Source organism: Giraffa tippelskirchi, chromosome 8 (assembly GCF_054371585.1).
Source record: "Giraffa tippelskirchi isolate mGirTip1 chromosome 8, T2T-mGirTip1v1.2.pri, whole genome shotgun sequence".
NCBI lineage: Eukaryota > Metazoa > Chordata > Mammalia > Artiodactyla > Giraffidae > Giraffa > Giraffa tippelskirchi.
Window position 1 is genome coordinate 20,258,038 of NC_137282.1, and position 144,179 is coordinate 20,402,216.

The 144,179-nt window shown below is 42.1% G+C and overlaps 1 protein-coding gene and 2 long non-coding RNA genes across 5 annotated transcripts in view; 1 reads left to right on the forward strand and 2 right to left on the reverse strand.

Annotated features, from left to right (window-relative positions):
* The window catches only part of LOC145517788 (uncharacterized), a 7,143-nt gene extending 1,031 nt beyond the window's left edge, over positions 1-6,112 (reverse strand). Inside the window, exon 1 of the long non-coding RNA XR_014062332.1 lies at positions 5,661-6,112. This is a non-coding gene — a long non-coding RNA (uncharacterized LOC145517788). The remainder of the gene's footprint in view (positions 1-5,660) is intronic.
* Positions 6,113-25,766: 19,654 nt separating this feature from the next.
* LONRF1 (LON peptidase N-terminal domain and ring finger 1) lies at positions 25,767-93,873 on the reverse strand. 3 transcript variants are annotated; one of them, XM_081520948.1, is made up of 12 exons: positions 93,066-93,873; positions 73,962-74,080; positions 72,595-72,717; positions 69,352-69,501; positions 68,575-68,815; positions 68,377-68,473; positions 65,732-65,846; positions 62,603-62,724; positions 60,065-60,223; positions 59,789-59,951; positions 54,905-55,057; positions 25,767-26,084 (listed from the first exon to the last, which is right to left on the reverse strand). In XM_081520948.1, the coding sequence occupies exons 1-12, from the start codon at positions 93,787-93,789 to the stop codon at positions 25,950-25,952; spliced, it is 2,301 nt and encodes a 766-aa protein (XP_081377074.1). In that variant the 5' UTR covers positions 93,790-93,873; the 3' UTR covers positions 25,767-25,949. The 3 variants fall into 3 exon arrangements, with proteins under 3 accessions (XP_081377074.1, XP_081377075.1, XP_081377073.1); XM_081520949.1 differs by lacking the exon at positions 25,767-26,084 and adding an exon at positions 51,185-52,540 and having other exon boundaries at positions 68,377-68,440; XM_081520947.1 differs by lacking the exon at positions 25,767-26,084 and adding an exon at positions 51,185-52,540.
* On the forward strand, positions 62,293-65,728 carry LOC145517789 (uncharacterized). Its single transcript, XR_014062333.1, has 4 exons — positions 62,293-62,430; positions 62,649-62,781; positions 62,909-63,040; positions 64,951-65,728. It is a non-coding gene; the product is annotated as an uncharacterized LOC145517789 (long non-coding RNA).
* Positions 93,874-144,179: the final 50,306 nt, after the last annotated feature.

The window sequence follows — 144,179 nt, forward strand, 5'->3', positions numbered from 1 at the left end:
AGTACCACCTTGGCCAGGAAATCTGGAGACTGCTGTAAATTAGTAAGGGATTTAGCAATCTCACTGGCTATGGTGAGTGTGCAAGGCAAGTTTCAAAGGACACGTTGGTGGGCAGCTACTCGCCATCATGGTAACAATGCATACTCAAAGAAACAGGCATCTCCATCTGAGATATTTCCAGGTAAGTCTCAAGTCAATCCAGTGAACAGTTTTAATGAACTGGCCCAGTGCTGGGATTCATTTCAGGAGTGGATTCAGAAAGGTGAAATCAAAGTTCCCAGCATATACTGTGTGGGTATGGAATGACTGCATAGGCAGTTAGTAGCCCAGAGTTGTTTATCTACCTGTCATATCCTTGTTAGCACAATAGACTAACTGGCCTAAGGTTTTAAAGCTTAGCCATCCAATCCTGTCATTGTGCAAATATTTTTCAACCATATACCCAGTGCATTCCATCCATGTCTGTTCTGTCCATTTCTCCTTCAGTAAGAATCCTTCTTCCACTGGGTAGTGGGTTAAGGTTTGAGCAAAATGGGCAACTGGACCTCTGGCTTGATAAAAATACTGTACTGAAAATTTGTGAAGAGGGTAGATATTATGTTAATTGTTCCTATACAGAAAAAAATTATAAGCACAGAGGGTGAGAGGAAACTTCTGGAGGTGATGGATATGTTTATGACACAGATTGTAGTGATGGCTTCATCAGTTCAGTTTCAGTTTAGTCACTCAGTCATGTCCAACTCTTTGTGACCCCATGGACTGCAACATAGCAGGCCTCTCTGTCCATCACCAACTCCCAGAGTTTACCCAAACTCATGTCCACTGAGTTGGTGATGCCATCCAACCATCTCATCCTCTGTCATCCCCTTCTCCTCCCACCCTCAATCTTTCTAGCATCAGGGTCTTTTCAAATGAGTTGGCTCTCCACATCAGGTGGCCAAAGGATTAAAGTTTCAGCTTCAACATCAGTCCTTCCAATGAACACCCAGGACTGACCTCCTTCAGGACGGACTGGTTGGATCTCTTTGCTCTCCAAGTGACTCTCAAGAGTCTTCTCCAACACCACAGTTCAAAAGCATCAATTTTTCGGTGCTCAGCTTTCTTTATAGTCCAACTCTCACATCCATACATGACTACTGGAAAAACCATAGCTTTGACTAGACAGACTTTTGTCAACAAAGTATTGTCTCTGCTTTTTAATATACTGTCTAGGTTGGTCATAGCTTTTCTTCCAAGGAGCAAGTGTCTTTCAATTTCATGGCTGCAGTCACCATCTGCAGTGATTTGGGAGCCCAAGAAAATAAAGTCTCTCACTGTTTCCATTGTTTCCCCATCTAATTGCCATGAAGTGATGGGACCAGATGCCGTGATCTTTGTTGTTTGAATGCTGAATTTTAAGCCAGCTTTTTCACTCTCCTCTTTCACCCTCATCAAGAGGCTCTTTAGTTTCTCTTCACTTTGGGCCACAAGGGTGATGTCATCTGCATATCTGAGGTTATTGATATTTCTCCCCACAATCTTGATTTCCAGCTTATTCATCCAGCCCAGCATTTCACATGTTGTACTCTTCATATAAGTTAAATAAGCAGGGTAATAATATGCAGCCCTGACGTACTCCTTTCCCAATTTTGAACCAGTTTGTTGTTCCACATCCAGTTCTAACTATTGCTTCTTGACCTGCATAAAGGTTTCTCAGGAGATAGGTAAGGTGGTCTGGTATTCTCATCCCTTTAAGAATTTTCTACAGTTTGTTATGATCCACATAGTCAAAGGCTGTAATCAGTGAAGCAGAAGTACATGTTTTTCTGGATTTCTCTTGCTTTATCTGTGATCCAATGGATGTTGGCTGTTTGATCTCTGGTTCCCTGTCTTTTCTGAATCCACTTTTACATCTGGAAGTTCTCTATTCACATACTGTTGAAGCCTAGTTTGAAGGATTTTGAGCATTACTTTACTATCATGTGAAATGAATGCAATTTTGTGGCAGTTTGAATATTCTTTGGCATTGCCCTTCTTTGGCCTCAGATCATGAGCTCCTTATTGCAAAATTCAGACTTGCAGAAAGTAGGGAAAACCACTGTGCCATTCAGGTATGACCTAAATCAAATCCCTTATGATTATACAGTGCAAGTGACAAATAGCTTCAAGACACTAGACCTGATAGACACAGAGCCTGAAGAGCTATGGATGGAGGTTTGTAACATTGTACAAGAGGTAGTGACCAAAACCATCCCTACAAAAAAGAAAGGCAACAAGGCAAAATGGTTGCCTGAGGAGGCCTTTCAAATAGCTGAGAAAAACAGGGAAATGAAAGACAAATAAGAAAGGGAAAGATCTATCCATCTGATGACAGAGTTCCACAGAATAGCAAGGAGAGATAAGAAGGCCTTCTTAAGTGACAATGCAAAGAAATAGAGGAAGACAATAGAATGGGAAAGACTAGAAATCTCTTCAAGAAAATTGGAAATACCAAGGGAACGTTTCATGCAAAGATGGGCACGATAAAGGACAGAAATGGTATGGACCTCACAGAAGCAGAAAGTATTAGGAAGAGGTGGCAAGAATACACAGAAGAATTGTACAGAAAGGGTCTTAATGACTTGGAAACCATGACGGTGTGATCACTCACCTAGAGCCAGACATCCTGGAGTGTAAAGTCAAGTAGGCCTTAGGAAACATCAGTACGAGCAAAGCTAGTGGAGGTGATAGAATTCAGCTGAGCTATTTCAGATTCTAAAAGATGAAAAGATGGGCCTGGTTGATATCTGTTAAAATGCTGCACTCAATATGTCAGCAAATTTGGAAAACTCAGCAGTGGCCACAGGACTGGAAAAGGTCAATTTTCATTCCAGTCCCAAAGAAGGGCAATGCCAAAGAATGTTCAAACTACTGCACAGTTTCACTCATCTGTACCCTTAGTTCCCCCTTGGTCTCATGTCCAGGTCTCTTTGGAAGTTGAGTATCTGAATATAATGGTAGAAGGGGCAAGGGGTGGGGTCGGTGCCATTTCTGTTATGGGCATCAGGACTGCTGTCTTTGCTTCCCAGTGTGCCCAGTTGTTTCCTGGGATAATTTGAGAAATGCCCTTTTGATACCTGTGGCAGTGAATGACTGCTACATATTCTGGTTTTGAGCTGCTTCTGTGAAATCTAAAATCTCAACCTCATACTTTACATAGGAATTTCTTGTACTTAAAAGTTCTCTTTTTTCCTAATAGCTCCATTAGCATATAAAGTAAGGAGGGCATAATTTGAGTCTGTGTATAATTTATCCTTCCTTCTAGGGTTAAGGCTCAGGTTAGAGCTATCAGTTCAACCTTCTGGACTGAAGAGTTGGGAGGGAAAGGTTTTGCTTCTTTGACACTATGAGTGCTCACAATAACATTCCCTGCCCTCCTGACTCCATGCTTCATAAAGCTACTGCTGTCAGTAAACCATTCATCCTCCAGGTTTTCTGTGGCTTGAACTGTGATTAGACCTACAGGCATGAGGCTGGTCAAGGGTTCTGAGACAGGAATATATTAGTTTGGAGTTCTCATCGGGCATAAGCGTAGCTGGGTTGAGGATGCGGCAGGTTTTGTGGGTGAGCTCTCAGGAGTCAAGGAGCACAGCTTGGTATTAGTAAGGCACCTTCAGTTAGCCAGTGCTGGCCTTTAATCCCCAGAATCCTTTGCACTTGATGAAGGGTCTGGACATCCAGTGGCTGTCCAAAGGTAAATTTGCTAGTTTCTTCCTCTAGTGAAACAGTGGCAGCTACTGCCAAGAGGCAGCCAGGCCAACCTTGGGTCATGAAATCCAGTTGTTTGGAAAAATACCTGATCGACTGAGGAGCTTGCCCAGTTTCTGTATGAGAACCCCCCAGAGCTGTGCCTTGCTTTTCAGCCACATACAGGATGAATGGTGTTTTCAGGTTGGCGTGACTGAGGGCAGGGGCTCTGGTGAGGGCCTGGTTGATATCATGAAAAGCCTTTTCTTGTTCTTCATTCTAAAGTAATGGTTCTGTGTCTGAGCCTTCATATAGAGGTTTAGCCATTAGCCCCAATCTTGGAATCCAGATTCTACAAAATCCTGCCATGAACAGAAAGGTAAAGAGATGTTTCTTCATCTCTGTTGTTTAGTTGTTCAGCTGTATCTGACTATCTTGCGACCCCATGGACTGTAGCCCACCAGGCTCCTCTGTCTATGGGATATCCCAGGCAAGAATACTGGAGTGGGTTGCCACTTCCTTCTCCGAGGGATCTTCCTGACCCAGGGATTGAACCTGTGTCTCCTGCATTGCAGGTAGATCTTTGCAGTGCTTATGCCCAAATATAGCTTGTTTTCTGTATGGAGAAAACTCTATTTTGGGGGTTTGTGGTAAATCCCAGATAATTAACTCATTGCTTTGAGATTTGTTGTGCCTTAAAAGGCTCCATAGCCCCCCAAGGAGATTAAGGATTAATGGTGTTTTGATCTGAGACCTCCATGGTGAGGTACATACTAATATATCATGTACATACCTGTTGAATAGCCTGCTCTTTTAGCTGTATCTTCCACAGTTATTTTCCTAGGGCCCGAGAACAAGTGTGGGCTGACCAGAAAACCCTGACGCCATACTGTCCAGGTGTATTGTTGCATTTGGCTTGAGTGGTGGTTAGTCCATTTAAAGGTAAACAAATATTGTGAGGAGTGATATGTTATTTAGTCGCTAAGTCGTGTCCAACTCTTTTGAGAGCCTATAGACTGCAGCCCATCAGGCTTCTCTCTGTCCATGGGATTTTCCGGGCACGAATACTAGAGTGGGTTGCCATTTTCTTCTCCAGGGGATTTTCCCGAACCAGGAATCGAACCCACAGCTCCTGCATTGGCAGGCAGGCTCTTTGCCACTGAACCACCAGGGAAGTTGAGTGGTAGTTAGTCAGCTTAAAGGCAAACAAATATTGTGAGGAGGGATATACTGGGATGCAAAAGAAGGGATCCTTGTAGTTGAGCACGGTAAAGCATTTAGCGTCCTCAGGGATTTGGGCTGATATTTTATAAAGATTGACCACAAGGGGGTGAATAAGCACCACTGCGTCATTTCCTGCTCTAAGGTCTTCTATTACTCGATATTCCCGGTAGACTTAATAATTGGAAAAATAGGAGTGTTGCTTGGAAACTGGCAGGGAAACAAGAGGCCATGATTTAAGAATTTATCTTTGAGGGCTTTTAACCCCTTCTTTGCTTCCGACTTTGTGGGATATAGTCTCTTGTTAGGGTAAGTGGCTTCTGGCCTAAGCCTAATTCTTACAGGCATTGATGGCCTTTCTGGGTCCTCCTCATCCCAAAATGCAAGTTTACTCCCTGTAGAATATGGCTGGGAATAGGACCTTGCTCTCTGGCTGGTCTCATGTAGTCAGAGTCAGTATATGGGCCTGCTCTGGCTGTCCTAATTGTTTAATGGTCCCAAGGGAGCCCAGAAGGTCCCTTCCCAGTAGTGGGGTAGGACACTCGGGGGCAACCAGAAAGGCACACGAGATCAAACACTGTTCAGCTTGTCAAGGGAGAGGAGAGTAAAGTAACAGGTGGGAGACTTTGCATTGACACGAGTCTCCGTGCAGCTTTTGGAGGAAAAGGGCCCAGTGTGAGAGTTCTGGACAGAGTAAGTGGCTCCCATATCCATTAAAAAACCGATCTTCCTACCTGCCACGTCAGGGACCACCCAGAGCTCCTTGATAGAAATAGACATCTCAGAGGAAGCCCCCAGAATCCCCCCATCAATTTAGCTTGAGCCCTGGCCTGTCTTTTCTCTTGTTGGGTTCTCTCTTCATCTTGATCTCGATTATTTTCTACCCCAAAGGCCACCTCTAGGAGTTGGGTCACCAGTTGACCTTCTGTAGTTTCTGCCTAATATCAGGGGCAGGCTGACTGATCAAATATTGTCACGGCAGGGACTTGCCCTCCAGATTGGAGGGTCCAATGTTAGTAAATGTCCCAAAAGACTCCGCAAGTTGTCCCTTAAAGAGGACTGGGTTTTCTTTTTCTTCTTGGGTCACTCCTTTAACCCTTTCATAGCTAACTGGCATTTTGATAGATTTTCTCATCCCTTGTAATACATAGTGGGTCACGTGTTTCATGGCTTCTATTCTCTCCCAGAATTTAGAATTGCAATGGGGCTCCTGTCTTAGAACTTGGACTCAATGCATAACAAAATGTTCCGGTCAGTCCCTGGCAAGCTGGTCACTGTTCCCCTGGGCTGCCGCCCAAATTCTCTGTTTTACCTCAGGGATAGAGGAAGTATTATAGATAGGACTATTTGGACATCTTTCCAAGGTAAATCAATGGCCAGAGTTAAAGCCAAAAACCCTGCAATAAGGTTAATAGTGTCTTCAGAAAATTGGCCCAGTCTCTGTTTGCCGTGGGCTGAATCAGTTAAAGAAAACAGTGCATGTACTCTCTCTTCACTGATTGCCACTTTTCTAAGAGAGGGCATCTGGTCCTGGGTGATAGGTTCCTCTGTGAGTTACCCCGGGGGCACTAGTCTCTCTCATGGGGTGATGAAGGGTATATGGGACATAAGGAGGTGAAGCTGGGATTGGTCAGAGGGATCTTGGATATTCAGTGGCTCTGAGGAAGCAGGGGAGACTGAGTTTTACCCTTGAAAATTGGAGAAGGTTAAATGGGGCTCATCTAAGATGTCAGGAGTGCTTTCTGATTCCCCAGGCTTTCGATTACAGGAGCCAGATAGATAAAGCAGGGTTTTGATAAAGAACCATGGAGACTACAACATAGGGAACCTCAGTCTATTTTCCCATCCTCTGACAATAAAGATCCAGTTTCAAGATGGTATTGTAATTTAGAGACCCATATTCAGGCCATTTTTCTCCATCCCCCTAACTTACATAAAGGCAAGGCTGTGTTACAGTACAGGTTAAGTTTTTCTCTTTTCAATCCTTCAAGTTTTTAAAATTTATAATTTGGGATGTTCTTGGTGGCTCAGATGGTAAAGAATCCACCTGCAATGCAGGAGACCTGGATTCTATCGCTGGGTCAGGAAGATCCATGGAGAAGGGAACAGCTACCCACTTCAGTTTGCTTGCCTGGAGAATTCCATAAACAAAGGAGATTGTGGGGCTACAGTCCTTGGGGTGACAAAAAGTCGGACACGACTGAGCCTCTAACACTACACTACTACTAAGGATACATTCCAGAGGTGTTTCTTATGACTTAGAAGAGGATCCTCCCATGTTGAGTAACCTTCAGCCAAGAGCTCTCCTAGAAATGAAGTCCAGAGTCCTGGAGACATTTACGTGGAGGTTTTTATCAGAGGGAGGTGCAGTGTCCTCTTAATTCCCTTCTCACCTAAGAGGATTTTGAGCATCCTCTACTCTCCCATGGATTCCTAACCAGATGTGTCTGGTCCACCCAGTCCCTCTCATGAGGGGTCCCCAATAGGGGACATTTGAACCAGTGCCACTGCTTGCCAGGACTCTCCTTGAGGAGGATCTGTTGTCTATTAAGCTCATCTCCTATAACCATTTTCCCTGTGTTGGGGTGTGTTATATTGAGCATCCATAAAGCCTAGGATGTGGCCTGCTTGGAAGTGGTCAGCCCAGTAGGTGGTCGTAACTGTGTAGGGACTGCTAAATGGAAGAGTGAAGGATATCCTAGAGGTGCAGAAAGGAACTCTTGGGGGAATTCAAGGGCTTCTCTGATGGGAAATTGAAGTTCAGTGCAGTGGAAAATGCCATGGGGGTCAGAAAATGAGGGCCTAGAGGTGGGAGTATTCTCATGGGATTTTTTTGGACATAACGTAAGGTGAGACTAGACATTAGAATAACCCAAACCCTTTCCCCTATCTCTTGGGCAGCTACGATAAAATCAGAGAGAGCCTGATGATTCTGTCTGACACAGGCAACAGCGAGTTTGGACAGTGTTTCCCATGTAATTTAACATACCAAATGAACTCAATTAGTCTAGGATCTTTCTCTGGGGTTCTACAGGGGCCCTTTGAAGTACCGTAAAGAGGCTGAAGGTTAGAAGAAGTTTGGCTAGAATTTGATATTTGGGGAGGCTGTCAGAAATCACAAAAAAATTTTTTAGCAACTTTATTTTTGGCTGTGCTGGATCTTTGTGGCTGTGTGGGCTTTCTCTACTTGTGGTGAGCAGTGGCTACTCTGTAGTTTTGGTGCAAAGGTTTCTCGTTGTGGTGGCTTCTCTTCTTGTAGGCCTGGGCTCTTGGGAGTGTGGACTCAGTAGTTTGGACTCCCAGGCTCTAGGGCACTGGCTCAATAGTTGTGGCACAGGGGCTTAGTTGCTCCATGGCATGTGGGATCCTCCCAGAACAGGGATCAAACCAGTGTCTCCTGCATTGCAGGCAGATTCTTTACCATGGACCCACCAGGGAAGCCCCTCAAAATGTTTTAAAACACCCAGTCAGATAGAATCATAGGGTGAAATAATTACTCATTGAGCTAAGGTGAAAAAAATTTTCAAAAGTAAATACAGATCACTTAAGGGCTTAGGAATTCATATGATCTGACATCAAAAGGCGTATTCTAGGAAAACTTTGTTTCCTTCTGAGATAGAAACCAAATCTGGTCTTGTATCAACTTTCTCTTAATAAAATGTGTTTATCACATACAAAATTCTTTCCTCAGTGTTCCTGTTTCACAAACCTTCTGCTACTTTTTGTAGCCATAATTTGTCCCTATTCTTGCTCCATTCACAAAGTCAATTCCAGGACAAAATCACCCTTTATGAATTACTGTATTCTTGCTGCTTTTGAACATTTCTCTTCAGTTTTGACTTTGGACAATTTGATTATTATATGTCATGAAGGTTAATTATATATGTCAACATGACTGGACTGCAGGATGCCATCAGTTCAGTTCAGTCGCTCAGTCGTGTCTGACTCTTTGCGACCCCATGAATTGCAGCACGCCAGGCTTCCCTGTCCATCACCAACTCCCGGAGTCCACCCAAACCCATGTCCATCGAGTCAGTGATGCCATCCAACCATCTCATCCTCTGTCGTCCCCTTCTCCTCCCGCCCCCAATCCTTCCCAGCATTAGGGTCTTTTCCAATGAGTCAACTCTTCGCATCAGGTGGCCAAAGTATTGGAGTTTCAGCTTCAACATCAGTCCTTCCAATGAACATTCAGGACTGATCTCCTTTAGGATGGACTGGTTGGATCTCCTGCAGTCCAAGGGATTCTCAAGAGTCTTCTCCAACACGACAGTTCAAAAGCATCAATTCTTCGGCGTTCAGCTTTCTTTGTAGTCCAACTCTCACATCCATACATGACTACTGGAAAAACCATAGCCTTGACTAGATGGACCTTGACTAGCCCATGGTAGCCTCCTTTAATCCCCAGAATCCCTGTACTTGATGAGGGGTCTGGACATCAGCAGCTGTTCAAAGGTAAGCTTGTTAGCTGCTTCTCCTAAGGAAGTGGTAGCAGCTACTGCCTGGAGGTAGCCAGGCCAATGTCAGGCCTGGGAACCTAGTTGTTTGGAAAAATAGCTTATAGGCTGAGGAACTTCTTCTAGCTTTTGAATAGGAACCCCGAGAGCTATCTCCTGTTTTTCAGTTACATACAAGGTAATTTTTTTTTAATTGGGGTCATCCAGAGGAGGAACTCTGGGGAGGGCTTGGTGGATATTATTAAAAGTCTTTTTGTATTCTCCAGTCCAAAGTACTGGTTTTGTACCTGGGCTTTTGGTGGCTTCAGAAAGGGGCTTCCCTGGTGGGTCCATGGTAAAGAATCTGCCTGCAATGCAGGAGACACTGGTTTGATCCCTGTTCTGGGAGGATCCCACATGCCATGGAGCAACTAAGCCCCTGTGCCACAACTATTGAGCCAGTGCCCTAGAGCCTGGGAGTCCAAACTACTGAGTCCACACTCCCAAGAGCCCAGGCCTACAAGAAGAGAAGCCACCACAACGAGAAACCTTTGCACCAAAACTACAGAGTAGCCACTGCTCACCACAAGTAGAGAAAGCCCACACAGCCACAAAGATCCAGCACAGCCAAAACTAAAGTTGCTAACCCTTGGTTGGAACCCTGGAATCCAAATTCTGCAAAATCCGCTCATGCCTAAGAAAATACAAAGTTTTTTTTTTTTTTTTTTGTCTTTGAGGTGCTTTAACTTAATATAGCATGTTTTTTATTTAGTGATTAGTGTATACTCTCAGGAATTATGTCTCAGATATTGACCCTGTTTCTCTGATACCTGTGCTGTTTTCTGGTAGATCATGTAACCTTGGGCCCCACGGAAATTAAGGACTTAAATGGTGTTTTGATCTGAGACCTCCATTGTAGGGTACATACTAATATGTCCTCTCCATACTGTAGAACAGTGCCTTCTTTTAGATGTATTTTTGTTAGTTCCTTTCCTTGGGCCTGGGTGAACAAATGTGGGCTGTCCTGAAATCCCCGAGGCAGTTCCGTCCAGGTGTATTATTACATTTGGCTCAAGTGGGGATTAGTCCATTCAAAAGCAAACAGTTACTGAGATAGAAAAGAAGGCACCCTTGAGGAAGAACACAGTAAACCATTTAGCATCTCCCATCCAGTATTAGAAGAATTGGCCACAAGGGGAATGTATAGAGACCACAGCATTATTTACTGCTCTAAGGTCATGTACAATTCAATATTTCTCATTTGGTTCAGCAACTGGCAGAATAGTGGTATTCCAGGAGACTGACAGGGCACTAAGAGGCCATGCTTTAAAAATTCATCTACGAGGGGTTGCAAACCTGTTTTTGCTTCCAACTTTATGGGGTACTGTCTCTTGTTAGGGTAAGTGACTTCTGGCTTAAGGCTAATTTTTACATGTTGGGCATTTATAGTCTTCGCAGGGGTTCCTTTGTCCCAAACTGCAGGGTTTACTGCGTGGAGAATATGGCTGGGAACAGGCTCTTGGTCTTCCAGCTGATTTGTCTTAGAGTCAAAAAAAATGGGCTACCCTGGACCTCCTAACTGTAATATGGCCCCGAGGGAGCCCAGGAGGTCTCTACCCAGTGATGGGTGACACCTAGGGACAATAAAAGCCACATGAACTCAAACATTGTTCAGATTGGCAAGTGAGAAGCCCAGTGAAGAAACCAATGTGAGGCTTTCTGTTGACACCAGTCACAGTACAGCTTTTGCAGGAAAGAGGCCCAGGGTGAGAGACTGGGACAGATTTAGTGGCCCCTTTATCAATTAAAAAAATGATTTTCTTACCTGTCACATCAAGGACCATGCAGGCTTTTTGATGGAGTTAGACACTTCGTGAGAGGGAGCTGCCGGAATCCCCGGGCCACCTTAGTTGTCCAGCATGGCCATCTTGGGAGCAGTTCTTCCCCTTTAGAACTGGGGACAGTCCCACCAGCAGTGACTTGTCTGTTTGCAGACTGGGCATGGACACGAAGCTTCTTTTTGGCACTTTTGGGCCCAGTGGCTGGCTAGCTTACATCTGAAGCATTCCCCCTTGCTGGTGTTACCTCTGGGTGGATGGTTAAACTTTTTGGCCCCCTTAGGTTGTCCTGAGGGTGCAAGGCACGGCTGACAGCTCTGCGCATCAGTTTAGCTTGAGCCCTGACCTGCCTGTCCCCATGTCAGGTTCTCTCTTCCTCCTCAACTTGAGCTCAAATATTAAATACCCCAAAGGCCACCTCTAAGAGTTGGATCACTGGGGGCTTGTGGGCCTGATTATAACTTTTGGAGTTGCCAACTCATATCAGGGGCAATCTGGCTGATCAAATGTTGGCACAGCAGGGACTGACCCTTGGGAGTGGAGGGTTCAGTGTTAGTAAATTTTCTGTAAACCTCCACAAGACGTCCCTGAAAGAGAGCTGTGTTTTCTTTTTCTTCTTGAGTCACTCCTTTAACCCTTTCATAGTTAACTGGCTTTTTGATAGATCTCATCCCTTCTAATACACACTGGATCACGTGTTTCATGGCTTCTGTACCCTTTCGGATTTGTAATACCAGTGGGGCTCCTGACTTGGAACTGCATCTCCACCCATACACAGAATGTTCAGGTTGGTCAAGCTGGTCACTGTTCCCCTGGGCTACTGCCCAAATTCTCTGTATTCCCTCAGGGCCAGAGCAAGCATTATAAATAGGACTATTTGGACATCCTTCCAGGTAAATCAAAGGCCAAGTTAGGGCCTGGAACCCAGAAACAAACTTACTAGTGCCTTCAATAAATTGGCCCAGGCTCTTTTTGCACTGGGCTAAATTAGTTAAAGAGAAGGGCACGTGTACTCTGACTATCTCTTCTCAATTTGCCACTTCCCTAAGAGAGGGCATATTTCTTCGATCGTGGGTGATAGGAAGTTCCACTATGAGTTACCCTGGGGGCACTAGTCTCCATTCAAGGGTGATGAAGGGTGTATGGGACATAGGGAGGTGAGTTTACGATTGGTCAGAAGGATCTGGGAAATTCAGCTTTGGGGAAGCAGCGGAGACCTTTGTTTCACCCATGAAAATTGGGGAAGTTAAAAGGGAATCATCTAAAATGTCAGGAATGCTTTCTGATTCCTGAGGCTTTTGATTACAGGAGCCAGGTAGAGCAGGGTTTTGGTAAAGAACCATGAAGGCTTGAACATTCCCATCTTGTGACAGTCAAGATCCAGTTGCAAGATGGTATTGTATTTAGACAGAGACTCATTTTCAGGCCATTTTTCTCCATCCTCCTAACTTACATAAAGGCCAGGTAGTGTTACAGTAGATTCTGTGTTTCCCTGTTCACCTTATTTGTTTGTAAAACATCCAGTTTTTAAGGGTTTCCAGAGGTGTTTCCTCTGGCTTAGAGGAGGATCCTCCCACGCTGAGGAACCTGCAACCAAAAGCGCTTCTAGGAATGAAGTCCAGCATCCTGGGAGACATTCACTGAGGATTTTTCCAGAAGGGGGTCAGAATGTGCTCTGAATTCCTTTCTTACCTAATGGAATTTTGAGGGTTCTCTACTCTCCCATAGATTCCTAACCCGATGTCTCTGGTCAGCACAGTCCCTTGCATGGGGGGTCCCCAGGAGAGGACATTTGAACCAGTGCCAGTGTATTGCCAGGACTCGCCTTGAGGGGAATCTGTTGTCTGTGATGCAGATGTCCATAACAGTTTTCCCTATGTTGGGGTGTATTCCTTGAGATTGAGCATCTATAAAGCCTAGAATGTGGGCTGTGGAAGTGGCCAGCCCAGTAGGCAGTCATGTGTATGAGCTGCCAAGGCCTGGAGTGAAGGTGGTCCTAGAGGTTCCAGAGGGAACTCATAGAGGAATTAGAGTTGGGCTCAGTGGACAATGCCATGGGGGTTAGAAAATGAGGGCCTGGAGGTGGGAGTATTCTCATGGGATTTTTTGGACCTAGAGTAAGGTGAGAGACTAGACAAAACCCTTTCCCCTATCTGTTTGGCGGGTATAATTAAATTGGAGAGGGCCTGATGATTCTGTCTGACACAGGCAACAGTAAGTTTGGACAGTGTTTCCCACATAATTTAACATACCAAATGATCCCATTTAGTTTAGGATCTCTTTGGGGGATGCTCTAGGGACCCTTTGAATCACCCCAGAATTAGCTAGAGGTCAAAAGAACTTTAGTTAGAATTTGATATTGAAAAGTCTGTCAAAAATCGCAAAAAGTTTTAAAATACCCAGTCTGATAGAATAATGGGTACCTGTGAAAACAATTATTCCGTGAGCTAAGGTGAAAAATAAATTTCAAAAGTAAATACAGACACTTATAGGTAGGCATAGGAACTTACACGATCTGATATCAAAAGGAATATTCCAGGAAAACTTTGTTGTCTTAAGAGATTGAGAAACCAAACCCAGTCTTGCATCAGCCTACTCTTGAGAAAATCCATTTACCTAATTCAATCCAACCTTAGAAAATCCTGACCACAGACAAAATTCTTTTCTCAATGTTCCTCTTCTGTGAACCTCCTACAGCTTTCTATAGCCATACTTTGTCTCTTCTTCTTTCCACTAAGAAATAACCAGCAAATCGCCCTTTTTCCTTTCAACGTAATGTATTTCCATTCCTCACATCTTCTTTTCTGAAAACACACATCCTTCTTTCCTTAAATAGCCATGAACTGTCTTCTGTATTAGCATTTTATAGATTGGGAAAGCATATCTCAGAGTGGCACCAAACCATGTTAGTTTCTCTCTCACAGGAAGACAAAATAGGTAAAGTTTGACCTGTTTAGCAATTAATGTTCCCAATATTTTATCTTACTTGCAATGGCTTGGATATTAACCATTTCCTATCATTTAACTTCATTTAGTTTCAACTTACTAAAATTGGAGAGAGTATTTTAGGTGGATGTTTCCAAAACATAATTATTGCTATGCTGCTGCTGCTAAGTCGCTTCAGTCGTATCCGACTCTGTACGACCCCATAGACGGCAGCCCACCAGGCTCTGCCGTCCCTAGGATTCTCCAGGCAAGAACACTGGAGTGGATTGCCATTTCCTTCTCCAGTGCATGAAAGGGAAAAGTGAAAGTGAAGTCGCTCAGCCGTGTCCAACTCTTAGCGACCCCATGGACTATAGCCTACCAGGCTCCTCCATCCACGGGATTTTCCAGGCAAGAGTACTGGAATGGGGTGCCATTGCCTTCTCTGTAATTATTGCTATGGAGTTTATCAAAAAGTTCTTATCACAGTTACATTTACTTAAAAATTTAATCATATCAGCTAATTTTCCTTGTTAGCAAATTTCATGACATAAACAATATACAATATACACTTACTGACTTTCAATAACACTAGGTACAATGAAAGTATAATACTAAAACAGGGCTGTATTAATTAATCCTTGAAATTTAAGGTAACTTTAATACCAGGTTATTTAAATATTGAGCATTTCCCAAATCACATGAACTTGAAATGTATTCTGGTGAGCGTCCTTTATATTTCTGAGAATGTATGTAAGCGCTCAGTTTCCTTTCAGTCAGTTAAATAGAGCTCATTTACAAGTTAATTTTTACCTAAAGATAGAGCCAGAGATCTCATAGTTTTCCTGTTGAATATAGAATGACCCTTCCCCCTCTTTGGTCTGGGGAACGACGGATGGTCTTGAGAGCCCGGGCAGAATAGTCACAGTGCAGAGGAGACAGGCAGACCCTCAGTCAGGTCTGTTAGTTAAACTGCAAAAGCAGAGGAGGGAGAAATGCAAGCTCCTGTCTTTGTGTTCTCTGAAGCCCCACCAAGTAACCCAAGGCTGGAGTATCGGGCAGCGTGGGCTGCTGTGTATTTCAAGGTGAGTGCACCACCGCGCCCACAGTGTTGGCAGACTTGCGCGAGTAGTCGGACAAGCAAAGCTACGTAAAAGAAGGACACCAGTGACAAAACTTGGACACGAAGAAGTTTTCAGAATGAGTGGTACTGGAGTGCAGGAGTAAGGACCAAGGGAGAGGTGAAGGGAGGAGAGACAGAAAAGGCTGTAAAAGAAAGAGACAGCAGGGAAATAAGAGTTGAGAATACTGGGACCAAAGTAATCATACCAGTGAAATACTGGTCTCTTGGGCCATGGAGCTCCTGTTGATGTTAAATTTGTAGGAGTCACATTTAAGTTTGTAAATAAGTTGCCTTGATCCCAAGGGAACCCTAAAGTACATCTTTCTGGCTAACCTGATGGAAGCCAGGGTCATAGACTAGATTCATAAAGCCACTGAATCCAGTTAGGTACCAGCTTGTATATTTCTGGACATCTAATCCAATCTGTCCCATATCAATCACTGACTTTAAGAGAAACGGTACTTTGGCAGTTTTCATAAGACACTGAGCCTAATTTTCTAGTGTTATTTGGTTAATTATTGTTGGTATGATTGAATTGTTCTCAGCATAGGGGGCCTTTAGGCTTAGATGACCATAGCCTGGCGTTAGCCAGATAAATCCATCCCCTAAGTGAGAAAGCATCCCTCCTAATAGTCTAGAGTTTGCTTTTTTTTTTCCTTCACTGGAATTGTTTGTTGTTATTACTTAGCTTGAGTAACCATAAGGGAAAATTCATATTTTTGGCCAGAATCAGTATGTTTGATTGGTCAAGTGAGTGAGTCCTATCTAGTGATATCAGTAATAGCCCAGACAGAACTATAATTCCTTTCTTCTAAAATAAACTTTCTAAGAGCCATCCAGTCAGAGATTTAGAGGGGAGAAACCCATCAAAATAAACAGAAGTACTGGATGCAGGTAATTGACCACAAATCCAGCAATTTGATTTATTTCTAAAACTCTCATAAGATCATGCCCATGATAGACAAAACATTTGATTCATGTGTAAGAGTCCAAGAAACTAAGAAGAAAACTTATGAACAGTCATACAGGTGAGGTCTAGCATCTTGTGTCAGCTGTCAACTTGTAGTATCATCTCATCCTGGCTGTAGTGTTTCCTTATTATTAGAGTGTTGTTTTAAGGTGACTTTGAGGTCAGCAGTTCTCTCTATAGAGCAGTCTGGTACAGGAGCCCTTTTTAGGTGGAAAATGTGAATCCAAGAGTCAATTCCCTTCAGTTTTGCTGTGCATGAGCTAGTCAAAAGAGCCTAATAAGGGTCCTTCCACTTAGGTTAAAGGGAGTCCTTCCAGTGATCTCTTTTCCAATAAACATAGTCTCCTGATTATAAGTTATGGGACATCTGATCTTCATTTGAGGATCGATTAGTGCAATAAGCTTAGAAACACGTTTAGAATGACTTGCCAATAAGTTGATTAAACCCTTGCAATAATATATCTCCTTTAAGTAATGTCGGATCATATAGTCCTTCATCCAGTCTCATTGGTCTCCCTGTAATAATCACAAAGGGAGACAAATGATATTTGCCAAAGGAGTGTATCTGAGGTTGAGGAGAACCAATGGAAGGGCCTGAGGCAAAGGTAAGGAATAAGAAATTCATAATTTTAGGCAACTGAGTTTTAATTGTTCCATTTGTCCTGTTCACTAACCTAGAAGACTCAGGCTGATAGACACAATGGAAATGTTGCATAATCGGCCAAATTTTACAAATTTCCTTAACAACTTATCCAGAAAAATGGGTCCGTCTGTCACTATGTAGTTCAGAGGGGATTCCCCAGATGGGACTCACTCTAAAAGCAGCTTCCCTACCAGTTGTGCCATGGCCCTTCTACATGGTTAAATATTTAAGTATAATGCAGTTAGGAAACTTGGATATTTTTTGCAATATATAACATCTTAGTATAATCACTAGAATTATGACTGATAATATTATATCAGGACATGTCAGATGTTAAGGATTCCATATACATTTTGGAATATGTATTAATGATATTTATTTATATATTACAACCTAAAGTTTATTTTCAATCACTTGATAATGTTTTTAAATTAAAAATACCAAATAAACTTAGCTTAACATTCATCTCTGAGGTTCCTCAGAGATGTTTCTTTGAAGCATCCATCCCAGAGTCAGCTGGAGGCTAAAAAGCGTAGCTAGATTTTGATATTTGGGAATTTTGTTAGAAATATCAAAAAGATTTTAAAACACAGAATCATAGGTCCCTGAAACAATATGTATTCATTTAACCAAAGTCACAAAGAAAATAAATATAGATCATTTAAAGGCACAGAAACTCACACAAACTTTTATCGAAATTGACACTTAAAACAGACAGAAATAAAGTTTCCAGTCTTCTATTAGTTTAGTTAACTTCAATCTAAATTTAGTTAATTCTGACTATGTATAAAACTTTTCCCACAGAGTTCCTCTTTATAATCTCTCATCACTTTTTGTATCCAGCCTGTTTTTCATTTTTCATCCAAATAAAATCAACCAACTCATTTTTTTCTTACTGAAATTTCATTTCTCATATCTTCTTTACTGAAAAACGTGCATTTTATTTCCTACTGAATTTGAAAGTTACTGTATTATTTCTAATAGCTTTAATAACATGTTTAAATTAGAATCCTCAACTTCTAAAACTTTAGTTTTAGTAAAACCAAGGAATAAGCAACTATGTACTGTCTTTACATTGGCATTTTATAAATTGGTGAGCTTAAACATCAGTGATAATTTTTAAAAATATTTGTTTTCTTGTAGAGAACAGCTTAGGTGATACCAAACATTTTCATTGGCATTTTCAAATACTATTTTTTCCTCAGTAATTGAAGTCTCAATATCTTTAAAATAAATAAACTTTCATCACTTATCTTCAGTTGGCAAAGCTTTAGAATCTTAAGTTACCAAACATCATCATATTAATTAGACATTTCTTAAAATATTATTGCTTTGAAGTTTTTATTCCAAAGTTTTTATCTCATTTACATTTACCTTGAAGTTTCATTGTGTTCAGTTATTTTATTGCAAGAGATTAGTAAGGTCTTATTTATTAAACCTAAGTACAATAAAGTATTATACTTAATTTTGATGACTCTTAATTGACCTCTATATTAATTTAGATCTACAAACTTTAACCATTACTATCAGATATCAAGTTAATATTGAATATTTCCCAGTTCAATGAACCTGAAAGTCATCTGGCCAGTTTTCTTTAAATGTAAGTGCTTTTTATTAAAATTAAATAGAGCTCTTTATAAATTCAATTTTAATAATACCTTTTTGAAGTAGAGCTATCTCATATGTATAATGTGCACACAGACGTAACAAACTAGAGATCTCATGGCTTTACTAAAAGATTTAGATATGAACAAAGTATTACAATATTGATATAATTTTACTAGTTAACAGTTGGAATACCTTAAAATTGCTTGCTCAGATGATTAAGGTTTAGTATCTGTAAGATTTGGCTGAGGGAACATTTTCAGCAGTTTAGATTTAAAACTGCCACTTTTTCCCCTTGGTTTGCAGATCTGGCCTGCTTATTTGGGCTTAGTATAGGTCCTTGAGGCTTCTATTCATATTCTGGTTTAGACATTTGCGAGACAAAAGCAGCTGTTTAGTTTTTCAAAGAATGCTTTTGTCACCTAAAGTTACTAAAATCAATGGCAAGATTTTCATCAAACTGAAATGTAATTTACCAAGTTTGATGTTTTATAGCGTTCAGTTCTGTCGCTCAGCTCAGTCGTGTCTGACTATTTGCGACCCCATGGACTGCAGCACGCCAGACTTCCCTGTCCATCACCAACTCTCGGGGCCTGCTCAAACTCATGTCCATTGAGTCGGTGATGCCATCCAACCATCTCATCCTCTGTCGTCCCCTTCTCCTCCTGCCTTCAATCTTTCCCAGCATCAGGGTCTTTTCAAATGAGTCAGTTCTTCGAATTAGGTGGCCAAAGTATTGGAGCTTCAGCGTCAGCATCAGTCCTTCCAATGAACACCCAGGACTGATCTCCTTTAGGATGGACTGGCTGGATCTCCTTGCAGTCCAAGAGACTCTCAAGAGTCTTGTCCAACACCGCAATTCAAAAGCATCAGTTCTTCGGTGCTCAGCTTTCTTTATAGTCCAACTCTCACATCCATACATGACCACTGGAAAAACCATAGCTTTGACTAGACGGACCTTTGTCAGCAAAGTAATGTCTCTGCTTTTTATACGTTGTTTAGGTTTGTCCATCTGTCTCAGTTGCTCCTTGGTCTCGTGCGCAAGTCTTTTCAGAGGGTGAGTGAGTATAATGGTAGAAGGGACAATGGATGGGATCAGTATCATTCCTATTATGGCATCAAGGCTACTTTCTTTGCTTCCCAGTCTGCCCTGGGGGTTCCTCGGATAACTTGAGAAATCCCCTTTTGGTGCCTGTTTTGATGTTTGAGCTGCTTCTATGAAATGTAAAATCTCAGCCTCATATTTTATAGAAGAATTTCTTGTTCTTGAAAGTTCTCTTTTTCCTCTGATAGCTGTGTGGGCATGTAAAACAAGGATGGCATATTTTGAGTCTGTGTATCCTTCCTCTAGGGTTAAGGCTCAGGTTAGAGCTATCAGGGCATCCTTCTGGCCTGAAGTGTTGGGCGGGAAAGGTTTTGCATCTCTGACACTGAGTGTTCACCATAGCATCCCCTGCCCTCCTGACTGCATCCTTCATAAAGCTACTGCCGTCAGTAACCATTCTTCCCCAGAATTTTCTATTTCCTCAGTTAGATTAGACTTACATTAAACCTGGTCAAGGGATCTGAGGCAAGAATGTGTCAGCTCTGGGCTCTCACCAGGCATAAGCGTAGCCAGGATGAGGATGTGGTAAGTTTTGTGGGTTAGTTCTCGGGAGTCAAGGAGCAGGGCATGGTATTAGTAAGGCAGCCTTCAGTTAGCCAATAGAGGCCTTTAATTTCTGGAATCCCTTGCCCTTGATAAGGTGTATGGACTTCCTGTGGGTGTCTAAAAGTCAGCGTGTGAGCTGCTTTTACTAATAAAGCAGTAGTAGCTACTGCCCAGAGGCAGCCAGGCCAACCTTGGGCCATGAAATGTAGTTTTTGGAAAAATACCTAACAGGCTGAGGAACTTGCCCAGTTTCTGTATGAGAACCTCAGAGCTGTGCCTTGCTTTTCAGACATATACAAGATAAAGGGCCTTTTCAGGCTGGGGTGACCGAGAGCAGGAGCTGGGGTGACTGAGAGCAGCGGCTGTGGTGAGGGCCTGGTTGATAATCATTAAAAGCCTTTTCCTGTTGCCCTCATTCTAAAGTAATAATTTTGAATCTGAGCCTTAGTGACTTCATGTAGAGGCTTAGCCATTAGCCCAAATTTTGGAATCCAAATTCTGCAAAATCCTACCATGCACAAAAAGGTACAGAGATGTTTCTTTGTCTTTGGAGTTGTTGTTACTGAGTCTCTAAGCTGTGTCCAACTCTGTTCATGGGATTTTCCAGTCAAGAATACTGGAGTGGGTTGCCATTTCCTTTTCCAGGGGATCTTCCCAAACCAGGGATTGAACCTGTGTCTCCTGGGTTGCAGGCAGATCTTTGGAGTGCTTAGGCCTGAATATAGCTTGTTTTCTATATGGAGAAAACTCTATTTCTGAGGTTTGTAGTATATTCCAGATATTTACCTCATTGCTTTGACATTTGTTGTGTTTTTGAAAGGTTCTGTAGCACCCCCAAAATTAAGGACTTAAGTGGTATTTTGATCTGAGACCTCCATGATGAGGTACATATTAATATATCATGTACATACTGTAGGATATCCTGTTCTTTTAGGTGTATCTCACATAGTTGTTTTCCTAGGCCCTGGGAGATCAAGTGTGGACTTTCCTGAAACTCCTCAAGGCCATACTGTCCAGGTGTATTTTTACATTTGACCTAAGTGGTGGTTATTCCACTCAAAGGCAAACATATATTGTGAGGAGGGCTAGACTGGATGAGGTTGAGCTCAGTAAAGCGTAGGCATCCTCAGGGATTCGAGGTGATATTTCATAAGGATTGGCCACAAGGGGGTGAATAAGGACCACAGCAGCATTTCCTGCTCTAAGTTTTTCTACCGCTCGATATTCCCCAGGAGACTTAACGATGGGAAAAATAGGAATATTGCATGGAGACTGTCAGGGCCCCAAGAGGCCATGAGTTAAGAATTTATTTATGAGGGGTTATAAACCAACTTAATGGGATTATTTTCTCTTGTTAGGGTAAGTGGCTTCTGGCCTAAGCCTAATTCTTACAGGCTGGGCATTGAAGGCCCTCCTGGGTCCTCCTTGGTCCCAAAATGTGGGTTCGCTCCCTGTAGAATATGGCTGGGAATAGGACCTTGTTCTCTGGTTGGTCTCATGCAGTCAGAGTCAATATATGGGGCTGGTCCGGCTGTCCTAATTGCTTAATGGTCCCAAGGAGCCCAGGAGGTCCCTTCTCAGTGGTGGATTAGGACACTGAGGGACAACCAAAAAGGCACGTGAGATCAAATACTGTTCAGGTTGTCAAGGGAGAGGCCAGTGAAAACAGGTGGGAGGCTTTCCATTGACACCAGTCACTGTGCAGCTTTTGAGGAAAGAAGCCCATTGTGAGAGTTCAGGACAGAGTAAGTGGCTCCCGTATCCATTAAAAAAACCAATCTTCCTACCTGCCGCATCAGGGACCACCCAGAGCTCCTTGATAGAAATAGACATCTCAGAGGGAGCCACCAGAATCCCCTCATCGGTTTAGCTTGATCCTTGGCCTGTCTTTTCTCACGTTGGGCTCTGTCTTCCCCTTCAGCTTGATCTCAATTATTGAATATGCTAAAGGCCACCTCGAGTTGGGTCATTGGGGTTTTTGGCCTAAATTTAACTTCTATAGTTTCTGCCTAATATCAGGGGCAGATTGACCAAATGTTGTGCCACCAGGGGTTGATCCTCAGGAGTGTAGGGGTCAATGTTAGTAAATTTTCTACAAGCCTCCACAAGCCGTTCCTGAAAGAGAGCTTTGTTTTCTTTTTCTTATCTGTTGTTGTTATTCAGTCTCTCAGTGTGTCCACCTCTTTGGGACCCCATGGACTGCAGCATGCTAGGCTTCCCTGTCCTTCACTATCTCCTGGAGTTTGCCCAAACTCATTTTCATTGAGTCAATTATGCCACCCAACAATTTCATCCTCTGTACCCTCTTCTCCTCCCGCCTTCAATCTTTCCCAGCATCAGCATCAATCTTTTCCAATGAATCGGCTCTTTGTATCAGGTGGCCAAAGTATTGGAGCTTCAGCATCAGTCCTTCCAGTGAATATTCAGAGTTCATTTTTTTTATGATTGATTGGATTGATATCCTTGCTGTCCAAAGGGCTCTCAAGAGTCTTTTCCAACACCACAGTTCCAAAGCATCAATTTTTCAGCATTCAGCTTTCTTTATGACCCAACTCTCAAATCTGTGCATGACTACTGGAGAAACCATAGCTTTGACTATATAGACCTTTGTGGGCAAAGTGATGTCTGTGCTTTTGAATATGCTGTCTAGGTTTGTCATAGCTTTCCTTCCAAGGAGCAAGCGTCTTTTTATTTCATGACTGCAGTCACTGTCCACATTGATTTTGGAACCCAAGAAAATACAATCTGCCACTCTTTCCATTGTTTCCTCATCTATTTACCATTAAGAGATGGGATCGGATGCCACAATCTTAGTTTTTTGAATGTTGAGTTTTAAGGCAGCTCTCTCATTCTGTTCTTTCACCTTCATGAAGGGGCTCTTTATTTTCTCTTCACTTTCTGTCATTAGGATGGTGTCATCTGCATATCTCAGGTTATTGATATTTTTTCCTGGCGATCTTGTTTACAACTTGTGATTTCATCCAGCCTGGCATTGCCCATGATGTACTCTGCATACAGGGGCTTCTCTTGTGGGCTAGTAGTAAAAAACCCACCTGCCAGTGCAGGAGAGGTAAGAGACATGGGTTCCATCCCTGCATCAGAAAGATCCCCTGGAGAAGAGCATGGCAACCCACTCCAGTATACTTGCCTGGAGAATCCTGTGGACAGTGGAGCCTGGCAGGTTACATTCCATAGGATGACATGGAATCAGACATGACTGAAACAACTTAGCACACACACACTCTGCATATAAGGTAAATGAGCAGAGTGATAATATACACCCTTGACACACTCCCTTCCGTCTTTGAACCAGTCTATTGTTCCATGTCAGGTTCTAGCTGTTGCTTCTTGACCTGCATACAGGTTTCACAGGAGACAGGTCTGGTACTCCCATCTCTTTAAGAATTTTCCACAGTTTGTTGTGATCCACACATTCAAAGGCTTTAGCATAGTCAATGAAGCAGAAGTAGATGTTTTTCTGGAATTCTCTTGCTTTTTCTTTGATCCAGATGATGTTGCCAATTGGTCTCTGGTTCCTCTGCCTTTTCTAAATCCAGCTTGTACATCTGGAACTTCTCAGTTGACGAACTGTTGAAACCTAACTTGAAGGATTTTGAGCATCACCTTGCTAGCATGTAAGATGAACACAGTTGTGTGGTAGTTTTCTTCTTAGGTTACTCCTTTGACCCTTTCATATTAATTGGCTTTTTTATAGGTTTTTTCATCACTTGTAATAACACAGTGGATCACATGTTTCATCACTTCTATTCCCTCCTGGGAATTATAATTCCAGTGTGGCTCCTGACTTGAGACTGCATCTCCCCCATTAGAAAACGTTCAGGTTGGTCACTGGAAAACTGGTCACTGTTCCCCTGGGCTGCTGCCCAAATTCTGTTTTTCCTCAAGGCCAAAGCAAGTACTATAGATGGGACTATTTGGACATTCTTCTAAGTTAAATCAAAGCCCAGAGTTAGGGCCTGAAACCCTGCAGCAAACTTACTAGTGTCTTCAGTAAAAGTCTCTGTTTGCATTGGGCTAAATTAGTTGAAGAGAAAAGGACATGTACTCTCCCATTTCACCATTTGCCACTTCCCTTCGAGAACATATTTTCTCCGATCCTGCGTGATAGGAAGTTCCACTATGAGTTACCCCAGGGGCATGAGTCTCCATTCAGGTGTGATGGAGGTATATGGGACATAGGGAGGTGAGTTTTGAACTGGTCAGAGGGATCTGGGAAGCTTGGCGGCGCTGGGGCAGGAGTAGAGACTTGGTTTCACCCCTGAAATTGGGGATAGTTATAAGCGAGTCATTTAAAATGTCGAGAGTGTTTTCCGATTCGCCAAGCTTTTGCTTACAGGAGCTGAGTAGAACTTGATTTTAGTACAGAACCATGAAGGCTTGAGCAAATCCATTTTGGGACAGTAAAGATCCAGTTGCAAGATGGTATTGTAATTTAGAGACCCATATTCAGGCCATTTTTTTCCATCCCCTTAACTTAAATAAAGGCAAGGCAGTGTTACAGTACAATTTAAGTTTTTCCCCTTTTCACTCTATTTTTTATAATTCACAATTTGTGATCTTCCAGGTGGCTTAGATGGTAAAGAAACTGCCTGCAATGCAGGATACCTGGTTCTGTCTCTAGGTCAGGAAGATCCCCTGGAGAAGGGAATGGTAACCCACTCCAGTATGCTTGCGTAGAGAATCCCATGGACAGAGGAGCGTGGTGGTCTATAATCTATGGGATCATAAAGAGTCAGATACAACTGAGCAACTAACACTACTACTACTACTGAGGATATAGTCCTGAGATGTTTCCTCTGGCTTAGAGGAAGATTCTCCCATGATCAATAACCTGCAACCAAGAGCACTCCTAGAAATGAAGTCCAGAATCCTGGAGACATTTACTGGGATGTTCTTATCGGAGGGGTTTGGAGTGTCCTCTGAATTCCCTTCTCGTCTAATAGGATTTTGAGGTCCTCTACTCTCCCATCAGTTCCTAACCAGATGTCTCTTGTCCACCGTCTCTCACATGAGGGGTACCCTATAGGTGACATTTGAAGCAGTGCCAGTGTGTTGTCAGGACTCTCCTTGAGGGGCATCTGTTGTCTATAAAGTTCATGTCCTATAACAGTTTTCCCTATGTTGGGGTGTATGCCCTGATATTGAGCATCTATTAAACCTGGGATGTGGCTTCCTTGGAAGTGGCCAGCCCAGTAGGTAGGTGTAACAGTGTATGAGCTGCCAAAGCCTGGAGTAAAGGAGGTCCCAGAGGTGCAGAAAGGAACCTCCTAGAGGAACTGGATTTGGGCTCAGAGGACAATGCCATGGGGGTCAGAAAATGAGGGCCTGGAGGTGGGAATATTCTCATGGGATTTTTTGGACATAGAGTAGGGAGAGAGATTAGACAGCAGAAGAACCCTTTTTCCTCTATCTTTTTGACGGGTATGATAAAATTGGAGAGGGCCTGATGATTCTGTCTGACACAGGTAACAGTGAGTTTGGACAGTGTTTCCTGTGTAATTTAATATATCAAATGAACCCAGTTTAGAATATATTTTTGGGGTGCTCTGGAGCACCCTAAAGTAGGTTGAGGTCAAAAGAACTTTAGTTAGAATTTGATACTTGGGGAATGTGTCAAAAATTGCAAAGTTTTTTTTATAACTGTATTTATTTATTTTTGACTGTGCTGGGCCTTTGTTGCTGGGCAGGCTTCTCTATTTGCAATGAGCAGGGGCTACTCTCTAGTTGTGGTGTGTAGGCTTCTCACTTTGGTGGCTTTTCTTGTTGTGCAGCCCTTGGGAGCGTGGGCTCAGTAGTCACGGCTCCCAGTCTCTAGAGCACAGGCTCAGTAGTTGTGACACTGGGGTTTAGTTGCTCCATGGCATGTGGGATCCTTCCAGACAAGGCATCGAACCAGAGTCCCCTGCATTTCAGGTGGATTCTTGACCATTGAGCCACCAGGGAAGCCTGTTAAAAAGTTTTAAAACACCCAGTCAGATAGAATCACAGAGTGAAACTATTACTCATTGAGCTAAGGTGAAAAAAATTTTTCAAAAGTAAATATAGATCACTTAAGGGCACAGAAACTCATATGATCTGATATCAAAAGGCATATTCCAGGAAAACTTTGTTCCCTTATGAGAGAGAAACAAACCAAATCCGGTCTTGCATCAACCTATTCTTAATAAAATGTGTTTACCTAATTAAATTTAATCCAACTTTATAAAATCCTGACCACATACAAAACTCCTTTCTCAATGTTCCTCTTTCACCAACCTTCTGCTAATTTCTGTAGCCATACTTTGTCCCTTATTCTTTCCCCATTCAGAAATAACCAGTTCTAGGACAAAATCACCCTTTTCCCTTTCAAAAAATACATTTCCTTTCCTCATACCTCCTTCTCTGAAAACACACATCCTACTTTTTTTAAACAACCTTGAACTGTCTTCTACATTAGCATTGTATAGATTGGTAAAAACATCTCAAGGTGACACAAATCATTTTTAATTTTTCTCTCACAAGAAACAAAAGTAGGCAAATTTGGACCTGTTTAGCAATTAATATTCCCAATATTTTATCTTATTTGAAATGGCTTGGATGCTCAATGAATTCCTGTTATTTAATTTAATTTAGTTTCAGTTTATCAACATTTGGAAAGAGTATTTCAGATAATTATTGCTATAGAGTTCGCCAAAAAGTTCTTATCCCAGTTATATGTACTTAAAAATTTAATCATACCAGCTTATTTTCTCCTGTTGACAAATTTCACAGCAGACACAATATGAATTTATTATACTCAGTAATCCTACGTATGATAAAGTAATTATACTTAATGTTGATCACTCTAAAGTCAGGTCTGTATTAATTAAATGCACAAGTTTAAGCTAACTCTAATACCAGATATTAATTAAATGTTGACTATTTCCCAGTTCACAGAAACCTGAAGTGTATCCTGGTGAGCCTCTCTTATATTTCTGAGAATGTATATAAACTCTCCTTTTTCTTTACACCAACTGAATACAGCTCATTTAGAAGTTAATTTTTACATAAAGATAAAACCAGAAATCCCATAGTTTTCCTCCTTGCATATAAAATGGCCCTTTTTTTCCATCTCAGCCTGGGGAACTACAGATGAATCAAGTAGTTCCTGAGAGCCCAGGTAGAATAGTTACACAGGAAAAGCAGAGGAGGGGAAAAGGCAAGAACCTTACTATCGTTTTGTTCTCTAAAATCCCACCAAGAAACTCAAGGCTGGTTGCTGTTGTTGTTCAGTCACTAAGTCAAGTTTGAATCTTTGAGTTCCCATGTACTGTAGCCAGCTAGGCTTCCCTGTCATTCACTATCTCTGAGTTTGCTCAGACTCATGTCCATTGAGTTGGTGATACTATCTAATCATCTCATCCTCTGCTGCCCTCTTCTCCTCCTGACCTCAGTCTTTCCCAGCATTGGGGTCTTTTCCAATGAGTCAGCTCTTCCAATAAGGTGGCCAAAGTATTGGAGCTTCAGCTTCAGCATCAGTCCTTCCAATAAATGTTCAGGGTCAATTTCCTTTAGAATTGACTGGTTGGATCTCCTTGCAGTCCAAGGGACTCTCAAGTCTTCTCCAACACCACAGTTCAAAAGCATCAATTCTTTGGTGCTCAGCTTTCTTTGTGGTCCAACACTCACATCCGTATGTGACTACTGGAAGAACCATAGCTTTGACTTTATGGACCTTTGTTGGCAAAGTAATGTCTCTGCTCATGGGCTCTTGAGTTGTGGCATGTGGTCTTGATTGCTCTGCAGCATGTGGGATCTTAGTTCCCAAGCAGGGGTTGAACTGGCGTCCCTTGCATTGCAAGATGAATTCTTAACCACTGGACCACCAGGGAAGTCCATCTTTATCCTTCCTGAACAAGAGCTTTAAGTCTTGGAGAGGCTCACTCGAAAAATCCACCTGGATTTCTCAAGTTGTCCCGTGGCACCTCGGAGGAAGAGGGGCATTCACAGAAGAGCTGAAAGTGGGTCTTTGGATTCCTGTAACGTATCAGTGGAGGCAGGTTTAATCCTGGACAGACGAACCCAGCTAGTGGCTCCCTGCAGTGTAACTGCTGTCCGGTGCTCAGCAGGAGTTGGTAAGGTCCCTTTCATTTGGAAGTAGATGGTGGTCAGGGAAGTCATCTTTCCAGGTCTAATAGAGCACCCATTCCCCGGGGTTTACAATGGAGAGACTGAGATTGTTATCTAGGGAGGGCTGGACTTGAATGCCATATCCATATATATAGCCCTCTAGACCTGGCCTAGGTGTATAATGTGTTTAAGATGGGCTTGGGTTTCTGGGTCAGTAATCAAGTCCAGAGTGAGGAATTGGTAGCTTATGGTGAATGGTGTTGGATTCTTGATCTCTGAAGAAGATTTAGCTGCAAGACCAGGACCAGGCTTGATCACTCAAGAGCTTTTGTGCAGCAGAGTTTTATTAAAGTATTGTCGACTAAAAAAAGATGTACAGCTTGAGAGTTGTGAGTTAAGTTTTATTTGGGGCAAAATGAGGACTGCAGCCCAGGAGGCAGCATCTCAGATAGCTCTGAGACACTGCTCCAAAGCAGCAGTGGGGGAAAGCCAATATATAGGGTTTGGGTGAAGGGGGAGTTCAATACCATGAAGTACTCATTTTACAAAAGGTTTTATTGTTAGTCATGAGGATCTGATATCACTATGAACGGATTTAGTGCCTCTCTAGATATGAGGGGATGCAAGGATGGAGATCATAAAATCTGTTCCTAAAAACATCCAACTATCTAAAGACCTGTCGCACCAGATTGCCTGGAGCACAGAGTGCCTCACTCCACCCTGACCTCCCTCAGGGGTTGTTGAGGGTCAACAGCTGCACAGCATGGGGTCAGTCTCCGTAGAGGCAGATGGCAAACACCTTTGTTGTTCACTCATTGGCAGTGCCCTTGGTGAGTGCCAGTATGTAGCTGACAGTATGAAAAGGGGCAGAGAAAGCCTCTGACACAGATATCAGAAGGGGGCAGAGAGTGCCCCCCTCGCTAGTCTAAGCAAGGGAGTTATATACTTTTTAATTAGTTATTACAATAAATCAAAAACTATCTCAAGGCTGTAAAAATTTTATCAGACCCACTCCCACAATTTACATTTTAAGATACCAGGATTAGTCAGAAGGTTTTCAGGAAACAGAAACTGTCTTCAAGCGGGATACATTGTTGTTATATAATCCTTAGTACAGAGTTTAAACTGAGTTGGTTGTTATGTTGATCATCAGTTCCAGGCTTAAAGAGAAAAATGTTTTATGTGACTAAGACTAAGGAATGTAGAGGGGAAAAAAAGATGTTTGTCCTTTCCTCCTCCTTGAGAATTCCAGATCCCTACCTCCTTCTCAAGAGCCCCAGACCCCTTTCTCCTCCTCAGGGACCCCGGACTTCTTATCAACGTGCCTAGGAATTGACTCTCTCAGAATGGCCTTCCATATGTTGTTTCAAAGAGGCTTAACTTGGTGTTGTTTTAGGGGCTGCCCTGACCCTTATGAGAGCTGTTGGCAGCAGGCGTTACCACAATTCTGATGTTTCCTGACAGAAGTTGCCCAGGGCTTTCTTTAGAATATGATAAGCCTATTATATTTTTCCTGAGGACTGAGGTCTCTAGGATGAGTGAAAGTGGTATCTGTAAAAGCTGGTGGTAACTTCTGTTGCAAATGAGGGTCCACTGTTGCTCTGAAGGTGGTGGGGCAAACTGAACCTAGGAATGATTTCTACTAGAAGTGCTTTAGCCGCTTCCACTGCCTCTGTCCTAGTGGGGAGGCCCTCAACCCATCCAGTGAAAATGTCTGTAAAGATTAATAAGTATTGAAGCCGTGGGGCTTGTGAGGGAGATCTGTTTACCAGTCCTCTGCTGGAGAAGTCTCTCATCGCTGGACTGAGCTAACAGGATGGGGAGGCTTGAGGTTGCCTCCTGGATTATGAGTGGAGCAGACTCTGCAGGCTTGAGTAATCATTTTGGTTATATCTGGGAGCCCTTTCCCTGTAAAAGGACAGAGAACAATTGTAGACATTGCATTTCTCCCCAGATGGAATCATGTGACCCTTTAATAATTTTCCACTGGGAGAAAGAGGTTTGAGTGATTTCTGATGAACATGTTACTCCTTAGTTCCTCCTTCATCGCATGAGCAGGTCTCTTTGGAAGTTGAGTATCTGAGAAAAAGGTTAGAAGGGGCAAGGGGTGGGGTCAGTGCCATTTCTGTTTTGGGCATCAGGGCTGTCTTCTTTGCTTCTCAACCTGCCCCATAGTTTCCTTGGATAATTTGAGAAGTTCCCTTTCAGTACCTGTGGGAGTGAATGAATGTTACCTGTTTTGGTTTTTGAGCTGCTTTTATGAAATGTAAAAATCTCAGCCTCATATTTTATAGAGGAATTTCTTGTTCTTAAAAGTTATGTTTTTTCCTGACGGCTGCATGGGCATGTTAAGGAAGGAAGGCATAATTTGAGTCTGTGTATGTATTTATTTTTCCTTCCTCTAGGGTTCAGGCTTAGGTGAGAGCTATCAGGTCATCCTTCTGGGCTGAAGTGTTGGGCGGTAAAAATTTTGCTTTTCTGTTACTGTGAGCGTTCACAATAGCATTCCCTGCCCTCCTGACTCTGTCCTTCATAAAGCTACTGCCAGCAGTAAACTGTTTGTCCTCAGGGTTTTCTATGGCCTAAGTCTGTTAGATTAGACTTACAGACTAATCTAACAGAACAGGCAGAACAGGTTCAAGGGTTCTGAGACAGGAGTGTGTCAGCTCTGGGCTCTCATCAGGCATAAGCGAAGCCAGGACAAGGTTGTGGTAAGTTTTGCCGGTTAGCTCTCGGGAGTGAAGGGGCAGTGTGGTGTTAGTAAGATGGCCTTCAGTTAGCCAGTAGTGGTGTTTAATCTTTGGAATCCCTTGTACTTGATGAGGGGTCTGGACTTCTGCGGCTGTCCAAAAGTAAGCTTGTGAGCTGCTTCCACTAATAAAGTGGTGGCAGCTCCCGCCTGGAAGCAGCCAGGCCAACCTTGGGCCATGAAATCTAGTTTTTGGAAAAATACCCAATAGGCTAAGGAACTTACCCAGTTTCTGCATGAGAACCCCAGAGCTGTGCCTTGCTTTTCAGCTACATACAAGATGAATGGCTTTTCAGATTGGGATGACTGTGAGCAGGGGCTCTGGTGAGGGCCTCGTTGATATCATTAAAAGGCTTTTCCTGTTCTTCATTCTAAAGTAATGATTTCCTTATTTGAGGCTTAGTGATTTCATTTAGAGGCTTAGCCATTAGCCCAAATTTTGGAACCCAAATTCTACAAACTCCTACCATGTGCAAAAAGGTACAGACATGTTTCTTTGTCTTTGTTGCTGCTGTTTAGTCGCTAAGTCGTGTCTGACTCTTTTGAGACCCTGTGGAGCTCAACACGCTCCTTCGTCCATGGAATTTCCCAGGTAAGGATACTGGAGTGGTTTGTCATGTCCTTCTCTGGGAGATTTTCCAGACTTGGGGACTGAACCCGCATTTCCTGTATTCCAGGCCGATCTTTGCAGTGCTTTAGCCTAAATATAGCTTGTTTTCTATATGGACATAACTGTCTATTTCTGGGGTTTGTAATATATCCCAGATATTTAACTCATTGCATTGAGATTTGTTGTGCCTTTAAGAGGCTCTGTAGCCCCAAGGAAATTAAGAGCTTAAGTCATATTTTGATCGGAGACCTCCATGGTGAGGTACATATTATATCATGTACATACAGTAGAATAGCCCATTCTTACAGGTGTATCTCCCATAGTTGTTTTCCTGGGGCCTGGGAGAACCAGTGTGTGCTGTCCTGAAAGCCCTGAGGCCATACCGTCCAGGGGTGTTGTTGCATTTGGCCTAAGTGGTGGTTAGTCCACTCGAAGACAAATATTCTGAGAGAGATGGGCTAGGATCCAAAAGAAGGGATCCTTGAGTTCGAGCACAGTAGAGCATTTAGCATCCTCAGGGATCTGAGGTGATATTTTATAAGGATTGTGCACAAAAGTGTGTAGGGACCACCAGCATCATTTACTGCTCTAAGGTCGTGTACCACTCAATATTCCCCGTAGGCTTAACAACCAGAAAAACAGGAGTATTGCATGGAGACTGGCAGGGCACCAAGAGGCCATGTGTTAAGAATTTATCTACAAGGGCTTGTAACCCTTTCTTTGTTTCCAACTTTACTGGATATTGTCTCTTACTAGGGCAGGTGGCTTCTGGCCTGAGACTAATTCTTTCAGTTTGGGTATTTAAGGCCCTCCTGGGTCCTCCTTGGTCCCAAAATGCACGTTCACTCCTTGTAGAATATGACTGGGAATAGGACCTTGCTCTTCTGGTTGGTCTGATGTAGTCAGAGCAAAATATGGGGCTGCCATATGTCCTACTTGTTTAATGGTCCCAAGGGAGTCCAGAAGGTCCCTCCCCAGCAGTGGGTTAGGACACTGAGGTACAAGCAAAAGGCATGTGGGATTGAAATACTGTTCAGGTTGTCAAGGGAGAGGACAGTGAGATAACAGGTGGCAGGCTTTCCATTGACACCAGTCCCCGTGCAGCTTTTAGAGGCAACAGGCCCAGTGTGAGAGATCAGGGCAGAGTAAGTGGCTCCCTCAATTAAAAAAATCAGTCTTCTTACCTCCATGTCAGGGACCACCGGGGGCTACTTGATGGAGACAGACATCTCCCGGGCTGCCTTATTTGTGCAGCATCTTGTGAGTGGGAGCCCCCTCTCCCTTCCCCTTCCAGACCAAGGGCAGTCCCTCTTCCAAAGACCTGTTTATTTGCAGGCTGGACATGGTTCAGGGGGCTCTTTCTGGCTTTCTCGGTTGTGCCAGCAGGAACTGTCCCTCAGGAGTGAAGGGGTTAGTATTATTGGTGTCAGTATATTTTCTAAAAGCTGCCCTGGGAATGTCTCAAGGAGGCACCTGCAGGAGATTCAGAGCATCCTGTACATTTCCTTTGATCTTATTGCAGATGGGGTTTGGAGTGTCTTCTACTTCCCCACTGATTCCTAACTAGATGCCTCTGGTCATCCTTGGTACCTTGTGCAAGGTGTCCCCTCATGTGGCCAAGAGAGGACATTTGTATCAGTGCCAATCTGTTGCCAGAATTCCACTGAGGATGAATCTATTGTCTATAGACTTTATGTCCTATGGCAAGTTTTTCTACACTGGGGTGTATTCTTCATCGTTGATTATCTACCAAGTTTATAAAGAGGACTTCTGGGCAGCGGCCAGCCCGATAGGCTGTGCATGGCAGTGTGTCAGCTGCCAAGGCCTGGAGTAAAGGGAGTCTGATAGATGCCAAGAGGAACCCTTGGAGAAACTGGAGTTGGGTGCTATGGACGATGACACAGGGTTCAAGACCCAGGAGCTGGGACGTAGAGAAGTTCTCGTGGTATATATTTGGACACTGAGTGAGCTGAAAGACCAGACAGCAGAAGAACCCAAAATCCATGATCTGGTGGCTAAAATAAAATCATCAGGCACTTCCTAATTTCATCTGACACAGGCAACAGTGAGTCTGGCAGCAGCGGGGAAGCAGTTTAGGAATAAGGTCCAGAAAATCCTTCCCTTAAAAGGCATGGGGATACAAAGTGAGAAGGAGACCTTGCTGTGCGAAAACAGTGGGACAGAAAAGCACAGACAGGGTGCCATATGGGACAGCGGCATGGAGAGAATTACACACACAGAGGGAGACCCCTTGGGCTCCTTCACAGCCAGAAATCACATTTCTGTCAGCTCCCAAAGGACAGCATCAGCAGTCACCCAAGTGTTGTTCAGATCCACACGGCCTGGGGGACATCCCTGGCCACCCTCAGTTGACGGGAGTCGTAACACAGGCAGTGGACTGAGATCATGCCCCGCGGGTCTTGAAAACAAAGCAAAGCAGAGAGTGAAAGAGGGCAGGAGCGAGAAAGTCAGGGGCCTTGAGCTGCGGCCCTGAATCTACAGTTTACCTTGGATTCTCAGCTTTTGGCACCAGAAATGTTCTTGGGTGGCCTCCACCTGCCACAGCCTGAAGTGGGATCTCAGTTTCCCGACCAGGGACTGAAGCCAGGCTGCAGTAGTGAGAGCACCAAATCCTTGCCACTAGACCAGGAGGGCCAGTTACAAGGCCCTGGGTCATCTGCTTTGTGGAAAGAAATTTCAACAAAGAGATGGAAGGTAGTGAGACAAGTAAAGTGTTTAGTGGTGGTAGGGTGGGGTCAGGAAACGTACGTGTGGATAGACACACGAGCAGACTCAGAGAAGAGGTTGCACCCTTAGAGTAGTTCAAATCACTTATAGGGGTCAGTTCTGGGTTCCCTCTGGCCAGTCATCTTGCCTTGTCTAGCTCTGAGTCCATCTCTGGTCCACCTCAGGGGCCTCTCCTCATGCTTGCACACCTTTTAGCCAAGATGGGTCCCAGTGCAAGGGTTTCTGGGAAGAAGAACATATTATGGTCTGGTGCTCCCTGCTTTCCTTGACCTCTGTGTATGTGTAGTTTGGGAGGTCTCCTTGACCTCAAGACTGAGAAATATGTGGTCTCTTTTTCTTCGCTCCAGAAAGGACTCGGCTCCTCCTTGTTCCTGCCATTATCTTTACCCCGGAGTATCTGTTCACAGGGGACAGATTCCAGCTGCTCAGCCTGGGGCTCATTATAACTTCTGCCTCAGTGAGAGTGGACATCCTTGTCTTGTTCTCAGAGGCAAATGATCTCAGCTTTTCACCATTGAGAATGATGTTAGCTCTGGGTTTGTCATGAAAGTGAAGTGAAGTCGCTCAGTCGTGTCTGACTCTTTGCGACCCCCCGGACTGTAGCCTGCCAGGTTCCTCTGTCCATGGGATTCTCAGGCAAGAATACTGGAGTGGGTTGCCATTTCCTTCTCCAGGGGGTCTTCCTGACCCAGAGATCGAACCCAGGTCTCTGGCACTGCAGGCAGACTCTTTACCGTCTGAGCCACCAGGGAAGTTTGTCATATATGCTCTTTATTAGCTGGAGGTAGTTTCCCTCTATGCCCACTTTCTGGAGATTTTTTTTTCATTGTAAGTGGGTGCTGAGGGCCCTTGGGACTTCCCTGGTGGTCCAGTGGTTGAATCCAGCTGCCCATGCAGGCGACGCAAGTTTGACCCCTGGTTCATAAAGATCCCACATGCCGTGGAGCAACTAAACGCATGTGCCACAACTACAAAAGCTTGAGCCCGTGCTCTGCATGGCGCCACCACAGTGAGAAGCCCGCACACCGCAACTAGAGAGCGTTCGCCCCAAGTAGAGAAAGCCCTCCTGTAGCAACGAAGACCCAGCACAGCCGAAAATACATGGGTGTCGAATTGTGACAAAGGCTTTTTTGGCATCTGTTGAGACAGTCATATGGTTTTTATTATTCCGTTTGTTAATGTGGTATATCATACTGATTGATTTGCTTATATTGAAGAATCCTTGCATCCCTGGGATAAATCCCACTTGATCATGTGTATGTTCATTTTAATGTACTGTTGGCTTAGGTTTGCTAGTATTTTGTTGAGGAGTTCTGTGTCTACGTTCATCAGTGATACTGGCCTGTAATTTTGTGTGTGTGTGTGTGGGGGGATCTTTGGCTTGGTATCAGGGTGATGGTGGCCTTACAGAATGAGTTCAAGAATGTTCCTCTCTCTGGAGTGTTTTGGAAGAGTTTCAGGAGGATAGATGCTAACTCTTCCTAAATGTTTGTAGAGTTTGCCTGTGAAATCATTTGGTCTTGGGCTTTTGTTTGTTGGAAGTTTTAAAATTACAGTTTTAGTTTCATTACTTGTGATTGGTCTGTTCATATCTTCTATTTCTTCCTGGTTCATAAATTGACTTTCAAAGTGATCATTTTTAAAATCAAGTATTTATTCTAATAGTGTTGCCATTCTTAGCATATTTTTTGTGCACCCATCCTCTACCCCTGTGAGATATGTAATAAATATTTAACTACTAGACAATATATAGTTATTATTTTCATCATTTTATAGATTAGAGAAGTGAGGCTTGGAAAAGGTAAGTAACTGATCAAAGATTTCACATCTGGCAAATATTAGTAAAAATCCTCATTTATCATTCAGGCTTTAAAGACTATGGGTAAAAAGTGTTCCCCTTCTAATATGGACGATATTTTTCTGGAATAGAAAAAAACACTTAAAAAACACTATGGCTTTATGTAAGAGCATATGTTTTGTCCAAATGAGAAATCCTTAAGGACAGGGATCCAGTTCCTACTGAAGCAGAGGTGACTGGCCTCATTTTATCTTCAGATGGGGCAGCACCATCTAGTGGCAAATAAAGACATAGCCCCAGTGAGTGCTTTTCCTCATTCAGTTCAGGTCAGCCACTCAGTCGTGTCCAACTCTTTGCTACCACATGAATCGCAGCACGCCAGGCCTCCCTGTCCATCACCAACTCCCAGAGTCCACCCAAACCCATGTCCATCGAGTTGGTGATGCCATTCAGCCATCTCATCCTCTGTCGTCCCCTTCTCCTCTTTCCCTCAATCTTTCCCAGCATCAGGGTCTTTTCGAATGAGTCAGCTCTCCGTATCAGGTGGCCAAAGTATTGAAGTTTCAGCTTCAACATCAGTCCTTCCAGTGAACACCCAGCACTGCTCTCCTTTAGGACGGACTGGTCGGATCTCCTTGCAGTCCAAGGGACTCTCAAGAGTCTTCTCCAACACCACAGTTCAACAGCATCGATTCTTTGGCGCTCAGCTTTCTTTATAGTCCAACTCTCACATCCATACATGACTACTGGAAAAACCACAGCCTTGACTAGACGGACCTTTGTGGGCAAAGTAATGTCTCTGCTTTTTAATATGCTGTCTAGGGTTGGTCATAACTTTCCTTCCAAGGAGTAAGCGTCTTTTAATTTCATGGCTGCAATCACCATCAGCAGTGATTTTGGAGCCCAGAAAAATAGCCACTGTTTCCACTGTTTCCCCATCTATTTGCCATGAAGTGATGGGACTGGATGCCATGATCTTAGTTTTCTGAATGTTGAGCTTTGAGCCAACTTTTTCACTCTCCTCTTTCACTTTCATCAAGAGGCTCTTTAGTTCTTCTTCACTTTCTGCCATAAGGGTGGTATCATCTGCATATCTGAGGTTATTGATATTTCTCCCGGCAATCTTGATTCCAGCTTGTGCTTCCTCCAGCCCAGCATTTCTCATGATGTACTCTGCATATAAGTTAAATAAGCATGGTGACAATATACAGCCTTGACGTACTCCTTTTCCTATTTGGAACCAGTCTGTTGTTCCATGTCCAGTTCTAACTATTGCTTCCTGACCTGCATACAGGTTTCTCAAGAGGCAGGTCGGGTGGTCTGGTATTCCTATCTCTTTCAGAATTTTCCAGTTTATTGTGATTTACACAGTCAAAGGCTTTGGCATAGTCAATAAAGCAGAAATATATGTTTTTCTGGAACTCTCTTGCTTTTTCGATGATCCAGAGGATGTTGGCAATTTGATCTCTGGTTCCCTGCCTTTTCTAAAACCAGGTTGAACATCTGGAAGTTCACAGTTCACGGGCAAAGTTTAAAAAGATAGTTGCTCAGTTGTGTCTGACTCTGTGTGACCCCATGGACTGTGGCTCGGCAGTATCCCCTGTCCAAGGAATTCTCCAGGCAAGAATACGTCTCCAAGGGATCTTCCCGACCCAGGGATCGAACCTGGGTCTTCTGCATTGCAGGCAGATTCTTTACCATCTGAGCCACCAGGGAAGCCCCATTCTTTATTCTTCATTGGACAACTAACCCCATTTTTAAGGGTTACAGAGATTTATTTCAGACTTCCAATTCAACGTAAAATGACCAAATATGTTAATCTTTTTTACGTGGAAAAGTTTCACAACAAATATTAAGCGGTGATGACTGAACAGAAGTTCAGGCCAAAGGCTTCCATGATGGGAGAACTGATAACTGATGGCCCCAGGGGCCCAGAACTTAGAGGCGGAGGCAGTCTGGTCTGCAAAGGGAGGCATGAGGCTAGGGGCTGGAAATGGGGGCGAGGGGGAATTAATACCTGTGGGAGTCAGGAGGGTTACACTCAGGATTTGATCCCAAGGTGCCATGGATGTCAGACCCCATATTGAGCAGAAGATAAATAGAGGGGAAGTGAAGAAAAATCCAGACCCTGAACAATGTGTCCTCAATGTCATTCCCACACTTGGCACCTGCCTTCTGTTCTGGAGACAGGAAGGACCTTGGAGAAAAATGCAGCCACACAAGGCTGTCCGCCTGGTGTCTCCTGTGAAGGCACTGTTGACCTGAAACAAATACATGGCTATTTCTCCAAAGATAGGCTTATTCAGGATCATCAGAAAATTACAATTTGGGGCTGCAATCGTGGCAAACAGCATGTGAGTCTCCCACACGGCAAGGGCAGAAGAGCACTTTTATAGGGGGGAAGAATGTTGGGAGGGCTCCAGCGAACAGAATCCATGGCTTTTCCTTTTCTGTTGTCCAGTCACTAGGTCGTGTCCAACTCTTTGCTACCCTATGGACTCCAGCATGCCAGGCTTCCCTGTCCTTCACTCTCTCCTGGAGTTTGCTCAGATTCATGTCAGTGATGCCATCCAACCATCTCATCCTCTGCCGTCCCCTTCTCCTCCTGCCTCCAGTCTTTCCCAGCATCAGGGTCTTTTCCAGTGAGTTGGCTCTTCACATCAGGTGGCCAAAGTATTGGAGTTTCAGCTTCAGCATCAGTCCTTCCAATGAATATTTAGGCTGAGTCCTTACCAGGAAAGAAGAGGTATTTCTTCTTCCTATCAGAGTCGGCTCTTGTCACAGGGCCTGAGAGCTCCCCCTTCTGGTCTCCATACTCTATTTAATTGAAGTTTCTGTTTATTCATTTTTTACACCAGCCTTTAACAAACCCAGCCCTACTTGTCTGAGTCTCTCTAAAATATGAACGGATGACTAAAAGTCATCACACATTCAAGGAAAAGCACTGGCATCAAAAATGAAGACCAAAACCAAGAAATGGGGAAAATAAGCTGAGTGGAAACAGGAGATGCAGGAAGGAACAAAAGCTATGGTTAATAGTGTCAGGAGAGAATGTTGGGGGAAAAAAGGGGGGGGGGAGAAGAGGAGGAGAAAGAGGAAGAAAACAGAAAAAAAAAAATCTTTGAAATTTATAAAAATGGTAACTGAAATAACAATTTGTGATTAAGTTTTGAAGGCTAATGTTGTGGAAATTCCAGGTATGTTGAACGTTAAGGAAAAAAGGAGATAGAAAATAGGAGAAAAGACAAAACTAGAAGTTGAGAACAAATCTAAGTGGAGAAAAATCCATCTAAAGGAATTTTCAGAAAGAGAGAGGAGAGAGCAAAGAGAGGTGACGGGTGGTCCTCCAGTGGGGTATCTTGGCCGGGCCTTTCCTATTTATTATGATGGGTACTTAGTAGGTCTCTCGATAAAGCCATGGGTTATCCCATTCTGGGAAATGTTCTGGGAGGGCTTTCCATGTCCACAGAAACAGAGCTTATTCTTTCCAAATGCTTCATAACATTCTGTTGTCTAGAACTAATAATAGTATGTTTAACTACCCGTTCTTCCGCTGGTGAGCATTTAGGCGTTTTCTGCGTCTTGGCATTACAAACAGAGATTACTCTGTAAGCTCTCTCCTTGCAGATGCTTGACTATTTCTCTTAGAAATATACCTCAAGACAAGATTTCTAGATCACAGAATGTGAGTATGTTTAAGTTAAAATTCAAAGGTTGCCCCATATGACACACCAATTTATGCTGTCACCAGTTGAGCTTGGGGGTGCCATCTCCCCACACCTAATAATGGATGCTGATGATCTACTGTTTTCTAACCTAATAGGTTTAAAATGACATCTCTTTATTATTATTATTATTTTTTAATTTACCTTTGGCTCTGTTGGGTCTTCATTATGCACAGGTTTTCTCTAGTTGCAGTGAGTGGGAGCTACCCTCTAGCTGCAGCACACGGGCTTCTCATTGCGGTGGCTTCTCTTGTCTTGGAGCACAGGCTCTAGTGCAAGGGCTCAGAATTCGTGGCACACGGACTTAGTTGACCCGTGGCATGTGCGATCTTCCTGGACCAGAGGAAGACAAGCCCATGTCCCCTGCATTGGCAGGCAGATTCTTAACCACTGGACCACAGGGAAGCCCTTTTTATTATCTTAATTTGCATTTTCCTGACTACTATTGAGGTTCAACAATGTACTAATGATTTGTATTTCTCCTTTCCGGAAATGGCCATTCATATCCTTCGAATATTTATATTGGATTATTTGCGCTTTTTTATTGATTTATAGGAGCTATTTATATATTCTGCACAGAAGTTTCTATCTCAGAAGTTGTCAGTATTTTGTTCTAATCAGTTTTGTCTTTTAACTCTGTTAAACATCCGAATTATAAGGAGAACTTCCTGAAGGCAGGGATTCTGTGTTACTCATTTTTGTTGCCAAGCATCTGGCCGGACACACTAGATGTCCGTTGTGTGAATAAAAACAGAAGTGACTGTGGCTTCACAGTCGCCCTGAAGGTGTGCTAACAGGTGGCTCTGCAGCCAAAGCTCTCCTGGGTCTCGGTGACTTCTCACACTGGGGGAGGGGAGGCAAAGACTGGCTTGAATTTAAGATGTAAGTGGGTCACAGGAATGCCAGTGACATACACTCCCAATCGTTAAGAGCCACAAGGAACCATGATAGGTATGGATCGCTGAGAAAGCATCCTCTGGTTATCTTCCTCAGCCTAAAACCAGGATCTAGTCAATAGTCTAACATAGTACAAGGGGGTATCTGTGTGGTTTGACTAGCTTACAGAGATGCATATATCTTTAGGACCAGAGTCCTCATGGCTTAGACGGTAAAGAATCTGCCTGCCGTGCAAGAGACCTGGGTTTGATCCTTGGGTCAAGAAGGTCCCCTGGAGAAGGGAATGGCAACCCACAGCCTGGAGAATTCCATGGACAGAGGGCCCTGGTGGGCTACAGTCCATGGGGTCATAAAGAGTTGGACACAATTGAGTGACTTACTGTTAAAAAGTTTGATTTGACAGTGGACTCATTGTCCCTTTTCATATTTTAACACCAACAGCAAGAAAAATCTCAACCAAATGGGAGATAAACTAGTAAAAGATTGTGGTGAGGGTAAAGATTCACTACAGATAGTCTTTATGTGGTATCATTTTAGTAGACAGCATGAAGTTTGAGATTTGGCATTTATTCATGTTAGCGTCAATTGTTAAAAATTTTGAATCTTTGAAAGCTCATGGGTGGAATTTTTAGATTTCTTAATTGAGACTTATTTCTGCAACTGAGGAAATGTGACAGATGGAGCTTCCTGCTACATTGTTGTTGTTTTTTTCCAATTTTCTTCTAATTTAGCTTGAAAAAACCTCCAGCAAGTCTCTCCTATCTAAAAACATGTCCAAACAGTGAACAGAGCCCTTACGGAGCTGAAAAATTCGAATGCGAGGAAGAAATGATGAGGAAATTTTGCTTGTTGCTTATTATATGTTACTTAATTTTCATATAAAAATGTGTTATATATTGTAATTACATTAAAACCAAGCCACCAAAAACAATGATCTAAGTCTGTGTGGTGAGCAGTCAGCCTAACCCTTGCTTTTAAGGTTTGGGCAGTACTCTTTGCTGCATTTGTAAGTCTTTCTGGCAATCAGTGTGAGGTAGGAAAGGAGGTGTGAGCTTTTAATATTTACAAGCAAGTCTCCCTATTTCCTCCATTTCCCCCTAAAGGACTGTGCAGGAAAATAGTAGTCTAGAATGAGACTTTCCTAAAAACATGACATCTCAGATTGCAGTTATCTTCCTGGCCACCAGGGGACGCTTGTGTGTCTCTACAAGGAAAGAGATTTAACAATCGAGACAGAAATTTTTAGAAATTCAGAGTATTTAACAAATCACCAGATTATCCCATGCAGAAGTGGAGTATAGGTATTTCTTGACACATCTTTATGAACAGATCAGAAAATTTTACCTTGCTAAGAAACTGTTTTCTCCTTAATTAAGAAGAGCTGGCATTGTGTTTCAATCTGAAGATCCCTGTATCTAAATTCTAAACTCATAGTTACGGTTGTAGGCATTAGGTTAACAATCAAAACATGCGGAGTTTATGCATATTCACCTCACTCCAAATCGTAGGCTGACCCCACGTAGGTAAAAAGTCAGACATCTCTCAGACTTGCCCTTGCCTACAGGATAACTGAAAAACATTTGCTTCCTTCCTAATCCTGGGTTACACTGCAAATCAATATTCCATTAATTTAATACAACAAAATGGCACAAAACCCAGGGCCAACCAATCCTTGGGTTTTCCTAGCATTTGAGAGTGATCCCAGCACACTTAGCCTCACAGCCTTTTTTAACCTCCCCAGTGTGTGTGTCTCCATTAAGATACATACACAAATGCATGACTCATGGTAGCAAAAAAAAACCTGAAAATAAACCATGTCTATCAATAGTAGAAAAATTTAAAAACTGTAGTAAGCTCATAAAACCGTTATGACAAGGAAAATGAACAAGCTATAATAATAATCTTGATTGAAATAAGGCAAACACAAAGAATATATATCATGTGATTCCATTTATATAAATTGAAAAACGGGCAGAATTGACCAGTGGTTTTAGAAATCAAGGTAGTAGTTACATTTGGGGAGGAGGTGAGATAGTAATAATTTGGAAGGAGAGCAAGAGGCATTTCTTGGTACTAGCTTTATTCTGTTGCTTAAATCAGATATCTTCACTGTGTGATAGTTCATTAAATCTTTGTATTTTTGGTGTGTACACTTTTTTTAAATTTAATTTTTATTTTATATTGGAGTATGGTTAATGTTGTGTTAGTTTCAGGTGTACAGCAAAGCGAATCAGTTATGCATATACCTATCACCGCTCTTCTTTTAGATTCTTTTCCCACACAGGCCATTATAGGGCCCTGAGGAGAGTTCTCTGTGCTGTACAGTAGCTCTTTATTAGTTACCTGTTTTAGATATAGTAGTGTGTATATGTTAATTCCAAACTCCTAATGTATCGCCCCCTTTCCCCCTTGGTAAGCATAAATTTGTTTTCTACATCTGTAACTCTATTTCTGTTTTGTAAGTAAGTTCATTTGTACCATTTTTTTTTTAAGATTTCACATATAAGTGATAGCACATTTGTCTTTCTCTGACTTCACTCAAGATGACAATCTCTAGGTCCATCTGTGTTGTTGCAAATGACATTATTTTGTTCTTTTTTATGACTGAGTAGCACTGCAGTCACACACACACCACACCTTCTTGATCCATTTCTCTGTTGATGGACTTTTTAGGTCGCTTCCATGTCTCGGCTGTTGTGAATAGTGCTGCAATGAACATTGGGGTGTGGGTATCTTTTCAAATTACGAGTTTCTTCAGATATATGTGCAGGAGTGGGATTACTGGATCATATGGTGGCTCTATTTTTAGTTTTTTTGAGGAACCTCCATACTGTTCTCTATTGTGTATGGTGTTAGTGTTCTAATTTCATTCTTTTACATTTAGCTGTCCGGTTTTCCCAGCACCACTTATTGAAGAGACTATCTTTTCTCCACCGTGTAGTCTTGCCTCCTTTATCATAGATTAGGTGACTATAGGTGTGTGGGTTTACCTCTGGACTTTCTGCCCTGTTCTGTTGATCTATATTTCTGTTTGTGTGCCAGAACCATACTGTTTTGATTACTGTGGCTTTGCCTGTATCTTTTTGCATTGTGATTTTCTATGGATATATGCACAGGAATAGGATATCTGGATCATATGATAGTTCTATTCTTAGTTTTTTTTTTTAAAGAACCTCCATATTCTTTTAAAATTATTATTGTTTTTTATTGGCGTATGATTGCTTTGCAATGTTGTATTAGGTTCTGCTGTACAACACAGTGGATCAGTTATATGTATACACATCTCCTCCAAGGTCATCACAGGGCACCAAGCTGAGCTCCCTGTGCCATGCAGCAGCTTCCCTCCAGCTATTTTACACCTTAGTGTATATATGTCAATCCTAATCTCCCAATTTGACCCCCCCCCCCCAATGTCCACTGTCTGTTCTCTGCACCTGTGTGTGTCTCTTTTCCTGCCCTGGAAATAGTTTCATCTGTACCATTTTTCTAGATTCCACATATATGCATTAATATACAATATTTGTCTTTCTATTTCATTCTGTATGACAGATTCTAGGTCCATTCACATCTCTACAAATGACCCAATTTCATTCCTTTTTTTATTATTAGACTTTTAAATTTATATTGGAGTATAGCTGATTATCAATGTTTTGAGAGTTCAGGTGGACAGCAAAGGGACTCAGCCATACATATACATGTATCCATTCTTGCCTAAATTCCCCTCCGATCCAGGCTGCCACATAACATTGACTTCCCTTTGCTATACAGTAAGACCTTGCTGGTTATCCATTTAAAATACAGCAGTGTTTACATGTTTATCCCAAACTCTGTAACTATCCCTTCCCCCCTGGCAATGTTCGTTCTCCAAGTCCATGAGTCTGTTTTCTGTTTTTCAGGTAAGTTCATTTGTATCATTTCTTTTTAGATTCTGCAATTAAGGGATGTCATATAACATTTCTCTTTCTCTGACTTACTTCACTCAGTATGACAATCTCTAGTCCATCCATGTTGCTGCAAATGCAATTATTTCATTCCTTCTAATGGCTGAGTAATATTCCATTGTGTATAGGTATCACATTTTCTTTATCCATTCCTCTGCTGATGGACATTCAGGTTGCTTTCCTGTCTTGGCTACTGTAAACAGTGCTGCAGTGAATACTGGGTTACATGTGTCCTTTTGAATTAATGGTTTCATAGTGTATATGCCCAGGAGTGGGATTACTGGCACATATGGTAGTTTAACTTTTAGTTTTTTTAAGGAACCTCCGAACTGTTGTCCACAGTGGCTGTATCAGTTTACATTCCCACCAGCAGTGCGAGAGGGTTCCCTTGTCTCCACATTGGGAGGAGGATTTTCTTGTCCGTGGGTCACATGTTTACCAGCTCTTCTGAATGGATGTGCCAATGAACACTTCTGGGGTCTTCAAGCAGAATTATTTTGAGTCTCATCTGTTGATTCATCTTTAAGTCCCTCCCTTTCTTCATTTCTGGCAATTTTACCTACAAATTACCCAACTCTCGTTACTAGAATCAATTGTCTAAAAGAGGAAGTTTTCAGCCAGTTTCAGACCCACTTCCACATGGCCTTTGCATCAGAATCCTTGTTGTCAGTCTGAATTGAATGCTGTATTAATGTCCTGAGATTGTGGTACAAAGCATCACGAACTGAGTGGCTTTAAATAGAAATCTATCCTCTACATACAAAACCAGCAGAGCCATCTTCAGAGTTCATGATGGAGTGGAGTGTCTCCAACCGAGGGGGCCCAGGATAAGAGAGAACCCCCCTTACTCACTAGGCAAGCAAGCACTGAAAACTCACCCCCTGCTATGAACCCAGGCAGCCGGGAAAACATAAAACACCAACACCAACAAAAAGCCTCCAGCAAACTGTTGTGATTTTTGTTAAATTAACAATTGTTAAGTAGAGCCTCAGGTACTGAGTCGAAGGATGAGCCATAATTTGATAGAGACGGAAAAGGAAAATGAACCAGAGAAGGTTATTACTCACAGGTCCTGGCGGAGGTCCACGGCAGCCTCCGGGGGCCACGCGGAGAGGCTGAGGCGGGAGCAGGCAGAGCTCCAGCAGCAGAGGACCCGGGGGCACATGCCGTTATTAGGGTCCACAGGTGCAGTGCTTTGCAAGCCCTGGGCTAAGGATCAGTTCATGCAAACCATAAACAGCAAGGTTCAATTAAGCTCCAGGGGCTCTTAGGCACACGTAGAGAAAACTAGGAAGCAGGAGAGACTGTTTATCAGCAGTCACATCAGGAACTTGTGACTCCAAATTGCTGTGCAAAGCACACACTCGTGGGAGGGTTAGTGTCAGTTCAAGGCCCCTGCTGGCTACTTAGCCACACAAAGGGATGCCAATTCTCCAAGTATTACAGAGCTGAACCCCTCAACACAAACCAGTGCCCAAACATCAAAGCAAATGATCTCAACTGAAACAGAAAGAGGAAAGAAAGGGAAAGTACAACACAGCATCAGAGATCTATGAAAGAATATCAATGGTCTAACATAATTATAAAGGGAAAAGAAAAATAAATGTACATATAGAGAGATGCATGTGTGTGTATATATATGTGCATTGATAGCATAGTTTGATACCTTTACAGTGAAATACTAATTCTGAAACTCTGAACAGAATTCAACTATTTTTCAAACTGAGAGAACAGGGAAGTTATTAAAAAATTGGAGTGCCAAGGTGAGAATCTAGCTCACTTAACAAAAGAGAAATCAGGTTTGCATTAGGCTTTCAGCAACAACACACATGCCTGTGCCTAGTATGGGTTCTGGTATTTCAGAGGAGCCCAACCAAAGGCTGCACACTGAGAGACCTGGTTATCGATGTCTATTTTCACTTGCCGCTTACCGCCCTGTCTTGAGCTTGAACATTTGAATACAAGAGGTAATTCCTGAGTCTCTTCTAACTCCACTGATGTGGAAACATTCCCGGAACTAGAAGTATGTTTTTCTTTCACTCACTGGCTTGCACAAGGAGTTATTACAACCTTTCACCTTGTCATTTTGTTTTTCTTTGTTGTCCTTGCTTAGATGTGTTGGAGCATGTTAGGCTGTTCAGTGATTTGTTTCTGTAGGTTGCCACACTGTTACTTCTCTGTCTTCATATTCAGTTAGTGATGATAAAATTGAATTCAGGAATCTCACATGCACACTCCTTCCTTCCTCCTTTCCTTCACTTTTTGGAAGGGTCCATAGACTTATCTTGGCTAATTTCAGTGACTCTGGTTTACAGTTAAATCAAATGGATTAAGATTTGGGAATCATTGAATACTTAGCAACAAAAGCATTTCAAAGAATAGAGACGATAAGCATGGGGTACATAAGTATATGAGATTTTTCCATTGTTCTGAGTTTTTAATTTGGGTCTCTGCTACTTGAAACAAGGTGGGATAAGAAGACCCCACAGTCTGACATTGGGTTGAAGATTGTTTTTCAGTAGCTAAGTTGTGTCTGACTCTTTGAGACCCCATGGGCTGCAGTATGCCAGGATTCCTTCACTGTCTCCCGGAATTTGCTCAAACACCTGTCCGTTGAGTTGGTGATGCTATTTCAACCACCTCATCATCTGTCACCCCCTTATCCTCCTGTCCTCCATCTTTCCCGGCATCAAGGTCTTTTCCAGTGAGTCGGCTCTTCGGGTCAGGTGGCCAAAGTATTGGAGCTTCAGCATCAGTCCTTCCAATGAATATTCGGGGTTGATTTCCTTCAGGATTGAAGATTAAGAGCATTTTAAAGATCCTTGATGTATATACCCTGCAATACTACTTTCTAAAAAGGTTGTTAATAATTTACACTGCTCCCAAAAATATAGGGCTGAGCCTGATCTGGCTGTCTCACTATCTTGGTGGGGTGCTTAGACCCAAGTTCTAATGCCATTACTGTAAAATGCACCCCTCCCCCGAGTGGAAAGCCTGTAAGTCAGAGAGTCACGTCAGTCACTTTCAGACCTTCTTTGCTGTCTCAGAACTTGATGTGGGGTTAAGGTCGAGCCAGACTGCCTGGGTTCAGTTGTATGATCCTTTGACAAGTTACTTAACTACTTAGTGTTGCTGCTTCTTCATCCTTACAAGGACACTACTTCACAGGACTTTTCTGAGGATTAAATGTTGAGTGTCTACCACATTTTGAAATGAAGCCTCTATGCTCTTCAATATCCTACTGTGACAAAAAATTTCCTGAAGGATACATTTAAATTTTGGTGAACAGCCAAAAACTATTTGGAGGCGGGTCTCTAAGAGAACTCATTTATTAAGCTGGTCATAAATGTCTTCTCTTTAAAAAATGTTGGCATTTACATGTTGGCTTAGGAAGAAAATTCATCTCATTGAGCCAGTCATCTCCCTGTGGATCGATGAGCCAATTTGAATTATTGCTATTTTGTCTGTTTTTAGTCACCTAAGTTTGCTTTATTGTGCTATTTAAATGGATGAACTCCATTCCCCAAGAAAGCCCATAGGTTATTTTATTACTCTTGAGTCAATTACTTGTCTCGTTTCTTCTCTGCTTTTCTTAAAGTTGTACAGATGGACGTGAAAACTTAGAATCTCTCTGCCACGTCTTGTGGAGAAGGCAATGGCACCCCACTCCAGTACTCTTGCCTGGAAAATCCCATGAACGGAGGAGCCTGGCGGGCTGCAGTCCATGGGGTCACTGATTCGGACACGACTGAGCGGCTCCACTTTCACTTTTCACTTTCATGCCCTGGAGAAGGAAATGGCAACCCACTCCAGTACTCTTGCCTGGAGAATCCCAGGGACGGGGGAGCCTGGTGGGCTGCCGTCTATGGGGTCGCAGAGTCGGACACGACTGACGCCACTTAGCAGCAGCAGCAGCCACGTCTTGATCTTTCCCTCCTACTTTGCTCTACTGACCTCTGCGCTGTGTTCTGGAAAGGACGCCAGCCCACCTTCCGCCTCATTCCTTCATCCTGTGTCTGAATTCATCCTTCTGTTTAACTCACCTGCTTAGTATTTTTATGATTCATTCACTGATTGAAAAAACTAGGCTTCCAGGCAGTGCCAGTGGTAAAGAATCCACATGCCATTGCAGGAGACGCAAAAGATGCAGGTTCCATCCCTGGGTCAGAAAGATCCCCTGCAGAAGGAAAACGGCACCCCTCTCCAGTACTCTTGCCTGGAGAATCCCGTGGACAGAGGAGCCTGGTGGGCTACAGTCCATGGGGTCACGAAGAGTTTGAGCCCCTTCACTGCCTCTGCCCACCACTGCACTGTGTTCTAGAAAGGACGCCAACCCACCCTCTGCCCCATTCCTTCATCCTGTGTCTGAATTCATTCTGTTTAACTCATTTGCTTATTTTTATGACCCATTCACTGGTTGCCAAAGACTGTCTAAGGAACTTATTTTAGATCCCCAGGTAGTTTTTGGAATTGCACGTCCTCCAATCAAAGGGCACTGGATTTGTTGTTTTGTTGAGAGTGTGTTGCCTCAAATTCGTAGGAGCCGGCTGTCTACTCGCCTTTGTTCCTTCCTGTGGCTTCGCTGGTTCAGTCCCAGGCAGCCTGCTTCTGCTGACCATGGAGCAGGCTGGAACACAGCCTACGTGAGGGAGGTTGGTAGCTTGCTGTCTGTGCCTGAGGGCTCGCCACCCCATTGGGGATCTGTGGCTATTTATGGTTTCATGGTCTTCTCTGGCCCAACGCCCACATTCAGTGCTTTGGCCTGAGAACAGCTGCTGTTGCTGCCTGCTGCCTAGGCCAAGTGGGGACAGGCCAGACTATCTAGCCGCCTCCCCAAGGAATCTTACCGAGATTCTCTACCAGTCTGGGGCTCCCCTGTAGTTCTCCGTTTCTATAAAGCTATGTTCTTCTCTGGTCTTCTATATCAGATCCTGTTTCCAAATCTCAGAAATTTCCCCAGAAAACACTGACTTTGGTTTTGCAGCGCCATTATATTTCATTTTCTTTTCTGTCACTGTTCTAAACTTGGGGAGGAAAACAAGACACAAGTATTTTCTCAATCTAACCGTCTTTATCCAACTTCCTTTTTCAATTGGTATTTATTTCAACTCTGTTCAATGGTCAACCTATGTCTTGGAGATTACCTCTGTCTAAACTGCTAGACATTAGTCTCAATACTCAAGAGAGGCTTTATGTATTTAATTCAGGTATCCCCCCCCAAATGCTATAAGTATAAGGAAAGTGTTATGGATTCAGGGTTCTAGCTGAGTGAAGGCATTCAAGTTGACCTTGAGGAATAGGAAGAACTGCACATGTAGAGACAGGTGTTTAAGAAGGGAAGCACAACAACCAGCTACCTTGGCTTGAGATATGGAATTCCTGGCAGAACTTAGTCACCTAAAGTGACAAGAGAAAATATGTCAGATTCTTCTGCTTTTTTTTTTTTTTTCTGATAAACTGAATGGGAATTATAGGAGGAAAAAGATTTCCAAAGATTAAAAAAAATCTATAGACATAGTAATTATCGGAGATCATTTACCACAAAACCAGGGTCAAATGATAGATAAAACCTGTGAATTTCCATTAGAAAGCATGTGTATATAGAGACCATTTACTGCTGCTGTGGGTGTGTAGACACACTGCAGAAACATATCACAGATGTAGATCTAACACCAGGTAACTCCTGCTGCCATGTAATACATAATTTGAGAACTATATAGGTAAACTCTTCATTGATACCACCCAGACACTATTTAAGTTATTTAACAGACATTAGATAGTTTATTATAAGAAAGTTCAATCTAATACTTCAGAAACAATTCACACGGTACTTTTGGGAAATTGCTCATTCTTTGAACATTTTCTGTACAACTATTCAAGATTCTTGAGTAGCATAATTGTGGGGACAAAGGGTGGCCCTCTATCTAGGCAGTCGTTTCTGCCTTTTTGAAAAATAAAAACATTTGATATTAAGATGACTTATTTATATTTGAAAAATTTTAGCTGAGAAACTGGGGACCAAAGGAGTTAAAACTGTTTAGTTGAGAGGAGTCAGTAAGAGTCTTATCTTTATCCTTAAGGGACATAGATATTTTTTTAAATTATTTTTAATTAGAGGATAATCACTTTACAATTTGTGTTCATTTCTGCCATACATCAATATGAATCAACCAAAGGTATACATATGTCCCGTCCTTCTTGAACCTCCCTCCCACCCCAACCCACCCCTCTAGGTTGTCACAAAGCACCAGGTTGAGCTCCCTGCATCATATAGCAACTAGGGACAAATCTTTTAAGAGGTTGCAAAATGTGCTTTAGAGGATGGGCCTAGAGCTTCCTTAAGACACTTCACTGTTTGGTCAAAAGCCGACCAAAAAAACATATTTCAAAAATATTTTGAAAGCTGTATTATTTACATCTCATAACACAAAACAGTAAAGAAAACTCATGTTCTTTTTTTGACATTGACCTAGTAATTAAGAAAAAAGTATTATGAATTTAGCTTTTATTCAAAATTAAATAAGCAAAAGCAAAATTTTTAAGAAACTTTTTACAAATTACTTACATAAAAGAAAGTTAAGAGGGACAGTCACAAGTCTGCAACAAATAATTACAAAAGAAGTATTCTAGGGCAGCATGGATACAGACCATGTCACAGCATAGTGACCTAACTGTGATATGAATAAGGCATAACTAACATTTGCACCAAGACCAGGATTAAAAAAAAAAAAAACATACTTTAAAAGCTTAGTTCTACATTAAGCTTCTTCTTTTCCCTCAGATCCTTAATGGGTTTATACTATGTAATTTTTTAAAACAAACACATCATGTCAAACTATAAATTACACAGATGGGCAGTTAATGTGAAAAGCCCCCCCAAAATGTACAAACGAACTGGTACTGAACTGAGTTCTCCATTTACTTTTATGTACAGTTAAGTGTAAACCATATTTTCACAGTTTTAAGTGTTTTATGAATAGATGCACAGTACCAAGTCAGGTTTGCAGTTGTTCCTGAAAACTGGCTCTAGGTTCTGCATCCGATGCCCACTGGCTATTGGGATGCATGTATTTACATAAATAAGAAACTGTGTCATAGTCAATGGTCAAGACGGTTCAGCAAGAGCGGTATTTCCGACAAAGAGTGATACTCAATACCATAGCTTAAATACTTGTGCAAAGTAAGCATTAGGACAGAGAAATCTGAGGCAAATTCAATTTGCAAAAACTTGTATCTCTACTGTTGTAAACTTGGGCATTAAATGACCCTCGGCAAGTACTGCTCTCTATGGCTTTTTTTTTTCTTTTAAAATTTTAAAGCCAGAGAAAATGCACTCATACTACCCACACGTGCAGAGACACACACACACACGCACCCACCCCACATACACACACACAGTTCTCATTTCATTTAGAGTATGGTACATAGTGCAACTTCATCACAATGTAGAGGTTTAACACACATTCAGTGTGTGTTTTTCTGTGCAAGTTCTTAGTGGTCTAAATCCTACTTGAAGGTATTCGTTTGCAGAACCACATGACTCAGGAGGTTGAAGAAAAAAAACAACATAAACGAACAGTTTCCTTACATTTCTCAAACCAGCACTGGATGTGCAAAGGCAGCGGACAACCTGGCCGTCACCCCAGCCAGATTAAGGGTAATTTTAGAGGAGGATCCAAGCAGTTGGTTACTTAGATTGGTCTCTGGAAAAATAAGTCAGTATATGCTGTATCTTTGTCAACCGTTCTTTCAAAGACTTCATTGACAAAACCGACAGCTGATAGCGGGGGTCAACGGGAAGGACAGCAAGAAGCCACCAACACCAGGCCGGTCCATTAGGGATTGCCTAAGAAGAACCCACATTTTACAATGTTAACAAAACAAGTAGTTATGTAGGCCCAGCAGCAACACACCACCACCAAGCTAATCTGGGATTGAGCAGTTCACAGTGTCAGATTCTCTTTCTAAATAAAATCTCCCTACTGTTTTCCATCGTGACTGTAGCAACTTACATTCCCACCAACATTTCCTTTTCTCCACTCTCTCTCCAACATTTGTTATTTGTGGCCTTTTTAAATGATGGCCATTCTGACCTGTGCGAGGTACTACTTTTGCTTTCCTCATTGACCGATTGGTTTTTTAGTAGCATACTGTTCAGTCTCTATTTAATCATTCTCACTTCTTTTCCTGTAGTTGATTTCTGATTTCTATATCTTACTTGTTGAATGAGGTTAGTTCTGTGCCGTAGTATGTGCATTTGAAGAGAATGAACTTTTTTTTTGGATGTCTATTTAGGGAAGACTTTTCACTATTTTTTTAAGGATAGGTTTAGTAATTCATGTATTCTTTTACTTTTTGCTTTTCTGAGAAACTGTCTTTCCTTCTATTCTAAATGATCATCTTGCTGGGCCTAGTATCCTAGGTTGCAGGTTCTTCCTTTTCAGGGCTTCGAATGCATCTTGCCGCTCCTTTCTGGCCTGCAGTGTTTCTGTAGAGAAATCAGTTGATAGCCAAATGGGGGAGTCCCTTGTAATTAACTGTTTTTCTCTTGCTACCTTTAGAATCCTTACACTTTTGTCATTTTAATTATAACATGTCTTGGTGTGGGTTTGTTTGGGATCCTCTGTGCTTCCTGTACCTGGAGATGTGTTTGCTTCTTTAGGTTTGGAAAATTTTCAGTCATAATTTCTTCAAATACATTTTTGATCCCTCTTTCTCTTTCATTCCCACCTGAAATCCCTATTATGCATTGATTGGCCCACTTTCTTTTATACCATAGGTATTCTTATATTGCTTTTTTTTTTTCATTTGGCTTCCTGTCTGCTGTTTTGATTGGGTAATTTCCATTATTATTCTGTCTTCCAGAACACTTATTTTTCTTCATGATTCATTCTACTATTCATTGCCTTCAGCTTAGCTTTCATCTCAGCAAATGAGTTTTCTAATTTTTCTCAGCTCCTCTTTATAGTTTCTAGTTCCTTTCTAGAACAATCTGCATTTATATTGATAGCCCTTCTTAATTCCTTCAATTATTTTCACTGCCTCCTTTTTGAACCTGGTGTCTACTAGACTGAAGAGGCCTATATTTCATTGTTCTCTCAGGGAAATTCTCTTGGGTCTGTTTACTGGGAGTGCCTCCTCTGCGTCTTCATTTTACTTACATTTCTCGTACTCTGTGTTTAGGAGAAACAACTAGGCACTGTAGTCTCCGACAGCTATTTACAAGTGGGAGCACCCCCGCACAGCTTGTGTGGGTGTAATAGATTTTGGCCGGAGCGCTGTTTGGTTTGGACGTCCGCTGCCTCTTTCCTCAGGCTGACTGGTCGTTGCCCCTCACTAGGGGTGCGCGGGCACGCGGCTCGTGGATGCTTCTGGAAGGGCAGGGGTTGGCGCCCATTCAGGGAACCCTCGGCGGTGGCAGCGAGTGCGGCCACCTCGGGAGTCCGGGACAGCGGTCGCAGCTAACAGCCCCGGAGCCCATGTAGTCAGCCCCCTGCTGCCTGAGAGAAGCTCCTATGGTGGTCCTGTGCCCCCCAACAACGGCGCCCTGCCTCTCTGGCAGCCAGGCTTCTTTCCGTGCGCAGGGAGCACCACACCCCAGCCCCTTCAGGCTCTCCCCAGGCGCAACCCCCGTCTTCCCCTCAGGGTCTGACCTCTGAAGTGCCCCCTCTTCCCAGCTGGTCTCCCTGCCAGTGAGGGACCTCCCAGGAACCGTTCCTCCATCATGGCTCCCTCCCAGAGGCGCAGGTCCCATCCCAATTCCCTCCTCTCTCTTTTTCTTTCCTGCCCGGTTATATGGAGGTTTTCTTGCCTCTTGGAAGTCTGAAGTCTTTCCGTCAGCGTTCAGTAGGTGTTCTGTGAGAATCGCTCCTTAGGTAGATATAAGTTTGATGTGTCTGTGCGATCTTGATCCGACCTCCTATGTCCCACATTTGACTCCTTATCCCTCCTTCTGAAAAATCCTCACTGGAGGGGCTTTCTCCTTCTCTGGCACTCCCTCCTAACAGACATCTCAGCTCACACCTGTTTCCTTTCTCTTCCTATGTAAGATGCAGTGGGTACCACTGTGCTAGAAATATATGGTCATGAATCTAAGGACAGGACAAATGAAATGTTGAATAAAACTCTAAAGATGAAGAAACTTAAAAATCTACTAATTTAGGTTTACACACAGAGTGAAACTTTTGGAAACAGTATCAAAGCCATCTACCTGGAGGTTTTCCTCCCGCCCAGGCATTGATCCAAAGTGCTGAAGAATCTGGCTTCGAAATCTGTCTCTTAAATTCTGAAACCAGTTGCAGGCTTGAGAATAGACCAAATCATGAAGCTGCCGGAGGTTCTCTATTTCATCTTCATTCTCAACCTAGAAATACAACAGTAAGATGTCTGTGTTTAGTCTTCCCATCCACACTACCAACGTTATAGAAGAGGGGGAAAAATATTAAACAAGGAATACCTATTCCAGTGCTGGATTAGAGTGTTATTTTTGAAGAACTTTCCATTTTTTATTGGAGTATAGCTGATTAACAATGTTGTGATAGTTTCAGGTGGACAGCAAAGGGACTCAGCCATAGGTATCCAAAGGTATACATGTATCTATTCTCCCCCAAACTCCCCTCCCATCCAGGCTGCCACATCACATGCAGCAGAGTTCCCTGTGCTCTACGGGAGGTCCTTGTTGGTTAGCCATTGTAAATAAACCAGAGCGTACATGTCGATCTCAATCTCCCAAACTATCTCTTCCCTCTCATTCTTCCCCCCTGGAGACCATAAGGTCGTTCTCTGAGTCTGTTTTGTAAATAAGTTCATTTGTCTCATTTCTTTTTAGATTTCACATGCAAGGGATGTCATATGATATTTCTCCTCTGTCTGACTTACTTCACTCAGCAAGAAAATCTCTAGGTCCATCCATGTTGCTGCAAATGGCATTATTTCCTACTTTTTAATGGCTATGTAATATTCCATTGTAGAGATGCACCACTCCTCTGTTGATGGGCATTTAAGTTGCTTCCACGCCTTGGCTACTGTAACAGTGATGCAGTGAACACTGGGGTGTGTGTATCCTTTCAGACCATGTTTTTCTCTGGGCATATGCTCAGGAGTATTATTCTTATGAACACAGTAAACCCCATATACCATACATTTCTGCCTCACATAGTACCAATAGGCCAGACTAAGAAAGACAGCAAGGCCTGAGCACAGCTAACCTGGCCTTGCTGAGTCAGCAGTGCAACACTGCAGAACCCAACTACCAGCCCCTAGCTGGGAGGGGCAAGACGGAGAGTGAGTTCTCAGATAAAAGTCTACAGGGACTGGGAACTCATCTCTGGATAAAGGGCTTTTGAAAGCAGTGGAACAAAAAAGCAGAAGAATACACTGCTACAATGAAAGGAAAGATCGGGGGAAGTCTCAGGTGCAGATATGCTGTGGCAAAAGTAGGAAGAGAACAGAGGAAAAGCGTAATTACAACTTTTACCAGGGAGTTGGGTCAAAAAACCAAAACAAAACATGCAACAAATAGCATAATAAAGTCAGAGTATCAAAAGATAGAGAATACATTATGCAATGATGAAATTCTGCTGTAAAGTCCTACCTCCATCCCCTCTGTACGCCCTTTTGACTACTGGTTCATCAAACTGCAAATACAAAATTAAATGCTTCAGCCTTCCAGTCTAAGATCCAAAAGACTAGGCACATAAAACACAGGTGGAAAGACTGAGCATTAACTCATCCATGTCATATTGATTTCTTTAACACACACTCATATTCCACTCGCTCTGTGCCAGAGAGCACTATATTTCACATACATTAATGCATCTGAACAAATACCACCTTAGTCAGCCTTTCATATGTCAAGGATGACTCAATATAAAAACAATGAGACTCTAAAAAACATCCTGATATATAAAAGGTAAGACTATATAGTACACAAGAGACAAAAGAACATAACTTTTTTAACGACTTGAAAAATCGAAGTTGAAAAAGCATCTGCTTTTTCACAATAATGTGCATGTGCTTAATGCCACTGAAGGGGTATTGGTACAAAAGCAGACATATGGATCAATGGAATAGAAATGGAGAGCCCAGAAATAAACCCAGAAACCTACAATCAATTAATCTTGGATAAAGGAGTCAATGGGTATTGGAAAAGTTGGCCAGACACATGCAGGTTAGCACATACCCTCTCACCATACAGAAAAATAAAATGCCTTAAAGATTTAAACTTAAGACATGACACCATAAAATTTCCTAGAGGAGGTCATAGGCAAAACATTCCCATAGGTTTTCTTAAGTCAGTCTCCCAAGGCACAGAAATAACAAAAAGACACTCATCACTGCTAATTATTAGAGAAATGCAAATCAAAACTACAATGAGGTACCACCTCACACCGGCCAGAATGGCCATCATTAAAAGTCTACAGAGAACAAATGCCAGAGAGGGTGTAGAGAAAAGGGAACCCTCCTTCATTACTGGTGGGAATGTAAGTTGGTACAGCTACTATGGCAAACTGTATGGCGGTTTCTCAGAAAACTAAAAGTAGAATTACCGTATGATCTAGCAATCCTACTTCTGGACATACATCCTGATAAAACTGTAATTCAAAAAGATCCATGCACCCCTGTGTTCACAGCAGCACTATTCACAATAGCCAAGACATGGAAACAATGAACGGATAAATGTGGTACACACCGCTAATGTATAACCAACAAGGTCTGTCTTCAGCACAGGGAAATCTACTCAATATTATGTGGCAGCCTGATTGGGAAGGGAGTTTGAGGGGAAATGGGTATGTATAGCTATGGCTGATTCCCATTGCTGTCCACTTGAAACTATCACAATATTGTTAATTGGCTATATTCCAGTATAAAATGAAAAGTTACAAAAGATGTGGTACATACATACAATACTACTCAGCCATAAAAAACTTAAAAATGCCATTTGTAGCAACATGGCTGCAACTACAGTAAAGTGAAGTAAGGCAGAAAGAGAAAGACAAATACCATATGATATCACTTACATGTGGGATTCAAAATATGACACAAATGAACCTATGGAACGGAACCATGGATACAGAGAATACATTGGTGGTTGCGCCAAGGGAGAGGGGATTGGTGGAGGGGTGAAGGGAGAGGTTAGCAGGGGTTAGCAGATGTAAGCTTTTATATACAGAACAGATAAACAACCAGGTCCTGCTATATAGCACAGAGAACTATGCTCAGTATTCTGTAATAAACCAAAATGAAAAATATTTACATTTTTAATATTCTATGTATAAATGAATCACTTCCCTGTTCAGCAGAAATTAACATTGTAAATCAACTATACTTCAATTTTTAAAATCTTGATTAAAAAAATAAACATGTCACTTGTTAAAATACTACAAAAGAAAAAAGTATCTAGTTTCCAGCTGTATAAAATTCAAGGGACCAAACCATGAACTTTGGTAAACAAGGAATGATAAAAATCATGAGTCTTGGTTAGAAAAAGGAGCTAAAAAGCTGGCAGAAGTTTTACAGTTATGGAATTTCCTTGCAATAACAGAATCTAAAATGTTATTGAAAGACAGAAAACAGAATTACAACACCAAGGGAAAAAATAGCCTTGATATAAAAAACAAATTTGAGAAGCTTTTCCAGAATGAACAAGAAATCATTACATAGATGAGGCACTAAGATGAAGAAAAATTATTAGACATTCCTAAAACTACAACACAGAGAATTCAGTTTTCTAAACATCAAATCCATAATACTTTCAATATTCTATCATACTGTCATATTTATATGTCAAGGAATTTTGTCAGCAGATCCAATATATGGAGATGTAAATTTACACAAAACTAAAATAAGTTTATTAGTTTTACAAAGAATATCACCTTTAGGAAATGAGTCCATTAATCAAATATGCTAAGGCACAGACTATATCAATCAACTCAAAATTCTAACTCACACAATACTTCTAGTTCACTGCAGAAAGTTTTCCCATAGCATCTTTATAATAAAACAGGATAGGCAGTATCAGATTTAATGAAGTTCATCAGCAGAGAAGCTTATCAAGAGTGCAATGATAAAACACAGCACGTGAAGCCAGAGAGCTGGCTTTAAATTATTATCGTCTTTACACTAAATACAGGATCTTGGGCAAATCATTAATAATTAATACGCCTGAATCCTACCTTCCTCACCCGCTATCTGACTTTTGAAAATTCAGTGAGCTACTGTTTGTAGAAATGCCCAATGCTAACACTCAGTAAATGCTGCTTGGGATGATCAAGCAGATCAATGAACAAGTGACAGTACAAGATTTTCTGATTTTTCTAATGCCCTTCCAAAGAAAATTGCTTTTAATTTGATCTTTATAGTATCTCAAATCATTTTTCTGGTAACTAAACTAATTCCAGATGCTAAAGCAGGTACTAGAAATATCAAAAGGGTAGCATTAACCCTATTCAAGAAAATTATCACACTAACCGTCCCCAGGTAAGATACCACCTATAATTATAATGACAGTGCTGTATCTGTGATGCTCTAGAGTTTCTGTATGTTATCACTGAGGTTATCTTAGGCATATCTTAATATATAGAACCATTCAAGGATTTCATGTTTACCTTTACATCAAAGTTCAATCTACTGCTGACTGTATCAGCTTTGACTACTAATTCATTTAAAAGGGCAGGAATTAGCAGGTTTCATAACTTAGGTTGGAAGTTCAATTCAACACCCTGCTTTTGTTAAGTAACTACCACACAGCTACACATGTGACTACATTCTAGGCATGGTGGTGGTTGTCAAGGCAGTAGAAATCAACAAAGTCTAGGTTCTGGTCTCCCAAGTTCTCTTGGAACTCACAATAAGAGCAAGATGATATAAAGGTCCATCTGAAACTGTCACATTGTTCATCAGCTATCCTCCATTATAAAATAAAAAGTTCCAAAAAAAAAATGAGAAAAAGGTAATGGAGCTAATTTGCTTAAGTATTGATGAGGGTCTCTTGACAGGAAGAACTGGTTAATGTGCCTAGAAAACTGCAGCCTTCACGCCTGTACAATGCCTAGGACAGAGTACACCAATGCTGAAAAAGGGTAGGTTTTAATACCTTAATATCTTCCAGGTATTCAATGTCTGCAGTGCAATATCCATCTTTCATTCCTCTTTTTAAAACCCTAAACCGCTTTCCTCCAACGGTATCAACCACAGACCTTCCATCAGGCAAGAAATGTACATTTCTAATTTGTAACATACAACCATAATCTGCAAAACTAGAAGAAAAACTCCAATTAGTACCAAAAGTTCAAGCCACAAGCATGCACGTTCTCAGCAATATTCACAGAAAATTCAAGAATCAATAAAAACATTTAGACAAAAAGCATACCTATTCTGTGTATCACTAACGCACATCCCAAACTGTTTAGTTCCAGTCTGTATACTTCTTCGAATCATCAATCTGTATCTTGGCTCAAATACATGAAGAGGGCAAGGCACAGTGGGATAGGCCATAGTGCAAACAAATATTGGAACATTCTTGGTCAAGCTGAAGAAGAAAAAAATTGCATTATATCAGAAGTTACAAAAAAATGAGTGAAACTTGCAATAAATAATAGAAAAAAAGAAATTTACTCTAAAATCAGGTAATTTTTATTCTTGGCAGGAATAAGAATCAGCAGCCGCTTCATTTAACCTCATGCTGATACAATATTAATCCTAAAACTGTTTGCAATCCTCTTAAAGTTCAAATTTACAAAGTTATCATATAGAGCTATGTACTTTTATGAATAAAACAATTGGTTGTAACTATTTGATATTAAAAATCTGTTTAAAATATTTGTAACATGACAGTTATTATCTTCTATCCATAAAACACTCTCTTAGACAATAAGTGAGCTCCTGCAAAGGGCAAAAAACATGTCTTTAAAAATTTCTAGTCGCTAAAATATTTTCTAACAAAAGTAGGTAATTCAATGGCATAAAATTTTTTCCAGATAATTGACACATTTTAATTCCCAGATTGGAAGGAAATACGAAGGATAAAGGCAGCGCTCAGTTTCTCATTAATCTAGAGAAACCCTTTGGCAAGGGTATGGGGAAAAACTGGCAGTTGACAGGGGCAGTTTGAAATAGTACAACCATACCGAAGAAGAATTTGGCTATAGACATCAAAAAATTTTTTAAATATTCATATCCTTTGAACCAACCGGTGTACTTTTTTTTGCAAGTATTGTAAGAATGTTCAACGTGTATAGTAGCCAACACTCAGAAGCAAAAAGAGACAACCAGTAAAATAAATTATGATGTAACCATAAAATGAGATACTATATTTAGACTTTAGATTAATGAGAAAGGGAAGGTATTGAATAATAGTAAAATAATCCCATCTTTGTTTATAATGTATTTATAAATTGGGAAGGATATATGCCAAAATGCCAGTGGTGATACCTTTGAGTTACAGATTATGGCTCTCCCTGCCCCACCCCGCCCCCAACTAATATTTTCTACTCTTTCTTCAAAAAGACCACAATGTGAAGTCTATATGTAATACACGTTTAACGTACAAGTCCTAATTCCTCTACTTTTAAAACTGTGTCTTTTACCATCACTAAGCAGTCTTATGAACATAAAAACTGGGGGTGGGGGGAGGGAAACAGTATATCTTTTAATTAGCAAAACTTTTAAGTACCAGAGAATGAGCTACCCTTAAGAAAATAGCCCAGTTTAGTACACAGCAAGATTCCTGAGGCTTCTCTCCATCACACGTAGCTTCCCTTGATTCACTACCTCTGTCATTTGTGAATTCCACTCTTTGTGAGGGGTCTGGTCCTGTCATATTTTTGAAATACTTAAACTCAATATCTGAAGCTTTCTTGTATCCAGCTTTTTGCAGTGTTGGTCCAAAAGGTGTATAATCCACACATTAGAATATTTTCTATCACAAAGTCACAATAAAATATCAGTTCCATCAGAAAACAAACCACTATCAACTTCTATAAAGAAATGATAGAAACCTTCTTCTATTGAAGGCCACTGACCTGATGACATTTGGTGGACACATAGTAAAAACAAAAAGTCTGTAAAGCACAGTTATTTTTTTCTTAGACAGTGAGAAATAGAAAATGTTTTAATTTATATTAAAAAAAAAAACAAACTAGAAACAGCATGTAAAAATTACAATTTTGGTCTTCAGTGTCCAGTTAAAAGAAAGTGGGAACAAAGAGTTAAGAAATTAGAAACCCAGTAAAGAAACTTGGAGACAGAAGAAAATGGTGAAAGAGGTCAAGTTATGGAAGGAAGAGAAAAGAAGAAAAGTCTGAGAAAGCAACACACACAGCAACAAAACCAGGTCCAAATTACCCAGCCCTCATTAGCTTTTTATGTGCTCTCAGTAGTACCCTGTACCACTGAATCCCCAAGTTTCCACCAGGTTGTTCACCTTCCTGATACTAAGTCAAGTATGTGAACAGTCAGTATCTTCATTGCGAATTTAGCCCCTAAGTCACCCTTCTCCAATTTCAGGCTCAGGTCTCAAGGTCCCACCCCTTGCAAACCTCTGATTGGCTACTCCCCCTGCCAATCCAGGCCACTTACCCTCTACTTTCTCCTGTGGGCGGGGTCTGATGAGGGCGGCAGTTCCCACCAGCCCGATGTCCCTGGAGGAACACCCCCTGCCCCCCAAGCCTAAAAGACTGCTTCAGTGTGGAGAGCTGTCAGGAAGTCATTCCCAACAGAACATCTGGAAGTTACCAAGTAAACCTGAAAACTTCTGAGTGTTGAAGATGGGGGAAATTAACCAATATTTGTTTACAATATGCCTTTGACTAGACTGGGTAGAACCCAGCTGGCTGTGGGGAGGCTTGTCATTATTTCAAAGGGTAGTAGTTTGATTTGATTATGTTAATTTGTATGAGAAGAAACTTACTGTGAGAGTTCAGCAGTTTCTTCATCATATATTTTTTTTCTCTCAGACAGCTCATCAGGCAGATACTTCACTATTAAATCTTCCAACAGCTGTGTGACACAGTACCTCCTATCTGCTAGATACTGAAAGACAATATTATTTTACATTCCAGCACTTTTTTCCCCTACAGTACAAGACAGGTAAAAACAGTTTAACTGATATAGTAAAGCCTTTATTACATATTTGTATAAATACAGTCAGTTCTGAATTCATTAGTGAGGGGGAACAATACAATGGATAATGCTAAACTGGTAAACCTGCCTGAAGCTTAGCTCAAGAGCATTACAAGACACGTCTGCAACCTGGAACAAGTTCTGTATATAAGACGACCCTTGTCTTGCTATGATCACACACCATTCACAGCAGTCAGCACTGTTCCTGCTGTCTCCCACACCAAAGGTAAGTTCCTTCTGACAGTGCATGTGTATCTGAAACTAGCATTTTAATCGAGAAACAAAAATAAGGAATAAAGAAAATAATGCAATTGCCTTATTTAAGAAAAGCAAAGTTGCTCTCTTTTTTTGTTCCCCATTTCAGTGGCAGTGTTTCCAGGTAACTCTTCTTTCAGATTTTTCTTCTGTTGTCATTCCACTATGACTACTGATGCCCTTATTAAGAGGCTGCTTTTCCTATGTGAGCCACCCTCTGGGTAAGGTGGTACATTTGTGCCACTCTCATAATACTCTGAACGCTGCCACCCTGATACATTTTTGTGTTACTCTCTCTTCCAACTGCCAAAAGCCATCTGACTATCCTTCAAGGTCTGGCTGCAATTTTACCTTTTGCATAAAGTGTTCCGTAATTATTTTTCTGTCTCCTGGGAATAACCTTTAATGTATAGAAGGCAGCTACCATACCCTGCACTATATTAGGTAGACAGGGATATATTATATCTCCGTAACTAAACTAAGAACTGCATAGGGCCAGGGACCAGTTCAGAGTGTGTACACAGAATTCTGAACCAAATATATGTGTGTGTGTGTATGTATGTGTGTATATACATATCCAATATCAATTTACTTAATAAAAGTAATGAGGAAAACTCTTGTGAGACAATCACAAGATAAAGAGAAACCAGCTTTTCCTCTAGATCCAGCAAAAAAAAGGGTTTTGTCAGTATCTAATGAAGTACAGAGTACAAAATATGAATGGTGGGTAAATGGCTTATACTTCTGCTTTTTAAACTTCAGCATGAACCATGGCTTGTTAAAAGTGCAGATTGCTAAGCCATCACCAGGGTTTCTGATTTAGTGGCTCTGGGGAAGGGTCTGCGAATCCGTATTTCTAACAAGTTCCCAGGGGATATAGATGTTGCTGGTCAGGGGAACATACCTTGAGAACAACTGGGCTATTGATTGGAGAGATGTACTCTTTGAGCAGATAATATATACATTGATAACTTAAGAGTTTATTATCAAATTAGAGATATAAAAGCAATCTCAAATTAATAAACATGTTTTAAAACTTAAGACTCATGTATTAAATTTGGGAAATATGGCCTCTCTTCCATTACTGGTAAGAATCTAAATTTGTACATTACTTGGGACCTAGGCAATCTGGCAACTGGTTTTAAGAGTCTTAAAATATATGGCCTTTGATCCAGTAATTCTCCTCCCAGGAATTTATCCTAAGGAAAGAGTCAAAGACACTGACCATAGTATACTAAAAAAAAAAAAAAAATGCTCCAAAACAAAAAAATGTTGTATCATTGGACTAGTATGCTGCTATGAAAATCACATCTTTGAAATGCATTCAGATGAAAAAATGAGCAAAATAAGTAGGAAGAGCTGAAAACTAGAGCATATCCATTTTATCCGTGTAAATGTATATTTAGACTTTACCAATTATACATGGTGTCTTCAAGTCAGGACAAAGGATAAAGTTATTTTTAAACAGTATGTTAGTTACATTTTTAAATAACATCCTTACTTTGTTTTCCTTAGAACTTCAGACATTTAAGGTGAGATAACTCTAAATTTTAAGCAATGTATCTAAATGTTAATCTGAAAAAAAGCATAGTAAATAAATATATAAGCATTTCTAAAAACTCTGAAAAACCAGGAAAGATAGCATGTTTTAGAGTACTTTATCTGAACACAAAGTTCTTTAAGAATAAACATTCTCTGTTTTGTGTTCTACTACATATAGGGTTGCTATGTTGTATGAAATGTAACAATACATATATGCTATATGATATCCAAACAGAGCTATGCTTTCTACATAGGAAATAACTATTTTTAATAGCAAAATGGTTTTCATCAAATTTTTACATCGTATTTGCAAGACACTTGTTTTTTCTTAAAATCTAGAGACAGAATCACTCTCCTGGATCAATGCTACCACTGCAACAAGAATTCTAAGGCTCTGGCCTCACCTTTGAGGACATCAAGCAGGACTGAAGAGGGTGCTGCCCTCCCAACTGGTTACAGAAGAGACCCACCTGAGATCCAGCTGTTTTCCTAATGCCGGTGATCAGTGCAGACCACCTGCCAGACAAGGAGGGGCGTGGGAAGCTGTGCCTCCCTCTCCTTGCCAGGCTACCACTTTCTAGAATTGTGCCGTCCAATGTGGGAGCCACTACTCACTCGTGCCTACTTAAATGTCAATTAATTAACAGTACAGTCCCTCCCACACATGTGGCCAATAGCTACCATATTGGACAGCATAGATACAGAGGATTTCCATCAATGTAGCAAGTTCTACTGGACAGAGTTGTTCCAGATGTTAAGAGGATTGAATGAGGCCTGAAATCCAACCTAAAGATGAGGGTGGGAGGCAGGGCAGTTGAGATTCCCCAATACTGTCATTAAAATCAACATATTCCTGACCCAGATACTTGACCACACCTCATCTGTTTAAAAAATTAAGTATGGGGATTCGGTCTTCAGACTCTGCTTTCTCCCACCCTCTCCAAACTCACTTCCCTCCAACACTAGCAGATGGGTAATGAGACATTGATTGACCAAAAGGGATCATGCATATGTATAATGCAATTTATTCTGAACCTAATAATCATTATTTCTATGGCTAAACAGAAATCAAGCCATGTTGCTACACATAAGAGCAATAAACAAATATACAACTGCTTACCTCTTTTAAGCTTTCTTTGCAAAGAGGACAATATGGTGTGTGATCTAAACAACGCTCAAGACAGTTCTTACAGAATGAATGTCCACAAGGGGTTGTCACTGGCTCAAAAAACAACCTGAAATCAACCAGAATACGTGTTTTAGTTTTCACCATAAGCTGTCCATTGGAAAACCTGAACAAATAATGTAACACTAGCTCCTGTTTAGAAGAGGAAGAAGGAGGGTTTGATGGGCAGGAGAGGAGGGAAGGGGCAGTGGTAAATGCCAGGTACAGTCTCCTGAGCCGCTTAAGAGTTCACCATCATCAGGGGTACCCTACTTGGAGCTGTACCGACTAATATAACCACCGCTTACAGTGGCTACTGCACCCTTGAAACGGGGCTGGTCCAAACTGAGATGGGCAGTACTTCTAAAATACACGTCAGATTAGTGCAAGATTAACAATGTAAACCTGTATCATTACTTATTCATTTGTTTTTGTATACACTCATCACTTTACAACTGGTTTTCTTAAAAAACTTATAAAAGCCTTACTATATGAAGTTCATTCAAAATAATCCACTGAACATTACCACTGAATTCCAAAGAAAACTAGTTCATTCAAAATAATCCACTGAACATTACCATTGAATCCTAAAGAAAACTGACGCTCAACACCAGATGTGATACTCAGTTCAGTTCAGTCGCTCAGTCGTGTCCAACTCTTTGCGACCCCATGAATTGCAGCACGCCAGGCCTCTCTGTCCATCACCAACTCCTGGAGTCTACCCAAACCCATGTTCATCGAGTCGGTGATGCCATCCAACCATCTCATCCTCTGTCGTCCCCTTCTCCTCCCGCCCCCAATCCTACCCAGCATTAGGGTCTTTTCCAATGAGTCAACCCTTCACGTGAGGTGCCCAAAGTATTGGAGTTTCAGCTTCAACATCAGACCTTCCAATGAACACCCAGGACTGATCTCTTTTAGGATGGATTGATTGGATCTCCTTGCAGTCCAAGGGACTCTCAAGGGTCTTCTCCAACACCACAGCTCAAAAGCATCAATTCTGCGGCGCTCAGCTTTCTTCACCGTCCAACTCTCACATCCATACATGACCACTGGAAAAACCATAGCCTTGACTAGACGGACTTTTGTTGGCAAAGTAATGTCTCTGCTTTTAAATATGCTATCTAGGTTGGCCATAACCTTCCTTCCAAGGAGTGAGCGTCTCTTAATTTCATGGCTGCAGTCACCATCAGCAAACAGTATGGAAAAACTAATTTTCCTTACATTTTAGTTATTTCCTGAAACACAATACTTTGGGAGTTCCTAGAAGTATTGTTAGATCTATAGGTACTTCAGAAATCGTTAGGGTCTGATCCCCTCACCTCAAGATGAAGCAGCCAAGGGTCAGAATCAAGGGACTTGGCTCAGAAATATCTGGTGTGGCCAGTTCCAGGTACTTTACACACTGTTCCCTTGCCTCCACCACAATTTATATAAATGGAAAATGTTCTTAACAAATTATCAGTCTTAGAATTACAAGCATTCACATAATGGAAACCCTCATCCAATGTTACTTAAAAAGGATTTTGGAGTTAAGATACATAAACAAGATAGAATCACATACACACAATACATCATTGTATTCTTACCCAAATCTAAAACCATGGAGTCTCAGTAATAACATGTACAGCTTTTATAGTACAGTTCCTCAGATACTTTATATATTTTAGTCATTTGATTCTTATAAGACTTAAATATAGCACGGTGGTAAAGAATCTGCCTGCCAGTACAGGAGACATAAGAGATGCGGGTTCAATCCCTGGATTGGGAAGATGCCCTGCAGAAGGAAATGGAAACCCACTGCAGTATTCTCGCCTGGAGAATTTCATGGACAGAAGAACCTGGTGGGCTACGGTCCACAGGGTCGCAGAGAGTCAGACACGACCGAAAGACTGAGCGCTTGTGCACATGCACACACACACGCAAATCCTGACACCACTTTCTAAGTAGGTGAAAAGTCAAAGGTAGTTGCTCAGTCATGGTAAAGAAAGGGAACAGGCCCACCAGGGAAGCCCCTTCTAAGTAAGGAAAAGCTAAATAAGGTTCAGAGATTATATTATTTGCCCAAGGTGTGAAAGGAAAACCGAGGACAAAAATTCTTATCTTTTGATTTTTAATTCACTATTCTGTTACTTCACACTGCTTATTCTTCGAGTTCAGTTCAGTCCCTCAGTTGTGTCCGCCTCTTTGCGACCCCATGGACTGTAGCACACCAGGCTTCCCTGTCCATCACCAACTCCTGGAGTTTACTCAAACTCATGTCCATTGAGTCAGTGATGCCATCCAACCATCTCATCCTCTGTCGCCCCCTTCTCCTCCCACCTTCAATCTTTCCCAGCATCTGGGTCTTTTCCAAGGAGTCAGTTCTGGGTCTTTTCCAAGGAGTCAGTTCTTCGAGACAGGTGGCCAAAGTATTGGAGTTTCAGCATCAGTCCTTCCAGTGAATATTCAGGACTGATTTCCTTTAGGATAGACTGGTTTTATCTCCTTGCAGTCCAAGGAAGTCCAGTTCTTACAGAGTAGATTACCTTTATCTACTCTGTACTTTATTTATTTACATTAATATAAAACATTCATCTCATAAAATGTGACATACTTACCTCATGCAGAGAGAACACTCAAAATCTGAGACATCTATTAATTCTTCTGGGACATCACTGTAAGTTAATGAAAACGTACAGACTTCAGTGGGAATTTCTATTAAAACAAAGAGATGGGGTTATCTTTTTTAGTAAAAAAGTTTGGAAGCCATTCTGAATAAATCAATGTGTTTTATGTGAGTGTAGTGAAATTTTTACCTCCCTGTCTTTTCAGCTTATTTCTTCCATCTTCATTTACAATCACATCCTGGTCTAAAAGAGACAATTTTCTTTTCAGCAGAACACCTTTCTCTTGAATACAAAGTGAGGGTTCTGAGGACACTCTTTTTAAACAGTCCTCTCTGGCAGGCATGTCTGTTGAATTTATAGCCTGTGCTGACCGAGCACGGTTCAGGCTCCCTTTGACAGGTTCTGAGGTGACCTCTGCTATTTCTTCATTCTACAAAAAAACACAACAAATAAGGGTGACTGACTGTATGTTTTTACTATCCTTATTGCTCTCGCCAAGAACCAAACTGAAATGAAACTGTGATGTCTTGAAAGGTTTATTTTATTGTTCATTTAAAACAAAACCAACTTTTAATTCTAAAACCCTGGCAAGTAAAGGATTTTTGCCAGTACTCAGATAGCCCTTGGACATCAAGCTGACTTCTGTCATAATGAGGTTTAAGCAGTTATGCTAATATAGTTGTTTCTGCTACAAGGAAAGTAAGATAAATACAATGTTCTGGTTTTTCCAAGAGACAAACATTTCTGACATTCAGGTGATGTAACATTGTGATTAATGAGCAGATATTTCACATAAAAGCTTTTAGTGTAAAATAAAAGGTCACAGATGGAATCCTATTAAGACAAGCCTTACTAAGTTGAAAGTACCTACAAAGATTTTAGTATTAATACTTGAAACTAGGAAGTGAAGATCTTGTAAAGAAAATGGATACACTAAGCCTATGACCGTCTTTTCTCACCCCTTACCTGCTCTGGGCTCAGCTCACTGGCAGAGTGAGACTCTTCCATCACTGAAGGAAAACTGAAAGGTTTGTTTTTAATACATGGTAATGAACTCCAGGAAGAGTCCTTCAGGTCTTCTTTTAAGTTTTCAGGTGATAATAAATCACATAAAATCTGTAAGGAAGGTATCATAAAGAATAATGAAAAATATAAAATATTTTATTAAGGATAATTTAGTTACTTAATATTTAAGAGGGCTTCTCTTGTGGCTCAGCTGGTAAAGAATCTGCCTGCAATGTGGGAATCCCTGGGTTGGGAAGATCCCCTGGAGAAGGGAAAGGCTACCCACTCCAATATTCTGGCCTAGAGAATTCCATGGACTGTATAGTCCATGGGGTCGCAAGAGTTGGACACGATTGAGCGACTTTCACTCACCTCACTCACTCAATATTTAAAAATTTCTGGAAAACTTCATATGGAGTATAAACTATAAAAATATCCAATCACTTTGTCGTACACTTGAAACGAATACTATTGTAAGTCACTGCTGCTGCTAAGTCGCTTCAGTCGTGTCCGACTCTGTGCGACCCCATAGACGGCAGCTCACCAGGCTCCGCCGTCCCTGGGATTCTCCAGGCAAGAGTACTGGAGTGGGTTGCCATTCACTACCATCAACTAAAAAAAAAAACTTACAGCTAATATTATTTTTAATGGGCAGGGAAGGAACAGGTTAAGTAAAAATAACAAGACTTCCATGTTGATTTTAAAAGTCCTGCCAAAACCAAGGTGTACCTCTCCAAGGGGGTCAAACCACATCAAAGAAATGGTTCAAAAAGAGGGGTCGGGGGTGATTAGACTGGTGGCCTGAGAAGATGCCCAAGGTATAAAGGTTGACGTGTATATATAAGGTTTGTAGAAAGAAGAGATCTTAAGAGAAGTGGAAAATATTTACCTCTGTCCATCAGCAAGTCCCATCCTGTCAATATAGTTAATGGTTCATCCCAATGTATATTCTAAGGCTGAACTTAGACTGTTTATGTGAACTTGGACCTTTAACCACAGAACTAAAATTCCATGTGTTTACAGTGAATTTAGCCTGAACCAGTGACCTGTATGGTCAGTCACCACCCACGGCATTAACGGGGGCACCCCATGGCAGCCAGCCCAAACAGAGGCAGCTGCAGTATCTAAACTCTGGGTGCTTCTCTCAGGAACACCTCAAACTCTCCAACAAGGGGATTACAACAGAGGAACAGACTGGTTACAAGGAAATGAGAGGGATTCAAATTTGTTTGCTTGTCAAATAAGCTGTGTGTATATGTACAGCATATACACATCTCTTCAAGTCTCAATTTGGAAGTTTGGTTTTTCAGCTGTTCTATCTCTCAAGGCACAAAAATCAGAATTTTTCATGGATCTTTACAATGTAAATAAAAAGGAAATATACATGGTATTAATGAAAGTGTGTGTATCTGTAGGTGCTCAAGTAATAAACCATCACTAAAAAATCTGTATATGTTTTTACATTTCCCTTGATTTAAAAAAAAAAGGTATTAAACATACCCCCACCCTAGAAGACAGTTACTTGACTCCTAGGTATTTACTGAAGAGAGATAAAAACGTATGTCCACAAAATGACTTGTAAAAGAATGTTCAATGGCATCAATTAGAAACAATCCAAATGGAAATAACCACTAACTGTGAATATCACAAACTGTGATGTGATCATACCACAGGATACTTGGTGAACAATAAAAAAGAAAAAAATTACTGGATGTGTCTCAAAAACATGTTGAGTGAAAAAAGAGTATATACACTGTATTTGAAGGTCCAGAAAAGGCAAAACTAGTCTATGGCGCTAGAGGCCTGAGCAGTAGCTCCCTCTGGAAGCACAGAGGGGATCTGCTGCAGAGGAGATGAGGGAGCTTTCCAGGGTGATCTGAAATATTCTGTATCTTAACTGGGGTGTTATTACATGAATGTATAATTTCTCAAAACTCACTGAATTATAAAATCCATGCCTTTTACTATATGTAAATTATACTACAATTTACCCAAAATATATGTATATATATTTCAAGGCAGTAGGTATTTTGAATTCACCTGACCTTATTAACCAACAAATAATTACAGAAAAGTAAGGATACCCAGCAGCATGGAAAATGCAAAATTATAAGCCCTTATAAAGTCTGCAGTCTCACCAGAGAGATCACTCTAGCAAAGAGAGCACAAACACACAACAGTAAACCATTTTTTGTTAAATCAGTGGGCTAGAACATGTATGCAAACAAACCTTATGGAGGATGTTAGTGTATTCATAAAGCATTTGGAATGCAAGAAAAATTCCAAAGTTCTCTTACTTCAAGGTACATAAAAATCTCCTGAGGTGCTTGTTAAATTATACTCTAATTCCAGAGATTCTAATTCCAAAGGTCTGTGGTGGGGCCCAGGAAATCTTTGTGTTTACCACGCACCCGAGATGACTCTGACAAAAAGCCACGTTCTGAGAAACACTACAAACACAATAAATGATGTGGCCTCTTTGGGGGACACTGAAGGGAACAACATGACTGGGCACTGAAACTGTATTAGGGAAGATTTTCCCAAAACATTTTTCAGAGACTCTAGTCTTCCCAGATGTTCTCTGAGTAAATCTGGCAAAAGCTGAATGCTGTTGTCATGCTAGCAAGGCAAAAACTCTCGAGAAGGGCTGAAGAAATCTGTTTGGTTGGTTTAACCCAGTGTTTCCCAGAGTCATTTGATCAGAGAACCCCTTTTCCTTTTAATTAATACCTACTGACGCACCACTGAACAAACTCTGGAAAGTGATGTATGGAGTACTGAGAAAATTAAGGGAAAATAAATTGAGTGGGGCAGTAAGATTGGCAACCACAGAAAGCAAGCAAAGTTGAGACCTGAAATGAAAGGCAAAGAAAGCCAATAAAAATTCCTGAGCAGGAACATCATGACAACAATGTTTAATTAAGAATGACTGGTCTGGCTCCCATGGAACAGACTATTAGAGAACATCTAAATTTAACTAGGCAAAAGTAGTGCATTTAACTCTCTCTGAAATGTTCTGATTTCGGTAAGAACTCAGTATGCTAATAAGTATACTGAACCTGAAAACCACTTGTCAAACTGCTACTAAATCTGACTTATGGACACCCCTTATGTCCTTACCCCGATATTCTGACTGGCATTTATAAAAAAGACCTGTGCTGTTGGGAAACTGGCTGGAAGTGTTATAGTTGGTAAACGGATTACCTTTTCTACTTCTAGCTTTGCAGGTGCGAAATCTTCATCAAGTGCTAAGCACTGAAGAAACAGTTGTAAGGCATCACCTAAAAACCCAGCATCGTGGAGGACTTTTCCTTTCCTGAAGTAGACCTTCAATAAAAGCACACATAACCAACTTTTACAGATGGAATTGTTTTCTGAAACATCAATATCAAGTAAAGATTAAAAAAAAAAAAAAAAGTTCTGCTTAGAAATGTTCATTTTGAAACTCTGAATGACTCTCAGGAGCCCAAAGCATTTTAAAGGCACATTTACACCCTACCAGGGAGAGGCATCTATGAAAATGAGGTCCAGAAAATGACTCCAAAGCCACATTTCTGATTATATCCTCTCAGGGATAAGTCCAGAGGGTTCTTTCCTGTTTAATGGTTTTAAGAACTTCCCTGGTGGCTCAGCTGGCAAAAGAGTTCTCCTGCAACGCAAGAGACCTGGGTTTGATCCCCAGGTTGGGAAGATCCCTTGAAGGGCATGGCAACTCACTCCAGTATTCTTGCCTGCAGAATCCCATGGACTGAGGAGCCTGGTGGGCTACAGCCCACGGGGTCTCGCAAGAGTCAGACATGACTTAGTGACTAAACCACTGCCACCATGAGAGCTCTCTGAACAAATCATTTTCCCTTGTATTCTTAACGCTGATTTGACTTGTACCAACTGGTCATGTCATTATGGGATTTTGAATTCTTTATTAATTTATAAGTTTAGAGCATCCTTACTATATAGTCCTCAAAGGCACAGCTTTGAATGCAGAAAAAAGTCACATTAAAAGATGACTTTTAACTTAAATAACATATATGGGAGATGGACTGATTTGCCTTGACAGTATTGGAAAAAAGGAGAATTCGTAAACCGATTATATAATATATACATGCCACAATTCTTTTTTCAAAATAGCACGATCAAGGCCCCCATCTACCGTATTAAACGACTGCCGCATCACCCAGTTCCCGTCACAATGCCTCAGTCAACTGTTCAGCCACAGAAACTCTTCTCTCTCCATTAATAAACCTCCTCCACTGACAACCACTTTGGGTCCATCTCTGCAACAGGGCCAGGTGTGTGTCTTTGAGGAAATGCTATATATTAAAGTCTTTTTTTTTCCTGTGCCTCGAATTCAAGTTGTTCTCTAGTTAGGAAACAAACATTTCTTATAGTTTAAAAAACTGTCAGATGATAATCATCCACTCAAAATAGTGACCTTAGACTTCTAGAACTATTCTATATATTTAAAAGAAATTGCCCAATCCATTTCGTTGTAACTTATAATCATAATTGAAATGCATATTCCCTACAGTTGAAATTTTTAAATGTATGCAAATATAAAACAGTAATTTTACCTCAGGCCAATTTGGCAGTTGAAAGAGAACTGCATTTAAATCTTCTATGGCTGCTTTAAACTCTTGGAGACCAGCATACGATTCAGCTCTGTAGATTTTCAGAGTCAAGTCGCTGGGCTCTGAAATCAGTGTTACGAAGGTTTGATTATTTTTAAAAGATTACTGTATAATCCACAGAAACATCATATTAGAGTAAGAACTGACTCAGCGATTCTAGTCAATAACCACTGAAGCAAAGGCAGTGAACCAAGCAGAGAGAGTACAGGTGCAACCCACTGGCATGCTGACATTTCTCTAAGCTATAGCAAATCCTTATGATTAGATTATTTTAGTGGAGAAAACTGATTTTTTTTAAAAAACTGAAAACATTTTCATAATATGATCACTCCTAAGAAACTGAATGTTTTCCTAACATAGGTAAAGATTTAGAAGATGTATCTTAGATGTTTGGAAGATTTGTCTTTTTGTGGTAAATCTTTTTTATACCTGATTTTGAAGTCTTTATGAATGACTACATGTGTAACCACTGCATATGGAATTCCCATAGTTACAAAGACTGACCAAGGCACGATCTTATGAGAGGACACGGTGGTCCTGTTTCTGGAGGAAATGGGTTGACAAGAGTCAGATTTCTTAAGAGGGAAAATGTTTTTAATTCCTGCCATTAATAACAACAGGATTGGATGGCCCCAGAACGATTTAATTTCAAATATTTGAGGGTAAAAAGCTTTAGGTGATAATTTCACTATGCTATCCTCTACTTGAGAAACCAAACTAGTATCCAAAGGCACTAAAAATTTCAGACACTTGGTTGGTTCATTTTTGATACTATAATCAATTACTACAGGTCATGTGGAATCTAGAAAAATGGTACAGATGACCCTGTTTTCGTACAGACTCAGACGTAGAGAATGGACATATGGACACCAGAGTGGAGAAAGGGAGGGTGGGACCAACTGAGAGATCAGGATTGACGTATATACACTACCATGTGTGAAACTGCTAGTGGGAACCTGCTGAGTAGCACAGGGAGCTCAGCTCAGTTCTCTATAATGATCTAGATGGGCTGGAGGCAGGTCCAAGAAGGAAAGGATTTTGTATACTTATAGCTGCTTCACTTCATTGTACAGCAGAAACACAACACTGTAAAGCAATTATATTCCAACAAAAAAAAAGGTTAAAAAAAACTACTACAGGTACATAGATTCTGAAACTGAAGTCTAAGCCAGAAATCAATTTTCAATATCTACAGATGACATTAACTTAACTCTTCTTTTTAAAGCTATTATTCATCTTTAAAGGCTTCCAAAATGGATGCTTACAAAATAAAAACATTCATTGTGGGAAGGGCATAAAGACCTTACCACCCGCCGTTCTGGGCAAACAAAACAAAAACTATAATAAAACTCCTTAATAGCTTCCTGGTTTACTCTGGTTTTTAAATGATTGCTTTTTTACAGATAACTCTCGATTTAACAATTAATTAGACAGGCCTTTTCCAGTTGCTGGTACTGGAGAACTTGAATTATACTGTTACCTCAAATTTATACCAATGAAAAAATTTTAAGAATAAAATTAGTATTTCATGAAAATATTTCTTACTTCCTAAGCAGAAAAAGACATGTCTGGAACATTTCATCTTTTGTTTCTTAAAGCAATATAATTGTAAATCATTATCTGAACAAAAACTCATAGAAACTGAAAGCTTCATGTGATTAATCAGTCAAGAATCTCAGCACCAAGCTAGATAGACTTGGAGGGGTTTAAAAGATGTTACTTTCTCCTTGTCTCTAAGGAGCTTACAGCCACATTAGGAAATCCTATTTTCTTGTGAAATGGCATCATGTGGTCCTGACTGGACAAGCACAACCGGAGTCCAGGCAACAGGGAGCAGCGGGTGCCCAGCCAGTCCAAGGAGTGGTCACCACAGCAGTATCCAGCTCCCTGAGCTGGAGAGGACGGGGACCACGACGGGCACAGCTGGGGTGCTGCCAACAGCATCCCTGGGACCTGCCTGTGCTCCGGCACCTCCAGAGAGAGGGGGTTCAGTCACAACAAGCAGCCCCCTCCACACTCAGATCCCTTACTGGACTGTTTTTCTTCTCACGTGTTTCCTTTTACAGCAGGTCCCCCCAAACGACCCTGGAGGCAGTGCCCACGGGGACCTCGTGAGTACCATACCCTCTGATCAAGGTTCTCACTGCCTGGCGCTGCCCTTTACGCAGCTTCCCCAGGGCAGCGCTGCGGGAAGGGGCTGGGGAGACCTCCGTCTTTAAAGCGCCGGGTCAGTCCACCACACTTCTCCCCTCCAAGGGATGCAAACAGGAGCTCAAGCTACCCAGGCTCCCTGGAAAGCTGGTGTCTACTGGGATGAGAAGCGTGGTGGACCCGTGAAGGAGATGACAGGAGGGTCAGATGTTAAAACTCTTGTTCCCCAAATCCTTGTAGGTTCTGTTCTTACTGAGCATTTCACATGCCAATGGAATAGTGATTTTGAGTGACTGTTGGGGAGGGGAGAGCCTCATCAGTTGAGTTCAAACTCCCAGTACATTATTAAAGAGATTAGGGCCACCCCACTTGTTTCCTTCAAGCCCCTCCTAAAAAAAAAAAAAAAAACAACACCACCAATGCACAACTGATGCCCTCTGAATAGTATGAGGATACAGAACATCTGCCCTCTGTGTCTGCTTGTGGGAAAGGCAACTGCAAAAAAAAAATGCCATCAGCCAGGCTGTGTCATTAACTCAAGTGTTTAACAGGCGACAGGTATTTACTATCTGCTCCCTTCCGGGCCCCGCGGACCCTGGGATGAACTAGTCACCTCACTGCAGGAGCCACCAGGGAGGGCCCGCCTCTCAGTCCACAGCTGCAGGTATGCAGTGCCTGGCGCATCACAGATTCGGTTTGTTGGAAAAATGCAGAAATATAAAGATGTGTCTGGGCCGAGTGCACTGGGCAGGATTTAATTCCTACCTCTCCTTTTTTTCACCCTACCTCCAGTTGCATCACATTTCCAACAGCCTGTTGTGCTTTTCCTCAGGCTGAGTACACTTCCCACACCTCCAGTACCCTCAAAAGGATATGTGTGCTGTATTCTGTTAGTAACACTGACTGTCCAAATCAAACCTTTACCACAGTCCGTTTTACCTTCTCTAGTATTTCCCCAATCCATCCCTGGTCTTTTCCAATCCAATTGCTAATAACAGTATTTTGAAAGCCAAAATTAAGCTAAGACTATTGTAACAGCCCGCTAACTGCACCCTGCCTCCAGTTTTACCTATATGCTCACCATCCACAGATATAGTTATTTGGCACAACATCCAAGTTCCTGCGTGCCTGGGTCCTGCCCATCTCTCCAGCCTTATTTCCCATCAATATGAACCTCCCACCGAGTCCCAACAGGACCTAGCTACTCAGCCCCATGCACGCCTTTCTACTTCATGCTTTCTTCCTTTTCACAGAGCTTCCTCCTTGTGAGACCACCCCTACCCAACTACCCTCTGTCTGGACAACTTTTTCTGATCCATTAAGACTCAGCTCACCAACCTCTTCTCCAAGATGCTTTCCTTTGCATCTACTGCCACTTGGCATTCCAGAAGGATTCAGAGCCTGGAAGCCAGACAGCCTGGCTTGAACTTCTGCTCCTCCACTCACTCACTGTGAACTGGAGCAAATTACCTCTGTACCTCAGTTTCCTCAGCTATAAAATCTGAGTTTTTTTCCACTTATGGTCAATTAATCTACAACAAAGGAGGCAAGACTATACAGTGGAGAAAAGACAGTCTCTTTAATAACCAGTGCTGGGAAAACTGGACAGCTACATGTTAAAAATGAAATTAGAACACCACACATAAAAATAAGCTCAAAATGGATTAAAGACCTAAATGTAAAGCTTTATAGACACGCAAAAGCTAAGGAGAATTCAGCACCACCAAACCAGCTGTACAACAGATGTTAAAGGAACTTCTCTAGGCGGGAAACACAAGAGAAGGAAAAAACCCACGAACATACGTATTGATAATTACCTTGAATGTAAGTGGATTAAATGCTCCAACCAAAAGACCAGGGCTAGCTGAATAGATACAAACACAAGACCCATATATATGTTGTATACAAGAGACCCACTTTAGACCTAGGGACACATACAGACTGAAAGTGAGGGGATGAAACAATATATTCCATGCAAATGGGACTCAAAAGCAATACTCATATCAGATAAAACAGACTTTAAAATAAAGACTGTTACAAGAGATAAAAGAAAGGACATTACAGAATGATCAACGGATCAATTCAAGAAGAAGATACAACAATTATAAATATTTATGCATCCAACATAGGAGCACCTCAATATATAAGGTAAGTGCTAACAGCCATAAAAGGGGTAACTGACAGTAACACAGTAATGTGGGACTTTAACACCTCACTTACACCAATGGACAGATCATCCAGACAGAAAATAAATACAGAAACACAAACGTTAAACGACACAACAGACCAGATAGACTTAATTGCACCAGATAGACTTAATTGCTATTTATAGGACATTCTGGGACTTCCCTGGGGGCTCAGACAGTAAAGAATCCGCCTGCAATGTGGGAGACCTGGGTTCGATCCCTGGGTTGGAAAGATGCCCTGGAGGAGGGCATGGCAACCCACTCCAGTATTCTTGCCTGGAGAATCCACATGGACAGAGAAGCCTGGCGGGCTACAGTCCATGGGGTCACAAAGAGTCAGACACGACTGAGTGACTAAGCACAGCACAGGACCAGCTGAAAGCAGCAGAATATACATTCTTCTCAAGTGCACACAGAACATTCTCCAGGATAGATCACATCTTGGGTCACAAATCAGGACTAAGAAAATTTAAGAAAACTGAAATAGTATCAAGCATCTTTTCCAACCACAATGTTACGAGATTAGAAATCAATTACAGGGAAAAAATGAGAAATTACATCTGACACTGCAAAAGAACTGTAAAAAAAAAAAAAACAAAACCACAAACACAGAGGCTAAACAGCGTGCTGCCAATAACTGAGAGATCACCAAAGAAATCAAAGAAAAAAAAAAAAATACACAGAAACAAATGACAAACAAAACACAATGGGGTTTTTCTGGTGGCTCAGTGGTAAAGAATGCACCTGCCAACGCAGGAGACAGGAGTTTGATCCCTGGTCTGGGATCCCACATGCCCCGCAGCAACTAAGCCAGTGCACCACAGCTACTGAAGCCCATGCATCTAGAGCCTGTGCTCCATAACAAAAGAAACAACCACAATTAGAAGCCTGTGCACTGCAACTAGAGAGCAGGCCCCACTAGCTGCAACTAGAGGAAACAGCCTGCGCAGCAATGAAGTCCCAGCACAACCAAAAAAAAAAACCAAAAAAACCATGATGACCCAAAACTTATGGGATGCAGCAAAAACAGTTCTAAGAGGAAAGTATATAGCAATTCAATCTCACCTTAAGAGACAAGAAAAATCTCACAGTCTAACCTTACATCTAAGGCAACCAGAGAAGGAAGGACAAAGAAAACCCAAAGTCAGTAGGAAAGAAATCAAAGATCAGAGCAGAAATAAATAGGAAAGAGGAAGACAACAGCAATCAATAAAACTAAACGTTGGTTATTTGAGAAGATACAATTGATAAACCTTTAGCTTTAGCCAGATTCAAAGAAAAAAAGGGAGAGGACTCAATAAAATTAAATGAAAAATGAGAAATTACATCTGACACTGCAGAAATACAATGATCATAACAGACTAACTACTACAAGCATCCACATGCCAATAAAATGGGACAACCTGGAAGAAATGGACAAATTCTTAAAAAGATACAACTTTCCAAGAATGAATGAAGAAGAACTTGAAAATATAAACAGACCAATCACAGGTAACGAAATTGAAACTGTAATTAAAAATCTTCCAACCAACAAAGTCCAGGACCAGACTGTTTCACAGACCAATTCTATCATTTATTTAGAGAACTAACACCCATCCTGCTCAAACTCTTCCAAAAAACTGCAGAGGGAATTCGTTCCACGAGGCCACAATCACCCTGATAACAAAACTAGACAAAAATATCACAAAAAAAGAAAATTACAGACCAGTATCACTGATGAACATAAATGCAAAAATCCTCAACAAAATACTAGCAAACATAATCCAACAATACATTAATCAAACACCATGATCAAGTGGGATTTATCCCATGAATGCAAAGATTCTTCAAAATATACACATTAATATGATACTCCATATTAACAAATTAAAGAATATAAAAAAACACATATGATCATCTCAACAGATGCAGGAAAAACTTCTGACAAAACTCAACACCCATTTATGACAAAAACTTTCTGGAAAGTGGGCACAGAGGGAACAGACGTCACCATAATGAAGGCCACGTACGACAAACCACAGCAAACATCACTCTCAGTGGTGAAAACTAAAAGCATTTCCTCTATGATCAGGAACAAGACAAGAACGTCCACTTTCACCATTTTTATTCAACATAGTTTTAGAAGTCCTAGCCATGGCAATCAGAGAAAAAGAAATAAAGGGAGTACAAACTGGAAAAGAAGAAGTAAAACTGTTACTGTCTGCAAATTCCATCATACTATACATAGAAAACCCTAAAGATGCCGCTAAAAAAATATGAGAGCTAATCAATGAATACGGTTAAAGCTGCAGGATACAACATTAATGCACAAAAATCTCTTGCGTTCCTATACACTAATAACAAAAGATCTGAAAGAGAAATTAAGGAAACAATCCCACTTACCATTGAAACAAAAAGAATAAAATACCTAGGAATAAACCTACCTATAGAGACAAAAGGCCTGTCTCAGAAAACTATAGAACACTGATGACAAAAGAAATCAAAGATGACACAAACAGATGGAGAAATATACCATGTTCCTGGACTAGAAGAATCAATACTGTGAAAATGATTATACCACCCAAAGCAATCTACAGATTCAATGCAATCCCTATCAAGTTCCCAATGGACTTCTTTACAGATTTAGAACAAAAAAAATTTACAATTTGTATGAAAACACAAAAGACCCCAGACAGCCAAAGCAATCCTAAGAAAGGAAAATGGAGAGACATCAAAAGCAGAGACGTCATTTTGCTGCAGAGTCAAAGCTATGGTTTTTCCAGTAGTTGTGTACCAATATGAGAGCTGGACCATAAAAAAAAAGTCTGCGTGCCAAAGAATTGATGCTTTCTAACTGTGGTGTTGGAGAAGACTCTTGAGAGTCCCTTGGACTGTAAGATCAAACCAGTCAATCCTAAAGGAAATCAACTCTCAATATTCACTGGAAGGACTGATGTTGAAGCTCCAATACTTTGGCCACCTGATGTGAAGAGCCATCTCACTGGAAAAGACCCTGATGCCGGGAAAGATTGAGGGTAGGAGGAGAAGGGGGTGACAGAGGATGAGATGGTTGGATGGCCTCACTGACTCAATGGACATGAGTTTGAGTAAACACCGGGAGGTAGTGAAGGACAGGGAAGCCTGGTGTGCTACAGTCCATGGGGTCAGAAAAAGTTGACTGAGTGACTGAAAAGCAAGAACAACATGCAGCTCAATATCAAAACATCAGCCCAATCAAAAATAGCTGGAAGACTTAAATAGACATCTTTCCAAAAAGACATACACATGGGCAAGAGGCACATGAAAAGACACTCAACATCACCAATTATTATTGAAATGCACATCAAAACTACAATAAAGTATCAGTTCATACCAGTCAGAATGGACATCATCAAAAAATCTACAAACAATAAATGCTAGAGAGAGTATGGAGAATAAGGAACCTTTTTGCTCTGTTGGTGAGAATGTAAACTGATATAGCCACGGTGGAGAATAGTATGGAGGTTCTTTAAAAAACTAAAACTAGAATTACCATATGACCCAGCAATCCCACTCCCGGGCATATATCCTGGGAAAACCATAAGTCAAAAGGACACATGTACCCCAGCGTTCATTGCAACAGTATTTACAATAGCCAGAACATGGAAGCAAAGCAAATGCCCAAAGATAGAGGAAAGGATAAAGAAGATATAGTACATATATACAATGGAATATTACTCAGCCATGAAAAGGAATGGAACTGGGTCACTTGTAGAGTTGTGGCTGGACCTAGAGACTATCATACTAAGTGAAGTCAGAAAAAGACAAGAAAATACCGTATGATATTGCTTATATGTGGAATCTAAAAAAAAAAAAATGATACAAATGAACTTATTACAAAACAGATATAGAATCTGCCTGCCAATGAAGGAGACTTGAGTTCAATTCCTGGGTCAGGAAGATCCCCTGGACAGAGGAGCCTGGCGGGCTACAGTCCATGGGGTTGCACAGAGGTGGACACGACTGAGAACTAAACCACCACCACTACCCCATTTGAAATAGATAACCAATAAGGACCTACTGTATAGCACAGAGAACTCTGCTCAATATTTTGTAATAAACTAAATGGGAAAAGAATTTAAAACAGAATAATACATGTATATATATAGTTGAATCATTTTGCTATATACCTGAAACTAACACACTGTTAACCTAACTCCAATAAAAATAAAAATTTACTTTTATTCAGAGGATAATTGCTTTACAACATTGTGTTGGTTTCTGCTGTACAATGAAGTAAATCAGCTACGGGTATGCGTAGATTCCCTCCCTCTTGGACCTCCCTCCTCCCACCATCCCACCCCTCTCTGTCATCACGAAGCATGTGAACTGAATTTCCTGGCTATACAGCTGCTTCCTGCTAGTTCTCTCTTTTACACATGGCAGTGTGCATTTGTCAACGCTATTCTCTCAATTCGTCCCACCCTCTCCTTCCCCCACTGTGTCCACAAGTCCGCATCTCTATTTCTGCCCCGCAAATAGGTTCATCAGTACCATTTTTCTAGATCCCATATATATGTGTTAATATACAGTATTTGTTTTTCTGACTTACTTCACTCTATATAACAGGCTCTAGGTTCATCCACCTCACTACAACTGACTCAAATTTGTTCCTTTTTATGGCTGATAAAATAAAAATTAAAAAACAAACAAACTACCCCCAAGGGAAGAAGTGAACTAATTTTAAATAGACTTTTTAAATGCAAAAATATACACAAAGGAGCAAAGGGCAAGAATTTTAAATATGTGAGATGATAATTTTTTTCAGTTAATACAGTTATTTGGTAACAACAAAAACTATCAACTGTTCTAAATGATCTACAACCTTCAGAACAATCCTATGTGGGTCTAACATTGTTCACATTTTTGTAAAGAAACTGAGTATCTTGCCCAAGACCAAACAGCTCGTAAGTGAAGGATTCTACATGCTCCCTCCAGCCGCCCGAGTCCCGAGTCCCCGCTTTTCGCCTCTGCTGTTAACAGGGCTCACAGGGCTCCTCGAGAGAGGTAACACGTGCACAGTACTTACAACAGGGCTTGGTACATTATAAGCTCTATTTAAGTGTTTGCTATTACGATTGTGTTCCACCACTGTACGTGCAAGGCATATATTTAATTATTAAAAAATCTGTTTTTGAGCTCCCTCCATTATCTACTGTCTCTGTATCCTCTTTTCCTGGCTTTGATAAATGTCCACTGAAGCAGGGGAAATTCATTACAATCTGTCCCCTTGGGCTCGTCAATTCTTGCCCTCATTCCCTCTTCTCTGCAACACAATGGTATCCTAAGTACTTAGGCAAATAAAACAACTGAAATAAAACTCCGCTACATATCTGAGGAAACTAGTTTTAAGTGGTCCAAGGTACCACGTGGGCTGCGGGGAGAGTTCTCCAGAGTGGCGACTTCTCATCTGTTTTCCAGTAGGTGATGGGTAGTAAGAGGTGTGTATACATCATTTATCTCATCTTCAAGAAACTTGTTTTGAATAACAAGTGTTATAAAATATTTACCTATAACCTTTGAAAAATACAGAAAATTAAGAACCAAATATCCTTTTCCCACCACAAAGCAATTCATTAAAATCTGTCTTAAGCTCCTCAATTCATGCTCTCATGAACTAAGAAATAACCAGTGTTGGCATATAACCTGTACTTTTTTTATCTGTGTGGGTTGATTACATTTTTAATGTACAGTTTTATGAAATATATCATATATACTGTGTATAATCTGTTTTTTTTAATCAATGTGATTATATCCACAAGATACTTAATGGTTGCAAAGTATTCCATTATATATACCACCTATGTAAAATTCCCTATTACTTCTAATTTTTGCTACTATAAAAAGTACTGCAAAGAACATTTATCTATAAGCTTTTACATGTCAGCTTATTTCCTTATTTTCTAGAAAGTTGAGTGACTGTGTAGAAAGCTGCTGCTGCTGCTGCTGCTAAGTTGCTTTGGTTGTGTCCGACTCTGGGCAACCCCATAGACGGCAGCCCACCAGGCTCCTCTGTCTCTGGGATTCTCCACGCAAGAACACTGGAGTGGGCTGCCATTTCCTTCTCCGTGTAGAAAGCTATGTAGATATATTATACAAGGTCTTCAGTACATTCTGCTCACCCTCCTTTTATAAAAATTTTACACTCCCAGAAGCTGTGTATTTTTGTTTCCTAGAAAATAAGAATGAAGAAGGATGTGCACTCATCTCCAGTTGTAGTGAGAACACCAAAATCACAACTAGCTGTTGCCCAACCATCGACAGGAGGTCATTGGAACCTACCAAAAAAGATGCCCCACATTCAAAGACAAAGAAGAAGCCACAGCGAGACAGTAGGAGGGGCACAATTACGATAAAATCAAATCCCATACCCGCCAGGTGAGTGACCCACAGGCTGGAGAACAATAAGAACCGTAATACCAAAGAAGTTCTCTGACCACCGTGAAGGTTCGGGACCCCACGTCAGGCTTCCCAGCCCGGAGACCCGACAAAGGGACTGGTAATCCCCAGGGAATCTGACCTTGAAGGCCAGCAGGATTTGATTACAAGACTTCCACAGGACTGGGGGAAACAGAGACTCCGTCTTGGAGGGCACAAGCCAAACCCCGCGCACACCAAGACCCAGAGGAAGAGTACTGACTCCATGGGAGACTGAACCAAAACTACCTGCTAGCGATGGAGGGTCTCCTGGGGGGGTGTGGGTCGGCAGGGACTAGGCACAGGGACGGGGACACTGGGAGCAGCCGGCTGGGAAGGTCCCCTGGTGTAAACCCTCCTGAAGGTCGGCATTAAGCCGACTGTAGAGCTGAGGGCTGAGCTGCCTCAGGCCAGACAACTACCAGGGAGGGAACGAAACCCCACTCATCAGTAGATGATTGGATTAAAGCTTTACTAAGCAAGGGCCTCCCCACCAGAGCAAGACCCAGTTTTCCCCACCACCACGGAGCTTACACAAGCCTCTTAGCCTCCTCCATCAGAGGGCAGACAGAAGAAGCAAGTAGAACCACAATCCCACAGCAAGTAAAACAAAACCACATTTCAGAAAGTGAAGGACTTCCCTGGTGCCTCAGATGGTAAAGAGTCTGCCTGCAATGTGGGAGACCCAGGTTTGATCCCTGGGTTGGGAAGATCCCCTGGAGCAGGGAATGGCAACCCACTCTAGTATTCTTGCCTGGATAATTCCATGGACAGAGGAGCCTGGGGCCTGGCAGGCTACAATCTATGACATGCAAAGAGTCGGACACGACTGAGTGACTAACACACAACCAGTATGAAAAAGCAGAAAGTTATGTCCTAGATGAAGGGACAAGATAAAACCCCAGAAAAACAACTAAACGAAGTGGAGATAGGCAACCTTCCAGAAAAAGAATTCAGAATAATGATAGTAATGATGCTTCAGGATCTTGGAAAAAGAATGGCAACAAAGATTGAGAAGATGCAAAAAATGTTTACCCAAGACCTAGAAGAACTAAAGAACAAACAGATGAGTAGTACAGTAGAGGAAATTCACAGTAGAATAACTGAGGCAGAAGAATGGATAAACGAGCTGGAGGACACAGTGGTGGAAATCACTGCCACAGAACAGAATATAGAAAAGAGAATGAAAAGAAATGAAGATGGCCTAACAGACCTCTGGGACAATGAACAGACCAACATTTGCCATTATAGGGGTCCCAGAAGGAGAAAACAAAGGACCTGAGAAAATATTTTAAGAGATAATAGCTGAAAACTTCCCTAACATGGAAAAGAAAAAAAGCACTGAACAGAAACTTCTGCTTAGGATTTTAGAGTTCTCTTAGATCATTCACCTTCTATAGTAAAACATAATGACAATTTCAAAAAATATCTTTATAACGCATGAGGCAGTAGTGGAAGCCGCTCAGTCATGTCTGACTTTTTGAGACCCCATGGACTACATAGTCCATGGAATTCTTTAGGCCAGAATAATGGAGTGGGTAGCCTTTCCCTTTTCCAGGGGATCTTCCCAACCCAGGGATCAAACCCAGGTCTCCCGAATAGCAGGCAGATTCTTTACCAGCTGAGCCACAAGGGAAGCCCAAAAATACTGGAGTGAGTAGCCCATTCCTTCTCCAACAGGTCTTCCCAACCCAGGAATCGAACCGGGGTCTCCTGCATTGCAGGTAGATTCTTCACCAACTGAGCTATCAGGGAAGCCATTAGAGGCAGAACACTATACAAATACATTTAAAATTATACTTGAATACATCTAAGCCTCCAGAAATATTTCACTAAATATAAAAATTCTGAGTAAACCAAAGTTTAATATAAAAATAATGAGAAATCTATGATAACTGAGCTTTGGTAAATCTTTCATCATTTGCTTGATGAATAAAAGGTAAAAACATAGAAATTACAGACCACTTAAGAGTTATTTGCATAACTCCCTTTTTCATTTTCTATAACAATGAGAACATGCTGTTATAATAGTGACCCTGAGGCACTGCAAAAATCCTAAAAGTGGACTTCTGAATTAAAGGAAAGATGAATCAGGGATATACAGGATACACACTCAGTCTGTTAGAAATCAGTTAAGCAATAAGCCCCTTTTCTGACTATTTCCCTGCTTTATTGGCTATGCCAAAGCCTTTGACTGTGTGGATCACAATAAACTGTGGAAAATTCTGAAAGAGATGGGCATACCAGACCACCTGACCTGCCTCTTGAGAAACCTGTATGCAGGTCAGGAAGCAACAGTTAGAACTGGACATGGAACAACAGACTGGTTCCAAATAGGAAAAGGAGTACGTCAAGCCAAGCCTGTATATTGTCACCCTGCTTATTTAACTTATATGCAGAGTACATCATGAGAAACTCTGGGCTGGAAGAAGCACTAGCTGGAATCAAGATTGCTGGGAGAACTATCAATAACCTCAGATATACAGATGACACCACCCTTATGGCAGAAAATGAAGAAGAACTAAAGAGCCTCTTGATGAAAGTGAAAGAGGAGAGTGAAAAAGTTGGCTTAAAGCTCAACGTTCAGAAAACTAAGATCATGGCATCCGGTCCTATCACTTCATGGCAAATAGATGGGGAAACAGTGGACACACTGGCTGACTTTATTTTTGGGGGGCTCCAAAATCACTGCTGATGGTGATTGCAGCCATGAAATTAAAAGACGCTTACTCCTTGGAAGGAAAGTTATGACCAAACTAGATAGCATATTAAGAAGCAGAGATATTACTTTGTCAACAAAGGTCCGTCTAGTCAAGGTTATGATTTTTGAATATGGATGTGAGAGTTGGACGATAAAGAAAGCTGAGCACCGAAGAATTGATGCTGTTGAACTGTGGTGTTGGAAAAGACTCTGGCGAGTCCCTTGGACTGCAAGGAGATCCAACCAGTCTATCCTAAAGATTAGTCCTGGGTGTTCATTGGAAGGACTGATGTTGAAGCTGAACCTCCAATACTTTGGCCATCTCATGTGAAGAGCTGACTCACTGGAAAGGACCCTGATGCTGGGAAGGATTGAAGGCAGGAGGAGAAGGGGACGACAGAGAATGAGATGGTTGGATGGCATCACCGACTCAATGAACATGAATTTGGGTAAACTCCTGGAGTTGGTGATGGACAGGGAGGCCTGGCGTGCTGTGGTTCACAGGGTCACAAAGAGTCAGACACGTCTGAGCGACTGACCTGTTTTCAATAAATACCAATTTGCTGCAACTTTAAGAGAAACAAAAAATACAAACTCTCTTGAGGACAGGCACTTGATTTTGTTTACCTCTGTATTTCTAACACCTAAAACAAAGCCTAGTATATAGCAAGCACTCAATAAACACTTGTTAAATAAATAACAAGAACACTTAAGATTTATGTTTTATATGCTCATTTTAAAATCAATCAGTCTTAGAAACAATATCCACATGCCCAGTTTCTGCTTTCAGTTGTAACTTGGTTACTTGCTTGCTTTTAAAAAGTCATTTTCTTGGAGCTCTCTTCTACACTCTGTGAATTCGGGGTACTAACACATGCTCTCCTATCTTGCATGTTCTTTGGTAAGACTCAGTTAATGGAAGTGAAAATGTGTTGTGAAGTATAAACCGCCATATAAATGTCAATGTTTACTGTTTCAAGTATTTGGCAGAGTAAGTTAGGGCATATGTAAGTTTGCATGCTAAGTCACTTCAGTCGTGTACAAATCTTTGCGACCCTATGGACTGTAGTCTGCTAGGCTTCTCTGTCCATGGGATTCTCCAGGCAAGAAAACTGGAGTGGGTTGCCGTGTCCCACTCCAAGGGATACATAATTTTGAAGTGAAGCATGAGTGTCGCTCAGTCTTGTCCACTGTTCGCGGTGATAAATTCAAATCTCTTCATGTTAACCTCACTGACTAATAAAGTGTTAAAAACCTTTTACATTTTCTTTAAACGTATTCGGTATTTACCTACAATTTGACTAATCTTTTCTCCCTGGTGGCTCAGATGGTGAAGAATCTGCCTGCAATGCAAGAGACTGGAGTTTGATCCCTAAGTCAGGAAGATCCCCTGGAGAAGGAAATGGCAACCCACTTCAGTATCCTTGCCTGGAAAATCCCATGGACAGAGGAGCCTGGCGGGCTACAGTCCATGGGGTCGCAAAGAGTTGGACATGACTAAGCGAGTAACATACTCATAATCGGACTAATCTTTTTATTAGGAAAGCCTTGCAGCATCTATATTTTATTGATGTATGCTAAAATGTTACTACTAATTAACATACATAGGCCAGAATCAGGATTTAACCCTCACTGTGTTAATATTCCCCGGTGGCTCAGATGGTAAAGAATCCACCTGCAAAACAGGAGATCTGAGTTGGATCCATGAGTTGGGAAGATCCCCTGGAGACGGGAATGGCAACCCACTCCAGTATTCTTGCCTGGAGAATTCCATGACAGAGGAACTTGGCAGGTTACCCGCCACGGGGTCATAAAGAGTTGGACACAACTGAAGCAACTTAGCTCGTACACATGCACTGGTAATATTAATGTGGTAGAGAGAAAAGAAGAGGATTTGACATTGTTAAGATTTACATTTCAATTTTAGCTAAATCATCTTCTAGCTGGGGCACAAATTTTACATTTTAAAAACATTTGAATTCATATTTACTGGGTATTTATCTGCCAGGCACCATTTAGAGCACTTCACATGTTTTGACTCTCTTAATTCTCACAACAGCCCTAGGCTGTTGTTATGATTGTTATCTATCTATTAGGTAGACACTCTGCTCACTTTTCAGATAAGGAAAGCAAAACAGGGAGGTTAGACACAGGCCCCAGGCCGGAGAGCAGGAGACTGCACTGGGATTCAAACTCAGGTCGTTAGACACCAATATACACAGGTCTACCTACTAGGCTGTACTAGGCACTCCAGGTGCCTCAATTTCCCTCTGAGGGTAACAGTACGCCATAGGATTCTTTGTGACAATGAAATGATATAAAACATTTTGAAATACCCGACAAGAAATACATAAATAATATTCAAAACAGAGCCTTTCCGGTGGTCTAATGGCTGAGCCTCTGCACTCCCAATGCAGGGGGCCCAGGTTCAATCCTATGTCAGGGACCTAGATCCCTGCATGCTGCATCAACAGATTCCAAACGCCACAACTAAAAACAAAACAAAAATGAACCCACATGCCTCAACAAACACAGAAGATTCTGAACGCTGTAAATAAGACCTGGCATAGCCAAACATTTTTTTTTAAATATTAAAAATAAAACTTTTTTTCTCCAAGTATTTTAAACAAAATGTTCTCTTCCCTGTAACTTCTATTTACTTTCTAACCATTTCAAATTATAAGTTATACTATTCTGTTGGTCTTCTTTGTGGGGAGAGTGGCAAGTCAGTGTAAAAATTCATTAAAAATGCAGAAAAGATCTTTACATAATATCCTTGAATACTAAAAAGACAAAGTGATGAAACATCTGAGAGTTAATACCAAAAGATCAATGGATTAAATGTTATCTAAATATATTTCAGTTCAACAGAAACTTATGTAATCTCAATGGGAACGTTCTGATTTTGGCAAAGGTTTTCTAGCTTTCCTTTCTTGTTGAAAGGGCTTAAATTTGGATGTGTGTGGGCTAACTGTAGACTGATTATTTTTTCTAGTTAATAGTATTTACATGTTTCATTGTACGAATTATACGAAGAAATTATAGCCTTTTTCCACTGTCTTTTTTTCCCACTGTTAGCGATAATGAAGGTATCTTGGGTACAGCTGTCCAATTATACAAACACATTTCAAATGCCTTTCTAGCTAACTAGCTCTCAAAAAGTTAAACCTTAACTGCACAAGTAGATTTATAACTCTACTAAACCTTTTTATTTACACCCATAAACTGTTAAACACATAATATCTGCGCTCTATCAACTATGATTTGTTAGCGCTAAGATTTTTTTCTTCCTACTTTGTACTAAAGATTCAAAGGATGAAAAAAGTTATCCTCATTAGTACCAATCGGACACATTTTGGAGTATGGACTTAAAGTTTTTCAAAGACCTAAAAATGAGGAGAAAATGGATGAAGTCAAAGGAGTCTTGGGTTCTAGTCCTGCAAAAGTAGAATGAAGCAGCTGAAAGGACAAAATTCCCACATGTAGTCTATGCAAATTGAAAAAAAGGAGAAAGAGTAGATATTTCAGTCTTTTCCTGTTAAAAATAATATCCTCAATCCCAGGCCCCAAATCTTCTTTAATTAAAAGATTATTGGTCATAGAACGCTAAGCTAGATCTTAATTAGTAAATGTACTGCCTGTTCTTCTGTGGATTAGGACCTAAATTTTTTTAAAATGCCTAATTTAAGAGGTCAAACCATTTAAATCAGTGGGAGTTAATAATGAATAGGGCTGTCAGTAAGCTTCTCCTTTATTTCACACTAGTGGCAAAAAACTTCCTTGGGAATTGATGTTACACATTTTCACTGGATGAGCCATCACGGTAGGATGAACCCTGGTCCCACATTTAGGAGAAATGCAGGCCGCAGTGTTGCCTCCACACATCAGCTGGCTGTGTGACTGTGGACAAGTCATGTCACTGCCCCAGCTTCTGCTTCCTCATTTTGAGGAACGTGTCCTAGATGGTCTGTCCTTCGTTGACCATTCAAACTCGATTCATCCAGAGAGACTGAGCTGTTGGGGAATTTTGTATTCCAAATAGTTCTGTTTTGTTCTGGGTCTATCATGCTACTTCTATAACTGCTACTCCCCATAAAGATACTGAAAGCAAATGAAAGCATGCCAAGTTTGCGGTTGAATTCTAAAGGTATTAACGACTTAACATAATGACTACTTCAAAATGACTGAGCGCTTAAGGTTAAAAAAAAAAAAAAAGCCTCCAAGAAGATGCTTTCAGTTACAGTTTATAAATGCGCCCCAACCTCACATCAGTTTATCTTCTGGATACCTACTTTCTTGGTGATTATATCTCCAAGTATTACTCCATTCCATCTTGAAAAATGCTTATTTCACACAAGGTTTAAAAGGGACAAAACTGACACTTTGGGCCTTGATCATTGTGTGGGAAACTGTCCCGCGCATCACTGGATACTGAAGAGCCTCTGCTCACTATTTGTACCACTCCACTCGCACAAGTGGAGTGGCCACCAAAAATGTCTCTAGATATTGCCCCTGATAACGTCCCAGAGGTGGGGGTGGAGGCAATTCCCATGGTTGAAAACCACCGATTTAAAGAACAACGCTTCATTTTACACAGCTAACTAACTCCGCCAAGGTCTCTTTCCACAGCCCAAAACCACCTTAAGAAAAGTGGCTAGCCCAGGTTAGCAGGCTGAAACTGCATCCTGGCGGCGAAAGAACAGATCAAAGATCTTCAGAGGCCCTTCGCCGCCACAGCCTGATCAAGAGTGTGGAAAGGCAAAGAACAAGCGTGGCCACGAACTCCATCAGAGACTACCTATATTATCTTCACCGTGAGCTACGTGCATTCGAAAGGAAGCACATGCGTTTCTGAAATAAGCACGCTTTGAAAAAGACAGGTGGAAACCATCAAGAGGCAGCAAGTCTCCGGGCGTTCTCATTTAAGGCTGGGACAACCATGGGCAGCTCCGGCCCGGCCTCCGGGTGCGGGGTGCGGGCGCCCAGCTCCCGCCACGCCCACCCGACGTCACCCGTTACACAACGCCCTCCACCACCCCCACCCACCCCGGCTTATGCAATTCTGCCTCCCGCGGCTTCCAATTGCCCCGGTGACTTTTGCGGGAGACCAAGGTATACACGTTGCACGCCCAGCCACGGCTGGGGATCCTCTTCCCCGCCCCGGCAAGGCGTCCCCCCTCCGCGGACCCGGCCCGGGCGGCCAATTACCGGAAAGAGCGCGGCAGGAAGCGAGCCGACGCTCAGGCTCGCCCAACTCCCTCCCCATCCCGCGCTCGCGCGGCCTCGCCCGGCCACCCGCTCCGCGCCGCTCCGCTCGGGGCGCGCCCGCCACAGCGCCAGGCCGAGGCGGAGGGAACCCCGCGCCGCGTCACAGTCGGCTCGAGGGCGATCCCCATTGTGACCGAAGCACCTCGGGGCGCCGCCCCTTCCCACACACACACCCCCCAAAACACACACACCCCGGGACCCCAAGACGCAAGCCCAGGGCGGTAGCCGGCCTGGGGCGCAGACGAGCTCGGGGCCGCCCCGCGCGTCGAGGAAGGAAGGGTGCGGTCGCGGGGCCCGCGCGCTCACCTGCTCGCAGCTCCTCGCAGGCGGCGGCCAGGGCCTCCCGGTAGCGCCCCTGGTGCAGCAGCTCCCCGAGCCGGCCGGCCGCCCGGGCTCTCTCCCGCTGGCCCGGGAACCACTTTTCGGCCAGGTGGTTGAGAACGACGCTGGTCCTGAAGCCGGAGGCGGTGGTGGCGGCGGCGGCCGGAGGCGGCCGCGGGGAGGTCCCCAGGGCATCGGCGGCCGCGGCGGGCGGCAGCCGGTCCCGGCAGAGGCGGCAGCGCGCGCGGAGCTCTCTCCGCAGGCAGCGGCGGCAGTAGCTGTGGCCACAGGGCACAGTCACCGGCTCGCTGAGGAAGCCCCGGCAGCCCAGGCAGCTGAGCAGTCCGCTGGCGCTAACGCCGCGGTGGGCGCCCCCCGCCGGGCTCGCGCTCCAGCCCAAGCCGTGGCGGAGCCGGTAGTTGAACACCAAGCAGTCCACCAGGGTGCCGAGGCACTCGGGCCTGACCGGGGCCCCGCGGCGCAGCGCCGCCGCGTACGCCTCCAGCGCGCCCTTCAGGTGGCCGCCCAGAGCCAGCAGCTCGCCCCTGCGGAGCAGCAGCTCCCAGCGCTCCGACTCCGCGGCCGCGCGCTCCAGCCGGTCGGCGCCGCCGCCGCCGCCCACTTCCCAGAACCGGCCCTGCCTCTGCGGCCGCGAGTCCACCTCCTGGCTCCCTCCCGGGGAGCTCCTCGCTACGGCCGGGGAAGACATGGCCCGCGGACGGCTGCTCTGCCGCCGCCGCCCGCCGCCACGGTCCCGGAGCCTCCGGGGCGCGCGGCTCCGCACGCGGCCCGCGAGCAGGGGGGCGTGGCGCGCGGACACGGCGGGGCGGCGCGCGCCCGGGAAGCCCCGGAGGCGGGGCGCGGCGGGCGCGGGGCGGGGCCGGGCTGCGCGGCGGCGCCCGGGACTCCCCCGCACGGCCGGCGGCCGGGTCCCGGAGGAGGCGACCGCCGGCCCCGCCCCTGCGAAGCCCCTCCTGGCGGGAGACGCGAGGTCAGATGATCCCTCGGCGGGGATCTAATTGGCTTCTCCGGAAAGAAGGGCCTGGCTTGTAACTGAACAAAGCACGGAGGAGCCCGATGCTCCATCCCCCACCTGACTGCTCCGCCGGGGCTCTCACCCCCTCCCCCGCAGTCCTAGATTCTCCCCTAACCTCTGCTTCGTTGGCACTTCGCCGCCGGGCAGCCGGCCTCCCTGGACTGAGGCCCAAAACGCCATCCCTCTCCTGACATAAACGCCCACCTAAGTTGGGACCCGCCCCCCTGTTCCTGGCCCCTGGGATCTTCCCAGTGTAGTTTACCACAGGGCAGGTGCTCATCTGCATTTTTACTCGTTTATGTCCAACTTACAGATGGACACGTAGAGGCCGAGGGCTCAGAGACGCGCAAAGTCAGCGGGACGACTCTGTGACTCCCTAAGTCTAGAGCAGGTCAACTTTAGGAACGAAATGTGGCTCAGATGGTAAAGAAATCTGCCTGCAATGCTGGAGACCTGGGTTCCATCCCTGGGTGGGGAAGAGCTCCCCTGGAGAAGGGCATGGCAACCCACTCCAGTATTCTTGCCTGGAGAATTCCATGGACAGAGGAGCCTGGTCGGCTACAGCCCATGGGGTCGCAAAGAGTCAGACCCTGAGCAACTAGCACACTACCCACACACTGCCTACCTGACACGACGCGCTGAAGAGTGTAAGACAAGTTTTGCTTGGTGCCAAATTACTGCTGCTTTTCTAGTTTAAAACTCGTCTCCCATCTCAAGGGAGGAAGCCCACAGGTTCCCCTCCACATTTCATTTACTACCGCACAACTGGCTAAGGCCTACATTTGACATTTTTTAAAGAGAAAATGCCAGGATGAATGTTTTTCACGGGGCAGTTACCGTATCACTGCAACCCAAGCAAGGTCTGCAGTTTTGCCCACAGGAGAAGGAAAATGATCTGGTTTTTGTATAATGGGTTATATTTCCTTGAAACTTGGTGGCAACCAGTTTAAAGCTCTCCGTTGAAAGTATTTATAGATTTGATTGTAGGGTACTAGATTGTTAGGGGCTTCCCTGCTGGCCCAGACAGTAAAGAATCCACCTACAATGCGGGAGACCTGGGTTGGATTCCTGGGTGGGGAAGATCCCCTGTAGGAGGGTATGGCAACCCACTCCAGGCAACCCACTTGCCTGGAGAATCCCCATGGACAGAGGAGCCTGGTGGGCTACAGTTCATTGGGTCACAAAGAGTCAGACACTACTATGCGACTAAACACAGCACACAGCATAGATTGTCAAAGCTGTCCTCTTTTCAAAGGTTAGAAACAATGGCCCAGAGAGGGAAAGCTAGTTGCCCAAAATCACACCGCTGAAAATATACAAAGGTTTAAAATCACTTTACTCTTTCTGCTATTATTAGATCTTAAATAAAAATATTTCACATGAGATTTTTCAAAACAGCTAAAGGAAACATTAACCTGAGCATGCTATGTCCAAACCTGGCTCATGTTCCATCAGCATCCCTCTTTATACAGAACAGGCAGCTGGGCTCAAAACTGCTTTGAGTTACACGTATTTCTACTATACAACTAGCAAATGTCCCAGCTTCAGAGACGGAGATACACTGCCCCCAAGGGAACAAGGAAGAAGTCGAGGCTCCTGTTCCTATGGGGTGCAGAGTTCACTCATCATCCACAGCGAACCTAAGCAAATTGCAGCCGAAACCCCAGGAGCAACTTCCAATCATTTGAAGTGGGGCGTATTGCAATTGATTCACAAGCACAACCTCGAATCTGATTCCAGGCCCCTGAGTTACTGCCATCCTTCAATACACTTAAGAAAGACGTTAGTCAGGTACCCACAAACTCATCTGAAACTTGAAACCGTAAGTAGTCAAACAAATATCCATATGCCATGGGCATTTACTTTTGTGATGTATTCCTATCCTTAACAGCCACTTGCAGAATATACAATAGTAACTACTTAACACATGGTGTTCATGATTACACAAAAAAGTGTAAGTTGATATGCGTATATTTCTTATCAAATATAATTCAGGTTTAACCAGGGAATTTCCCCCCAAAGTAAAATATTCAGAAAATAGTATGAAACATCATTTGTCCTTTGGAATTTCTTTCCCCAATAAATGTGACAAACAGCCACATCTGATTCTGGCGTGAAATAAAATAGTACAGTTTTGATAATATGGGGCCGGGGGATGGGACTGTAGGAGGAATCTTGCTGTGTTCTCCCTGGCATTTGTGAATGGTTATAATTCGTGTTTGCTGGTTTATACATTTACATAACTGGTTCTCATTTACGTAACTTATTTATGTAAGAGGTTGTACTGCCTCTGTGGCCTTTGTGTGCTGCACAATTTCCCTCTGAATCAGGAAGTCTGGGGCAAAACTCTCACCGGCTCTAAGACAGGTCACTTGTCTGTCATTCTGTGCCACCACGAGAGGGTATATACTTTGATGTGGCTGCTTTTTCATTTCAGAAGAGAGAAAAATTAGTATCTTTCTTCATTCATTTTTTTTAAAAAAAATTTGGACTTTGGTCTCTGACTCACTCAGCAGCCTGCCACGGAAGAGAGGGAATCCTGGGGGGGGGGCGGGGGGGGCGGGGGGAGTCACCTCCAGACCAAGAGGAATAGGATGGGGTAAAACTCTCCTTTCTTTCCCTTCCAGCGTTACTTGCTTGTGCCTTTGCTAACAAAGTAGTAAAATGATGAGATTTGTATTTCATTTCAGTTTTTTTTGTGTTGTCTTCTAAAATAGATCAGTTATGTAAGAGTACGAAGAAAAGCATATCTGTTTCCTAATTTGGAAAATGCTTATCACCATCATTCCCTGCGTATCCCAGCCCTCCCCCGCCCCCACTGCGCCAGAAGGAGCCTTTTCCTGATATAGTTAGGTAAACTATTTAAGCATCACGTAACACAGTGCTTTTCCTGTGCACGAGTCAGCTGAAGATGTGTATCTGAACCTCCGTTTTTCTTTTTCTTTTTTTTAACTGTGGGTGAATTTACCACTTGTTTCTTCACATTCTTACCATTAAAAAAGAAGACAGAATTTAAGCTTTTAAGAGCCAAGCAAAATTATGTCCTCTTCCTGATTCTTTTCAGTTAGTAACATTCTGGTCAATGCATTGAGAACAGTAAATTCTAAAATGAAATATAATCAGTGTGCAGCCAATAGTATATTGATACGTAAGGCCCAGATGGAAGCGAGTTCAGAGCCCACCTGGCACACCCGTCGTTTTACAGCCATGAGGACACTGAGTCCCGAGGACCTGCTCCTTTATTAAAGTCACGTTAGAGAATTCAGAGCCCTGGACCTCATCTATGCCTCTGTGCCAGGGAGGAAGTCCCCTGGCCTCGCTGAGCCTCATCTGCCACCTGTAAAATGCCAGAACCGGAACTCTCTTTCAGATGCCTTCTGCCTCTGGAGCAGAGTCCTAGAGGTTGGTGTGAACACAGTGAGAGGAGGCAGACGGTCTCCCAGGCACAGGAGCGCAGCAACGTGACACCTGATGAAAATGTAACAGCAGAAGGTGAAGGCTGAAAAGCGAAAAGGGGGGATGAGAAACACATTTGATGGGTGCACACCCAGCTGTGTCCTGAGGAGGGAGAACCCACCCTGGCACGTGAGCGTTTTCAGTTGCTGGACAGAGATCCCCCACCACATACACCTCCTCGCCCCTCCTAACAGTCTCTGAGAGGCTGGAGGAAAGCCTAGGGGAGGGGAGCTGGTTACATAACTTGGGCATTTGTGGGGAAGTTTATATAAGATGCTAAAAATACAGTATATGATTGCAGTAATGGTGTTCTAAGTGAAGAGCCCTAATGAGGACAGGCTGAGTAGGTTAAATAGAGGTGATGGTAAGTAGATGTCTAAACCCAGTTGCCTGCAATGACTACTGTCTCACCAAGTTTATTGCCCAGTATTAAAATAACGTTACCCCTGGTAGCTCAGTATGTAAAGAATCTGCCTGCAGTGCGGGAGACGCGGCTTCGATCGCTGGGTCAGGAAGATCTGCTGGAGAGGGAAATGACAACCCACTCCAGTATTCTTGCCTAGGAAATCCCATGGACAGAAGGCCTGGCGGGCTGCAGTCCATGGTCGCAAAGAGTCTAACACGACTCAGTGACTAAACCTCCATCCCTGTGTGGAATACCGTCAAAGGGCTCAAGAGCACCATCCTTAATTCTTTTCTAATACTCTGAAGAACATAGAAATGCTAAGGACATAACCCATATTCTATTTTACTGATAGTCAAATTGATAAAATGAATGCATTTCCCAGTATCAAGCTGTTAAATAGAAACAGATATAGGAATAAATTCCACACATTATTTAACAAGTTCTGAGAATTAACTACATACAAATCCCCTGGTATTGTCTATGCTCCTTCCTTCTCCTCTCACCCCTCACCTTAGCACTTACTGTCACCTGAAATTATATATATATATATATATGTATATATATATATATACACATAGAGAGAGAGAGTGTGTGTGTATGTCTGTCCTCCAAAATGTAAGCTCCTTGAGAACTGGGATTTCTGCCTATCTTGTTCACTGATGTGTCTCAAGCACGCAGGCCATTAGATAATAACTGCTGAATGAGTCACACACAAATTAATGCTATCACCTAATACTCTTCACCCTAATCAGAGATAAGAAGACATTACCATTAACACACTAGGACAATTTATATTCTTCATTTCTCGTCTTTCATACATCCAATCAGGCCTGCCAGGAGGCTTCTAGTTCTGCTTTCAGAATATATTCAGACTCTGACTCCTTTTCTCTGCTCCCTCTGCTTCCCAACTCCCTGCCACCCCCACCATCACCCTGGCTCAAGCCATCGGCATCTCTATTAAAATAACATCATGGGTTTTGGTACTCTTTAGGTAAGAGAAAAAATTTTGCAGGTGGAAACAGATAAGAAGAAAATTATAACCAACAGAAAATACATGTACATATGTATACAAAAATCAAGAAAACAGAAATACATAACAGTCTAATACAGTAAATAAAGCTTTAATAATTTGAAAATTATAAAGCACTACTCATTTGGATAGAATCTAGCATTATTACTACTGTTATTTGGAAACAGGGTCGCAAAGAGTCGGACACGATTGAGCAACTGAACTGAACTGAACTATTTGGAAATGCTTCCTAAACTCCTGGGTGTATCAGAAAATCTTTGAACATTTGAGAAGATCTGCCGGGATGCTTATATGGATCAAAAAAAATCTTGGGAGTCATCCTCAACTCCTCTCTTTCACTCACACTTCATGGATGGTGGGCCAGAAAATCCTTTGGGTTCTACTTTCAGAATATATCCAGACTCTGACCCCATCTTGCTCCTGCCCTGACACCGCCCTGGTTCCAGCCACCAGCAGCATCTCGAACCTAGATTCCTGCCACTGGCCTCTGCTGCTGTCATGACACCTTTTCATTCTTATCAGCACCTTATAACACAAACCGTGTGCTGCTCAAAACACAGCAGTTATTTCTCGTTTTAACTCAGAAGAAACTCCAAAGTCCCAGCCATGACCCGGAAGTCAGTACTTGGTCTGTCCCAGCCTCCAGCCCATTTGCTCTCCCTCTTCTCACACTTCTCCAGACACACTGGGCTCACCAGGACCTTGGTCCTTTCTGTTCTCCCGGTCAGGGATACTCTTCTGCCAGAGATCTTCCAGGCTGCCTTCTTTCTTCCTTTAGACTTTTGATCAAATGGCACCTGTGATGTCTTGCCTAGTCTCCCTATCTCTTTTTCCATTTTTTAATCTTTAGCTTTTATCCCTAATATAACTGTTATGTTTTCTTTTTTTTATTTATTGTCTGTCTCCCCCAAACGTATGAGTTCTACAAGGGAAACTTTATATAATAAATTGCTTTATTCTTTGTTGCATTTTCAGTGTCTAGGACACATAACTAGATCCTCAATTTAAAAAAACTGTTGAAATGAAAGAATAAGGGAGGGGCTCTAGTGTTCCACACAAAGGGTGCACAGAGTGAACATACACGTGTGCTCTGGGGCTCAGCTTCCACTTGTGATGGCTTTGGCTGTTTCCGCCACAGCTGGAAGTCTATGGATTTAAGGATACACAATGCAGAGTACGAACCACTATACAATCATGGCTGGATTTAACGATACAGAATGGAACCTCTAACATGGTTTCTTATGACAGGATCTGACAAAATATTATTTGAGCTAGAGAAGTAGAAGTAAAGTGGTAGTATCAGCATACTTGAAAAGAAACAATACCCAGTGAATTTACTCCTTGAAAGTTCATGAGTGGGCCTTCAATCTGGTTAAGTCCCCAGGCCCATCAAATGCAGAGGAGCCTCTGCTCCATCTCTTTCCCATGTGGTTTTGCTTCCTTTGTACATTTCTGAGGTTATACAGCTTGACTGGGCTGTCACCTGGTTTAGAGGATAAAGCCATGCAGTGCACTTTTGCTTGACTCATTTTCAGTTCGTATGTGACTTTTTAAGAATCTGAGTTATTAGATAAATCATAAGGATTTAAGGTTGCAGTTCATAAAATAATGAGTGACTTGGATAAGGTGAATATTTGCAGAATTTCATCTGAAAGACTGGAGTATGTTAGCCGTATGGGGAGGGCATTGGAGCTGGTGAAGGAGATGGAAGCATGTGAGGTTGGAAGATACCTGTGACTAGGTTAGGGCAGTGACCTGTGTCCCAAGTGGTCCACAAGGTCAGTGTCACGAAAGGAGAGATGATGACCTCAGATGATGGAAGAGTTCCTAACCAGGAGATGAACACATACAGATCAGAGAGTCAAGATGAGGACACAATGGTAGAATGAGCAACCAGGTTAGTTGTTAAGAAGGTTAAGAGAAAAAAGAGGAGAAGGAAGATACACAACACAGGTTGATACGCATTACCAGTGATCTTCATTTAATGTCTAGCACAGGCCGCAGGTCAGGTTAGTTTAGGTAAATGCAAAAGAGAGAAGAATCTCTTTTCTATTTCTTTACCATTGTAATGTATCTGGATGAGGAGACAGTCTTTCAAACTTAAATGAGAATGGATGCCCTTTCAAACTTAAGTGAAATAAACAAGCTAACTCTTTCAACTAGCATGGAACACTAGTTATCACAAAAATTAACAAAATATATTAAAGGGTTGTAAACAAGCTAAAGAATGGTTACATTAAAATACTACTAAAGGAGGTCAGACTCTTGCTCTTTAGCCCCTAATTCGTGTCTGACTCTTCTGCGACACCATGAACTGTAGCCCGCCAGGTTCCTCTGTCCATGGAATTTCCAGAGCAAGAATACTGAAGTAGGTTGCCATTTCCTCCGCCAGGGGATCTTCCCACCTTAGAGATTGAACCTGAGACTCCTGCACTGGCAAGCAGGAGTTGCCAATGGTTCTTTACCATTGAGCCACCAAAGAAGCCCAAGTCAGACTCTACAGAAATTTAGTTTATTAAAAAAAAAAAAAATGATGCTTTCCCAAGATCCAGCCTTTGCGTTTTCTGTTAATAACAGGATCCTGGGCTGAATGGTCCAGGAATCTCACCCAGTAGGATAGCTCCCATATTCTTATGTCTCTACTTAATTAATCCCATTGACTCCATTACGAAACCAAATCAAAAACACATGATAATTCTGAATAAAATGCCTTGTAATCAGAAACATCTTGATCATAGCTCTAAGCAAAACATGAAACACAGAGCATGTTTTGGTATACAAATCTCAGTTCTGATGATCCTTCCCACTGCTAGCTGACTAGTAGCTCATAGGAACCCCTAGAATTCTGGCCACTAATTTAACCTGATTCTGACGCTGGTTTCTGTCTGTGAAAATTCAGACCTGAAATCTCTGACTCACATCTCAGGTGATAATATGTCTGACCCAGTGTGGAGAGAACCAAAGATTCCCACAGGCACATTTATGACCAAGATAATGTTGCTACAAGTGCCTTTGGCCTTAGAAGATTTACTAATCCAGATATTACTATACTACATCAACATCCCCTATTACATCAACAGAGGTCTAAAAAAAATTAAGGTCTGTCCCTTAGGCAGGCTTCTTTAGATTGAGATCAAACCTTTCTGACCAGAAGGGTATTCTGGTAATTAAACAGCTCCATTTTTGTTTCCCTTAAATTTGATGTAGCCAAGTTATCTGGCCCCAAATAAAACTAGATAACTCAAATGCAGTCAGCAAGAGCTGAGTTTATGAAGCTTTCATTTATATCTGTTTACATAAGCAATTTGCTTTAAGAATGTCTTGGAATTGTTTATATGACAAATCAAAGCTACTTCGTGTTTCTCTGGGGGGAAAATAATAGAGCCACTTAAACACGTAAGAAAAGTTTGCAACTGCCGAGACAGTGTGAGTTAAAAGACAACTGCTGCAGGCAGTAATGACAAAAATCATTTTACCCAGAGGGTAAGCCACTCGGAGGGTAAGCTTCCCTGATGGCTCAGATGGCAAAGCGTCTGCCCGCAATGCGGGAGACCCGGATTCAATTCTTGGGTCGGGAAGATCGTCTGGAGAAGAAAATGGCAACCCACTGCAGTACTCTTGCCTGGAAAATTCCATGGACGGAGGAGCCTGGCAGGTTACAGTCTATGGGGTCGCAAAGAGTCGGACACGACTGAGCGACTTCACAAGCCACTCGGACGCTGTGCACCCATGTGCAAAAGTTTCTCCAATTCCGAGTATGATGAGGGAGTTTGATATATAATTTCTAAGCTCCCTTCCAGCTCTGAGAGGCTGTAATTTCTGAACAAACACACCCTTGCCTTTTTGATATTTTTCCAGTGGAAAACCAAGTCATTTTGGTCCATGTGAGAAACCTACTATTATAATAAAGGCCTCCAGTGGGCCCGCCCAGAGGCGTGGGCCGTGCCCTATGGAGGCGGAGTTGACGCACGCGCACCATGCTTCCTCCCAGGGCAGCAGTGCCATCGCAGGGTTTGGGGGGAAGGGTGGGTGGTGGATAGTGTTCTGGGGGGCGAGGACAAAGGGCGGTGTGACGGCGCTAGGTCACAATGGTCACAGAGCGTTAAAGGTGGCTCCCCCCGGGATGGTTTAGGTGGAGGCTCAGAGGAAGGCAAGCAATTGAGCATCTCGGCCCAGGTTCAGGAAAGAGAGGGTGAACTGGCCTCTCTATGAGGTCGGGGAGGCCCTTCCTGAACGCACCACCACGTCTCTCTCTGTGCCCTTGGATGCGCGCGGTTAGGATCCAGACCCCTGGCTCGTACCCAGACCCCTGGCTCATACCCAGACCCCTGGCTCGTACCCACCTGGCTGAAAGGGCCGAAGGGTGGGTAATCAGTGCCCCCATCCCTTCCAAGTTGCCCTTGCCAGGGTGCTCTGGAGCAAAAGGGAGGCCCTGTGCAGACTGTAGCTCAGCCACCTGCCGGCCAGGCCTGCTGCACACCCGGCGGCCTGTGATAATGTGGAGCCACGCAGAGCTGTATTGAAAAAAGATGGCCATGAACTGTGCATCCAGGTTACCATATTACCCAGGGGAAAGCTGCATGCGGTAAGCGTGTTTACCACCTGCACAGAAAGCTACAGCTGCACAAGGGAGGGTGTGCTAATTCAAGTACGCACTGATCTTTAAGGGCAGCTCTAACCAGACCGGCACAAGAGAAGTGATCAACGGACACGCCATGTGCAAATGCTGACTGGGAGCCTCGTATCCACCAGTGCCAGCCTTACAAGACCTGGTGCTATGCTGCTGGCCTGACCAGTTGTGAGGAGCGTGCCAGGTGTGGTGAGACACCCAGGGAAGCAGCAGGGACCTACAAAGACCTTGGAGCTAACCAGGCAGCTTCTGTTGAAGTGTGTAAAGATAACCATCTACAGTCAGAACAAACAACGGCTCCACCTGAAACTTGGCACTGGCCACTCACTCTTTTCCCCTTCAGCTGTGTCCCCGTCAGTTCTGAGAGATCACTCTACTCACCAGAAAAACCTTGTTTAGCCCCCAAGACCATCAATGGGGCCTTACACTTGTACCCAGGCCATCCCAGATGAGGAACACAAGCGACTTACCTGTGTCTGAAGCTGAGCCCAGCAGCCATGGAGCTCCAGGGAGAAGGGGACAGCCCCCAGGTCTGCAGCAGCTGTCTTCCCATGGTGTCTGGGGCTACCTCCTCCATTAACACTGAAGGTAAAGGAGTCCAGGATGCCGCCTGCATATCGTGTGTTCACGGAAGCGCACCGTCTCTCTCGGTCATAACAGCTGCATGCCTAACAAAGGAGCAGTGGTATTAATGGCATCAAACCCAAGGTGGCAGAGGGGAGCAGGTGGAGGCACCCCTTTATTCTTATTCTTCAGATAATTACCTTGGTAAAATATACAGTGTGCACCAGCATTACAGGGCTTTATACAGTTGTTGAAAATATAGATATTAATAATATAAATATAAGTGTGCCATAAAATATGTAAGAAAAGAATATCATTTTTCAACAGTGAGTGGGAGAGAGGTCGTGAAGTGGTGGCTACATAAGAAAATTACAGGACTTCCCTGGTGGCCCAGTGGCTAAGACTCCATGCTCCCAATGCAGGGGATCTGGTTTTGATCCCTGATGGGGGAATTAGAACTCATATGCCACAAGTAAGAGTTCACATGCCGCAGCTAAAAATCTGCATGCTGCAATTAAGACCCAGTACAGCCAAAAAAAAAAAAAAACCCTAAAAACATAACTACATATGAGCCAGCCGTTCAATTCCTGAGCATTTATCTGAAGAAAATGAAAATACTATTAGAAAAGATACGTGCACCCACCAATGTTCAAAGAAGTATTTATAATAGCCAACATATGGAAACACCCTAGGTGTTCATCAGCAAATGAAAGGATATGGAAAAAATGGTATCTATATACACAATGGAATATTACTCAGCCATAAAAAGAATGAAATTTTACCATTTGCAAGAGCGTGGATGGACCCAGACCTTTGTAAAATAAGTCAGACAGAGAAAAGACACTTATATGTGGAATCTAAATATAAAACGAATGAACAAAATAGAAACAGGCTCACAGATACACAGAACAAACTAGTGGTTTGAGAGGAGAGAGGGATTAGAGGAGGAAAGAGGTAATGTAGGAGATTAAGATGTGCAAACTATTGAGTATAAAAGAAATAAGTTACAAGGATGTAATGTACAACACAAGGAACATATCAAATATTTTATAATAACTTTAAGTGGAGTATAATCTATAAAAATATCAAATCACTAAATTGTATACCCAGAACTAATATAATATTGTAAATCAATTATATCTCAATAAATAAAGAAGACGGTGTGATGCTACACAGTAACATAATCCCAGCAAGTAGCAGAGAGGAGGTCTTTAACCTCCTGAAGGCAGCACTGTGGTTGGGTGGCTGCCTTTGCTCATGTTAGTGACAAGGTACCTTCAAAGTACTCCCTTAAGTGAACCACACAACCTAGCTTATACATCATCAAATGCAACTGGGTATTCCATTGTCAAAGTAGATGCCACTTACTAGCTACTATGTGACACAGGGATGTGCATTATCTCCTTTCACTTAACAGTTTTTGAGACAGGTACTATTATCCACATTTTACCGATAACAAAACTGCATTGAGTAACTTTCAAAGCTGCACAGCTAATAAGAGGTAGAGCCTAGATTCAAACCCAGAGCCAAGGTTCTTAATAGCAACGAGGATGTATCTGGGCATTTTGGGGGGAAGAAATTAGAGAAGGGGGCTACCCTGGACAATAAAGAGATAAGTCACAGCTTTCATACAAACATAAACAACTTTGTTTTAGAGGTAAAGAAAACAAGCATACACCATTAGTGTCTAGGTAGAACACAAAGGATCCTTGCAACAGGAAGTGACGTCCAGTTAAAGAAGATGAAATAAATGCATAGATTCAAAGCTATGGTTCCAGTAGTCATGTATGAATGTGACAGCTGGACCATAAAGAAGACTGAGCGCCAAAGAATTGATGCTTTTGAATTGTGGTGCTGGAGAAAACTCTTGAGAGTCCCTTGGACAGCAAGGAGATCAAACCAGTCAATCGTAAAAGAAATCAACCCTGAATATTCATTGGAAGGATTGATGCTGAAACTCAAGTTCCAATACTTTGGCCACCTGATGAGAAGAGCTGACTCATTGGAAAAGACCCTGATGAAGATTGATGGCAGGAGGAGAAGGGGACGACAAGAAGATGAGATGGTTAGATGGCATCACCGACTCGATGGACAGGAGTTTGAGCAAACTCCAGGAGATAGTGAAGGACAGGGAAGCCTGGAGTGCTGCAGTCCGTGAGGTTGAAAAGAGTTGGCCACAAATGAGTGACTGAATGACAACCACATTGTGTATTTTGATGCCACTCTCCAAAGAGCTTGCAACTTATTGTGCAAACTTATTGAAACAGGATGTTGTGTTGTATATAAAGCACAATCCAACAGATGCATGCTCTGAAGGGAACTGACTAGTAGCCAGTGATGCACTGGTTATGAGTTTCTCTCTCCTTTCCTTACATAAGCATGTTTATGCAACATCAACACACAGAGCAATAGCCAAAAGATGCTGTGATAACTGATGAGAACAGAGAAGTTCTGCCCAGCTCAGCACTTCCGGACAGTGCTGCCTTATGAAGAAGGTATTTCATAGTAAGGGATGCTCACCTTGAGAGCATACTTCCTAGAGGTATATAGTCGGTTCATTTATTTTTACTGCTTCTTTTGGATTGATAGTAGTCTGTCTTTAATTTCTATTTATGATTATATTTTTCTAATTAATTAACTGTATTTATTTTTGGCTGCACTGGGTCTTTGTGGGTGTGTGTGGACTTTCTCTAGTTGGGGTGCACAGGCTTCTCTTCGTGGTAGCTTCTCCTGTTGCCTGGAGCATAGGCTCTAGGGCACTCGGGCTTAGTTGCCCCGAGGCATGTGGAATCCTCCCAGATCAGGGATCGAACCCCTGTCCCCTGCATTGACAGATGGATTCTTAACCACTGGACCACCAGGGAAGTCCTATGGTTAGGTTTTGATTTAAGGAACTATAAAGTTGTCAAAGCTTAAAAAACTGACCTGGCTGAATACCTGGTCACCTTCCTAAAGGTCTCTTGAAAGAATTCTTTATTAGGAAGTATTTCAGACATAATGATTTATAATGGTATTTACGGAGCTTAATGTTAGGTCTGAAGGATTCACTTGTAAATTATGTAGATTTGAGTTACATTCATGCTAATTGTGTTAGTTCAGAAAAGTGTTTATATAGACATTAAATCACTGTGTTTTGGGAGACACTGTGTTCCACTAGACCTGCCTGTGGTTAGACCTGATTACTTCAGTCTTCCTCACCACTTCAGCTCTTATTTTAATTAGTGTTTATGCGCACCCCATAAGTATATAATTATCTGTACATATCTGCTCTACACCCTCTAATTTGCTTTGACTTTTTTTATTGCATTGAAAGTTTTCTTTTTAGTATATATATATATGTCTTCCTCCTCCCCAAGCCTCAAAACTCCTAGCAAAATATTGTGAACACACAACAGGATTTTGTCTGACAGTAGAGTTCCAAGTCAATTAGTGAGTTTCGAGTCTTGCAGCTTTGGAGATGTCTCAAAGGAATCAAGCCTAAATGATTCCTCCCAGATACCAGTCATCTCTTGGGTGGTTTCTTGTCTTTCAATTACTTGTTTATGTAATCAAATGGCCACGGGCTCCTCTGAGAGCCCGTGTTAGAAGGAAATTCAACATCTAAACGAGCATTCATCTGTAAAGGATCTTACTGTGTCTAGAGGCTAAGAGAGTTTAAATGCACATCTATTTCTATGTTATTCACTTCCTTTCTTATTCACTTTTTTCCAGGCTTTTCCCTCAGATATATCAGTAATACTTCATTTCCACAAGCCCGTGTCTACAAGTATTTTTAGAGCTCTTTTGCGTCCATCACTCACCTTATTAGTGAAAACCAAATATTTTCCACTCTGAACTTCTCTAACGGTTCAACTGGGAGAGTGATTATTTTCCATGGCAAAGCACTCTTCACTTTACAAATGAGACCAAGGACCTCTCGTCTCTTCTTTGTATAAATATTAATTGAGCCCATTTTGCAGGATGAACAGAGTTCTGTGGATGGATGGTGGTGATGATACTACAATAATGTGAATGTACTTAATGCCACCGTGGTCTACACTGAAAAGTGGTGAAGATGGTAAAGGTTATGTTAGGTGTAGTTTGCCGTGAGTGTAAAACGTCTGTTCTTGCGCATTAACTGTGGGCCTGCAGTGTGCTCCGTGCTGCGGTCACGACACCGAGTGACACAGGTCCTGTCGCTGCCCACACGTCCCAGTCTAGTGGGACAGTCTGGTCTACTGACCAGGTCGTGCTTCCAGTGTCCACAGTGCTGTGTGCAAGGTGTGTAAGCTATGCCCCTGTAACTGAAAACCTGGCAGTGGGCACCTAATTTACCTACGGCGACTCTAAGAAAGACTAACATTGGGAGGTGATGTTAACATGAGATGGGTTTGGTTATTTCAAGCTGGCAGAGGAGAGTTTCAGCACTGAGGGATCGGCCAAGCCAAAGGGTACGAGGTCAGGGATAATTCTATGTGTCTGAGCAATGGAAGGAAGACCTGGTGTGGCTGAAGAAATTCATGGGAGTAAAGTATGGAAGGACAAGAAGTTGGAGAGGAGCCAGCATCCAGATCATTCAGGTGAAAAAAGATTTAGATTTTACTTCAGGTAAAGGGAAAGCAACTGGGAGGTTTTAAGCAGGGGACTGGCCTGGTCTTATTAATATTTTAAACAAAACACTCTGACTGCAGTATAGACGCTGGGTTGAAGGGGGAAGAGTTGAAGCAGAGAGGATAAATAAGAAACTTTTGAGAATAAAAGTATAGTTTAACTTAAAAATGCAATGGAAGGGACTTCACTGGTGGTCCAGTGGCTAAGACTCCCTGCTCCCAATGCAGGGAGCCCAGGTTTAATCCCTGATCAGAGAACCAGATCCCACATGGTTCAACTAAGGATCCCACGTGCCACAATGAACACTTGGTGCAGCCAAATAAATAAATAAATAAATATATACATATATATATATATTTAAAACCTCAATGGGAATTATATTTTTAGGGGGTACCTGAAAAGTAATGCAAATACATAAATGCAAAATACATCTATCAGTATTGGTTTGCTTTGCTGTAAGAATCTAAACTTTTTCTTTGACCACCCCCCCCTTATTTTCCCTCTGTCAGTACACTTTAATTTGCTTTTCCTTGTATTGTTCCTGAATATATAGTGAATCATTTTTGACCAATGAGAGAATTTACAATAAAGCTATTTGTAACCTGTCCTACATGTTAAAGTTCAACATTCAGAAAACAAAGATCATTGCATCCGGTCCCATCACTTCATGGCAAATATATGGAGAAACAGTTTAAACAGTGGCACACTTTATTTTGGAAGGTTCCAAAATCACCGCAGATGGTGACTGCAGCCATGAAAAAGACGCTTACTCCTTGGGAGAAAAGTTATGACCAACCTAGACAGCATATTAAAAAGCAGAGATGTTACTTTGCCAACAAAGGTCCATCTAGTCAAGGCTATGGTTTTTCTAGTAGTCATGTATGGATGTGAGAGTTAAGAATTGATGCTTTTGTACTGTGGTGCTGGAGAAGACTCTTGAGAGTCCCTTGGACTGCAAGGAGATCCAACTAGTCCATTCTAAAGGAGATCAATCCTGGGTGTTCATTGGAAGGACTGATGTTGAAGCTGAAACTCAATACTTTGGCCACCTGATGTGAAGAACTGACTCACTGGAAAAGACCCTGATGCTGGGAAAGATTGAAGGTGGGAGGAGAAGGGGACGACAGAGGATGAGATGGTTGGATGGCATCACTGACTCAATGGACATGAGTTTGAGTAAACTGCGGGAGTTGGTGATGGACAGGGAGGCCTGGCGTGCTGCAGTCCATGGGGTTGCAAAGAGTTGGACATGACCAAGTGACTGAACTGAACTGAACCTGTCCCACATCACTCATATGTAATGTATTACTACTGTGATTATTTAAATATTGGATGATAAAGATAATATAAGCAACATTTCACTGGCTGAAAAGATGTCCAAAGTTATTGACTGTGGCCTGATCCTCAGAGGTTGGTATTGTCTTTCCCCTCCTTCTTATGTGAACCATCTTGATTCCTTCCCTGGCTGATGGACTCTGGAGTCCGAAAAGAAGGGACCTGGAGAAGGAGCACATCTTTGGAGTGGGCCACATACTTCAAGAGGTGTCTGTTTCAGCACTAAAGAATTAAAATGCTTGAATCACCAAAAACCAAGGATTGGCAGAAAACACACACGGAATGAGGGCAGATTTCCCATCACCAACAGTGAAGATAAAGTTGCACTGATAAAAATGTCACAAGGCATTCCTGGCAACACTGGGTCCTCAGTCTTCATCTCATGAAACAGAAGGATATAAGAACATACTTCATAACTGTGCCTACTGCATGACTCAAAACCCTCACGGGCTGTTCAAACTAGAGAACAAGACTCTGTGTCCCTACCCTCGGGGCGGTGATCTCAGCACCATCATCTTACTGGCAAATTTCCCACGCTCTTCTCTGTAGCTCACCAGCCCCATCCTCCTCTCCACGTTGCTCTGGATCCAGTTATTCTCAGAAAATGACTGAGAACAAAGTGTAGATGGAGGAAAGTGTATACTGGTTCAAGGATATTAACTGCTAAAACAAAAAAACATTTCCCCTAACCTTTCAGTTAACGTAATAATTTTCTCTTCCCTCACACAACAGTCTAAACTGAATTGGAAGATGGTGACGAGGGGATGGGGTTGGATCTGCTGCACAGAGTCACTGGGGAATCCAAGCTGCCAGAAGCCCTGCCCTCGTACACAGGTGGCTTCTTGGGGAGGGAGTGGGAAATGGAAAGTTGTTGTTCGATAGGTATAAAGTAACGGTCATACAAGAGGAGTTCTAGAGCTCTGCAGTATAACAAGTGCCCCTCCTTAGCAATATGGTATTGTTCACTCGAAAGACCACGTGGTCTTTTCTTTCCAACGACTGAAGCAACTTAGCAGAGGATGACATATTTCAGATTATTTTTCATTACAGGTTACTACAAGGTATTGAATATAGTTTCCTGGACTATATGGTAAGTCTGTGTTGTTTATTTTATGTATAGTAGTGTGCATCTGTTACTCCCATACTCCTAATTTACCCCTTCCCCCTCCCTTCCCCCGCTGGTAACCATCAATTTGTTTTCTACATCTGTGAGTCTCTTTTGTATATAGATTAATTTGTATTATTTTTAGATTCCACATCTAAGTGATACCATGTAACATTTGTCTTTTTCTGTCTGACTTGTCTTGCTCTGGATTATTCTTTCAGAGAAGAATGTATGAAACAGACATTTGCAGCTCTAGTGAAGTGAAAGTGAAAGTTGCTCAGTTGTGTCCAGCTCTTTGCGACCCCATGGACGTAGCCCACCAGGCTCCTCTGTCCATGGGATTCTCCAGGCAAGAATGCTGGAGTGGCTAGCCATTCTCTTCTCCAGGGGATCTTCCTGACCCAAGGATTGAACTCATGTCTCCTGCATTGCATGCAGAATCTATTGCAGCCCTGTTACTCTTAATGTCTTTTGACTCACTGCAATTGGCAATAATCTAAGATCTACAAACTCAAAACAGACTTTTAGTTACTGATGCTTATCAGACACCTGTATTTTAATTTTAATACCATGACTAAAATGAGGGAGAGTAAGGGGAATCCCCAGCACTCAGATGAAACTTGAGTGCTTCAAAAAACAAACTCTGATTCTTTGGGCTTTTTTTTTTTTGGTAATAATTTTAAACCACTTTTATTTATGCTGTTGTTAAGTCCCACTGCCTAAACCTAGTGAATCAGAAGTCTTGTCTCAACAAGCCCTCCAGGTGATTCTGAAGAATACTAACATCAGAGAACCACTGCCTTAGAGACTAGCTAAGCAAGGATCCTTGGAACGCTGGTGTTCCACTTTTGATTGTCACAATGCTGGCTGATTCTGACTATTAAGTATTTTCTGATTAAATGGCTTTATATTCACTGTGCCAATACTAAAAATCATATCTTTGGGAACTATTCTTCCAGATTCAATCCAAATGTCAAAAGAACTCAGAACAGATTAAATCATTACATTCTTCTTCTAACAATGCATGCAAAATGCCAGCCTAAGAAATGTACAAAAGTTTTAAATCAGCTATATTACAATATAAAATATTTTTTTAATAAATAAGGAAAAAAAGAGAAATGTACAAAAGTGAAGTGTCCTGGTTGTGACTAAAGGCTGATGGTGGTGGACCTAGAACCTTACTTGCTGACCTTCCCAAGCCCTAAATCTGCCCCTCCTCCAGCCCTACAATGGCCCTGGAGTCACGTCTGTGGAGTTTCTGTAGGAAATCCTTTTTAAAAATTTTTATTGGAGTACAGTTGATTTACAATGTCCTATTAGCCTCAGGTGTACAGCAAAATGAGTCAGTTATAAATATATCCAGTCTTTTATTCTTCTTCTTCTTCTTATTTTCCCATATAAGCCATCACAGAGTACTGAGTAGAATCTCATGTGCTATACAGCAGGTTCTTATTAGGTATCTATTCTATTTATATATTTTGCTTGCTTGTTCAGTCACTTCAGTCATGTCCAACTCTTTGAGACCCTATGGACTGTAGCCCACCAGGCTCCTCTGTCCATGGGATTCTCCAGGCAAAAACACTGGAGTAAATTGCCATTCTCCTCTCCAGGGATCTTCCCTACCCAGGGATCTGACCCATGTCTCTTATGTCTCCTGTATTGGCACACTGCTTCTTAACCACTAATGCCACCTGGGAAGCCCTTATTCATATACATAGTATTGTGTATGTGTCAATCCTAACCTCTCAAGTTATTGCCACCCTCCACCCCTTATTCCCTCGTAACCATAAGCTAATCCTCCACATCTGTGACTCTACTCCTGTTTTGTAAATAGATTCATTTGTACCATTTTTTTTTAAAGATTCCACATAAAAGTGGTATCTTATGATACTTGTCTTTCCTCTGTCTGACTTAACTTCACTCAGTATAACAATCTCTAGGTCTACCCATGTTGCTGTAAATGGCGTTATTCTTTTTTTTTTTTTTTTTTTATGGCTGAGCACAGGATACACTTTGAAAATCATTTACTCTTAGACTAGTCATCTGGCCCTTCATTACATACTGCCTTGGCCTTGTATCCAAGCTTCTCACGCTCAATCGTCTCCTAGAACCACTGGCAGAACTCAGGGAAGCTCTTTATTCCATTTGTCAGTTTCTTTTAAAGGCTAAGACTCAGGAACAGACCGATAGAAGAGATTCAAAGGGCAAAGTGTGAGGATGAGGGAGGGGGTGTAGGGCCCTACCCTCTCTCAGTTTGCTGTCCTCACTGAACCAAGACGCATCGCCCACCGGAAAGTTCTTTGAACCCTGTGGTTTAGGGGTTTTTAGGCAGATTCCATTCTGTAGGATTAGATCAGTGAACTCAGTGTCTGGATGTCCAGCCCTTCTCTTCTCTCTGGGGCTGAGAGTTTCAACTCTCCAATCACACAGTCTGTCCCTCTGGCAACCAGCCCCTGTCCTGAAGCTACCAAGGGATCCACCAAGAGTCACTTCAGTGGCATAAACTCAAGTATGGTCGAAAGGGGTTTGTGCTAAATAACAGAAGACACTTCTATCACTTCTACCCCTCAGGATACTCCAAGGGTTTTAGAAGATCTGTGTCAGGAACCATTGACAAAGACCTAATATATAGTTCTTAAAGGATCACACTTCTTATACTTCCCTTTTGCGTTATCATTGCCTTTTGTTCGTTTAATTTTTGCATGGACTCAATTTCTGAGACCTTTCATGCATAAAGCAGAAGAAAAGATCGTGAAGCACTAAATGTAAAGGGCACACAGAGCACACATAAAATCAAAACCAATATAGCCAAGAAGATAGCTAGGAAACTAAAGGCATGGGTTCCGTGTGCAGTGTATTTCTTGTATTTTTCATAGTTCTTGTATTCTTCCATGTCAGCTAAATGGAAGAAGGAATACAACTGGCACATGGAAGACACAGCCCAGCAAGGTGGCAATGAGAGTCAGCAGCTATTCACGTGGTTTTTGACTTAAAAAAAAAAATCATATAGGACCATTATTTTTCTCCAATGGACCCTATATATTTAGAAAGATTTTATTCACTATACCAACTTACTAAGTAATAAATTCTTTCTCCAAATTTTCATCGTGTAGATATAGGTCATGCATTCTCAATGGGGGCAAAAATTGGTTTCTATGGAGTGGCTGAAAATATCCTACTCTTCTTATATATAAAGCACAGATATATATAGACACATAGATATACACAGTGGATAAAAACATACGTAATATATCTATGATATTAAAGTGTTATAGGAGGGTTATTAAGAACAAAAATACATCTGAAAGGTTCCTCAGGGGATGCTGCTGCTGCTGCTAAGTCGCTTCAGTCGTGCCCAACTCTGTGCGATCCCATAGACGGCAGCCCACCAGGCTCCGCCATCCCTAGGATTCTCCAGGCAAGAATACTGGAGTGGGTTGCCATTTCCTTTTCCAGTGCATGAAAGGGAAAAGTAAAAGTGAAGTCGCTCAGTCGTGTCCGACTTTTAGCAACCCCATGGACTGCAGCCTACCAGGCTCCTCTGTCCATGGGATTTTCCAGGCAAGAGTACTGGAGTGGGGTGCCATTGCCTTCTCTGCCTCAGGGGATAATAATGGGTAAAAAGGTAATGATGCACTTATATAGGGCTTCCCAGGTGGCGCTGATTGTAAAAGAATCCGCCTGAGATTCAGGGAGACTTGGGGTTGATCCCTAGGTTGGGAAGATCCCCTGGAGAAGGAACTGGCAACCCACTCCAGTATTCTTACCTGGGAAATTCCATGGGCAGAGGAGCCTGGCAGGCTAGAGTCCATGGGGCCACAAAAAGTTGGACATGACTGAGCAGCTGAGCACAGGCACTCATATAAAAGACTTCCAGTCAGAAGAGTTGATCTGTGAGACTTACCTGTATTATCACACTCAGTTGGAATTCCAGTCAAAAGTAAGTAAATGTCAGGACTTCCCTGGTGGTTCAATGGCTAAGATTCAGTGCTCCCAATGCTGCAAGTCTGGGCTCAATCGTTGGTCAGGGAAGTGGATCCCACAAACCACAGCTAAAGATCTCATAAGTCCCAATGAAGAGGGAAGATCCCGTGTGCTGCGCCCAAGACCTGGGGCAGCCAAATAAATAAATAATAAAAGAGAATAGCAGGCAAAAATGGGGGTAGGGGTCACAAAACCACATCACTGAGTAAAATAGGAAGCCTGTGAAGGGTTTGAAGAGAGGAGTTCATGATGTGATTTTCACCTTCAGAGGTTGGCTTTCTTGCAGAGAACAGACCTTAGTTTGATAAGCATGAAAGAGACCAAACCAACTGGAAGACCACTGCAATAGTTCGAGCAAGAAACAGTGGAGGCTGGCCTAGGATATTCTGATTTGGGATATGTTTCTACAATATGTTTTTTAAAAAAAATCCAAAACAGCTCAATATCCCCATAATAAAAGTTTTTAAATTAGGAACTGCAGTATTATCCCAAAGTTCTAGGTCTTACTTGGGGGGAATCCCTGGCAATTCTTCAGGTTGGCAAAAAATAAATCAGCAAATCTCACACCTTCTTTCATAGGAAAATTTTGTTTGTAGCTGGACTGCATTACTATTTGGACAAAGACTGGCTCTTATTAAAAGACAAGCTTCATGTATTTTACACATGTATGTGTGCTCAGTCATTCAGTCATGTTGACTCTTTGTGACCCCATGGACTGTAGCCCACCAGGCTCCTCTGTCCATGGCATTTTTGAGGCAAGAATACTGGAGTGGGCTGCTATTTCTTTCTCCAAGGGATCTTCTTGACCCACGGATTGAACCCGTGTCTCCTGCATTGGCAGGTGGATTCTTCACCACTGTGCCACCTGAGAAGCTCATTTTGTTACATGGATGTTCCTTTATTTTGGAAGCTGTCAGTATTTCCTTAACTGAAAGTAACCTAAGTTGATGTAACATGCTATATCCTATAGCTTTTGAAGTGCATTTGTATTTCCAGAGCTCAGAAAGTACACGATGAGCATTAATGAATCTCTCTAGGCAATTTTTAAACTTCTGGCATTGATCAACTGTTACACTTACTGTGGTGAAACTTTCTTCCAGATAAAATCCGAGTTTGGCTCTCAAGTCTGTTTTCCAATCCTATTAATCAATTTTGCAAGCTGCCTCAAATTCCTTTTGGTGAAAGGCTGTCGTAAATAAGTAAAAATAATCATTGGTTAGTCCGGAAGTGGGGAAATGCAAGCTAGTATACACGCAAGGCATCAGGGTTGGGACGTATTCTGCATATGGGAAAGACCGTTTCTTCTCTGTGGTTACATGGGTCATACACCTGTTTATCATCCTCTCCCCAAGCTAATACAAAAGGCTGTAAGGAGCATATAATCCAAGAGTCTACTATCAAAACAAGTCCATCTCATGAAATGTGAGCTTCCACTTCATTTTAGCAATGACTTGAGATCATTTGTGAGGGGTTATAAAGCATGCTTCCAGAATGGGCCTGTATTTCTTACAAAGAATAGAATTTATAGGGGAAAAATAACAAGACTTTTAAAATAGAGACTTAAACTGGCTTCTTCATTTCTGGAGTGAGAGTAAATTATATTGCTAAGTCATATGTGGGTTTCCCAGGTGGCTCAGCAGTAAAGAATCCATCTGCCAATGAAGGAGACATGGGTTTGATTCCTGGGTCAGAAAAATCCCTTGGAGTAGGAAATGGAAACCTCTCCATTATTCTTGCCTGGGAAATCCCATGGACAGAGGAGCCTGGCGGGCTACAGTCCAAAGGGTCGACAACTGAACAACTGAGAAAAGTATTCACAACATTCCTATAACTGTAGACCCCAGAGAACCCAAGACACTGAAATTTTTGGTGTTTAGGAAGTCAGTTCTGATCTACACCAGCCAAGACCAGGAGCCCATTTACAATATTTGAAAACTTTAATGGAAGTTCTAACTAAGTTTGCAGTTCTAGAGATGAAATAGTACAGGAAAAGTAGTTTGAAAGTCAGCAAGGGGCTACAAATGTTAAGGGGTCTTCTCTTTAATTCTTGCTCTTAAGGCTAACTTTTTGTAGTTTAGGTCCTTACATGAAAAAAGAATGTATTTTGTTAGAGAAAAACAAACATTGAATTTATGGCTAATTTCTCTCAATTGTCTTTTTCTACAAGACCTTACTCCAAGGATATTCAGAGGAATAACATTCCAGTTCTAGAGACAGTTAACAGAATCACACACACTACGGAGTCAACACATTTCATCTCTGGGTTGCATGTTTTAGCATCTAAACTGCCTTCTTTCCAACACAGCTGGGCACTAAATTTCTTTCTCAGGAGGTGACTGAAGCAGTTTGGGGATCATGGTAATATTGTATCACTGTTATTTCTGGATTTGCTGGCTGTCCTTCGGTTACATAAGAGACTGCCTCGTATTTTTGCGGAAATGTACACTCAAATGGTCATAGTTAATGTGGTGGCATGACTAGGATTTGCTCAAATGGCTCTGGGGAGAAAAACAACAGAAAGAGAATGATAAATCAAATGTACAATGTTAATAACTGGGTGATGAAATGAGGAAGGTTTTTTGCATTATTCTTGCAACTCTTCTGTAAGCTTGAAACTATTTCAAAATAAAAAGTAAAAAACTTTCAAAGAGCACAGTTTGAAGAGCCTCCAACTGGCCAAAGTTTGTACTATGTGAAGCTCAAAAAAAAAATGACGGTAATTTTAATCTGATGAATAAATAAGAATCTATGAGTCCACAATGATATTTAACAAAGGCTGAAAGAAAACAAGAGGAAGGAAGGGATAAACAGGAAAGAGAAAAAGAAGTGGCAGTTACTATTATTCCAAAAGTTTAATTTGAATTTTTTTAGATAAAAAAATTAAGCATTTACTCTGCCATCAGTGCCAACAATCAATAAACAGTGTGTCCTAAGAAGGTTGATGTTTGACAGAAAACAACAAAATTCCATAAAGCAGTTATCCTTCAATTAAAAAATAAATAAATTATAAAAGAAATATGAGAATTTTATGTGAACCAAGCTGAGGAATATAGCTCGGGTGACATGGATTCAAGAACCACTTGAACTATGTTCTGCTATACTACAAAACTGGGCAGGGGGCGAGGGAGGGTGGGCTTATGTAGGCAAAATCCAGCAAGTTACATAAATTATTTGTCCCGAATTAGGACTAGAGCTGGCAAGAAGTGAGAGTGCTTGTTAAGCAAGGATTGGTTGGGATCCAAAATGGTTGCACAGTTATAAAGGGAGATCTTGAGATCCTAAGTTTGCAGCTGCCAGCAGATACTCTTTCGAAAATGCCTGGTGGGGTCCTTGAGTTTGAGACAGTTCACAAAATTCAAGTTCTCAGTGATACAGGAACATGTCTGAACAATGGCCATCTGGCTCCATTCTGGATGCCTGAACCACAGTTACTCCATTTTGATTTTAAATGATCTTAAATAGGTTGTTATGGTCTTTTTTTTTTTTTTTTGATGTGGACCATTTTCAAAGTCATTATTGAATTTGTTACAATACTGTTTCTGTTTTGGTTTTGCTTTTTTTTGGCCCTGAGGCAGGTGGAATCTTAGCTCCCTGACCAGGGATTGAACTCGCACACCCTTTAACCACTGGTTACCATCAGGGAAGTCCCTCATCATGATCTTTTTGAGAAGAATTATCATCATCGCCAGTTGCCGAGAGAAAGGAATATTTTCTTTTAGGGAGAATGTCCACTCACATGTTAAAGAAATGATAGACTAAAAATCACCATTTAACAGCCACTGTATGTATACCTATGGCTGATTCATGTTGATGCTTGACAGAAAACAACAAAATTCTATAATCCTTCAATTAAAAAGTAAATAAATTTTAAAAAACAGCCACCAAAGAAATAATCAGTTATGCAAAGATCAGTGCATGCTGGGGGAAAAAAGTGTGTGTGTGTGTGTAAATACACAAGTAAAAATATAAAGATAGTAAAATAATGATATGTTATTGAATCTATGATATGGGTGTACAGACATTCTCTGTATTATTCCTTTGTCTTCTTTGTATGTTTGAAAAGTTACAAACGTACAAAATCCTTTTCAATATCAATGCCACTCTATATTTGACTAGAGTATAGAAATCAGGAGAGAATCCATCCTATCAGTTGTTAAAAGACTGTGGAATATTTATTGCTTTGCTTACCCCCTCAACCACAAAATATATTATTGGAGGGGATTTTCTGCTGGCCGCTGAATTTAACTAAAGACCTTAACCTCTGAGAGCTGCAAGATGATTTGCTTAGCAGGTGCACAGAAGTGTTCAAGAAAACCTGGCATAGGGGGATTTGTCCTTAAGTCCCCCAGTGATGAGTACTCCTGGCACCAACCACAGAATCAGGCTGATTGATATTCTGAAACTAGAAATTAAATCTCCAGCTGCACTTGAGACTTACCATCTGAGAGTTGGTATTATTCACATACTAGGATAACTGAATTCTTTCTTATTCTCTACTCTTATTAATATACACCTATCTCAAGAAAAGTCTGAGGAAACAGTGTATATTAAATTATGTCTTGTATTCATGAATACTCATTCTGGTATTCTCTTCACCTGAGAACTATCTCCATGGTGGTACAGGGCAAAGAGAAAGCTCAGGATTTCCCTGGTGGTCCAGAGGCTAAGACTCCATGTTTCCAAAGCAGACGGCCTGGGTTCAAACCCTGGCCAGGGAACTAGATCCCATGTGTTGCAACTAAGGCCCAGTGCAGAGAAATATAAAAACAACGTGGAGAAAGCTCAATTCTAGCAAAACTTTAGGGCCATCCTCAAATCAACAAAACCACTTATAACTCATCTCCAAAGAAGATGTCCAGTTTCTAAAGCCATTCAGCATAAAGCTCTTACAGTAAAGACAATTTTCTGCACAAACATAACAGTGATTTCTAATGTTTCTATTCTTGTTGCAAAATATATTTAAAATTATTTTAATATCTAAATCTCTGAATTATACCACATCTAAATATGACATGTCTTTGTGGATAAAAACAGATCTGACCTACAACTGCGCTGTTTATGTGGCCACATGGCCTACTGCTCCCTGGGGACCAGAGGTTCACTTCAGTGACAGTATTTAGCAAACTGAAATGAATTGCTATCATATGCTAGAACTGGGCCATCTATCATAGGCCTGCCACAAACTCTAAGATGGAATAAGCCAGCTCAACAATCATGTGCAGCAAAACTCCCAAATGATACAGGAGAATAGTGGAAAAACAGAATTGCATTAAACTGTAAGTTCCAGGGAGAGTTTGTTGGGGGTAGGCAGCGTAAACAACTCTGTGAAAAACTTTCAAGGATCCTTGCTTTATATACATCAATCATTAAAAGGATGGGTTTGGATGAGCTCTCATTTCAGCATCTAGTAACTCGATAACTATATACCTCAAGGGAGTAATGGTGTTCACAGTGGGGTGCACACTCTTCTGGATATGTACAAGAAGATTCACTGGAGAAGTTCTATTTACTTTTCACAAACACAAGTAAGCTTTACTAGTACTTAATATACAGGTTGACATTGGAAGCATCCCTCCAGCTACACGTTAAACTGCTATTGGCTTATGACCTATGGACACCAAGGAGAACCCGATGGGACACTGCACATGTGCTGACAAGCACCTTCAGTGTCCAGTCTATTCGTACAGAAAGCTGTTTTGCGTGACCCAGGGAAGCTGGGTCATGTGTTACCAACGGATGGGCTTGGGAAAAGAGTTAATACGAAAACAAGTGCAAACAACAAGGTCCTACTGTGTACCACAGGGAACTACATTCAGCAGCCTGTGATACACTATGTGAAAGTAAAAGTCACTCAGTCAAGTCTGACTCTTTGCGATCCCGTGGACTGTGTAGTCCAGGGAATTCTCCAGGCCAGAATACTGGAGTGGGTAGCCTCTCCCTTCTCCAGTATAATGGAACAGAATATGAAAAATAATATATATGTATAACAGAGTCACTTTGCTGGACAGCAGAAATTAACACAGCATTGTAAATCAACTATGCGGTCCAGGAAGGGGAACACATGTAAACCCATGGCTGATTCATGTCAATGTATGGCAAAAACTATTACAATATTGTAAAGTAATTAGCCCCCAACTAAAATAAATAAATTTATAAAAAAAAAAAAAGAAAATTTTAAAAAATACTAAAATAAAGGTAAAAATATGTCATAAGCCGAGACCCAACTGAGCAGTGAACCCATAAATAGATGTCATTTTCAAGGCATTCAGATCTAAAGAACTTACAGGTAGTAGAACTACTTCTCAATGGGCTGAATAACATTTATTATCTCACTAATCTGCAAACAAAGCTATAAGTTTAAATAGCTGTGAATTGTACATGGTTGACTAAATGTGGGTAAATTTCTATACTGAAGGTACAGGGGCACGATAACTAACTATAAGCAGGGAGTGAGTCAGTTCCATCAATTTAGCTGATGTGTGAAATGAGGGAGGCCTGAAATTGAGGTTCTCACGGGAAGAGGCTGCAGGAAAGCCAATGCCTTGAGAAGAACACGAGGCCGGGCCAGCTGACTTGGTGACCCTCCCTCACACTTCAGGTGCTCTGAGCAGCTTTTGGATTTAATTTTGCTTGAGACACTGAAATCAGTGCAATTTACCGTCTCATCTAGGAATACGTGGGGCAAGAAACATTTCCCATTCCAACCAGAGGTTCTCAAAAGTTTACATACTATAAGACCAACTGTAATAGTAAAACAATGAAAAATTACCTGATATTGCTCTATGAATGTCACTGTGGTCAGTTTACATGCATTATCCATATCATTATACAATGTTTCTGAAGAAGTTTTATGACTCTGACCACATCTCATTTTAAAACAACCATGACTTAATGTCTTAATTCATATAAGCCAAAGACATATGCAGACTTTCTTTTCCCTGATAACCATTAAAAAGCACAACTTTTCTTTATGCAGATATTTCAGGCTTGTTTTAATTCAGTTCAGTTCAGTTCCATCGCTGAGTTGTGTCCGACTCTTTGTGACCCCATGGACTGCAGCACGCCAGGCTTCCCTGTCCATCACCAACTCCCGGAGTTTATTCAAACTCATGTCCATTGAGTTGATGATGTCATCCAACCATCTTAATCTCTGTCGTCCCCTTTGCCTCCTGCTTTCAATCTTTCCCAGCATCGGGGTCTTTTCAAATGAGTCAGTTCTTTGCATCAGGTGGCCAAAGTATTGGAGTTTCAGCTTCAGCATCAGTCCTTCCAATGAATATTCAGGACTGATTTCCTTTAGGATGGACTGGTTGGATCTCCTTTCAGTCCAAGGGACTCTTAAGAGTCTTCTTCAACACTGTAGTTCAAAAGCATCAATTCTTTAGCGCTCAGCTTCCTTTATAGTCCAACTCTCACATCGATACATGACTACTGGAAAAACCATAGCCTTGACTAGACGGACCTTTGTTGGCAAAGTAATGTCTCTGCTTTTTAATATGCTGCCTAGGTTGGTCATAACTTCTCTTCCAAGGAGTAAGTGTCTTTTAATTTCATGGCTGCAGTCAACATCTGCAGTGATTTTGGAGCTCTCCCCACCAATAAAGTCTGCCACTGTTTCCCCATCTATTTGCCATGAAGGGATGGGACCAGATGCCATAATCTTAGTTTTCTGAATGTTGAGTTTTAAGCCAACTTTTTCACTTTCCTCTTTTCACTTTCATTGACAGGCTCTTTCGTTCTTCTGCCATAAGGGTGGTGTCATCTGCATATCTGAGGTTATTGATATTTCTCCCAGCAGTCTTGATTCCAGCTTGTGATTCCAGCTTGTGTGTTTTAATTATTCCAGCCTAATTATTCCAGTAGATCACTAAATCTGCTTCCAATTCCTTCAATGTGAAGCTTTAAAAATGCCATGTATGAGGGACTTCCCTGGTGGTCCAGTGGTTAGGATTCTGTGCTTCCACTGCAGGGGGCTTGGATTCGATCCCTGGTCAGGGAACTAAGACCCCAAATGTCGTGTGGCATGGCCAAAAAATTAAACAAAACAAACCATATTAAAGACTCATTCCCTGTACCTCTGTGCTTCTGATTAAAGCCCAGCCCAGGGACTGCTGAGGCCTGTGGTAACTCTCAGTACCCCAGGGCCCTCCTGGAATTGCTCAGAAGTGCAGCTCGAAACAAGAGGTTGATGCCATCTAAAGCTACCTCCTGGCTCAGGGGGGACCCTCAAGGAAGATGGAACATATGTTATCTCATTCTAAATTTTCTTTTCTAGAAAGAGGAGAGAGAAGTGTAACAACCATTCGTGAGAACTTAATATGGGCCCTGTGGTTTGCTAAGTGCTAATATATTTGCTCCCTGGAGACAGAAATGGCAACCCACTCCAGTGTTCTTGCCTGGGAAATCACATGGACAGAGAAGCCTGGTGGGCTACAGTCCACGGGGTTGCAAAGAGTCAGACACGACTTTGTGACTAAACAACAATAATATATTTGTTACTTTACATGTTGGCAGGCTCCAGAGTCACAGGACCTCATTCACACCTTATTACCTCATTTATGAGTTACTTGAGCCTTGGTTTCCTCATCAGGAAAGAAAGGATAATAATAACACCTAGTTCATAGGATTGCTATGAGGATGAAATGAATATTTTTTTCTGGATAAAGTGCTGAGAACATGACAGTCACATAGTAAGCTGTCTAAGAAAACAACTCCTGTGTTGTCTACTACAATACATTCCACTTCTGTATTTTTAGTTGGAAGGAGTGACTGCTGAAAACCAACTCATAGAAAGGTGCTCTTCAACTGAATTTGGACTTTATTCCTTTGACTTCCCCTCTGCCTGGAACAATAGTGTAATTAACCTATTACTGGCTTGAAATATGTTATTTCTTTATTGGCTTATAAAATATTGGCTTGCAAAATATTATTATAAATGATAATTCCTGTAGTGAACCTGTGTTAAGTAAATTACTGGTGAAGACAGTCTCTGAGCGTAGTTTGCCTTCAAATAACACATCTGTGCTTCTGACCGACCATCCATAAATCAAAAGTTCCCATGATCCCTTCCTTGGGTTTGATTAATTTGCCAGAGTGGCTCACAGAACTCAGGGAAATAGTTTACTTACTAAATTACTAGCTTATTATAAAAAGATAAAACTCAGGAACAGCCAGATGGAGTAGCCACAAAGGGCACATGGAAGGGGCTGAAGCTTCCACGTCCCCTCTGGGTGTGTCACCCTCCGAACACTTCCACTTGCTCGCCAGCCTGGGAGCTGTCTGAACCCCATTCTTTGGGGGGTTTTATGGAGTCTTTCTGAAGTAAGATGACCAATGAAATCTTTGGCCATCTATGATGGGGCTTCACAGGTGGCTCAGATGGTAAAGAATCTGCCTACAATGCAGGAGACCTAGGTTTGATCCCTGGGTCAGGAAGATCTCCTGGAGAAGAGAATGGCTACCCACTCCAGTATTCTTGCCTGGAAAATTCCATGGACAGAGGAGCCTGGCAGGTGACAGTCCACGAGGCCACAAAGGATCAGACATGACTGAGTGACCGGCACATATACACACACACATACACGAAAGATTCACCCCCCAGCCCCTCTCCCCTCCCTGGAGGTCAGGGGTGGGGCTGAAAGCTCCTACCTTTTCAGTAGCCAGTTGGTTCCTCTGGTGGCCAGCATCCATCCCTAGGGGCTTTCCAAAAGTCACTTCTCTAACATAAACTCTGAGTGGTGAACAAAAAATGAATAACAAAAAACACCTTTCTCACTCTTATCACTCAGGAAATTCCAATGGTTTTAGGAACTGTGCCAGGGATAGAGTCAGAAGACTAACTACATATTTCTTATTATTAAACACAGTATTACAAAAGCACTCAACACAAGTTGGTTAGTTTAATCTAAATTCTGATAACAACCCTACAGGGTAGATAATAATTCTTCTCCTTTTGCATGGAGAAAGTAAGCTCAAAGTGATTAAGCAAATTTTCTTGGGTCCCGCAGCAAGTAAGTGATGATGCTGGTATATTTGTACCTGAGCTAGTTGTACCTGACTTGACATTTTAAGCTCTTTTCTGTCCACCACACAGCTTCAAAGAGAAAAATGTATATAGCAGAAATGAGAACCAAGCAGAAACTTATGAAACAGAGCATCACCCTGTGGGGCCCTCCCAGGGAACAAAAGCTTTTCTGTGCCTCCTGTTTCTGGTGTGTAGGAAAAAGCCTTTAGCCTTCTAGACTTTCCCTGAGTTCCAGAGGGCAGATCTGAGCCGTTACTAATTAGGGAAGGTGGGAGGGTGCAGAAACAAAGGAAAAGCAGTCAGGAAACCACAGCACAGCATGAAGACAGAGTTCCTTCTCGAGGGATATATACAACCATCTGATGCATATCTTCGAGTTGTTCTACAGGAACCAAGGCCCCCACCCAGGTGGAGGATGGCAACTTGGGGCTGAGCAGGAGATTCCTGGAACAGCACCCTGTTACCTCACCAGCAACCAATCAGGAGGAAGTCATACCCTCTTCAGCCCAAACGCTGCCTTTAAAAACTCTTCCCTGAAAATCATCCAGGAGTCTGCCTGGGTCTTTCGAGCATAAGCTCCCCATTCTCCTTGCTGGGCTCTGCAATAAACCTTTTTCTCCTCCAAGCTCTGATGTTTCGGTTCGTTTATTGTCCCTGTGCATTGGGCGCATGGCCTTGGGTGTGACGACACTTACAGTACAGGGGAGGCTATCCAAGTCATGTCTGTCCTTCATTCCTACTTTGGTCAAAGTATCTGGAGATCAGATTTGCTCTAAATTCTTTCCAGAATATAATGATTATGGTAATGAACTGTGAACTCTAAACTCTGAGGAGCTATTTTATGAGTTGTGGGAAAATCTAATTATTTCTTCAGTGATATGGAATAAGCTATGTATGGAATGTGGCTTTGGAGTTTCAAGTTTAACCGTAAAACTGTTATTCTTGTTACTGTTTATACAAGAACCAATTTAAATACCTACCCAAGTTCTGAACTACTTACTGTCTGTACCTCAGCTTTCCCCCTCTTCCCTCTTCTGTTTACTTCTACATATGTTTGTGCGACAGATACTGGAAAAACTAAGCTTTTTTTCTCATTATTTTTTCCCCCCTTAGGAACTGAGATGCTTTACTTCTGTAAGTAAAGAATCCCTTGACATTGAGAGAGCTAGCAAGGAACAACAACACAGCATACTTTTCTTTTTTCCATGCTGTAGGGAAGTGGGATAGTTCGGGCACCACATCTAATCTCTTACATAAGACTTACGCAAGAGATGTGAGCCAGTTTTTTCCTGAAACAGTGCCAGAGCTAATTCAGATACTGAAGGGCCTCTGCTTCCTAATATTCCTCGTAAGCATGGCATAAGCTTACTTTACTTAGTTCACTTAGGTTATTTCTAAACCACATGGGTAAACACACACATACACACATTTGAAAACATCCTTGCCAACACAGTGCAAGCTCACACTGTATTTGTTCAAGTGTGCTTAGCCTGGGTGGGGAAGGGGAATAGAGAAAGGTTTGGGATGATTCATGGTACTTTTTCAATCTTTTGTAGAAAAGTACACAATAATTGAAGACATTTTGGAAACAAGCTATTGATACTCATCTGGACTTTGGTAGGACATAACTGCAGCATGGAAGGCAAACAGTCCTGTTAAGTGGCTCAGGAACTGGAGTTCTCTTACTTCAAGTGTGGCATTTCCCAGGTGGTGCAGTAGTAAAGAGTTAGCCTGCCAATGCAGGAGACTTAGGAGACGCGGCTTTGATCCCTGGGTCAGGAAGTTCTCCTGGAGTAGGAAATGGCAACGCATTCCAGTATTCTTGACTGGAAAAATTCCATGGACAGAGAAGCCTGGAGGGTCGCAAAGAGCCGGACGTGACTGAGCATGCACACAGGCAGTTTAAGAGTGGGGAGAGTTAGGCAGCTAAAAGTTGAGTGACTCTGCCGAAGACAAAGGGGAAATCAGAAGCAGAGACAGATCAGAGATCCTGTCTGGACGACCAGAGTCTCTGGGAGTGTTGTGTCACAACCTCGTCTTTCCTCTAACACATGACTTGTGTTGGCTGGCTGAGCAGAAACAAGTCCTGTTAAGATACGTTTAGGTGGGGCGCCCTTTTTCTCACATTGCAAGGTAGAGCACACAATCTCAAACCCAAGTATCAACTGACGGTCGAGCCAAGCAAAATAGCTACTGTAAAAGATTAGTAAACAAAACCCGCAATTAAATAGAATCTGGAGACCAGAATGGGGAGCTCTCAGGCCCTGTGATGGCAGCAGAGACTGACGTTCCTTCCTGGTAAGGACTCGGCCGGTGACTCTTTGTTTACTGTGGTTTCCCCCAGTCTCCTTTCCTCCTTTATACAAGGATTCTTTCCTTGCTGAGGGAGGACTTGCCTGTGGCTCAGCAAGTGATTACCGACCCTGAGTTATAATTCTCTCCTGATCCCAAATTAACCCATCATTCATTTTCCAATTATAAATTTTGTATTTATTCTTAATTGAAGGATAATTGCTTTACAAAACTGTGCTAGTTTCTGCCCTACATCAACATGCATCAGCCATAGGTATACATATGTCCCCTCCCTCTTGGACTTCACTCCCACTTCCCACCCCATCCCACCCCTCCAGGTTGTCACAGAGCACCGGTTTGAGTTCCCTGAGTTATATAGCAAACTCCCACTATTTATTTTACATATGGTAGTGTGTATGTTTCCATACTACTTTCTCCATTCATCACACCTTCTCCTCCCCTCCTCCATGTGAACACACAAGTTTGTTTTCTATGTCTGCATCTCCACTGCTGCCCTGTAAATAGGTTCATCAGTACCATCTTTCTAGATTTCATATATATGTGTTAATATATGATATTGTTTTTCTCTTTCTGACTTACTTCACTCTGTATAATAGACTCTAGGTTCATTTACCTCATTAGAACTGACTCAAATGCATTCCTTTTTATGCCTGAGTAATATTTCATTGTATATATGTACCACAGCTTCTTTATCCATTCATCTGTCGCTGGACATCTAGGTTGCTTCCACGATCTAGCTATTGTAAATAGTGCTGCAATGAACATTGGGTACCTGTCTTTTTCAATTATGGTTTCCTCAGGGTATATGCCCAGGAGTGAGACTGTTGGGTCATATGGAAGTTTTATTCCTAGGTTTTTAGGGAATCTCCATATTGTCCTAAATAGTGGCTGTATCAATTTACATTTCCACCAAGAGTGCAAAAGGGTACCCTTTTCTCCTCACCCTCTCCAGCATTGATCATTTGTAGATTTTTTGATGGTCATTCTTAAATGGCAACCCACACCAGTATTCTTGCCTGGGAAATCCCATGGACGGAGGAGCCTAGCAGGCTACTGTCCATGGGGTTGCAAAGAGTCAGACACAACTGAAGCAACTAAGCATGCATACATGCATTCTGACCATGGGGTCACAAAGAGTCGGACATGACTGATAGGTAGAACAACAACAAAAACAATTCTGAGGGGTGTGAAGTGATAACTCATTGCAGTTTTGATGTGCATGTCTCTAATAACAAGTGAAGTTGAGCATCTTTTCATGTGTTTACTAGCCATCTGTATGTCTTCTATGGAGAAACATCTGTTTAGGTCTTCTGCCCACTTTTTGATTGAGTTGTTTGTTTTTATGGTATTGAGTTGCATGAACTGCTTGTATATTTTGGAAATAAATCCTTCTTCAGTTGTTTCATTTGCTATTATTTTCTCCCATTCTAAGGATTGTCTGTTCACCTTGTTTATAGTCTTCTAAACCCATCACCAACTCGATGGACATGAATTTGAGCAAGTTCCAGGAGTTGGTGACGGACAGGGAAGCCTGTAGTCCATGGGGTTGCAAAGACTTGGACATGACTAAGCAACTGAAGTGAGACCCATGTTTATGGGAGAAATATCTCACAGTCTGTTCGATTCAGGTCAATGCTATCTATGACTAGAAATGATGAATAAGATATCTATTCATCTATTTATGAATAGGAAATGAATTTTAACCAAGATTTTTTAAAAATCAAGTAATTAATTGAAAAAGATGAGTTCACGCTATACATCATGAACTATATACACTTAATTAGAGCATAATAACTTAACTGAGCAAATTTTAATAGATGGTGAGAATTCTAATACCACTTCATATCTATCCTTTCTTCCTGACAAGTGTTGAGTTGTTGACTTCTTTCAGTGTGACTGGGAGCATTGTGTCTGTTCTGGTTTGGTCAGAATTCTCATCTTACATTGAGCCTCCAGGTTCTACTGATCTTTTTATATATTTTCTGTTGAGTCTAGACCCAGGGAGTTTTGTTCTGAGTTTGTCACTCTTACGTACTAAAGCAGAAAATAGTCTCTTGTATAAAGTACTAGTTTTAGGTATGGTCTTCACCAGCTATATTTAAAGGGTTGCATTTCTCCAAGGATCCCTGTGAAATACTTGCCACATAATGGAAATGTCTTCTCTCTTTAACATGTGACCTCGCATCCTCTCCCTCTGGAAACACCTTCTGTATTCTGCCTTATTAGGGCAAGGAAAACTTGAAAACAGTGATTTCAAGCAGGAAGAAGTAATTTCTGGATCAGATCTGAGCAGCTATGACTCCTCTATTGTTCTAAGTCAATGAACATCCTGACACTTTCAAATCATTAAGAGCTGCACCTGGGAGCAGAACTTCAGCGTTTAACTGTTTAACCATTTCAACTCACTAACAGCTGGGCCTTATTAGAATCACATGGCCCATAATATGAACAGAATACACTTTTAAAAAACTTCCCAAACAATAAATATAACTGCCATATTTGTCTCTCAGAATGTGATTCCTCCAAGAGATATTTCATGTTTTAATCTATCCAATTAATGGAGTCAGAATAGAACAAGCTATGGACAGAGGGAACCATGGAGCCACCCGAATACCATGGTTTTTTAAAGAGAACAGGGTATATTCTGCATCTTTAATTCTCCTCCTGAAATTCTATACTGAGAGGCATTTCAATCATTACTTTGAATTTGAAAACTAAGTTATTCCTGTGAAGGGTTATATGCTCCCAAAGGTTAATATGTGAGCTGAGTTTAGTGAACAGATACCTGGAAACAAGACAGGCTCTGGTAGATGCTATAAGAATGGACAAATGTGCCTTGGCGCTTTGTGCCACAGGACAAAGGAGCAGAGACCAAGAAGCCATCAACATGGTGGGGAAGGGGAACTAGAAACTGGCATTGGCCAGTGCCCTGCAATGTGAGAGGCTGCCTAATTCCAGACTGTTGCCTTTTGATAGGAACAATGAAGCCTACAGAGAATCTCTGGGTCCAGACCAGCACTGCCCAATGGAGCTTTCTGCACCAACGGAAATATCGTCTATTTGTTCTATTCAGTATGGTAGCCACTGGCAATATCTGGCTTCTGAGCATTTAAACTGCGGCTAGTACAACCACAGATTTTTAATTTAAATTTTTAAGTATAAATAACTACATGAGGCTAGTGTCTGTTGTATTAGACAGTGCAGGGTTAGACCACGTTCCTTTTGACAGTTCTGCCTATATGTTGCCAAGACCAAACATAATTCTAATTCTTTAGTATCCCTCCTTCTTTTAATTCAAAGAATATTTTCAATTGAGATATTATCAAATTAGTATTACTACTAATTATTACTTTCATATATTAACTTCTTACTAAGTACTGAGTTCATTTATGATTATTTTAACTCTAACAACAGACCTTAAAGATAATTAACCTTTTCCTAACAGATTAAATAAACAGGTTCAGAGAGGTCATGAAGATAGGAAAGGACATGTCTTTGGATCTGTCTTTGAGGTCTTTATTCTTTCCCATACCTCACACTAAAGGCACCAAACATATAAAATATTTTACAGTTACTTTTCTGGATCAAACCATACTTTAATTACATCTTATTAGCATGAATAATAAAATTTATTCCCCCTCCATCACTTTCTGTACCTATGTCTATTTGATACAGCCAAAGAGAGCTGACTGATGTTTACAGCAGAAGTGGTTCTCTTACGAAATACCAACAGAATCATAAAAGACATGGACAAATTTATGACTAAAAGGGCTATAAACTATTATCCTTCTGGGATATAGTTACTTTTAAAGCTTGTTAGGTAGCACAGTTACGAATCACCATTGCGTGTTACTTGAAGTAGCTATTCATAGCTGAACACTGGAATGGACTGACCCTGGCATGACTCAGTTCAAATCCCTATGTTCTTATGATAGGCTATTAGCAAATGAAGGAAACAGAATTCTACTTAAACCTCAGTTTTAAGTTAATAATTTACTTGTTTAGGGATGATCTCAAGCTTTATCAGTATCATTATGCAAAAATATTAACTGCTTGAAAATGTAAGATGTATGAAAATCAAACAAAAGCAAAAGTATTCAAATAAATTCATGAATTCACAAGAAGCGATATTAATTTTAGAAAAGGCAGAGGCAGAAAAACACAATACAGTTGTAAACGAGAACCCAATTGATGAATTTTTAAGTGTTCTTTTTAGCTGTCAGATTTAGTTTTCTCAAACCAGAGTTTAGATGGTGGTAAAATGAGCAAAAGTGGAAAAAGAATAGACTAAGTATCCAATCAAAGCCACAGTGTCAAGAGAAGCCAGATTTTTGAACAGGCAAGTAAAGTCAAGGCTCAGCTATTTTAGGAACAAATGGCGCCCAGGAACTTGAGTTGAAAAAGAACTCTTAAAGCTAAGAGTTAGTCCTCAGGAGAAAACCAGGGGATACACAAAATAAAAGCCCATGGTAACTGGTAAACTGAGAGTGGGTCAGGTATTCTTAAAAAGCCCACATGGGTGGGCAACTGGCATGGCTAGGACAAGGGCTGCTACAAGTAGGGAGAAAATAAAGTCAACAATGGAACAATTCAGCCACTAGGAAGACTACTGCCACACAAGACAAGAAATAAAGTCTCTGAGAAGACAGTATATGGTGTGGTCTGAATGTCTGCATCCCCCTCAAATTTCTATGCTGAAATCCTAACCACTCCCCCCCACCCCGCCAACCCCACAGCAATGATGTTACACAATGGAGCCCTTGGGAGGTGCTAAGGTCATGAGGGTGGGGCCTTCATGAATCGGATTAGTGTTATTATAAAAGACACCCCTCTGAGCTCCTGAGCTCCTTCCACCATCTGTGGGTACAGAGAGAACGTGCTGGCTGTGAATCAGGAAGCTGGCAGAACACAACCATGGCTGGTGCCTTGATCTCTGCTCCAGAAATGACCTTCTGCTATTTGTAAGCCACCCAGCCTATGGGATTCTGTTAGAGTACCTTGAACGGACTAAGAGAGTACAGAAGCCTAACTACTGAAGAACTAGGGTTGAATACAAGAAGCCATTTGTGTAAGCCCTGAATATACAGCTGAGAGAGAGCTAGAAGCACGGCTGACTCATTGCTGAGCAAGCAAGCCGCTCCCTCGCAGTCAGGGGATGATGACGTCTCAGCTAGTGTAGGGGTGTAGCTGGACCAAGAGATGCCGCCATTCAGTCTTTAAAGATGGTGTGACCACTGATGTGTAACCTTCTTGAGAAGACGTCATGGCTCTAGGAAATAACACTGAACACATCTTTTCTTGTGGCTCACTGGGCAAAGGTTGAGGTGCCAGTTCCCTTATGTGCCCATGAACAGACACGAAGTAGGGGCAGCGGAAGCTTGGAAGGGAGCAGGGAGCACAGTAACCTAATTCTTACCTTCCAGCTTCTCCCTAAAGGCATAGTGGAAATTAACCAGAAATGTTCACCCTGATGGTGTAGGAACACCCTTTGTAACACACGTGTTTCCTGATGGCAACAGCAGATGGGCCTCTTTTCATTTCACTGTCCCCTTTCTTCCCTGTGAGAAGCAAATGCTACAGTATCTTTCTCGGGTCTTTCATACCTAGGAAAACTGCAGAATGTTCCTTCTATGTTTGCTCCAGGGATGGGAAAGATGGTGGGTATAAAAGGCCACACTTCTCCTACAGTGCCTGAAAACATGTCTCTGATGATCCCTGCCAGCGAAGGGCACACCCTAGAAAACTCACATATCTTGATGCTCTTCCCCTGGCAGGCATTTAGACCCTTTCAGTAGGTATCTATTGTGTCTCTCCATCTACGTGTGTAAAAGTCATAGGAGTTGCGCTTAAGTGTTTAGCTTGCTTTTATTTTATCTGATAGGGAATCTGGCTTCTGAAAGGAGCCAAGGATGGGGAAGGTGTATTTTGGGGCCCACTCTCCAAAAGGTGGCAGGGAAATCTGCTTTCGCTCTTTTCCATCTCAATTTTTCATTGTTTTGCATATGTTTGATTCTCTCTCATAACTCCGGGGTTTAGTTTGTTTTTGAAACTATTAATTGGGCTAGAGTCACAGAATACTGGAGCTACTAGGCAAAGAATCAATCAGTCTCATAATTATCACAAGAAAAGTATTAAAACGAGCAAAACCTATTAAGAATATTCCTGTAGACATTTATAGATATTTTCTGTAATAAAGAATGAAGTTTATATTCTGTCTGGTAGCACGATATGCCCAGGAGGGGGCAAAGATGCTATTGAACAGTGAAAAAGAACATTGCAAAGAATTTTCCAGTCACACGGTTTTAAGGATGATATTCTAAGAAGGGGATAAATCTCACGATTGGAATCTTACTTTCTGAGACCTAACTTTAAAAGTTTAAGCTTCTGGAAATCTCTTACTTGTTTGTTTACAATTACTCTGAACATTTGTTTTCTGTTATCTATGATGAAATTTGAAAACAGTTGGATCCTAGACTAGGGGAGTGTCCTGCTTTTGCTTAAAAGAGCCTTATTGGGTAGCATTTTTGCACGACTTCTGAAAGTTATCAGAGGTGAGAAAGGTAACTGAAGCTTCCAGAATCACGAAAAACTACAAAAGAAGTTCATTTTTATAAACAGTATTGCCTTATGTAACCCCCTGGAAGACACCCAGTTCTCACTTCTAAGAGCTCTTATGAGTCAATTTGTCATTTGATATTTTGTAGAGTTTGCAGTAAATTGGAAGAAGTGAATTCTTCTATTAAACTTCTATGATAAACTAAATCAATGCAATTTTGTACTGCAGTTCTGCGAGGGAAGCTATTTTATCTCCTATCCTTGCCCCAGCCGGTTCTCAATATCGAGAACAGTTTCTTACATGTGCTACCGGCCCAGTAAGTATTTCCAGCATGAAATTGAACTGTGGGAAATTTTCCTTCTTTGGGGTATGGAACCGAAAAAAATATGAAGCCAGAAAGTTTTGCCACTCCCCACCCCCATGAATTCCTGGCTCCCCTCCCTCTGCCACCATCACCCCACTACCCATCACAAGTATCTGTCTTTCCTGGGGCTGGTGATGAGAATAAACTAACAGAAAAACAAGATACCGATTTATTAATAGCTGAAAAAGGACTCAATCATTCCAACTCAAGGCAAATTTGGCGAATAAGGTTTAAGTCCTGGGCAGCTCAGTTGGTAAAGAATCCACCTGCAATGCAGGAGACCCTGGTTTGATTCCTGTGTCAGGAAGTGCCCCTGGAGAAGGGATAGGCTATCTACTCCAGTATTCTTGGGCTTCCCTGGTGGCTCAGACAGTAAAGAATCTACCTTCAATGCGGTAGACCTGGGTTCAATCCCTGGGTTGGGAAGATCCCCTGGAGGAGGGCATGGCAACCCACTCCAGTATTCTTGCCTGGAGAATCCCCATGGACAGAGGAGCCTGGTGGGTTACAGTCCATGGGGTCGCAAAGAGTCGGACATGATTGAGCACAGCATGGCACAAAGAAGTCTAAGAGAGGCTTATTTTTGTTTGGCCCCTGAGTCTAAGATGAGCAGGAGTCCACTTAGCCACCAAGATGCATCAAGATAGACAGAAGAAGGTCTTAAGGCAAGACAGTAGCACCATCAGGGTCCTGGGCTGGAAGCACGGAGCTGACCGTGTGGACACAGGAAATGATTCAGATGAGGTTGTCCTTTAACACACCAACATTCTGACCATAGTTAAAAAGTGGCCAGTGGGAGGCTCATGTTCTCACCAACCAGGAAACCGCTGGTTCTACTCTGGACAGGGACTAGTGGAGGACCTGGGCGGGGTAGGGGCAGAAGAATGGGGGTGCCTGCTCTCCTCTTGGACAAAGATGGGGAGCAGAAGAGGGAACTGAGGGTCCCCTGACAGGGAAGCACAGACACAAAGGTGAAAAGTGAGTGTTGAACTTTCTTGTTGGATTCCTGTTGAACTCTACTCTCCAAGGAAACCAGGCCATAGAGTTGGGATTTTCACCCTAGACCCAATTCAATACATGAATGGTCACCATTGGATTCCGCTTGACACCCCCAACCCAGCTTCAACCTCTCCATTTTATTTCCCTCTACTCACTAAGCTGCCCCTAAATTAGACTTCTTTTAAGTTTCTTAAACAGTCTCTGTACTTTTCTGTCTCCACATCTTTATTTTATTCCCTTCCACCACTCTGTCATAAACTTGCACAGTGGGCCCTCCATATCCGAGGGTTCTGCATCTGTATATCTGACCAGCTGTGAATGGAAGATATTATTTTTTTAATTCCAGAAAGTTTGGAAAGGCAAAACTTAAATTTACCTAGTGTAGGTAACTATTAACAGAGCAGAAGCCTGGAGTGCTGTAGTTCATGGGGTCACAAAGAGTCAGACACGACTTAGCGACTGAACAACAACAATAAGCAATGTGGAGATGATTGAAAGCATATGGGAGGACGTGCGTGGGTTATATGCAAACACTATACCATTTTATATAAGGGACTTGAGCATCCGTCCTGGAACCGATTTCTCGCAGGCACTGAGGGACAACTATACATCCTGCAAGACCCAGCTCAGATGACACTTCTCTATGACAGTCTTGGATCACTCCAACCAGAAACAGTCACGCCTTCATTGGTGTGCCCGATGTGTCTTACAGTGCAGAGAGCAAGGATCTAGCAGTTTGAGTCTGAAACCTGGCTCCCCAGGCTTTTAGCTTTGACCTTGAGCAAGTTATCTTTTTTCATTACTAGATTTCCTCATAGTATTTTATGTAGGGAGTTGCCATGTTATAGTGATTGACATCATGTGGTTTTTCCATAGACATGTGAGGATGTGAGAGTTGGACTATAAAGAAAGCTGAGCACCGAAGAATTGATGCTTTTGAACTGTAGTGTTGGAGAAGACTGTTGAGAGTCCCTTGGACAGCAAGGAGATCCAACCAGTCCATCCTAAAGGAAATCAGTCCTGAATATTCATTGGAAGGACTGATGCTGAAGCTGAAACTCCAATACTTTGGCCACCTAATGCGAAGAGCTGACTCATTTGAAAAGACCCTGATGCTGGGAAAGATTGAAGGCAGAAGGAGAAGGGGACGACAGAGGATGAGATGGCTGGATGGCATCACCGACTCAATGGACATCAGTTTGAGCAAGCTCCGGGAGTTGGTGATGGACAGGGAAGCCTGGCATGCTGCAGTCCATGGGGTCACAAAGAGTCAGACACGACTGAGTGATTGAACTGAACTGAACTGAACTGAACTGAAATTATGTAATACCTGGCAGACAATAAGTCAGTCTCCAAAAAGGAAGCCTACCATTATAGCTGTAGCCATCCTTAGCATCAATTACAAGGTATGGTGAAATTATATTTATGTGTAGACCTGAGTTATCTCCTCCTACTGTATAATTCACCTGCTGTGGGAAGGAATTCGCAGCTTCCCATTTCTGTATATCTCCCATCCTCACCCCAGTGTCTCTCATGATGCACACAAACAATATAGGTGATCAACAGAATGGACTTAAATGCACCAAAATAGACTTGGCTGTCTATTGTACATCAGTTCATATCATACTCAATCATTAATTGCTGCTTACTTTAAAAGGGCACCATATAACCTAATTAGTACTGTAGAACACTACATATATTCATTTACTCAAAGTATCAGATGACCAAAGTTTTTATTTTTGCAATCAGATGTTCTTTTAAAAACAGAGCTTTGTTTGAACAAAGAATTAGAACCTATTAATCTTTTATCCTAACGCTTGCCGAGCCCCTGCCAGAACTTTAGGCTTTGCCAACCTTTTTCCCTCCACCTATTTAACAATTATTTTCTTTAGATTTAATCTGATTTTGCTGTTATAGCACACTCATTACGATCGCGGAACAGACTCCACAAACGAATAAAGATTGCTGAAATGTTGTTCATCATTGAGGGTAATGACGAGTCTCCACAATCTGTACCCTGTGTCTCTCTGTTTTACCAGGGCAGGCTTGAGCCACAGCCCGGCTGGAACCGCGTCTAAACTCTGTGGAGTAGACAGACCCTTCCTGTGAGTGCGGAATCGATTCAAGCATATGCCTCTTAAGCTTAGCTTCAAAAAAAAAATAAAATTAGGAGAAAAAAAAAAACAACCAATCTGTGAGTATGGGAAGTTTACATGCCATGAACTCCACACCATCATTAAAAGCAGAGTTCTTCCAGAATCTGGAAGTAACCAACAGGGCCCCTTTGTTCCAGCCCTGCAGTCCTAAAAGAGCAGTTCCAAGCCAAACAGCCTGGAGGGGCACCCAGTTGGCCCTGGGCACGCCTGCCAAACAAACGCCCAAGACGGTTCCCAGGAACCTTCCGCGCCGGCTGAAGTGTTGACAGGCTCGCGAGCAGAAAGAGCGGGCTGTTAATAGGAATCTACAGCTCAGAGAGTCAGAAACCAACCTACTCATATTTCCCAGCCCATCCTCCACTCCCTTTCTCTCTTCCCAACAGTCCAAGTACAGATTCTCTCTCTTTTTTTAAACACCTTCTTCCAGTAAAGTATTTACGTCCCCTGCTTCCCTCCACCCGGAAAAAATATAAAAAGCTGTTAAGGTTCTTGATGCCAAGTGGAGTCAGCTCAGCTCCCTCTCTGCCTGCCAGCCCCAGCCCCACCCCCACCCCCACCCCCACCCCAGGTTCTCGCGGATTCCAAGGGTGGGGGCGGGGCGGGGAGGCCTTGGCAGCTGCACCCGGTCTGGGTCTGCCCTCACCTCCTGCTCTGTCATGTCTTCTTGGGGCCTCAGGGGACAAGGAAAGTGTCTTTTGCTTACAGAGAATGTGGGAAGCCCTGCAGCCCATGAAGCTTTTCATTTCACTTTCTTCTCAAAAGTCTTTTTATTTTTCTAAACACACCTCGAAGACTGGTCTGATGGTTTTAGAGACATCGGTCCCTCCATTCACAAGATATTAATGCTAGCTAATGAAGCTCTGAGTTGGTAGACTTAAAAGTTTAATGAGAGGTCAATTAGACCTCAAGAAAGCTGGAGGGAAAAGTTAATGAGTCAGAGAGAAAGAGACCGAAAATGCTAGCTGCTCCAATACTGATCTTCCTGTTTCTACAGTAATAAAACCGTTGACATGGAGCTGACATACCTGACCACCTAGAATAGAGCCTTCCTTTCTCAGGTTCCTCAGCAGCTATGGGAGGCCATGTAACTAAATTCTGGACGATGGGATGGAAGGAGCAGCTCTAAATGTTCTTTGCAGAGCACGTTCCTGAGTCCAGGGCAAGCCCATTCTTCCAGCCCTTCCTCAATCCTGCTGCTTGACCAGGGACCTGGTGCCAAAGACAACATCCCGGCAATGACAACCCAGGAGTAATAAGACAGAGGAACCCTGCACGATGCAGCCACACCACCACCCCTGGAGTGTCTATCCCTGGACTATTGGATGAGAGAGAGATACATTCCTATCTTGTTTATGCTACTGTTCATTTGAGTTTCTGTTTTCTTTCATGTAGCCAACCATAATTTAAACAGAGTTGGGTTTTCCATGAAGTGAATGAAGGGTAAAGTCAGAAAGCCTCGCTTGTCTGGGATTATTCCAAGGCTGGAGGAGGAAACTTAGTGTTTTTTCCATGGTCATTTTGTATTATTTTCCTTAATGGGTTCCCTTAAATTGCATAGGCCCCACAACCCTGAATTTTTACCTTATCTTCAGTAATTCAATGAAGCTCTTCGTGTGCGCCTCTTCTGGTAAGCCAACCTGAAATAAAGAACAATAAATACGTAAGTTTTCTCCTGCATGATGTAAACTCCAACATACTTAGTGAGATTTAAGAATATTACTGCCCACTGTTTCTCAAAGTATACATTCCTAGATATTAATGATTGCTGTATGAAAAAAGAGTTTTATGATCAAGTAATTTGGGGAAATGCAATATAAGCTAAAACATTTGTGTCTATGATTTTAACTTCAACATCAGAGGATTTAATTTGCAAGTGTGAATAGGGAATCTTCCTGAGAAAGAGAAGGCTGTGTTTTTGAAACTTGAAAGTGAAAGTCCCTCAGTTGTGTCTGACTCCTTGCGACCCCATGGACTGTATAGTCCATGGAATTCTCCAGGCCAGAATACTGGAGTGGGTAGCCATTCCCTTCTCCAGGGGATCTTTCCAACCCAGGGATCAAACCCAGGTCTCCCATGTTGCAGGAAGGTTCTTTACCAGCTGAGCCACCAGAGAAGCCCAAGAATACTGGAGTGGGTAGCCTATCCCTTCTCCAGCGGATCTTCCTGACCCAGGAGTCAAACCAGGGTCTCCTGCATTTCAGGCGGATTCTTTCCAACTGAGCTACCAGGGAAGCCCAGGATGACTAACCATCTCTCCCCTTTTAAGGAGTAGTTTGTGGGCTAGTTTTCTGTGGAGCAAGATTCAGAAATTCACCAGGTTTCAGCTGGAAATATTTTCATGTTTTATGTTTTTAATATTTATTTTTATTTATTTGGCTGCACCAGATTTTAAGTTGCAGCATGCAAACTCTTAGTTGCCGCATGTGGAATCTAGTACCCTGACCAGGGATCAAATCCAGGCGCCCTGCATTGGGAGTAGGGAGTCTTAGCCACTGGACCACCAGGGAAGTCCCTGTGTTTTATTTTTATAGCATTAGTGGAACAAGGTGATTTTTCTTCCTCATCTTTTTTTTAAGTTGCTGTCTGGAGTTTGTTGCCCAGGAAGCATGAATGCCAACAACACTGCCATTTTTAGATTGACACTGGCCCACCTCTCAAGTCTCCAACAAAAGCTAGGAATATTATGTACAAAGTATTAGATCACCTCTGCAGGAAAGGGTGTGATTTCAGAGGAGCTGGGGTCACTTTGAGGTTTTATGTCTCATAAGGAGGTTTTTTTGATAGTGAGGTACAAAAAGCTACAGCCACAATTGAGAATTAGTTTGCATAAAATATCTTTTTTTTTTTCTTATGTCAATGCTTGCAGAAATGTCCCAGCTCATTTGGGAGAGTCAGAATCTCATTACAGGGAAATAATTAATCTCCATGCTTCTTGCCTTTAACTAAAATTTTAGCGTTCACACTTGTATTTGTCTTCTCAGGTTTCTGAAAGAGTTCCACAAACTGGGTGGCTCAAAACAACAGGATTTTACTTTCTTGCAGTTGTGGAGGCTAGAAGTCTGAAATCAAGAAGTCAACAGGGCTGTGCTTCCTCTGAGACTCTGGGGAGAATCCTGTCTTGCCTCCTCCCAGCTTCTGATAGTAGCCTTCAGTCCTTGGGGTTCCTTGGCTTACAGGTGCATCCTACAATCCCTGCCTGTTTTCACATGGTTTTTCTCTTTTCACAGAGGTTAGAACTTCACCGTATCTTTTGGGAGGATACAGTTCAACCCATAACACCACCAAAGAACCCTTACTTATCTGCGGGGCAACATGCTGTCACAGTGGACAGAGTTCAGAGTTAGGGATCAGAAACCCTGGGCAAATGTCGAGCCTACACTTTCATACACATACTGAGAATAATAATACATGCCTTGTTGTCCATCTAAGGGTTGTGACAAAGATCTAGAAAAGTGCTTTGTGGCCTCTCAATGATAGTAAGTGCTTTAAGGAGGAACATGGCCAGTGTGGGCAACCATCATTTAGTATATAACCCCACGGGCTTCCCAGGGTGGCTCAGTGGTAAAGAATATGCCTGCCAATGCAGGAGACACGGGTTTGATCCCCGGGTCAGGAAGATCTTCTGGAGGAGAAAATGGCAATCCACTCCAATATTCTCGCCTGGGAAATCCCAGGGACAGAGAAGCCTGGTGGGCTACAGTCTGTTGGGTCACAAAGAGTCGAACGTGACTGAGTACACACAGCAGCAGCATATCACCCCACACCTAACTGTAGACGATCACTTTGACCTCTACCTCATGAAGCTACTTACTAGACAAGGGTAAGATTTTTTTCCCTAATTTTGCTGCCCCTGCATTGTTAACCAAGCAAAGTCAGGTGTTGAGGTGAATCCTTGCAACTGCAGCCAACTCAGAAATTGAGTATGAAGCACTGAATAATAGGAAAATGCCCATAATGTTTTAATAAAATTCTCTGCATTTTAACTGCAAGGACTGAAAAATGTCAGTGAATGGCCTTTTTTTTATGACTAGATATTAATGCGTATATTCAAAATGACTCAGCATTCATTGTATATAAATGGCAACCCAAAGCTTTCGATGCAATAATAATAAATTAGTAGAGCCGACTCATTAGAAAAGACTCTGATGCTGAGAAAGGTTGAAGGCAGGAGGCGAAGGGGATGACAAGAAGACGAGATGGTTGGATGGCATCACTGACTCAGTGGACATGAGTTTGAGCAAGCTCTGGCAGATGGTGAGGGAGAGGAAGCCTGGCATGCTACAGTCCATGGGGTCAAAAAGAGCTGGACATGATTGAGCGACTGAACAGCAGCAGAGTTGTGGTTCCTGAACTGAGGTCCTTGATCTCTAGAGACACGGGAGATAGTAATAGGAATTTGCATACAAGTTTTAAATTTTGCCTAAGTCCCTAAAATCATCTTTTCACTTAGTTAACTAAAGTTATCATAACTAAAATGTTCATCTTTTTTCTTGGGTGTGAATTTATTACATAATTTTGACTATACTGGTTTTCTCATGTTGGGTAGATGTTCTCCTTGGCAACCATATACCTTTTTAAACAAATAAAAATGAATCAATTATGATGACACATTTAAAACCATGTAAAGAATCAAAATGGAATAACTGATTCAGGCCACCAAAATGGAGCTGGGTGGCTCTTACGGATTTGGTTTTAGACCCGTTTCTGCATTACAGAGAAACTGAATTGTCTGAACTGTATCAAACTTGTGGACAGCGTTTTCAAAATAGTATCTGCTAGCAGCTGCCAGCTACAACCTTCTGGTCTCAAGGTTGTAATTTATAACTATGCAACCATTTCAGAACACAGTCAATCCTTGCTTAACATGCACTCTTACTTCTTGCTAGCTCCAATCCTATTTTTTGACAAACACCTTACATAACTTTTCAGTTCAGATTGTTATTGATTATCTGTATCAATGTTTATATGTGTAGTTATTTTGGTACACAGAATCTTAGGAAAACATGAGAATGAAGGGAGATTGATATCTTAAGAAAGGATTCTTCGTAGTTAAAATGTCGAGAAAAGGGTAGATTAAAAAGGTGGATACTGATCATATGATCCCCCCTTTTTATGAACACAGACAAAACAAGGCAGTCTCCCAAACTCTTTGTTCTATTTTTACTTAAAACCATTACTTGACTTAAATGCCTTAAAACCATTACTGTGACCTTCTAGAATTTCCTGGACAGTTTTCTGCTATTTAAAATGTAGTTGGCTGATTCCTTTCACATTTCAGACATTTCCTGTATCATTTTAATGATTTTGTAGAGTATGACTTTGCTCTCAGCATTATAAGTAAACAGAGCCAAAATACTAGGAAGAAAAATTTATATCTTTAGGCAAAACCCTAGAGAGGGCAGAACGCCTTAATGACGTGTGGGTGCATGCGTGCTCAGCTGCTCACTCATGTCCGACTCTTTGTGACCTCGTGGACTGCAGCCCTCCAGGCTCCTCTGTTCATGGGATTTTCCAGGCAAGAATACTGGAGTGGGTTGTCATTTTCTCCTCCAGGGGATCTTCCCGACCCAGGGATTGAACCCACGTCTCCTGTGTCACCTGTACTGGCAGATTCTTTACTATTGAGCCATCTGGGAAGCTTTTATGATACAAAATCTGAAGTAAGACAAAGTCTGGGAAGGCAAAGTCACCATTCCTGAAAGATCTCAAACCCCAAATCAGAATACTCTAAACAAGGAGCCAGTGATGTTCTAGCAGATTTATTGAAGCGATCTCCCTTGTTTATGACATGAAGATCCCACGTGGACCTCCCACTATCTGGAATCCCTGAGGAAATCGATAGAAACTGCATCTTTGACCATTCTTAGCTAGTTTCTATCGCTTTCCCTAAACTTTAATTTTATATGATCTTATTTATCATACAGGTTTTCCTTGTGTGTGTGTGCTAAGTCACTTCTGTCATGTCGGACACTTTTTGACCCCATGGACTGTAGCCTGCCTGGCTCCTCTGTCCATGGGATTCTCCAGGCAAGAATACTGGAGTGGGTTGCCATGCCCTCCTTCAGGGGATCTTCCCAATCCGGGGATCGAACCTGCATCTCCTGTGTTGTCAAGAGGGTTCTTTATCACTACTGCCACCTGGGAAGCCCCACAAGTTTTTTTAGAACCGTATAGATCTTTACAACAAAGCACTTTTCACTCCCTGGGAAAGATGTTTCGAAGGCCAGGGTATACTTTCCTTTCATCCAGAGACTCAACTTGTAAGCAGCTCCTCATCTCTACCTTTTCCAATAACTTGTTTTAAAATCAGTTCATTTTCTTTCAAAGTGGGGTATCACGTAACATGCTCTGTTGGAGGGCATATGCGGTGAGAAAAATCACTCCTCTAAGTGATTTTCGAAAAATGTATCCTTTCTTATAAGGTATGTTATACACACATATCAGCATGAAGGCCTCAGCTCAATGACATTTTACTCAGTGAACCTATCTGTGGGGTCAGAAATAGAAAAAGAAATTAAAGTTGGTCAGCACTCTAGGTGCCCCTCTAAAGC

What these genes read in the sequence shown, in the direction of transcription:
- LONRF1 (XM_081520947.1), bottom strand. Translation starts at nt 93,789, where the DNA reads ATGTCTTCCCCGGCCGTAGCGAGGAGCTCCCCGGGAGGGAGCCAGGAG. An exon ending in CTGCGAGGAGCTGCGAGCAG is followed by an intron (nt 74,081 to 93,065) that starts GTGAGCGCGCGG and finishes CACTGATTTCAG; the next exon opens with AGCCCAGCGACTTGACTCTG. An exon ending in GAGTGTTCTCTCTGCATGAG is followed by an intron (nt 65,847 to 68,376) that starts GTAAGTATGTCA and finishes GGTTGATTTCAG; the next exon opens with GTTGTTTTTTGAGCCAGTGA.